This window comes from Coregonus clupeaformis, chromosome 9, assembly GCF_020615455.1.
Source record: "Coregonus clupeaformis isolate EN_2021a chromosome 9, ASM2061545v1, whole genome shotgun sequence".
Classification (NCBI taxonomy): Eukaryota; Metazoa; Chordata; class Actinopteri; order Salmoniformes; family Salmonidae; genus Coregonus; species Coregonus clupeaformis.
The window spans coordinates 10,459,628-10,579,710 of NC_059200.1; the positions used below are offsets into that span (position 1 = coordinate 10,459,628).

The 120,083-nt window shown below is 41.7% G+C and overlaps 3 protein-coding genes across 5 annotated transcripts; 2 read left to right on the forward strand and 1 right to left on the reverse strand.

Annotated features, from left to right (window-relative positions):
- Positions 1–2,987: 2,987 nt before the first annotated feature.
- Positions 2,988–45,298, reverse strand: LOC121573723 (oligophrenin-1). Of its 2 annotated transcripts, none has more exons than XM_041885916.2 (23): positions 44,788–45,298; positions 33,689–33,784; positions 31,380–31,441; positions 26,643–26,714; positions 25,160–25,261; positions 24,820–24,930; positions 24,204–24,308; positions 23,263–23,392; positions 22,193–22,293; positions 21,883–21,974; positions 21,240–21,318; positions 20,998–21,031; positions 20,789–20,851; positions 16,491–16,565; positions 12,462–12,546; positions 11,630–11,688; positions 10,198–10,303; positions 9,439–9,598; positions 9,090–9,240; positions 7,295–7,642; positions 6,915–7,056; positions 5,285–5,335; positions 2,988–4,274 (listed from the first exon to the last, which is right to left on the reverse strand). In XM_041885916.2, exons 1-23 carry the CDS (start codon positions 44,939–44,941, stop codon positions 4,220–4,222), a joined length of 2,433 nt encoding a protein of 810 aa, XP_041741850.1. In that variant the 5' UTR covers positions 44,942–45,298; the 3' UTR covers positions 2,988–4,219. The 2 variants fall into 2 exon arrangements, with proteins under 2 accessions (XP_041741850.1, XP_041741848.1); XM_041885914.2 differs by having other exon boundaries at positions 6,915–7,059.
- Positions 45,299–51,294: 5,996 nt separating this feature from the next.
- Positions 51,295–58,037, forward strand: yipf6 (Yip1 domain family, member 6). The gene is made up of 7 exons (XM_041885917.1): positions 51,295–51,374; positions 51,690–51,818; positions 55,728–55,806; positions 56,125–56,167; positions 56,267–56,392; positions 56,589–56,746; positions 57,006–58,037. Exons 1-7 carry the CDS (start codon positions 51,342–51,344, stop codon positions 57,125–57,127), a joined length of 690 nt encoding a protein of 229 aa, XP_041741851.1. The 5' UTR covers positions 51,295–51,341; the 3' UTR covers positions 57,128–58,037.
- A 9,202-nt stretch (positions 58,038–67,239) lies between these two features.
- On the forward strand, positions 67,240–116,260 carry stard8 (StAR-related lipid transfer (START) domain containing 8). 2 transcript variants are annotated; one of them, XM_041885918.2, is made up of 15 exons: positions 67,240–67,368; positions 68,352–68,385; positions 84,346–84,417; positions 86,243–86,324; positions 90,992–91,055; positions 91,270–92,609; positions 92,829–93,002; positions 97,327–97,486; positions 97,721–97,919; positions 99,592–99,802; positions 112,686–112,800; positions 113,171–113,392; positions 114,154–114,371; positions 115,008–115,184; positions 115,497–116,260. In XM_041885918.2, exons 1-15 carry the CDS (start codon positions 67,324–67,326, stop codon positions 115,612–115,614), a joined length of 3,231 nt encoding a protein of 1,076 aa, XP_041741852.1. In that variant the 5' UTR covers positions 67,240–67,323; the 3' UTR covers positions 115,615–116,260. The 2 variants fall into 2 exon arrangements, with proteins under 2 accessions (XP_041741852.1, XP_041741853.1); XM_041885919.2 differs by lacking the exons at positions 67,240–67,368; positions 68,352–68,385 and adding an exon at positions 80,179–80,466.
- The last annotated feature ends 3,823 nt before the right edge of the window (positions 116,261–120,083 follow it).

A 120,083-nucleotide genomic window follows, 5' to 3' on the forward strand; every position in this document is an offset into this window, starting at 1 on the left:
CAAAAACAGGTTTTAAGAAATGTTTGCACATTTGTTAAAAATAAAAAACGGAAATATGACATTTACATAAGTATTCAGACCCTTTACTCAGTACTTTGTTGAAGAACCTTTGGCAGCGATTACAGCCTCGATTCTTCTTGGGTATGACGCTACAAGCTTGGCACAGCTGTATTTGGGGAGTTTCTCCCATTCTTCTCTGCAGATCCTCTCAAGCTCTGTCAGGTTGGATGGGGAGCGTCGCTGCACAGCTATTATCAGGTCTCTCCAGAGGTCCTGAGCAGGGCGGCAGGTAGCTTAGTGGGTAAGAGCGTTGTGCCAGTAACCGAAAGGTCGCTGGTTCTAATCCCCGAGCCGACTAGGTGAAAAATCTGTCGATGTGCCCTTGAGCAAGGCACTTAACCCTAATTGCTCCTGTAAGTCGCTCTGGATAAGAGCGTCTGCTAAATGACAAAAAAAAAAAAAAAAAAAAAAAAAAAAAAAAAAAATCAGGTTCAAGTCCGGGCTCTGGTTGGGCCACTCAAGGACATTCAGAGACTTGCCCCGAAGCCACTCCTGCATTGTCTTGGCTGTGTGCTTAGGGTCGTTGTCCTGTTGGAAGGTGAACCTTCGCCTCAGTCTGAGGTCCTGAGCAGGTTTTCATCAAGGATCTCTCTGTACTTTGTTCCAATCATCTTTCCCTCGATCCTGACTAGTCTCCCAGTCCCTGCCGCTGAAAAACATCCCAACAGCATGATGCTGCCACCACCATGCTTCACCGTAGGGATGGTGCCAGGTTTCCTCCACACGTGACGCTTGGCATTCAGGCCAAAGAGTTCAATCTTGGTTTCATCAGACCAGAGAACCTTGTTTCTCATGGTCTGAGTCCTTTAGGTGCCTTTTGGCAAACTCCAAGCGGGCTGTCATGTGCCTTTTACTGAAGAGTGGCTTCTGTCTGGTCACTCTACCATTAAAATGCCTGATTGGTGGAGTGCTGCAGTGATGGTTGTCCTTCTGGAAGGTTCTTCCATCTCCACAGAGGAACTCTGGAGCTCTGTCAGAGTGACCATCGGGTTCTTGGTCACCTCCTTGACCAAGGCCCTTCTCCCCCGATTGCTCAGTTTGGCTGGGCGGGCAGCTCTAGGAAGAGTCTTGGTGGTTCCAAATGTCTTCCATTTAAGAATGATGGAGGCCACTGTGTTCTTGGGGACCTTCAATGCTGCCTAAATGTTTTGGTTCCCTTTCCCCAGATCTGTGCCTCGACACAATCCTGTCTCGGAGCTCTACGGACAATTCCTTCAACCTCATGGCTTGGTTTTTGCTCTGACATGGACTGTCAACTGTGGGACCTTATATAGACAGGTGTGTACCTTTCCAAATCATGTCCAATCAATTGAATTTACCACAGGTGGACTCCGATCAAGTTGTTGAAACATCTCAAGGATGATCAATGGAAACAGGATGCACCTGAGCTCAATTTCCAGTCTCATAGCAAAGGGTTTGAATACTTATGTAAATAAAGTATTTCTGTTTTTCTAACAACCTGTTTTCGCTTTGTCATTATGGGGTATTGTGTGTAAGTTGATGAGGGAATTTTTTTTATTTAATCAATTTTAGAATAACAAAATGTGGAAAAGGTCAAGGGGTCTGAATACTTTCCGAATGCACTGTATATTTCATTTTCAGTGCAATATCTAAGACATTGGTTTTATGCAGGCTACAGTACCAAGCTGTACTGCTGTATGTATCATTGCCACTGTTCATCAAAGTCTCCCTTTTCTCAAATTCTGACAATGAAAATCCCTCTTAGAAAAAACACTCAAAGGAAATTTGGGAGTAACTTTATACAGTATTATCTTGCCCTGCATTTTAGTTATAGTTGTTTTTGCGTTATAGTGATGTGGATATGACCACGCTAGTTCCCTTATGCTCAACTTATTAACAATTCTGATCACGCTTTTCATTGTTTTTGAGACAGAGTGGAAAGTTGAATTTTGTAACTTTATTTTTCAAAATGTTTTCCTTAATCATGCTGATACATGGGGTATGTTTCTTGAGAAATCTGTACAACACTTACAGAATGTATACAAGGGATAAAGAAAAAGAAAAGCTGACAATTTGTTTAAAAAGACAGGACATTGAAGAGCATATTGGTTTCATAGAATCATACAATTAATATACAAAAACACATTAATACAGCTGTTGTTGCTGTTAAATATTTTGTTGACAGACAGGATCAAGCAGGTAAGAGACACGCAAGACAAGGAATGTTTCATCGTCCTAATGTTCACAGAAATCAAATGGGAGTACAGACTGCATTTTAAGATGAGCCAAAAACCTCTGGGAACTCTAATGACGAGATCTTAACTGCACTGTCAATCATTCACAAAATATTCTGAGACAGAAATCATTGAAGACAACAAAATAAAATGCTATTCATGCTATACATATTACCTTTGAATAAACCTCCCTACACAATATAATGCTTTCTTAAAATTACACTGTAATCTCCATTGTGAGTCAATCTGCAAGTTTTTGAAACGGTGCAAGCCACAAACAGATATAACAGTTGCTGGTACTATGTAGCAATGTGTACCCACACTAGGTACACTGTACAGTACCTTCCAATGTAATTACCATGTAAATGATGGCCTTAGTGACACTACATACAAAGTAGGACCAAAATAAACATTCATTTTGGAGTGTTTTATGATTGACAGTACCCAAATGAAAATAGAGAGATGCCAACAAACGGTTTCAACAAAAAAACTATGGAAAAAACTGCTGCTCATTCAAATAAACCAGTGGTTATTTGGATTCCACAATCTAAAATAATTTAGCTAAGAGTTCTTAAAGCTGAGATCCATATTAGGTGAAACAGCGCCACTGGTCGCCCCAGGCGCATTTGTTACTTGTTTTGTTGAGGACAGAGGAGCATCTAGCATTGTGGTAAAACAATTATTGTATTACATACATATCACACGTGCAAGGATGTGCAGTGATGTCCCCCAAAAAAAAAAAAAAACGATGAAGTAACATCTTTGTTGTTGTAATATCGCAAATGGACGTGGCACTTTCACCGCTACGTATTCCAGCTTTAAGGGTTCTTAAGAACATGGGAATGGTGAAATACATCTAACTACATCTAACAAAGAGACAGCATTCTGTAGTGTGACAGAGTGGATAATTATTTGTTACTTATCATTGCTATCATGGTTGGTATAGTAGGACTTCAAGCTTAATCAAATGAATTACGGTATTCAGCACATCAGAATTTCCATGGTCTGTTTTCATTCATCAAAGTGCATCATTAACAGAAGGAGTAGACTCCCAACAGTAATACATATAACTCAACTCAGACTTTCTTAGAACCTGCACCTTTTGTTCTCAGTTTTGATTTAAGACACCAGTTAACAATATTGTGCTACAGCTGAGCCACTTGGGGTGCTTTCATTTCAACCTGGTACAGTAGGGCACTACATTATAGCATATGTAAATTCCAAATGGTATCAGGTAGCTACTGTAGCTTTTTTCTGTTGTTGAGCAGTTAGAAATTTCATGTGAAACGTGTCATAATATTGTGTGTCAAATACCTAGTAACTGGAACTAGCCACTTGGACCAGGATTAATTTAGTTAACAACAAATTATATAGAGTTGATCCCATATAATATAAAAGATTGATCCAGATGCCAAAAGCTCCAAGATGCGGATCAGACGGAGACATATAAAGGCATCCTATCTAGACCTGCACTCCTTTATCACAAGTTAAACAACATGTTAATTGGGTCCCTTATAGCAACAAGCAGGAGGATATCCACTGACAGGACAAAAGTGCTGTCAGTCTGAGAGCACTCCTCTGTTCCACAACAGGACAGTATGTGTCCACATACTCACTGCAGTTCCACCGGTCAGTGACAGGAGTAGAGGCCATGGTAACAGACTAATTAACTTAAATTCTAATGGAAAAGAAAAATAGTTTCCGCAAAATCTATTTAAAAACAAATGTTGAGACGACCCTGGCATTTATTTTATGGGACAAATAAGTTCGTAAAAGCTGAGCAAGGCCTATTTCAAACCATAACATGCGTCTGAAATACAGTTTAATGTATACGTATGAAGCTGAGGTATTATCTCAACTACCTCTAAATCACCTCTGCAGTATCTCACTCAAACCATTCCTCTCCCTCTGTCTGCCTGTTCCCAAAATGGAGGGGGTGGGGGAGAGAAAGAAATCACAGGACATCATACCTCCTCTTTCACATTGAGCAAAGTAGAAGCTGGAGGTGAGACCGATGAGCTACATGAGGAAAGCAGAACAACACATTAAACATGAAATATGCAACAATGTCAGATGCAAAGACCATTTTAAATATACATTAGAAATTCTCCAACAGTTACAGTTCGCAAGCAAAACTATTGTCTACATTAACCTGCTAGCTTGAAATCTTTTTTATTATTCTGTATGGGCTTTACCTGCCTGGCTTGTGTATACAATTATTTTATTATTAAATGCTCATATAATTGATGGAAGTTTATCATTATAGTATATAACAGCATACAATGATTTACTGGATTTGAACCAAACGGTCAATGAGGCTACTGATAATTTGACATTTGAGGTTGGCCTCTATGCTTAATTTGGGACAAAACAACAGCCAGGCAGGTCTCTTGCCTGATCTTTATTTAGTCTGAAACTCAAGGTGGTTCTTTCAAGGTTTTACTCATAGAGTAACCAGGTTACACCTGACACCAGGAAACCACAACATCACTGAATGTAACATCAGCTCAATCCCTTGTTGTTATTATAGCAATAACATCTGCTAAATATGTGTATGTGACCAATCACATTTTATTTGAACATTTTTTTTATTTGATTTAAAGCTTGTTAGTGGGAAACCATGTAGGTCTGTGGCAGTTATCACAAGCTTATCACTTCAGTCATACAAGCATGGACATAGTCTGATGATCAAGATTGGTTTCAATATTCAAGACAACCTCTAAACTCCTCTTCATCATCAAACAACTTGAGATCAGTGACAGGATCAGTGACAGGGACTACTTACATTTTTAAGGGCAGGATACTTTCAATAGTTCAACATTAAAGTGAACTCATCGATTTATTTCTCAGCCATCACAGGGAAGCATTATGTTTAAACAACTTGGCTTTGCAGCATGTTGAGGCCTTGCCAACCCTGGCTGTATCCACTGCCATCTTGTCATCTAACATGCATTCTCGCTGATTTCCTCTATATAAGGATTTCATGGGGCAAAGGGGCGTGTAGAGATAGAGTTTCGTTTTGAACCTACCTTCCAAATTGCCTTGAAGCATTCTCAAAAAACTTAGCTTTGGAAGCAACGCTGGAGAAAGAGAAAGACAGATTAATCCCTGATGATCGCTAAGACATGTTGGGCTTTACAGCACACCAAACACTCTTTTGGAGTACAATGACAAACATTATGGGCAACATTTTCTGCCCACTAAACAGCCCTAACAATGTGAAAATGGCATGTGACTTAGGATGTTACAAAACAAAACAGTAGTTTTTAAAATAGACTGGAGGGCACCTAATACAAAAGGAGTTTGGAACAGTGCAGCTTGTGATCTCATTACCTACATCTGTTGTGCACACTGTTTACTTGAGACTCACATACATTATTGCCATTATCTCATTTTAATTAGCTATCTTTTTTCATTCTCCTTCCTCCTGTCTTTGTACTTTTATTTTATTATTTTATGACGTGAAGCACTTTGTTACTTGTATTGAAAAGCGCTATAAAAAATAAAGTTCTTAATATTGTAAAATATAGCTTTGAGATGCATCAGAGAGCAAGTATTATGGGTAACACTTTTTCATTTGTGCATTTTAGCAGTGTTTAGTGGGCAGAAAATATCACCCTAAATATACACTGAGTATACCAAATATTGGGAACACCTTACTAATATTGAGTTGCACCCCCCATTTTGCCCTCAGAATAGCCTCAATTCGTTGGGGCATGGACTCTACAATGTGTAGAAAGTGTTCCACAGGGATGCTGGACCATGTTGACTCCAATGCTTCCCACAGTTGTGCCAAGTTGGCTGGATGTCCTTTGTGGTGGACCATTCTTGATACACATGGGAAACTGTTGAGCGTAAAAAACCCAGCAGCGTTGCAGTTCTTGACACAAACCGGTGCGCCTGGCACCTACTACCATACCCCGTTCAAAGGCACTTAAATATTTTGTCTTGCCAATTCACCCTCTGAATGGCAATACACAATCCATGTCTCAAGGCTTATAAATCCTTATTTAACCAGTCTCCTTCCCTTCATCTACACTGATTGAAGTGGATTTAACAAGTGACATCAAAAAGGGATCATAGCTTTCACCTGGATTCACCTGGTTAGTCTATGTCATGGAAAGAGCAGGTGTTCTTAATGTTTTGTATATTCAGTGTATTATGGCATCGCACTGCATACCCCTTGTAAAACAACAGGAGCAGGCATGAACAGAGTACAAGAAGGGTCATTGGTGAGTAGCTAATTGTAGGTTATTTTGTTGCTACAAATGTGATAGATTGACACCGACACTGAAATCACAGTGGGGAATATCTGAACAGACTAGTGAAAGAGTAAATTCTTTGACCTAAGCAAATAAACTGACTAAGACTTCATGCACACTCTGACTATATAATGCTTTCCAACTCAACTCCAAAACAGAACAACAAATTATTGGAGATGAGTAAACCAGACAGTTAGACAATGTGGGCAACAAGTGCAGCCAATGGAATTAGTATGGTGTGGAGGGTTCAAAACAGTACATTTAACAAGAGACTTACAAGGACTGGAGGAAGACCAAAAGGAAACTCATGGCTAACACAGCATTTTGTGATTGTTCTCTTGATTAAGATTTTAATCAGTCTGGATGGAATGTCTGGGTCTGGCTGAGTTCTACTCACTACGACGCCGGGGTTTCCTCACTGGGGGCTGCAGTGGGGCTCTTGTGGGGTGCAGGGTATCGGCTAGGGGGGTCAGGGGGTCTGGTTGGAGGTCTGCAGATGGCAGACTGTGGAGACCTCGTTTTGATCACGCCGTCACTTTCTGCTGCAATACAAGGAAGGAAAACCTTAGGGAAACTGTTGTAACAAAAGCTAACACAACCAAGAGCTAACACAATGAATGAAAATACACTTTCTACCTTCTTTTCTAATTGAACATGATATGGTATCAGTACCACAGACCAGCTAGGTACTGTACTGCTGCACTGTTGTTAAGCTGCGTATAAAATGCAGTCTAGAATTCATAGTGTGTTTGTGTAGGCTACAGATTGTTCTGATACCTTCTCTGATGACCGCAACATTTCGAGGAGGTGGTCTTCTGCCTTGGAAGGACTGTGCTCGGTTCACAGTGACTCCCGTCTCTCCATTGGCTGTTGCTGCTGTATCTGGCCTCTGACCTCCATCTGGTAGCTTAGCAACCAGTTTGGCGACGTCAGAGTCTGAGTGTCTGTCCTGGCGGATGGATGGCTTGGGCAGGAGGGCCTGCCTCTGAGGAGGGTCTCTAGGGAGCCGTGGAGGGGCGGTGATGGGTTTGGTCCTCTGGAGAGGTGTGGGGCTTGTTGGGGTGTCCCTGCCAGCATCCACCCCCTCTGGTCTGCTGCCATTCTGCCTACTGCCATTCTTCCCATCTATGAGACACAAACACAGGAACATTTTCAATCAACATACAAATAGAGTACAACACATTCAGCCCAGGCATATCCCTGGATTACGTTCTTGTGGTTGGGTTTAATGGTTAAAGAATATGTAGGTAATTCCCCACATAGTCGTAATGCAGAGGTTGCTGTTTTAACTGATTTTGAACTTGATATCATTACTTCTCCTGAGCTCCTACCTATCATGTGTAGTATACTTCTACTTACAGAATGTTGTCTATACATGTAGTATGAGTGACCGAAGCATATTTTACCTATTAGAAAATGAATAATTAAAACCAATACAAAATAAATGAACCATTAAACAATATTATTTTAATTCATTCTTTATTTGTTTGTATTTGTTTATTTGGATCCCCATTAGCTTTTGTAGAAGCATCTGCTTCTCTTCCTGGGGTTCCTGGAGTATTATAAAAGCAAGTCTAATGTTGGCATTTGGGCGGATGCATTTAATAATGGCAGAAAGCACAAAGCCTTTATAGTTAAATAAATGTGTGGATTAATAGTCTGTGAGCTGGAGAAAAATATAATGTTAATAGGAAAGAGGATTGTGTATAACAATGATCTATTCATCTAGGAGATTAAAAAGTAAACAGATGACTGTGTTGCACTCTGTTTCATCTGGAGTCATGCTGTTGGCCAGGTTTCCAGTGGTACATGCACTATTCAAACGCTGCGAGGGATTTAGACAGGTGGTAGTTAGTTGTCAAGCAAATCGGAACTGGTTATTTGGTAACTCCAAGGAGGAACTCAGAGAAGAGCGATAAATAAAATACCACACAATGAGGGGAGGACACGCTGCAAGTGTTCCACATCTTTCCATACCACAGTAAATGAAAGGACTGACTCACACACAGACATTTAACCCAAAGTTACAAGAGGTAAAAATTACATGATTTAGCCTGAAGCAATAACTTGCATTCAGTGAGCACGGCCTAAGCAAGATCTCCCACTGCCTCTCTTTAAGTGCAGTTAACAAAAACAATGAATGGTTAAACTTGGCTCAGGAGGAGGTCGTAGTAAGCCAACATCTGGATATGGCATTGGCCACTATGCAAAAAATGTAACGCTTATTGTTTCCAATTCAACAAAATGGCTCGATAAATTGTCCCATCGAAGAAGGGCATGCAATTAACATAAAGATCAAACATTTAGAAAGAATAGTAAAAGTAAAGGCACATGCACTATTCTATTTTAGCAATTCACAACGAGTACTTAAGATTCACACACTCTCAGTAATACAGTGTCCAGAATAAACATCAGCCACCTACTGTATAAATCACCTTACACATACCAAGTGTACACTGTAATAATCCTAATATAATTATTTGCATTCACAGGACAAGGGATGGTAATGATAATAATGGTGATGGTGGTGGTGATAATGAGGATGATGATTAAACCAGAGGCTGATAATTACTCTCAGTGTTCTGGAGCTGGCCATAATTAACTGCTGGGTAGACGCGGGGCGTGCGCTTGGAGATGGTGATTGGTTGCCGTTTCCTTGGGGTAATCCTTGGAGGAGGCATGGGTGGGGCTGTGGAACTCTCCTCTGGCGCACTGCAGAAGATCTGTAATCACCCCAGCACGTCCAAAAGGACTTACATTATATAGACATTTAACTTGAGAATATTTATTTAATAGTATCTAGAATGTAGTGTACCATGGCATACTTGAATGTTTATGATGCCACAGTGCATTAAATAACAATCACATGGCTCTTGAGCTCTTTCCAATGGAGGAAAGGTAATGAAATCTTTCAAATTCACCTTGGTGTAGTCCTCGATGAGAATCTCAACAACAATGTTCTGGAACTTTATATCCAACATGGCTGCCACAGTCTCTTCCTCTGCCCTCATCAGGGTGGGGCCAAAGATCACGCCCATGTTGGAGGGAGTCATCAGGTTGTCCCCACTGTTGCTGCAGACACTGCCGACAGGAATCCAGACGGGTTTGTAAACAACTTTCTCTAAAGACATGTCCAATAGGAACAAACACCTCTCAAATAGGGAACAAGTTAAATAAAAAATAATATAAAATAATATGCCATTTAGCAGACGCTTTTATCCAAAGCGACTTACAGTCATGCGTGCATACATTTTTGTGTATGGGTGGTCCCGGGGATCGAACCCACTACCTTGGCGTTACAAGCGCCGTGCTCTACCAGCTGAGCTACAGAGGTCCAGTTAATGTCAATTTATAATTGCACAACTATTATAAATGCGTTAACACAATATTGATGAAATACAATTATTATTTTAGGAGGATTGGACAGGTATTTTCCTGTTTAAATTTGCATTACTTTTACACTATGCATAGATGCATAGGGAATAGTCAGATTATGTACCCATCTGAACAGATGCCACTTAATCCCTTCACTGACGCATATGCAACACAACACCACAGAAATGCAATTACACCACAATAAAAGGCCTAAATAAGCATAGCTTGTATAACTGCATCAGTTAGAATGCAAGGCACAGAGACTGCAGCACAACAGTGGCACATCATATCAGGTTAGCTCTTACTTGACCAGGTGTTGGATCAGTAGGCTTAGCATTTCTCGATTCTTCTCTGGGAGTTTGTATGTCAGGGAGTGGATTGCACCCAGTCGATCATCTAGACTATCCGATTCTAAGAAACAAGATACATATTTTTTTTACATGAGCAATAACTGATATATTGTCCATTATTGAGATTGATCTAAACATAATAGGTCTCAATGTGAACATATTCATTGGTAATTAACACAATCAATATATATATATATATATATAGGGTGTTAATTGTATATGCATAGCCATTGTGCATGAGAAAGTTCATCAGCAAATCCTCATCCCAGTCAAAACATTTCAGGCGTCCAGTTCCACACCTGCTGCTGCATTGTGGTGTAATGTGAACCTCATACAGTTAAACAATAGGGCTCCTGGGGCATGGGAGCTTATCTCAGTTATGAGGATTAGAGCTGGTGTATAATATGTCATTACAATGGTTTTACCATTTAATTATGGCATGTTCAAACACAATATGATACTGTGGATCCAGTCTGTGGAGGAACAAAACAAAAGTACGTTATGAGGCAGGGGACTAGGATCTCCCGCAGGAGACCTGAATAAGATATCCAGAGGTAGGAACTTCTAATTGACTGGAAAGATCTAATAAAAGAAAATGCCTGATGCTATTATGTCCTTTTTCTTTGTTATTGCTTTTTGTCACAGGGAACACACAGATGGTGTGTGTGTGTGTGTGTATTTTCTTATTTTTTATATAGAGAACCTTTTTAGTTTTAGTTTAGTTTACAGTACGAACAGAGAGTATGTTTTTTTTATTCCATTTTATAGCCGTAACCCAGCCTGTTGAACTCGAGAGTGAGCTCACTCTGATGGAGAACAAATGCACAATGAATTAACTGTCGAAAGAGCACTTGGAAGACATACGACAAGATGTGGAAGTAAACCACCTGTTGCTCAGCTCCCAAAGCCAACCTTTTAAATGATATTTTACATTCAAGTCATTTAGCAGACACTCTTATCCAGAGTGACAGTAGTGAGTACATACATTTTTGTATTTTTTTCATACTGGTCCCCCGTGGTAATCAAACCCACAACCCTGGCATTGCAAGCGCAATGCTCTACTAACTGAGCCACACGGGACTTGTATGATTCAAATGTACAGTATTGTCACCCAAAAAGGTGTCCTACAAAAACTTGCCCTCACATGAGAAGGAAATGTAAATGTTATGTGCCATGAGACTATCCTAAAGATCTATAAATCTGATCTACTACTGTACATATTATGAAAACAGAAATCCATCAGTTTAGTGGACTGGTGCAATTTTTCTTTTTAAAATGTGTAAGCCATGTGCAAATAAAATGTTATCTGATCTTGAAGTCGGTCTGTGTAATTGTTTCTCCAAGTCATTGTTGTTTTTATGTCAGTTAGTGTAAAAACACATCTTACTTGCTGCTAAGATGAGGTCCCTGTTGAGACCGTAGGTCATCAGAGGCTCTGTTAGACTCCTGTGGATGAACACACACAATCAAGTAAATAAGTACAGTACAAATACTTCAACACTCACACAAATTAGATTTAACAGTGCAGTGTTAAGGCATGAGTGACCAAAGGCCTTCAGTAAGCCTTCAGGCAGCTGCCTGGCCTCCTCAAAGTGTGGAGAGACCACCTGTGAGTAAATCATCATGAGGGGTATTGGGCAGGATAAAAACCTGGCCTTGAAGACAAGAGGCCTTGTCACTGAGTACTTTAAGCAGCAAACAATTATACTAGGCTCATGGAGCAGAGAGAAACCTCTCATCCTTAGCCAGCATAGATGATCACAACTTTAATATGCAGTATCTCTAATCACAGCACATAACTTATTTCAAACATGGAATTATATTTACTTATAAAATATATAAAGAATATACAGTCTGGAAATGCCAGAGTGCTATTTATGTCTCTTTAAAATGTCTCTGATTTAGAAGCTGAGTGCTAATGGGTATCAGAAAGCTTGGTGTAACATAATTCTATAGAACATGTTGTTCCACAGCAACTGGCTCTTGTATGTCACCTGCTGGATGATTTAAGACAGGGGTGTCAAACTCATTCCATGGTGGGCCTAGCGTCTGCAGGTTTTTGGTTTTTCCTTTCAATTAAGACCTAGACAACCAGGTGAGGGGAGTTTGTTACTAATTAGTGACCTTAACTCATCAATCAAGTATAAAGGAAGAGCCCACAGACACTCGGCCCTCCGTGGAATGAGTTTGACACGTGATTTAAAAGGACGGGAACACACCTGAGATAAAACTTCATGGCACTTGTGATGGTTTTAATGTCCCAGTCACTGCTGTGAAAATCCACATCCCCTGGGCATTTCTGGTCTACAGGGAGAGGAGGAAACCGATTAAAAACAAACAAGAAAATACAATTTTGAAGAGAGACAACAAGTACAGGTTAAACTCAAATAAAGCATACTATTTAATGGCAAATAAACCTGGTAAACACCTCGCAGCCCTCACAAAACAGCAAACCAGTTATAATTTGAAAAGATAAGGATACATTTTTTAAAATTAGAAACAACACTATTAATAACAATTTTAAAAGCTTCTATGAAGATCTCTACAAATCTGAACTATATAACAGTTGGACTAATCCTACAGCCTTCTTAGACTCAATAACCTTGAAACAACCATCAGCAGATAGAAAAATAATCACCCAAGAAGAAATATTAGACACTGTTAAAACGTTAGCTCAGAGAAAAGCACCAGGGACATCTTTCCCATATAATTGTATTTGATATTCTGGGACAAAGTTGTGCCCCTATTTACCCAAATGACAACACACGTCACTCAATTCAGTGCTTCCGAGTTCCATGTATCAAATAGTTATTTCAGTTATTCTAAAACCAGGAAAATCTGGAGAGTCCCCTGCAGATTACAGACCCATTAATGTAATAAATTGTGACAATATAGCAACAAAACTCATAAGCAACAGAATGGCAAAAGTATTACCAGACTTGAAACATATTAATCCAACAGGGTCTATTTAAAATAGACACTTACAAACAAAAACATGTTTCAGTATAATACAATACGCTAAAAACTAGATTTATCAATAATGGCTGTTGATGCCGAAAATGCTTTTGACTGTCTTGAGTGGCTATTTCTATTCAAAACTTTGGAAGCCTTAAACTTTCCAGCTGAAATAATACATTGCATACAAACAGTATATAAATATCCTAAAGCAAAAACATACACAAATAATACATTATGTGATGAAATTACTTTAGAAAGTGGTACGAGACAGGGATGTCCTCTCTCCCCCCTCCTGTTTGCACTGGCAATTGAACCACTTGCAGAAATAATTAGACAGGACCCAAACGTAACAGGTATCAAATATAGGTAAACATGAATATAAACTAAACTAAATTTGCAGACGATCTCCTGATATACTTGACTAATATGGACATTTGTATGCACTCACTAACTGTAAGTCGCTCTGGATAAGAGCGTCTGCTAAATGACATTTAAAAAAAAATCTATGCCCCCCTTGTTAAAAATATTTTCAGAATACTATCAAATCTCAGGATATAAAATTAACATGGAAAAAAATGGAAATAATGGCAATAGGAAAAAAATAAAAAATAACTGCAGCAATCCTTTAAGTAAACCACAAAAAATATTAAACAACAAATATATAAAGATAACTTTATCCCAGATCTAATTCAATTGAATACTCTCCCCATAAATCTAACAGGTAGAATAAACCTATTTAGAATGGCATGGCTCCCAACGTTTGTATATTTACTCTCTGTAATACCAATTACCCCACCAAAGACATTCTTTGAAAAAGTTTTTATTTTATTTATTTATTTTATTTCACCTTTATTTAACCAGGTAAACCAGTTGAGAACAAGTTCTCATTTACAACTGCGACCTGGCAGTTGTAAAGTATACTCAGCCATAACAGACTTCATATGGGCAAATAAAACTCAGAATAATTAGGAACGTTTTACATGTCCTTAAATTGGAGGGTGGTTTTAACCTTCCAGATTTGGAATTGTATCAACTCGTCACCCAAGGCTTTTACTTGCAACATATTGTTAAGTGCACTAAAGAGGAACAATGGTTACATATTGAAGATGCGCATGGTCATCCCCAGACTATTTTCACGTGTTTGTTTTCAAAGGATGGAGCCAAGAACATTAACGACTTCATAGTTAAGAACACTATAACATTGAAGAAAATGAAACAGATTCTACAAGAAACAATATCACTCCCTAAAATCACACCCATATGGAACAATCCTTGGATAGCTTTTCAGAATTCACAGATAAATTGGCCCACATGGAAAACCAAAGCCATAGAAACCTTAACTGACGTGGTAATAGGAAATACTGGACAGAATTCAAAAGCAATTTTGGACTGACCAATGTAGACATTTCCAAAACATATGCAACTTAAATGTTTGGACATCAGAGAAATGTTGAGGGAATCCTATTTGAGTCAGAAAAATATACTCATATGACAGGTAAAATATACAAGCCTATCCAACTGATAATCTCTTAGATTTTTATATTTTTATATTGGAACCAAGACTTAAAAATAACCGATATTGGCACAAGATGGAGGGCGTGTTGGAACATAACGAATGAAATTACAGTTAACGAAAATGTACGCTTAATCCAGTATAAACTAATATATAGAATGTATTATACAAGAGACAAAATTCACAAATTCTACAGCACAACGGCAATCATGTCTTAAGTGTAACACTAACACTGGCTCAATAATACATGCCTTCTGGGAGTGCTATAAAGTCCAAAAGTTATGGACAAAGTTAGAAAGCTGACTGACAGAAGTTTTACAATGCAAGTTTACTTTTAATCCGTCTATCTGCATATTTCAAGAGATGGCATATGGGGGTGCGGTGAGATACCCAATGGGGTTGGACAATATTATTATTTTTTAAATATATTTTCGTCACCTATATTGAAGAAGCGATTACTTAAATACTCGAAGTCAAATGATACTCCAACGTTTAGAGAATGGAAGAATCAATTGCTTTATTATTTAAATCTTGAAAAGAATCTGGCTACAGACAGAAACAACATAACACAATTTGAAGTCATATGGGGAGGAGTCTTACAAGTATTAGAAACAACATTGGGTGTGGATACGGAAGGAACATGTGGGTCTGAGCAAGTGTGATGTCATTAATGTTTGTGGAAATGTATGTAAATATTAAGTTGTTTATTGTTTTTGCCTATGTAGGCTTTTTCTTTTACATAAAAAAATTTTAATGGAGAAAAAAGTTTAATAAAATATTACAATACATTTTAGGCAGTAATGGTAAACCTTTTTTTTGCACGAGCCCTTGAAAACAACCTTGGAAACACGTTCTGATTAGAGTGTTACTTTTTTTGCTCAAGGTCACTGGCAAGTTAAATATCTGTGACTGTATTGGTGAATTAAAGTATTCATTTACTTTCTGAGTTTGTCTCAGATTATTTTATTTATCTTAAAAGGCAAGTAAATATAAAATGCCAGTCTCTTTTGCACTGTTTCCACAACAATAAAACCATTATGGCGGGCTGGATACAAGATTATGATATCAATACAAAATTATGATAAATTAAGTCTTTGCAATAGCATATAGGGACATTAGTTTAATATTGGAATAAATAAATGTTATATCCTGTCACAGTCATCTGCCTTAGGGGCAAGGGAATCACTTATAAACTAGTCCATAAATAAGTATTTGGTGCTTTTTTAATATTGCTTCAAAACCTGCTGTGTGTTTGCCTGGTTACCCAAACTCCTTGCTCTGCCCAAATGCTACGCCACACCCTCGGACGTTACTTTGTTCTCCGCAGTGAGTCTGGATCTGTGTACCTTCCTGACGACTTCTAGAACGCAAACACATTCTAACCGTTCTGATTGGTCCCAGAAAAAACACTGGGTTGGGCCAGAGTCAGAACACACATGGGTAAAGCAGCGTTTAAAAAATGTGTCATTGGCTTTGATACTCTGATTGGTTAGAAATGATCCAATCGCTGAGGTTTTTATTTTGCACAACACCCATCATTTTGACATCACCATAAATGACTTAAATGATGCCGGTCTCAGAATAAAGTATGTAGCGAACATAAAGCAGTGGAAGGATTCAGTTTGAGTCGTCAGGCAAGCTGTGTGTGCTAGTGAAACAGGGAAATGCAACAGTTTAATCTCTGTATTGTGCTACAAACAGCCCCTCTGTTTTGTGCATTCTTCAATCCCAACTCAATAGAGAGAGAGAGCAGATGTTGACAGGGTCATTTCCTCACCAAAGAAAGCATTTAAAAGCTTCTGCACTTGGATGTTACTGCCAACAGTTCTGTATACTCCTTCTTGTGTGAGTCCTGTAAAAGAGAGGAGAAGGAGAGAGTGGGTGGGTGGGGTTTAGGTAAAAGGCAATAAAAGGTGAGTTACCTCCAGAGAAATTCAGAGCAGTGGAAATGTACAGGCTGTTCCTCAGCGCAGGCCTGTATCAACTGGAATGAAAATAGGGACGTAGCAGACAACGCCTTGACAACACTAGCCTACTTCCCAGCCTCTTCCAAATGAATGATTTGCTTTACTGCTCCAGTGAACGGCTGGAGTTTATGTTATCATACGAGGCCTGCATATCTTACTGGTTGTGAAACATACGAGTATTTCATGTACACTACCGGTCAGAAGTTTTAGAACACCTACTCATTCAAGGGTTTTTCTTTATTTTTACTATTATTCTACATTGTAGAATAATAGTGAAGACATCAAAACTATTAAATAACACATATGGAATCATGTAGTAACCAAAAAAAGTGTTAAACAAATAAAAATATATTTTATATTTGAGATTCTTCAAAGTAGCCACCCTTTGCCTTGATGACAGCTTTGCACACTCTTGGCATTCTCTCAACCAGCTTCACCTGGAATGCGTTTCCAACAGTCTTGAAGGAGTTCCCACATATGCTGAGCACTTGTTGGCTGCTTTTCCTTCACTCTGCAGTCCGACTCATCCCAAACCGTCTCAATTTGGTTGAAGTCGGAGGGATTGTGGAGGCCAGGTCATCTGATGCAGCATTCCATCACTCTCCTTCTTGGTAAAATAGCCCTTACACAGCCTGGAGGTGTGTTGGGTCATTGTCCTGTTGAAAAACAAATGATAGTCCCACTAAGCCAAAACCAGATGGGATAGCGTATTGCTGCAGAATGCTGTGGTAGCCATGCTGGTTAAGTATGCCTTGAATTCTAAATAAATCACAGACAGTGTCACCAGCAAAGCACCCCCACACCATAACACCTCCTCCTCCATGCTTTACGGTGGGAAATACACATGCGGAGATCATCTGTTCACCCACACCACGTCTCACAAAGACAGGTCGGTTTGAACCAAAAATCTCCAATTTGGACTCCAGACCAAAGGACACATTTCCACCTGGCCAATGTCCATTGCTCGTGTTTCTTGGCCCAAGCAAGTCTCTTCTTCTTATTGGTGTCCTTTAGTAGTGATTTCTTTGCAGCAATTCAACCATGAAGGCCTGATTCACACAGTCTCTTCTGAACAGTTGATGTTGAGATTTGTCTGTTACTTGAACTCTGTGAAGCATTTATTTGGGCTGCAATTTCTAAGGCTGGTAACTCTAATGAACTTATCCTCTGCAGCAGAGGTAACTCTGGGTCTTCCATTCCTGTGGCGGTCCTCATGAGAGCCAGTTTCATCATAGCGCTTGATGGTTTTTGCGACTACACTTCAAGAAACTTTGAAAGTTCTTGACATTTTCTGACCTTCATGTCTTAAAGTAATGATGGACTGTCGTTTCTCTTTGCTTATTTGAGCTGTTCTTGCCATAATATGGACTTGGTCTTTTACCAAATAGGGCTATCTTCTGTATACCCCCCTACCTTGTCACAACACAACTGATTGGCTAAAACGCATTAAGAAGGAAATAAATTCCACAAATTAACTTTTAAGAAAGTACCTGTTAATTGAAATGCATTCCAGGTGACTACCTAATTTTGCTGGTTGAGATAATTCCAAGAGTGTGCAAAGCTGTCAAGGCAAAGGGTGGCTATTTGAAGAATCTCAAATATAAAATATATTTTGATTTGTTTAACACTTTTTTGGTTACTACATGATTCCATATGTGTTATTTCATAGTTTTGATGTCTTCACTATTATTCTACAATGTAGAACATAGTAAAAATAAAGAAAAACCCTTGAATGAGTAGGTGTTCTAAAACTTATGACCGGTAGTGTATGTATAATGTGTAATGTATGCCATTTAGCAGATGCTTTTATCCAAAGAGACATAGTCATGCATGCATACATTTGAAGCATGCTTGGCCCCGAGAACCGAACCCACAATCCTGGCTTTGCAAGCACCATGCTCGACCAACTAAACCATAAAGGACTATACAGATTCATCAAACTCGTAAATAAATTGGAAGAGTGAATTAGGGAGGACTGAAGTGAGAAGGCCCATGGAATCTAAAGAATTTGAGCTGCTTGAGAAATAAGAGCTGTTGAATGTGCCCACACATTTAACAGTCTTCTGATGCCACATGGTAATATACTCTCTCTGGAGTAATAGCTTTGTTGCCTACTTAGTGGCATGATTCTTAATAAGCTATGTACAGTGGGGAGAACAAGTATTTGATACACTGCCGATTTTGCAGGTTTTCCTACTTACAAAGCATGTAGAGGTCTGTAATTTTTATCATAGGTTCACTTCAACTGTGAGAGACGGAATCTAAAACAAAAATCCAGAAAATCACATTGTATGATTTTTAAGTAATTCATTTGCATTTTATTGCATGACATAAGTATTTGATCACCTACCAACCAGTAAGAATTCCGGCTCTCACAGACCTGTTAGTTTTTCTTTAAGAAGCCCTCCTGTTCTCCACTCATTACCTGTATTAACTGCACCTGTTTGAACTCGTTACCTGTATAAAAGACACCTGTCCACACACTCAATCAAACAGACTCCAACCTCTCCACAATGGCCAACACCAGAGAGCTGTGTAAGGACATCAGGGATACAATTGTAGACCTGCACAAGGCTGGGATGGGCTACAGGACAATAGGCAAGCAGCTTGGTGAGAAGGCAACAACTGTTGGCGCAATTATTAGAAAATGGAAGAAGTTCAAGATGACGGTCAATCACCCTCGGTCTGGGGCTCCATGCAAGATCTCACCTCGTGGGGCATCAATGATCATGAGGAAGGTGAGGGATCAGCCCAGAACTACACGGCAGGACCTGGTCAATGACCTGAAGAGAGCTGGGACCACAGTCTCAAAGAAAACCATTAGTAACACACTACGCCGTCATGGATTAAAATCCTGCAGCGCGCGCAAGGTCCCCCTGCTCAAGCCAGCGCATGTCCAGGCCTGTCTGAAGTTTGCCAATGACCATCTGGATGATCCAGAGGAGGAATGGGAGAAGGTCATGTGGTCTGATGAGACAAAAATAGAGCTTTTTGGTCTAAACTCCACTCGCCGTGTTTGGAGGAAGAAGAAGGATGAGTACAACCCCAAGAACACCATCCCAACCATAAAGCGTGGAGGTGGAAACATCATTCTTTGGGGATGCTTTTCTGCAAAGGGGACAGGACGACTGCACCGTATTGAGGGGAGGATGGATGGGGCCATGTATCGCGAGATCTTGGTCAACAACCTCCTTCCCTCAGTAAGAGCATTGAAGATGGGTCGTGGCTGGGTCTTCCAGCATGACAACGACCCGAAACACACAGCCAGGGCAACTAAGGAGTGGCTCCGTAAGAAGCATCTCAAGGTCCTGGAGTGGCCTAGCCAGTCTCCAGACCTGAACCCAATAGAAAATCTTTGGAGGGAGCTGAAAGTCAGTATTGCCCAGCGACAGCCCCGAAACCTGAAGGATCTGGAGAAGGTCTGTATGGAGGAGTGGGCCAAAATCCCTGCTGCAGTGTGTGCAAACCTGGTCAAGACCTACAGGAAACGTATGATCTCTGTAATTGCAAATAAAGGTTTCTGTACCAAATATTAAGTTCTGCTTTTCTGATGTATCAAATACTTACGTCATGCAATAAAATGCAAATGAATTACTTAAAAATCATACAATGTGATTTTCTGGATTTTTGTTTTTCACAGTTGAAGTGTACCTATGATAAAAATTACAGACCTCTACATGCTTTGTAAGTAGGAAAACCTGCAAAATCGGCAGTGTATCAAATACTTGTTCTCCCCACTGTATAGTACTGGTGCGTTATTATTAGTTATATTGCTGTAAACAAAGTAAAACTGCTCATTTAGTATGGACTGAAGTGCTCTACTATAAGGACATTTATTGTGGTGAGCTAAATGGCAAAGTTATACTTTCCTGGCTGGATGTCATATTGCAGCCGTTGTGTTTTTATTTACTGCTGGCCTCTGGTGAGAAAGTTAATTTAGGATAGCAGTGAGGCTTTAGAGTCTCTCATTCCAAACACAACTCATCTCTGCCCTCTAACGGGCAATATGGAAAACTGACTAGACTATGACAAAACCGGCATGAAATCCGATAGGCGGCATACAAAGACAAAACACATGGTATGGACTAGAACTTTCTGGTTACTTTACCTTTAGTTTCAACGAAGTTGATGCATTTTCTTACAAACTTGAATCCAACTTCATTCAATTCCACTGTGGAAGACAAGTAACATATAACAGATTTCACAAGCAGTGGAACGACAAACAAATGTGTCTGTATGGATGGTCAGTGAGATTAATACGGTTTAATTATACTGCAGTAAAAAACAACAAAAATGAACACTGGTAATGGTACATACTTTCAGCTTGCTTGTGAATTGGGGAATGATAAATCTGGAATGAAAGGACAATGTAAGACACCAAAAAACTGTAATATCTGTGGAGCTTTCTGTGGCCATCCTAAAAAATAACCCTCAATATATGATATCATTATAAAGAGATGCCACTTTATTATCATATTGTTTAACAAAACCAAAGTAAAACAGCAAGATTAGGACTATAAAACACAATGCCTTTAAAGTACACCAGTAAAGGAACTCACAGGCTCTTTTCCATCCATGGCCTCCATCCACAACTTCCTGTTGGCCTCCGAAACAGCCTGGAGTGTGACAGGTATGTTTCTATGGTGATCAGAACAAGTGTCACAGTTAGGGCATAGACAATATTGCATTTGTTTGACTATATTTTTTTATTGGCTGGTGTCTGAGCTCCCTTCTTTTTGTTTAGTTTATTCATTTGACCATTACAACAACAACAAAAAGCACACATAAAACTTGAAAAAGCCATATTTGCACATTAGTAAAACCATTGAGGATAACACACAAAGTCTGGGACTTATTTCCATTGTGGTCCCTCTGTCTGATATGAAATGTCAGTGTATGGCTTGCGTCCCTCTGCTGTAAATATTGTACAGAATGCCTTGCATGTATAAATATGAGTTCATGGTGTTCCCTTCCCCTGAAATCACAGAGTTTGCCATCTGCTTCCAGCAGGAAGTAGAGGAGCCTGCTGCCAACTGATTGTTTGGGCTAGAATCCACTCTGTACACACACACACTCAGCGTCCTTGTAGACCACCTGTTCACCTCACTGCTCAAACTTGTTTATACCACAAGGCATGTACAGTATGATCTTATACGAAGTCTACCTCATCTCGAAGTCTCAAAGTGGCGTGTTTGTACTAACCTCTCGTAAGTTTCGATATCAAAGCAGAAGCGCTTGTCTATGGACTCTGTCTTTCGGCGGAAGCAGGATTTAAGCTTCAGCTCTGTGGGGCCCTGGAAGAAAGCATGACAGTGTGTGGGTAAAAGGATGGGGAGAGAGGCCTAGAGAGATAATCTCTACATTACAGCTTTGGAGAAAGTTAAATAAAAAACAAAATATATGAGCGCATGAGCATTTGAATAATTCCATTGACTTAGACAAAATATCAGAGATGCGAAAAATAGTTGTTAAAGTGTCTAATAAAGATTATATGACTAATTTTATGACCTACCTGTTTGGTTGCAGGTTTTGGTTCAGCAGGGACCATGACAAACAGCTTGCTGTCTTTGTGATACTTGCAGTAGTACTTCACCCATGACACACCCAAGGCCCCTGGGAGAGCAGGGTGATAGGATATCATGTCAGGGCTTATCCAATACACGTTGAGAGGAATATAGTAGGTTCGTTCCACCAATTCGGTGCCTTTTGAGAAGTGTAACTTGGTTGAAATTTTAAACATTCTGTCATAATGAGCGCATGTTAAACCTCTTAAAAAAACACATTTTCCAATCTCAAGATATAATAATACTATAGTAAGTGCCTATATAGAGCCAAATAAAGTAACAGGGTTGATGATTTCTTCTTAAATCAGCCATAAATGTCCTTGTGACAGGGGGAATGGAAGCTTGTTGTGTGCAACAACAAGTGGCAATTGAATGCAAAAGAATAACTAAAAATGAAATCGTTAAACCATTTCTAGCCTGTCTATCTATGGGTAACAGGGTTGACGTGTTATGCTCGACCTGCTCAGTTTTCCACCACAAAACACCAGAAAATGGCCAAAAAGTGTATAACTAGCTCACCTGCTTTTACTCTATGATTTGACTATTAGATGTTCAATGTATCTTTTTTGGGGTTCTTTTTTTAAAGGAATAGTTTCACCTTATTAAAATGAGAGTTCAGTTCAAGTAACAGGGTTGACCTTAAAATGAGGGACAGACATAAATTAATCACTAAATCACCTGAAATAAATAATAATATTCAGAAATGACTGTCAAAGCAACAAAATAGCTAGGGCTTTACAATGATGGTGAAAGTTGTAATGTAGGGATTAAGTGAGTTAAGATCTTTCTAGAAGTGACATAGGGTTGATGGAGGGAAATGTCTTTATTAATATAGCAAATTTGACTGATGGAATTTTCCATGTGGTCTATATTAAAGGGGACTTAATTTAATATTACAGGCTTTTAAAATGCAATATTGGTGCTCAATTTCTACTTAAAATATCAATGGACGCAAAAGGCACTCATTTCATGGGACGACACAGCAGGTTTACAAACAAACTGTAACATGCATTCTTACACTTCTCCTGAGAGTACAGGTAGCCCTCAATGGTTGGCTGGCCGTGCATTTTGCCGATCTGGGTTGGATGCTTCATTCTCTTCATCAGCTCCTCCATCTCCTCACGAGTGCTCTCAAAGTGGTTCCGCGTCTGCAGATCACAGCAAAACAGTCCATGTTGGATGGTTATAAGAAAGTCCTATTACCGCTTCCTGAAGTCCTAACCAGACCCATCACCACCATTACCATTGTGACGTCACGAGAGGCTACACAGCTTTCAGCGGGATTGCTCAAGTAGTGCAAGGAGACAAGGTTCAAACAAAACAAGGATTTTATTATAGGTCTTGGGAAATTAACGAAAATATAACAAAATTCTGTTCTCTTGTGGCTCTTTAAGGGTTAACAGTTCAGGGATGTCTCTTCCACATCCAAAGTCATAATTCTCACTCGCTCAGATAACTTTTCCCCAGCCTTACTGTAGTCCACGTTGCAGCTAGTGGCCAACCCAGCAAAAAGTCCTTCCAAATGTCTCTCACGTATTTCCACAGGTGCATATATCCAAAGGTGAGTATTTCCCAAAGGTAAGTATCTCCAAATCCTTATATTCCTCATGGAAGTGGACGTGCAGCACTCTTGTCCTCCAGAGAGCCCAGGTTGGAGACTGTGTCTCTTCACCCCCCACACACTCCCTCAGTGTGTCTCTTCCCTTCCCCCAACCTTCAGCTCATCAGCTCCTCATTTGTTTCAGCTGCGTGGGAAGATTGGCCATAGAGGGGTGGAGTTCCCGACCATACCAGCAGATGGAGCCATAGCTGTCTGGGTTTGCAGCCACCTCAGGGGGATGTAACGTCCCTCCAGGACACAGCCTCTCGTGACATCACACCATCTATCGCCACCATTATTAGGCATCATCATTGAGTCTCATTATATTAATGTTGTCATTATCATCGGTAGCTACTCACATTCTGCAAGCTAAGCTGCAGCTCCTGCTTATAGGGCATGAAGTCCTGAGTCATCTCCACCGTCAGGTTGTTGAGTGTTAGGATACTGTGAAGAAATGCCAGCACCTGTCCATTGAAAACAATGCAACATACAAGTAATTATTAGTATATTGATAATCATTCAGAAATGGTCCTGTCACTATATTCTTCTAATGGGCAAATGTATTTCATAATACTTAAATGAAGTGAAGTGTAAGAGTTCACCTCATTACTAGCCTTGGGTACCAGATTTCTACTCTCATAGCTGTTCAAAGACTGTTCTCCACACTCACTCATACTATACAGTACTCTAACACTAACCTATTTCTACTCTAGCCATTGGTTTCAATGAGAAATCAATGCGATTGTGAGTAATTGTTTCCTAGTGCCAGGCTAGACTTGCCTTCCTTAATGTGAAGTGGTGTTCAGAGGTAATTATAGTTAGTGCAGGATGTGGACTATTAATCCACTGTGGCCGTATCATATAATAGGTTACACAGGCCGTATCTTTAGGCTTGTGTGTGTATGGATATCCATGCAGCAACACAGGGAGGTGTAAACAGGAAGTGTGGGAGACGGAGAGGAAGAAAGCACTTACAGGCTCCACCACATCAAACTTCTTTCTGTCCTGCACCTGCTGGATCTGGTACACATACTCCACTGACGACTCATAGAAGTTCAGCCTCTCTTTGTCCAGCAGCTCGTCAGCCTGTGGAGGAATCAAATGGTGATTACAAAAGCAGCTTATTTCCGATTAGTCTTCATATTTGTTGTTATTAGCTAATCTTTAAGCCGTTGAGCTTGAGCCAGTTGAGTTATCCAATTAGGGAGAATTATAATATAATAAATACATTTTACAAACAACAAAACTTCAAATCCCTTCAGAGTTCCATTGAACTCTTTACAGGAAGCATCTGTTGTGAGGGATTTCCACCAACCTCCTGCAGCTGAGTTTCCTTCTTCTTAGCAGACAAATTCAGATGTTTATCTAACTGAGAGTAATATTTTTCGCTCTCTTTCTCAAACTTCTTCCTTCTTTCCTAAAAGACAGAAGTTTAGTAAATTAATTACACCATAATTCAACAAAACATTTAAAATGTTTCTTTCAGTGTGAGACTTCATCATGAGTCAAGAAGAATAATAGCAAGATCTTAATGTCATAATCGTAACAGTTTATACATGCACATGTTGCTCCACACAGCCATAACTGGCCTTGATCTGTTGAGATCAGTGTTTCCCAATCCCCTCCTGGGGGACCACAAAACAGTCCACATTTTTGTTCTAGCCTTGCACTGAGCCCTTACACATGTGATTCAACAAGGGCTTGGTTATTAGTTGATTAGTTGAATCAGGTGTTAGTGCAGGGCTATAACAAAACTGTGGACTGTCTGGAGGTCCCCCAGGACAGAGTTGGGGAACCCTGGTGTACATAGTCCTGCCAACACGTTTGGAAGGCATAGCATTTGTTTAAGATAGTGTCTCAGCTGAGGTCATCTGTAGTTGATTATGGATGCCAAAGCACTCCAGTCCACAACCCATTTTGGACTAGAACATAGCTGCCTTGGCAAAGGGGACATAGACACAAAGGTTGAGTTGGAGAAAGGGAAGCTAACACTTTTTGAAAGCAAATTCCATGTATTACCTACAAACACTGAGCCTAATACAGTACGTGCTAGATAGATCTCAAATCAATTGTAGTCAAAAGTAGGTCAACAGACCAAGGGTATGTGAAAAATGGATATCCAGTCCAGAACCACTAGCCAGCTCCAGTTTTCCATAGGCAGCTTTCAAAAACTCAGTTGATTTATTTATCCCTGGCTTAGCGATTATACATTTTCCACTGAACTTTCCACTCTTTCTACATGTAGTCCAACACTAGTGGTGTTACTACACCCCATCTACTGACTTATTTAGTCACAATCTAAAGGTTCAATTCAATCAACCTGCATTGCAGTATGAGCAAGCATAGAACTAGTACATTTGAATAGTCTTTGCAACGGTAAAAAAGTTTACAGTTGATCAACTGGGGCAGTTTATGGGGGCACTGGGTAGGTATAATAAATATTTTAAAAATTGAGTTTGACTGAATGCCTCGCTGAATAAGAAGGCTGGTGTCATGGTGAGCATCCCGCTGAATAGTTGTTAAAGTGTCTAAGCAAATCTGGAGGAGATGGAGAAGGGGGCCAGTGTCATCTCAGCAACACGAGTGTGGTTTATATGCACTGCCAAAACACAGATCCTCTTTTCTCCCATCAAGTGCACACACTTGTTATAATGAAAGAGTGCTGCTTCAGCACATTAACGTTTAATAGAAAGTGAGTATAATCAACAATCTAATCCAACAACCTATAATTGTAAAATGTACATACTGAAGTATCCATCACCCTAAATAAATTAATAAAAAGCTCTATATGAACTCACTTTTGTCACTCCTATTTGCTCCTTGCGAAACTTCTCCAGTGGCTTGATAAGCAGATCACAAGCATTCTGAACCTGAACCAGGAAAAAAACATAAAACAGTGAATGACAGATATTTACAGTGCCCTCCTTAATCATTGTGAGATTTAAGCATTTTTTTTTGGCTCTTTTGGCTCTATACTCCAAAAATGTGTATTTGAAATCAAACAACGGCTGAACCGTTTTGGAATTACAGCACTTTTTGTACATTGTCCTCCCATTTTAGGGCACCAAAAGTATTGGGACAAATTCATTTATATGTGTATTAAAGTAGTCAAAAGTTTAGTATTTGGTCCCATATTCCTAGCATGCAATGATTACACCAATCTTGTGACTCTACAAACTTGTTGGATGCATTTGCTATTTGTTTTGGTTGTGTTTCAGATTATCTTGTTCCCAGTAGAAATTAACGGTAAATAATGTAGTGTCATTTTGGAGTCACTTTTATTGTCAATAAAACACTTCTACATTAATGTGGATGCTATCATGATTATGCATAGTCCTGAATGAATAGTGAATAAAGATTAATTAAAAAGTTAGACGCACAAATATCATACCCCCAAGACATGCTAACCTCTCACCATTACAATAACATGGGAGGTTAGCATTTTTTGGGGGGGTATGATATATGTGCGTCTAACTTTCTCACTCATCATTATTCACGATACATTCAGGACTATCCGTAATCATGGTAGCATGCAAATTAATGTAGAAGTATTTAGAAACATATATTCTTATTTACAATAACATCCTGTAGCTCAGTTGGTAGAGCATGGCGCCTGCAACGCCAGGGTTGTGGGTTCATTTCCCACGGGGGGCCAGTATTAAAGATGTATGTACTCACTAAATGTATGTCGCTCTGGATAAGAGCATCTGCTAAATGACTAAAAATAAAAAACATTGAATCCAAAATAACACAATACATTATTTCCATTCATTTATATTGGTCACAAAATAATCTGAAACACAACCAAAACAAACAGCAAACGCATCCAACAAGTTTGTAGTCACAAGCTTGATGTAATCATTGAGTGCTAGGAATATGGAACCAAATACTAAAAATGTTTAATACTTTAACACACATAAGTGAATTTGTCCCAATACTTTTGTTCCCCTAAAATGGGGGACTATGTACAAAAAGTGCTGTAATTTCTAAACGGTTCACCCAATATGGATGAAAATAACCCTACAATTAAAAGCTGGCAGGTCTGCACTATAACCTCATAGTCATTCAAATACAAAAGTGCTGGAGTACAGAGCCAAAATAATACAAAATGCTTCACTGTCCCAATAATTACGGAGAGCACTGTATGTTCTGGCTGAAAAGATTTGGGATGGGCCCAAAATGTTCTACAGCTGCAACATCGAGAGCATCTTGACTGGCTGCATTATCACTTGGTATGGCAAATGCACAGCTCTCAACCGCAACACACTACAGAGGAATGTGGTCCTCTGTAGCTCAATTGGTAGAGTATGGCGCTTGTAACGCCATGGTAGTGGGTTCGATCCCCGGGACCACCCATATGTAAAAATGTATGCACACATGACTGTAAGTCGCTTTGGATAAAAGCGTCTGCTAAATGGCATATTATTATTATTATATTAGGAAGGCCCGAAAAATGTACAAAGACACCAGCCTCTCAAGCCATAGACTGTTCACTCTGCTACCATCCAGCAAACGGTACCGGAGCATCAGCTCTCGGACCAACAAGCCCAGAAACAGCTTCTACACCCAAGCCAGAAGACTGCTAAATAGTGACAAGACTGATAAATAGTTAACTAAATGGTTACAGAGACTATCTGCACTGACCATATCTTTCTCTGACTACGGACACTAACAAGACTATGTGCATTCGGAAAGTATTCAGACCCCTTGACTTTTTCTACATTTTGTTACGTTACAGCCTTATTCTAAAATTGATTAAATAGTTGTTTCCCCTCAATCTACACACAACACACCATAATGACAAAGCAAAAACAGGTTTTTAGGAATTTTAGCAAATGTATTGAAAATAAACTGAAAAATAACATTTACATAAGTATTCACAGCTTTTACTCAGTACTTTGTTGAAGCACCTTTGGCAGCGATTACAGCCTTGAGTCTTCTTGGTTATGACGCTACAAGCTTGGCACACCTGTATTTGGGGAGTTTCTCCCATTCTTCTCTGCAGATCCTCTCAAGCTCTGTCAGGTTGGATGGGGAGCGTCGCTGCACAGCTATTTTCAGGTCTCTCCAGAGACTGTAGCTCAGTTGGTAGAGCATGGTGCTTGCAACGCCAGGGTTGTGGGTTCGTTTCCCACGGGGGGCCAGTATGAAAATGTATGCACTCACTAACTGTAAGTCGTTCTGGATAAGAGCGTCTGCTAAATGACTAAAATGAAAAATGTAAAATGTTCTATTGGGTTGAAGTCCGGGCTCTGGCTGGACAACTGAAGTACATTCAGAGACTTGTCCTGAAGCCACTCCTGCATTTTCTTGGCTGTGTGCTTAGGGTCATTTTCCTGTTGGAATGTGAACCTTCGCCCCAGTATGAGGTCCTGAACGCTCTGGAGCAGGTTTTCGTCAAGGATCTCTGTACTTTGCTCTGTTCATGTTTCCCTTAATCCTGACTAGTCTCCCAGTCCCTGCCACTGAAAAACATCCCCACGGTATGATGCTGCCACCACCATGCTTCACCGTAGGGATGGTGCCAGGTTTCCTCCCGATGTGACGCTTGGCATTCAGGCCAAAGAGTTCAATCTTAATTTCATCAGACCAGAGAATCTTGTTAGCCCTCTTGGAGTTTGCCAAAATGCACCTGTCATGCTTTTTACTGAGGAGTGGCTTCCGTCTGGCCACTCTATCATAAAAGCATGATTGGTGGAGTGCTGTAGAGATGGTTGTCCTTCTGGAAGGTTCTCCCATCTCCACAGAGGAACTCTAGAGCTCTGTCAGAGTGACAATCGGTTTCTTGGTCACCTCCCTGACCAAGGCCCTTCGCCCCCGTTTGCTCAGTTTGGCCGGGCAGCCAGCTCTAGGAAGAGTCATGGTGGTTCTAAACTTCTTCCATTTAAGAATGATGGAGGCAACTGTGTTCTTGGGGACATTCAATGCTGCAGACATTTTTTGGTACCCTTCCCCAGATCTGTGCCTCGACACATTCCTGTCTCGGAGCTCTACGGACAATTACTTCGACCACATGGCTTGGTTTTTGCTCTGACATGCACTGTCAACTGTGGGACCTTATATAGACAGGTGTGTGCCTTTCCAAATCATGCCCAATCAATTGAATTTAACACAGGTGGACTCCAATCAAGTTGTAGAAACATCTCAAGGATGATCAATGGAAACAGGATGCAACTGTTTGTAAATAAGGTATCTGTTTTTATTTCTAATACATTTGCAAAAATGTCTAAACCTGTTTTCACTTTGTCATTATGGGGTATTGTGTGTAGATTGATGAGGAAAAAACGAAATGTAATCAATTTTATTATAAGGCTGTAATGTAACAAAATGTGGAGAAAGGGAAGGGGATCTTAATTCTTTCCGAATGCACACACACTCACCTCACATACTACACTGACTCGCACACAAAACCCACACACATTCACATACACACACAACGGCAACACACATACGCAGTTTTACACTCATCATATGCTGCTGGTACCCTGTTCTTTATTTTACTCTTATTATTATCCATCCTGATGTCACTTTACCCCGCCTTCATGTACATATCTTCCTCAAATACCTCGTACCCCTAAACATTGATCTGGTACTCTCGGTATAGCTCCATTCTTGTGTATTTTACTCCTATTTTTCTTTTATATTGATTTTTTAACTCTGCATCGCTGGGAAGGGCTCGTAAGCAAGCATTTCACGGTAAAGTCTACACCCGTTGTATTGAGCGCAAGTGACAAATACAATTTTATTTCACCATTTGGCAAAAAAAATCATGCATTACATTACAAAGTTATGATAAGAATGTGTGAAAAGGGGAAACAAGAAACTATAAGCCTAGAAATAAAACAAATAGTCAGTTATCTTGCACTCCAGCAGGTGTTGCTCTTCTTCCCCTCAAAAAGAGCATCAGCTGTAATCAGAGAGAAGCTGTGTTTAAAAACATCCTAAAAGCTTCCTGAAAGCCCAGTCTAACAGGATCTGCCGCTTTTCACTGCACACTGATAATGCAGTGTCATGACATAATTATTTCTATAGCACAAAGCCCAGAGTTCACTCCAGGGCCTAGACTTTCACTACTTTTTAATCTGGATCAGAATGATCCGGGTTCTGTAATCTTATTTTTTGCAATCCAGGATCAGATCGATCTGACTGTTATTTTTTTATGTAAGATGTAAGAAAATGTAAGAAAATTATTTAAACCTTTAGTTACATTGACATTTCTTGGTTGTAGTGCCTTTCAACTTTTTAAATCCACCCTTCCAGTGGGATCAAGATAATCCTTATTTTCGACATCAAAACAATCCAAATCACTATCTTTGAGTTATGAAAAAGGTCAGATTGGATTACCAAAACCTTATCCCTATATGGAGGATCAGAAACTCATTTTTCAGTTTTGAAAAACCCAATTCTAACATTTAATCCTAACAGATTGCCGGAATCCGGTCAGGTATCTTTTGAAAAACTGGGCCCAGGAAGCCAGTTCCAGTTTCTCTTATTTCCACCTCTGGTTGTATTGAAAAGTGCTGCTGAAAACCCACCAGCATCATCCGGTCATCCTCCACTTCCTGTAGGAGACCAGCAAACTCCTGGAAAGATTCCGCTGTGGACAAAAATAAAGATATTATGTTACATAGGGCTTTGGGAGAGTTCTTGATTTATCCATGTTTAGTGAGATAATGGGGTAAAAATTAAGTCCTTAGAAGATGACAAGCTCATAGCACTGTACAGGGGAGGATGTGAAATCAATACAGGATAGCATTAGATTGTGTGCCACAACATGAAAATGTTTCACATCCGTATTCCATGAAATCAATTACACTGAAACATCAATACATCTGTTGCCACACAGACTCAATGCTAGGGGGTAAAGTAATAAGGCTGACTAGAGCCATATACGGATTAAACTCCAAAACTATATTTTAAGTGAGAACTAGGCAGGTCTGAAGTCGAAAAAAAAAAGGAAATGTGAGCATCACACGGCCTACTTCACCCACCAAGGTTTTCCAGCACACAGCTTTGACCTACAGCAGCTACAGTGAGGGAAAAAATTATTTGATCCCCTGCTGATTTTGTACGTTTGCCCACTGACAAAGAAATGATCAGTCTATAATTTTAATGGTAGGTTTATTTGAACAGTGAGAGACAGAATAACAACAAAAAAATCAAGAAAAACATGTCAAAAATGTTATAAATTGATTTGCATTTAATGAGGGAAATAAGTATTTGACCCCTCTGCAAAACATGACTTAGTACTTGCTGGCAAAACCCTTGTTGGCAATCACAGAGGTCAGACGTTTCTTGTAGTTGGCCACCAGGTTTGCACACATTATATCAGGAGGGATTTTGTCCCACTCCTCTTTGCAGATCTTCTCCAAGTCATTAAGGTTTTGAGGCTGTTTGGCAACTCGAACCTTCTGCTCCCTCTACAAATGTTCTATGGGATTAAGGTCTGGAGACTGGCTAGGCCACTCCAGGACCTTAATGTGCTTCTTCTTGAGCCACTCCTTTGTTGCCTTGGCCGTGTGTTTTGGGTCATTGTCATGCTGGAATACCCATCCACAACCCATTTTCAATGCCCTGGCTGAGGGAAGGAGGTTCTCACCCAAGATTTGACGGTACATGGCCCCGTCCATCGTCCCTTTGATGCAGTGAAGTTGTCCTGTCCCCTTAGCAGAAAAACACCCCCAAAGCATAATGTTTCCACCTCCATGTTTCACGATGGGGATGGTGTTCTTGGGGTCATAGGCAGCATTCCTCCTCCAAACACGGTGAGTTGAGTTGATGCCAAAGAGCTCCATTTTGGTCTCATCTGACCACAACACTTTCACCCAGTTCTCCTCTGAATCATTCAGATGTTCATTGGCAAACTTCAGACAGGCATGTATATGTGCTTTCTTGAGCAGGGGGACCTTGCGGGCGCTGCAGGATTTCAGTCCTTCACGGCGTAGTGTGTTTACCAATTGTTTTCTTGGTGACTATGGTCCCAGCTGCCTTGAGATCATTGACAAGATCCTCCCGTATAGTTCTGGGCTGATTCCTCACTGTTCTCATGATCATTGCAACTCCACGAGGTGAGATCTTGCATGGAGCCACAGGCCGAGGGAGATTGACAGTTATTTTGTTTCTTCCATTTGCGAATAATCGCACCAACTGTTGTCACCTTCTCACCAAGCTGTTTGGCGATGGTCTTGTAGCCCATTCCAGCCTTGTGTAGGTCTACAATCTTGTCCCTGACATCCTTGGAGAGCTCTTTGGTCTTGGCCATGGTGGAGAGTTTGGAATCTGATTGATTGATTGCTTCTGTGGACAGGTGTCTTTTATAGAGGTAACAAGCTGAGATTAGGAGCACTCCCTTTAAGAGTGTGCTCCTAATCTCAGCTCGTTACCTGTATAAAAGACACCTGGGAGCCAGAAATCTTTCTGATTGAGAGGGGGTCAAATATTTATTTCCCTCATTAAAATGCAAATCAATTTATAACATTTTTGACATGCGTTTTTCTGGATTTTTTTGTTGTTATTCTGTCTCTCACTGTTCAAATAAACCTACCGTTAAAATTATAGACTGATCATTTCTTTGTCAGTGGGCAAACGTACAAAATCAGCAGGGGATGAAATACTTTTTTCCCCTCACTGTATGTTGGTCTATTGTCCTTCAAACAATGTGTAGGCAGGTTGCTTCGGATTCACACCATCTCAAACAACCTAATTCATACTCTTCGAGGAGGTGCTCCCACAATAATGTGATTTTTACTGCATACAAGGTAATGTATTGCATGCTTTCCACCCCACACTAAGACATTATCCCATATGGCTCTTAGTCTGACATCATATCCCTATATGAACTTACCAATATTCATCTCGTCATCTGTCAGGGAATCACCAATGAAGTCGAACTGGAACACGTTGAGTGTCTGGGAGAACTTCTGAACTGCCACAGAATAACCTTAATAAAAACACATACATTGCATATTATCAACCCAATCTACATAATTTGGTAACAAATATATAGTGGATGTATTAGGACTTTATAAATTAAACTGTGATTGTTATTTTGGTGATTGCCAAATATTGGGCTTAAATGTGATAGCACTGGTATTATTATAACAGTTCAGCCATATATAAATGAGCACAGTATTTGGTAGGGCCGGGACGATACCAGTATCGCGATACTCGTTAGTAACGTGGCAAGGAAACAAAGAAGTGGATTTAACTTCTTTAGGAAAACAGCCCTAATGTTGGAAACAAATACAGTGAGGGAAAAAAGTATTTGATCCCCTGCTGATTTTGTATGTTTGCCCACTGACAAAGACATGATCAGTCTATAATTTTAATGGTAGGTGTATTTGAACAGTGAGAGACAGAATAACAACAAAAAAAAACAGAAAAATGCATGTCAATTTTATAAATTGATTTGCATTTTAATGAGGGAAATAAGTATTTAACCCCTCTGCAAAACATGACTTAGTACTAGGTGGCAAAACCCTTGTTGGCAATCACAGAGGTCAGACGTTTCTTGTAGTTGGCCACCAGGTTTGCACATATCTCAGGAGGTATTTTGTCCCACTCCTCTTTGCAGATCTTCTCCAAGTCATTAATGTTTCGAGCCTGACGTTTGGTAACTCGAACCTTCAGCTCCCTCCACAGATTTTCTATGGGATTAAGGTCTGGAGACTGGCTAGGCCACTCCAGGACCTTAATGTGCTTATTCTTGAGCCACTCCTTTGTTGCCTTGGCCGTGTGTTTTGGGTCATTGTCATGCTGGAATACACATCCACGACCCATTTTCAATGCCCTGGCTGAGGGAAGGAGGTTCTCGCCCAAGATTTGACAGTACATGGCCCCGTCCATTGTCCCTTTGATGCGGTGAAGTTGTCCTGTCCCCTTAGCAGAAAAACACCCCCAAAGCATAATGTTTCCACCTCCATGTTTGACGGTGAGAATGGTGTTCTTGGGTCATAGGCAGCATTCCTCCTCCTCCAAATACGGCGAGTTGAGTTGATGCCAAAGAGCTTGATTTTGGTCTCATCTGACCACAACACTTTCACCCAGTTCTCCTCTGAATCATTCAGATGTTCATTGGCAAACTTCAGACGGGCCTGTATATCTGCTTTCTTGAGCAGGGGGACCTTGCGGGCGCTGCAGGATTACAGTCCTTCACGGCGTAGTGTGTTACCAATTGTTTTCTTGGTGACTATGGTCCCAGCTGCCTTGAGATCATTGACAAGATCCTTCTGTGTAGTTCTGGGCTGATTCCTCACCGTTCTCATGATCATTGCAACTCCACGAAGTGAGATCTTGCATGGAGCCCCAGGCCGAGGGAGATTGACATTTATTTTGTGTTTCTTCCATTTGCGAATAAATCGCACCAACTGTTCTCACCTTCTCACCAAGCTGCTTGGCGATGGTCTTGTAGCCCATTCCAGCCTTGTGTAGGTCTACAATCTTGTCCCTGAAATCCTTGGAAAGCTCTTTGGTCTTGGGCTCTTTGGTCTTGGCCATGGTAGAGAGTTTGGAATCTGATTGATTGCTTCTGTGGAAAGGTGTCTTTTATACAGGTAACAAGCTGAGATTAGGAGCACTCCCTTTAAGAGTGTGCTCTAATCTCAGCTCGTTACCTGTATAAAAGACACCTGGGAGCCAGATATCTTTCTGATAAAAATGCATTAAAATGCAAATCAATTTATAACATTTTTGACATGTGTTTTTCTGGATTTTTTTGTTGTTATTCTGTCTCTCACTGTTCAAATAAACCTACTATTAAAATTATAGACTGATCATTTCTTTGTCAGTGGGCAAACGTACAAAATCAGCAGGGGATCAAATACTTTTTTCCCTCACTGTATCCCTATGTAATCCAGAGTCACAATTATTTATTTTGTGATACTTGTATGTTATGTTACAGTAGGCTTGGGCGATATACCGTTTATACCGTATACCTGTTTATAACTACAAGTTAAGTATAACTAAAGAAATCTAAGATGTGTCAAATAAATTATATCCAGCTCAGGGCACCAGCTGTGCATTCGATTTGCTAAATGGTAGCTAATTGGCTAGGTGTCAAGATCAAGCTTCTTAGTTACAGCAGAGACATTCAATCCCCTCCTGAATCAAGAGTCCTGTTGCCTAAATTGTTAATTTTTTATAGCGCTCGTGTGCACATTCGGTAATACCGTATGGTACAGAAACGGTACGAAAATCTGGATACCGCCCAACCCTACGTTACAGTCCTCTTTCAAGCGCTCTAATGAGTGAAGACAGTCATTACTGTAAGATTTAGAATTAATTAAGTGATAATGTCAGAGAAGCTGGTGTTTGGAGGATATATTGGCACGGGTGTTGTTAGGCACGAGAAGAACTCGAGGGCCGTCAAACCGTGCCAATATATCCTCAACACCGGCTTCAAGGGCATTATGACTTTTATACAACAGGTTACCAACATATTCAAATAATGACTGACATATTTTCATTAAAAACTTTATTTTGATGAATTTATTCATACTATTTCATCCTTCCACAGGATACAGTCCCGAAACAAATCTAGGGTTGCTACCCAAGCCGGCTGGTCATTCGTTCGATCGGTTCGGTTGCCAGAGACGCAACCCAGTCGTTCAGTCTTTTTGTTCTGTATTTATGGACGCGACCCAGTCGTTCGTTCTAAATGTTCCTGTCAGGGTGTCAGTGTAATGCGGTAGGCGAAGTCAGGCGCAGGACACAGAGCTAAATCAGAAGGCATACTTTACTCGAAGGTAAAAGAAAGAACAACAACCTCCACGCAGGGAGGGAACAAACCCGCACACTAACGACAGCCGAAACATGAACAAACACACACAACACACAGTGTGAGACAGAGGGTTAAATAGGGAAGACATCACTACATAATGGGAAACAGGTGTACATAATAAAGACAAAACAAGTCGAACATAGATACATGGATCGGTAGCAGCTAGTACTCCGGTGACGACGAACGCCGAAGCCTGCCCGAGCAAGGAGGAGGGGCAGCCTCGGCTGAATCCGTGACAGTTTCATTGCCATACTGGCTGGCAACGTTCTTATCCCTTGCTTGCTAGCTAGCCAACTACGGCTAACATACAGCCATGTCAAAAAAGTGCAGCCAGAATAACAGCAAAGTAGCTGTATTTGCATTTGTTTAAACTGTTTTCTAGTGACATTTATTTGGATACATCAATAACAATGAGCTAATGAGAAGTGATTTCACCTGGCATAGAACATTTGCTCACTTGTCAGGACACTGTTGTTCAGAAGAGCTAGCCAACAACACAGCTAACACAATCACTTCAAACTGAAGCTGGAAAAACTGCAAACTAGCTCCACTTCATTTAGTTTGACCTTTTTTCAACTTACATTTCTTTTTATATATCCATAAAAATGATGCCAGCTGATTAATGATTTCGACTGGCTGAGAAACGCTGCCTGCCTGTGTCTTGTCCCAACTCACGACACATTCATTACTATGGAACAGCTTGAGATTGAATTTGAATATTGAAACAATGTTGCAAATGTCGGAGAGACAGACAGCAAGGTTTATACAAATCTCAGCTGTTGAAAACAAAAATGTTAGTCTAAAAGAAATGTGAGATAATGTCTAGATGCTTTTTATAGTGGAGATCAAGTTTATAAATTGCTTGGCTGGGCTGATGAGACAGTGGATTGCGCAGTCAGATGGAACAGAGTAAATAGGCATTTTAATGTCATAGATTTACTTGTGGAATAGACACCGGCTGGAATGCGGTTTTAACCACTCAGCCTTCAAGATTAGACCCACCCGTTGTATAATATACAGACAAGTAAGACATGGACATGCTAATGGTTAGAATGGTTCTTCAGGTTGGGGCATAGATCAACCAGATAAAACAGTACAAGAGCTGAGGGCAAACTCAGCTCTAGGTTCAGCCTACTCAGCTGGACCCAGAGTTAGGAACATTGCTACACTGCTTCATTGCAGTCTCCTGTTCTGATGCCAGATATATTTTCTTACATTACATTAGAAGAGACGTGTCAAATTATTTTCACCTCAGGGGTGTGCCAATGAGGAGGCCCAAGATATCAGACAGACTAGTGAAACCGGTATGAAATGGATGGCTAGTTAGCGGTGCGCACTAGCAGCATTTGAATCGGTGAAGTCACTCGCTCTGAGACCTTGAAGTAATTGTTTCCCTTGCTCTGCAAGGACTGCAGCTTTTGTGGAGCGATAGGTAACGATGCTTTGAGGGTGACTGTTGTCGACATGTGCAGAGGGTTCCTGGTTCAAGTCCAGGTTGGGGCGAGGAGAGGGACGGAAGCAATACTGTTACACAGGGCTGCAGTGGAGCAGGTCTTCAAGTTCCTGTGTCCAAATCACTAAAGACTTAAAATGGTCCAAACACACACACGCACAGTCCACACGTGCACGGACCTGAAGAAGGCGCGACAGCGTTTCTTCCCCCTCAGGTTGAAATAGTTTGGCATGGGCCCTCAAATCGTCAAAGAGTTCTACAGCTGTACCATAGAGCATCTTAACTAGCTGCAGCATTGCCTGGTATGGCAATAGCACCGCCCTCGATAGCATGGCGCTACAGAGGGTGGTGCGGACAGCCCAGTACATCACTGGGGACGAGCTCCCTGCCATCCAGGACATCTACAGTGCATTCAGAAAGTATTCAGACCCTTTGACATTTTCCACATTTTGTTACGTTACTGCCTTATACTAAAATTGATTTAATTGTTTTATTCCATCAATCTATACACAATACCCCATAATGACAAAGCAAAACCAGGTTTTCAGAAAATGTTGCTACAAAATAAAATTACTAAACTGAAATATCACATTTACATAAGTATTCAGACCATTTCCTCAGTAGTTTGATGAAGCACCTTTGGCAGCGATTTCAGCCTCGAGTCTTCCTGGGAGTGACGCTACAAGCTTGGCACACCTGTATTTGGGGAGTTCCTCACATTCTTCTCTGTAGATCCTCTCAAGCTCTGTCAGGTTGGATGGGGAGCGTCGCTGCACAGCTATTTTCAGGTTTCTCCAGAGATGTTTGATCAGGTTCAAGTCCGGGCTCTGGCTGGGCAACTCAAGGACATTCAAAGACTTGTCCCGAAGCCACTCCTACGTTGTTTTGGCGCTCTGGAGCAGGTTTTCATCAAGGATCTCTCTGTACTTTGCTCTGTTCATCTTTCCCTCGATCCTGACTAGTCTCCCAGTCCCTTCCGCTGAAAAACATCCCCACAGCATGATGCTGCCACCCCCATGCTTCACCGCTGGGATGGTGCCAGGTTTCCTCCACACGTGACGCTTGGCATTCAGGCCAAAGAGTTCAATCTTGGTTTCATCAGACCAGAGAATCTTGTTTCACATGGTCTGAGAGTCTTTTGGCAAACTCCAAGCGGGCTGTCATGTGCCTTTTACTGAGGAGTGGCTTCCCTCTGGCCACTCTACCATAAAGGCCTGATTGGTGGAGTGCTGCAGAGATTGTTGTCCTTCTGGAAGGTTCTCCCATCTCCACAGAGGAACTCTAGAGCTCTGTCAGAGTGAAGTCGGGTTCTTGGTCACCTCTCTGACCAAGGCCCTTCTCCCCCGATTGCTCAGTTTGGCCAGGCGGCCAGCTCTAGGAAGAGCCTTGGAGGTAATAAACTTCCATTTAAGAATGATGGAGGCCACTGTGTTCTTGGGGACCATCAATGCTGCAGATATTTTTTGGTACCCTTCCCCAGATCTGTGCCTCGACACAATCCTGTCTCGGAGCTCTATGGACAATTCCTTCGACCTAATGGCCTGGTTTTTCCTCTGACATTAACTGTCAACTGTAGGACCTTATATAGACAGGTGTGTGCCTTTCCAAATCATGTCCAATCAATTGAATTTACCACAGGTGGACTCCAATGAAGTTGTAGAAACATCTCAAGGATGATCAATGGAAACAGGATGGACCTGAGCTCAATTTTGAGTCTCATAGCAAAGGGTCTGAATGCCTACCACTTTAAAAGATGCAAAATATATTTTTCAAATAAGACAGAAAAACAGAGACTTGAGTGTGCATAATTGGATTGAGATCTGGGTTTTGACTAGGCCATTCCAAGACATTTAAATGTTTCCCCTTAAACCACTCAAGTGTTGCTTTAGCAGTATGCTTATGGTCATTGTCCTACTGGAAGGTGAACCTCCGTCCCAGTCTCAAATCTCTGGAAGACTGAAACAGGTTTCCCTCAAGAATGTCCCTGTATTTAGCGCCATCCATCATTTCCCAGTCCATGCCGATGAAAAACATCCCCACAGTATGATGCTGCCACCACCATGCTTCACTGTGGGGATGGTGTTCTCGGGGTGATGAGAGGTGTTGGGTTTGTGCCAGACATAGCGTTTTCCTTGATGGCCAAAAAGCTCAATTTTAATCTCATCTGACCAGAGTACCTTCTTCCATATGTTTGGGGAGTCTCCCACATGCCTTTTGGCGAACACCAAACCTGTGTTGTTTTTTTCTTTAAGCAATGGCTTTTTTCTGGCCACTCATCCGTAAAGCCCAGCTCTGTGGCGTGTACGGCTTGAAGTGGTCCTATGGACAGATGCAGTGGGGAAAAAAAGTATTTAGTCAGCCACCAATTGTGCAAGTTCTCCCACTTAAAAAGATGAGAGAGGCCTGTAATTTTCATCATAGGTACACGTCAACTATGACAGACAAATTGAAAAAGAAAAATCCAGAAAACCACATTGTAGGATTTTTTGAAGTAGCTTGGTTTGAAGAAATCAACTGTGGGAGCAATTATTAGGAAATGGAAGACATACAAGACCACTGATAATCTCCCTCGATCTGGGGCTCCACGCAAGATCTCACCCCGTGGGGTCAAAATGATCACAAGAACGGTGAGCAAAAATCCCAGAACCACACGGGGGGACCTAGTGAATGACCTGCAGAGAGCTGGGACCAAAGTAACAAAGCCTACCATCAGTAACACACTACGCCGCCAGGGACTCAAATCCTGCAGTGCCAGACGTGTCCCCCTGCTTAAGCCAGTACATGTCCAGGCCCATCTGAAGTTTGCTAGAGTGCATTTGGATGATCCAGAAGAGGATTGGGAGAATGTCATATGGTCAGATGAAACCAAAATAGAACTTTTTGGTAAAAACTCAACTCGTCGTGTTTGGAGGACAAAGAATGCTGAGTTGCATCCAAAGAACACCATACCTACTGTGAAGCATGGGGGTGGAAACATCATGCTTTGGGGCTGTTTTTCTGCAAAGGGACCAGGACGACTGATCCATGTAAAGGAAAGAATGAATGGGGCCATGTATCGTGAGATTTTGAGTGAAAACCTCCTTCCATCAGCAAGGGCATTGAAGATGAAACGTGGCTGGGTCTTTCAGCATGACAATGATCCCAAACACACCGCCCAGGCAATGAAGGAGTGGCTTCGTAAGAAGTATTTCAAGGTCCTGGAGTGGCCTAGCCAGTCTCCAGATCTCAACCCCATAGAAAATCTTTGGAGGGAGTTGAAAGTCCGTGTTGCCCAGCGACAGCCCCAAAACATCACTGCTCTAGAGGAGATCTGCATGGAGGAATGGGCCAGAATACCAGCAACAGTGTGTGAAAACCTTGTGAAGACTTACAGAAAACGTTTGACCTGTGTCATTGCCAACAAAGGGTATATAACAAAGTATTGAGAAACTTTTGTTATTGACCAAATACTTATTTTCCACCATAATTTGCAAATAAATTCATAAAAAATCCTACAATGTGATTTTCTGGATTTTTTTCCCTCATTTTGTCTGTCATAGTTGACGTGTACCTATGATGAAAATTACAGGCCTCTCTCATCTTTTTAAGTGGGAGAACTTGCATAATTGGTGGCTGACTAAATATTTTTTTTCCCCACTGTACTACAATCTCTGCTGTGGAGCTTTGCAGCTCCTTCCGGGTTATCTTTGTTTTCTTTGTAGCCTCTCTGATTAGTGCCCTCCTTGCCTTGTCCGTGAGTTTTGGTGGGTGGCCCTCTCTTGGCAGGTTTGTTGTGGTGCCATATTCTTTCAATTATTTTAATAATTGATTTAATGGTGCTCCGTGGGATGTTCAAAGTTTCTGATATTTTTTTATAACCCAACCCTGATCTGTACTTCCCCACAACTTTGCCCCTGACCTGTTTGGAGAGCTCCTTGGTCTTCATGGTGCCACTTGCTTGGTGGTGACCCTTGCTTAGTGGTGTTGCAGACTCTGGGGCATTTCAGAACAGGTGTATATATACTGAGATCATGTGACACTTAGATTGCACACAGGTGGACTTTATTTAACTACTTATGTGACTTCTGAAGGTAATTGGTTGCCCCAGATCTTATTTAGGGGCTTCATAGCAAAGGGGGTAAATACATATGCACGCACTACTTTTCCGTTATTAATTTTTTAGAATTTTTTGAAAAAAGTAATTTTGATTTCACTTCACCAATTTGGACTATTTTGTATATGTCCATTACATGAAATCCAAATAAAAATCCATTTAAATTACAGGTTGTAATGCTACAAAATAGGGGAAAACGCCAAGGGGGATGAATACTTTTGCAAGGCACTGGATCTATAATATTCTACTGTATCTTAGTCCATGCCGCTCTGACATCGCTCGTCCATATATGTATATTTTCTTAATTCCATTCCTTACATAGATGTGTGTATTGGGTATATGTTGTGAAATATTACTGCACGGAGCTAGAAGCACAAGCATTTCGCTACACCCGCAATAACATCTGTTAAACACGTGTATGTGACAAATAACATTTGATTTGATTTGATTTATTGCTCAGCATATGTCTGCGTCAGAGAGACAAGAGAGAGCATGAGAAAACAAGTTTTGATCAGACAGGTAAATAAAAGTGCTGAAAACGTTTTGGCTCACTATTTGAAAACAAAAAAAATAGAGAACAAGCTATAGGATGAAAAATACCTGAGTTTTGGCTCAGGTACAGCCAACTAGCGCTAGCTAACGGTACCTACAGTAGCTGCTGCTACATCGTTAACGCCACTTCAAAAAAATATTATCTTTTTTTTTTTGGGGGTAGAAAATACTTTTCGGGATGGTAAAACGTTTTCAGTGTAAACTTAAATTACTAAAACCAGATATAAAGTATGAAAATATATATATATTTGAGAACTAACTAGACAGTCAGGAAGAATCTAAAATATGGCATGGCATGGGGCCCCCACTGATTTTGCTATAATGTTTGAGTCACTCAGATAGAATAAGAACACAGCATAAGCCATGGCAAAATGTGTGGAATTGCAGGAAATGAGCTTTGAAAATTGTAAAAATGTCTCTCCGCCCCATGGCAAATGTGTAGACCCCCCCAAGCTAACTTTACAACTGCTGCTAAAAGAAATCCTGGAGGAATCACTATGGATTTGTGTTTGCACCCAGATGGGTGTTAGGCCGATGACTTATGATAACACAGTATATAATTGGGGGGGGGGGGGGTCTTATTTCAGCCCAATCCTTTATACCTGTTGACAACGAACACTCTTCAAGTGACCTCCAGTTATCACCAAGACTGAATAAGTGACATATCCTCTACTCAGCACTTCATCTCTCTTTACAATGGCAGTTTCTGTTTTCGAGATAAAAAGCTTGACATTGGTGAATTGGGCTACGGAATGGAATCTCTGTGGGTCAAACAATGCAAATACTGTTCCAGTCATTTGGTCCTATACCAACAGAGGCAGTGGTACTCATGGAGAACGTCCAAGAGCTGACGTTTGGGATTAGCACAGTGGTACTTTGGTGAAATACTGAGGTTAGCTTTCAGTAGCCTAAGTAAGATCAACTCCAACAGTGCAAAAGGCATCAACCAAGATTCTGTAAACACAAGGGTAAACACACTGGTCCTTATGATCTGCAAAGGCAGCATTCTCTCTTTATATGTAGAGTAGAATATCATATGGCATTGGTTTTGGTGGAGAAGAAAACAGGAAGGAAAAGAGACAAAAACATGGTTATATTGTATGCTACAGGTTCATGTTGTGTATAATAAGGAATCACTGAGGCCTTCCATTGTTTACTTATGCTTGCTTAGCACGTGGTTTGGGTGTGGTTATAGACTGTGCTGCAAACATAAGATCATATTTTTCTATGATTGAAACATTTATGCCTACCTACATAGGAAAGCCTCTAAATGGTTCCTGGATGCCTGATCTTGACTCCATAGGCTATCCACCATCATTGCTCTGTGGATTTGGACTGACTTTATGAAGCATAGTATAGAAGGTGCTGGTGTCACATGCGGAAGTCAGCATGGGATGAGTCATACATACAGGAGTTCATCAGAGTTAATTTACAATGTAGCTGTAGGTTGTCTGTCTATCAGGTCATCTGTCTATCAAGTCATGTTTTTGACATGTTAAGTCGGTTACATAATTAATAGTTTGCTCTCACAGCCCACTGTGATCCACTCATTTCTTATCAAGAAAAGTACAACGTTAGGCTGATAAATTGGTTGAAATTGTGTGCTTGTTATTCAGCTGCTTGCCAAATGATGAACCATAATCAATACCAGTGCAGTCACTATTTGGCACATACAATGCATTGAAAATGTTTTTCCATTGAATGTTTATGGATCCGTTCACTCATGTATTTTTTTACAGGAATCCATCAGGACAACAGATGCAAGGGGGTCAGATGTGTTTAATTTGGAGAGGGCCAGCCCTCTCCCCTTTTCACACCACTGCTCAGTGTGCATCATTCCATTGGCTGAAGAGTAGATTCTTTCCATCTGTCAGGCTCTGCCTCACCATATCTAATCAGAGTATCTAGTGGTCAAGTGAAAGCATCAGGCAGGCTTTGTTTTGGAAACAATTGCCCAGCAATGAGGTTCCTCTCCTACAAACAGTGGGTAGGCTATGTCTCGTGAGCCCACAAACAGCCTAGAAAGTAAAACATTTAAAAGGGAAGAAAAAGAGAGAAGAAGCTTACCCTTGATTGCATTGATTACACTGTTGCCATCTTTGATTACATCTTTGAGAAATTTGCTTGTTCTTTCCAATTCTAATTCATAGCATTTTAGTCTTTCTCTAAAATCCGGACTGTCCCCATAGCAGTCGCTGAACTCAAGGGGAGGATGCCCCATTACTAATTGTTTTAATGCTGTGCAGCAGCCTAGATGTTGGAATGAGAAGTCTTCGAATTAAAGCATCATATTGCAGAACATTGTTGATCCATTTTCCACGTTGAGATTTGGTTAGCCCGCTCCAGTAAAAATTTATGCAGTCGAACCGGACCCGTGAAACGCAGTAATTCTTGAAGAGAGATTCTTGATGCATTCATTCATCAGGTAAACAATGTTGGGTGATTCTTGTTACAATGTATCTTCGAGTATATCTGGTTCCTTTTTTTACATATCATAAATGTATCTTCCCTTTGGATACTTTTTCCTTTTTGCGGGGGCTAAAAGAGTGACTTGCGAAAAGCGGGTTCACCAAGCACATCCTCCTTTCACACCCATAGTATAATTCTTAAAGGGACAGCTACAGAAAAAAATATTTTCCAGATGCACGATTTTGATTATATAAAATTTTAGAATTGTTAATACATTGTCATATTTGACTGCTTTTGTCTCTTAATTTGTGCTTACTTCGTGTCAACTTGACAAGTCAAGACAATATACTTTTTTGTTCTCTGAACCACTTCAACGATAATAATGCCCAACGCCCATGCTCTTGAACAGGGCAATGCATAGTCAAACTTCCCATAATTTGCTAGTATGCTGTGTTCATAACATGCTGACTAGACCGGTCGCGCGCATGTATATTTTGTCCATCCACACCAGACGCGATCAGGACAGGCAGGTTGAAATATCAAAACAAACTCTGAAACAACTATATTAATTTGGGGACAGTTCGAAAAGTATTAAACATTCATGGCAATTTAGCTAGTTAGCTTGCTGTTGATAGCTAATTTGTCCTGGGATATAAACATTGGGTTGTTATTTACCTGAAATGCACAAGGTCCTCTACTCCGACAATTATTCCACAGATAAAAGGGTAAACAGAGTTAGTTTCTAGTAATCTCTCCTCCTTCGGTCTTCTTCTTCTTCTTCTTCTTTGGACTTTATATGGCGGTTGGCAACCATCTTTAAGGTGCATTACCACCACCAACTGGACTGGAGTGTGGGCCTCAGTTAATCTTTCAATCACCAGTGTGGGTATATGCTCCTAAAAACCAATGAGGAGATGGGAGAGGCGGGACTTGCAGCGCATCAAGCATCACAAATAGAACCAAGTTCTATTTTAGTGCCTGGCTAAGCAGACGCTCGTTGACGCGCGCGAGCAGTTTGGATGCAATGACTGAACAACATGTATGTGTCAATTTATTTTGCAACGCTCGCACACGTAACGCGAGCGGTGTGGTCAGCATGTAAGTGGTAAAAATATATGACTTGGAAAAATCCACTTGAACGCTCTTCCAACTGGTAATTAGAAACTCCTCTTTCATCCCTGAGCTCCAACTTCTCTCACATGCTGACCTCTGACATCGCCTAATAAGGAAATTATCTCTATAACAGCATTTTCAACAGTTAAATGCAACAACAAAACATGATTTATAAAACACAATCTAATTCAAATAAAATAACATGTTATTTCTCACATGCGCCAAAGACAACAGGTGCAGACCTTACAGTGAAATGCTTACTTACAAGCCCTTAACCAACAATGCAGTTTTAAGAAAAATAAGTGTTAAGAAAGTATTTACTAAAATAAACTGAAGTAAAAAAAAGAGCAACAATAAAATAACAGTAGCGAGGCTATATACAGGGGGTACCGGTACAGAGTCAATGTGCGGGGGCACAGGTTAGTCCAGGTGATTGAGGTAATATGTACATGGAGGTAGAAGTAAAGTGACTATGCATAGTCAAATAGTCATTTGATTAGCTGTTCAAGCTTGGGGGTAAAAGCTGTTAAGAAGCCTTTTGGACCTAGACTTGGCGCTCTGGTACCGCTTACCGTGCAGTAGCAGAGAGAACGGTCTATGACTAGGGTGGCTGGAGTCTTTGGTAATTTTTAGGGCCTTCCTCTGACATGGCCTGGTATAGAGGTCCTGGATGGCCGGAAGCTTGGCCCAGTGATGTACTGGGCTGTACACACTACCCTCTGTAGTGCCTTGCGGTCGGAGGCCGAGCAGTTGCCATACCAGCCGGTGATGCAACCAGTCAGGATGCTCTCGATGGTGCAGCTGTAGAACCTTTTGAGGATCTGAGGACCCATCCCAAATCTTTTCAGTCTCCTGAGGGGGAATAGGCTTTGTCGTGCCCTCTTCATGACTGTCTTGGTGTGTTTGGACCATGATAATTATCTGGTGATGTGGACACCAAGGAACTTGAAGCTCTCAACCTGCTCCACTACAGCCCCGTTGATGAGAATGGGGGCGTGCTCGGTCCTCCTTTTCCTGTAGTCCACAATCCTCTCCTTTGTCTTGATCACGTTGAGGTAGAGGTTGTTATCCTGGCACCACACGGCCAGGTCTCTGACCTCCTCCCTATAGGCTGTCTCATCGTTGTCGGCGATCAGGCCTACCACTGTTATGTCGTCGGCAAACTTAATGATGGTGTTGGAGTCGTGCTTGGCAATGCAGTCATGGGTGAACAGGGAGTACAGGAGGGGACTGAGCACGCACCCCTGAGGGGCCCCAGTGTTGAGGATCAGCGTGGCAGATGTGTTATTACCTACCCTTACCACCTGGGGGAGGCCGGTCAGGAAGTCCAGGATCCAGTTGCAGAGGGAGGTGTTTAGTCCCAGGGTCCTTAGCTTAGTGATGAGCTTTGAGGGCACTAAGGTGTTGAATGCTTAGCTGTAGTCAATTAATAGCATTCTCACGTAGGTGTTCCTTTTATCCAGGTGGGAAAAGGCAGTGTGGAGTGCAATATCTGTGGATCTGTTGGGGCGGTATGCAAATTGGAGTGGGTCTAGGGTTTCTGTAATAATGGTGTTTATGTGAGCCATGACCAGCCTTTCAAAGCACTTCATGGCTACAGACGTGAATGCTACGGGTCAGTAGTCATTTAGGCAGGTTACCTTAGTGTTCTTGGGCACAGGGACTATGGTGGTCTGCTTGAAACATATTGGTATTACAGACTCAGCCAGGGACAAGTTGAAAATGTCAGTGAAGACCCTTGCCAGTTGATCAGCGTAATAGTTTGCAAGCCCTGCCGATGAGCGTCAGAGCCGGTGTAGTACAATTCAATCTTAGTCCAATATTGTCGCTTTGCCTATTCGATGGTTCGTCGGAGGGCATAGCAGGATTTATTATAAGCGTCCGGGCTCTTTGAAAGCAGCAGCTCTACCCTTTAGCTCAGTGCAGATGTTGCCTGTATCCATTACATTTACGTCATTTAGCAGACACTCTTATCCAGAGCAACTTACAGTTAGTGAGTGCATACATAATTTTTTTTTTTTTCATACTGGCCCCCCGTGGGAATCGAACCCACAACCCTGGCATTGCAAACTATCAACATCCCTGCCGGCCATTCCCTCCCCTACCCTGGACGACACTGGGCCAATTGTGCGCCGCCCCATGGGTCTCCTGGTCGCGGCCGGCTACGACAGAGCCTGGATTCAAACCAGGATCTCTAGTGGCACAGCTAGCACTGCGATGCAGTGCCTTAGACCACTGCGCCACTCGGGAGGTAGTGGTTGGGGTATGTACGTACGGTCACTGTGGGGACGACGTCATCTATGCACTTATTGATGCAGCCAGTGACTGATGTGGTGTACTCCTCAATGCCATCGGAAGAATCCCGGAACACATTCCATTCTGTTCTAGCAAAACAGTCTATTAATATGGTTTTTGAACATGACATTTTTTTTAAAGCATAATAGCTGTAACTTTAGTGTATGGTTGACGCAGCTTGTTGGCCATTAGCCAATCAGCGTTTCTCAACGAGTTCAAATAAAGTAAATACATCCAACTGGTATTTACAAGTTCACAACAAGTAATTACCACCTTCCCAATAGGATATGAATGTAGCATTATTATTGACTGCTGCTGTACACACATTTTCTATTTAAAAAATCCATAATGTCTATACACACCAGCATATACATATATATTTATACTCCGGACTATGACATTGCTCCTTCTAATTTTTCTATATTTCTAAATTCCTTTATTTTAATTTTTTTGTATTTGCGTGTATTGTGTTGTTAGGTGTTACTGCACTGTTGGAGATAGGAACGTAAGCATTTCACTACACTCGCGATAACATATGCAAATTATATGTACGCAACCAAGCAAATTTGATTTTATTTGATAATTGGCAGATTCGATTATGCTGAGCCAAGAGGCACCGGTCTATGGCCCTTGACTTGAACAGGCAAAAGCGGTGAGGGAAGAGAACCCTTCTCAAATCGAACAGTAATCTGCACTGCTCGGTCATGTTGTCAACAAGGCAGCATGGCATCATCCAGAAACATACAACATCTCTTTTCCATAAAATATATGTTTGAATTTTCAAAATATACTGAACAAAAATATATAAATGCAACAATTTCTAAGATTTTACTGAATTACAGTTCATATAAGGAAATCAGTCAATTTAAATAAATTCATTTGGCCCTAATCTATGGATTTCACATGACTGGGCAGGGGTGCAGCCATGGGTGGGCCTAGGAGGGCATATGCCCACCTACTTAGCAGCCAGGCCCACCCACTGGGGAGCCAGGCCCAGCCAATTAGAATGAGTTTTTCCCAACAAAACAACTTTATTACAGACAGAAATACTCCTTATCAAAGCAATCACTTTTACATATGAAAACACAGAATCTTACTCATTACTCCATGTGCTTACTTACGGCACTTTTTTGTTTGGAGCCGGCTTCTCAGTGGGCTTTGAACGGGGCACCTGGCTCATGCCTGGGAGGCAGCCAGGTTCCAAAACGAATGCTATCAACTTTCACCCCGTGCAAAACACGTCTACCCGGGCGCCTGGGCCAGATGAATCGAAATCCCCTCATAATGAACCCGGTAGTTTAGGTCCTGGATGCTGATTGGCTGAAAGCCAAGGTATAATATCAGACAATATACCATGGGTATGATGTAAAATTACTTGTTTACAGTTCTAATTATGTTGGTAAACAGTTTATAATAGCAATAAGGCACCTTTGGGGGTTTATGGTATATTTCCAATAATATACCATGGCTAAGGGCTGTATCCAGGAACTCAGTGTTGCATCATGCATAAGAATAGCCCTTAACCGTGGTATATTGGCCAAAAAATCACACCTCCTCTGGCCTTATTGCTCAATTATATAGCTCAGTGATTATTTGCATCAGTCACTGTTTATACCAGTATTGCATCCTAACCGGAATATATTCCTTTTGAATAAGTGCTAATCTTTGAAATTCTGGAGATCATGCAAACATAAAAATGTGTCTACTATGTCTGCTTTTTTTCTCTCCAGCCTGTAACTTTGGTTATTAATGCTGCATTCATAACGACGTGGGAAGGTGGTATTTACTACTAACCTTGTGGACAGGCTATTGCGCACAGGACTCACTAAAAACACGGCACTTCGATACAAGTAACTTTTCATAGGAGAGCAGGTTACCAGAGCATTTTCACTAAGCCTAACCCCTTTTCTAACCTTAACCTAATTCTCCTAACCTGCTACATTAATTATCCTAACCTGCTATGAAAAAATTGTAGCTGTATCAAAGTGGCGTGTTTTTACAGAATCTCTATTGTGAACAGTGCATATACTGTAAGCCTGGTACATCAACGATTCAAAGGTGGCCTTAGTGGGAGTGACCATAGAATTCTATGGGAGTGACCTTACTAAGTAAAGTATTTGTGCTTGTGGTGTGCTAGCGTACGGGTAGGGTTAGGGGGAAGTTGTTGTGGGAGATGATTGGTTGGTAGATTAAGCCGATTAAGCCAATGCCTATGCGCCAGGAGTTTCTCTCAGCTTATTTTATTTTTTTATCCATCCACCACCTTCGGAAGACACATATCTTTTGGGGTTTTTACAGCTTTTCTGCTACATATACATACATTTTACATATACATTTCACATACATGGTACTTTTATATACAGCAATCACATAACAATAATACATAGTTTCTCTCAGTCTTTCTGTATTAGTAAGTTTGACTCGTTAGTACACCAGACTAAAAAATGAAAAGCTGAAATGTCTTGAGTCAATAAGTCACATAATAAGTTGCATGGACTCACTCTGTGTGCAATAATAGTTTTTTCATGATTTTTGAATGACTTTATTGAGCTTCACAATCAATTTGAGATACTTTCGGAAGATTTGGACATGATGTGCGAAAAATGCTAATATCGGTCCCATGATTTGAATGGGATTTGTGCCACAAATGCTAAAACGTTAGCATGTGGAAACTTCCCAACTGGTATTTACGACTTCACTACTGGTAAATACCACCTTCCCACTTCGTTATGAACGCAGCATTAGTCACGTGACATCCTGGTCAAACATTTGGATGACGTTTCATATCCGTGTGGACAGAGAAAATGGCAGAAGTGGCTGAGTCAAGTAAACCGATGGTAAGAAGAAAGCACATAACGTAACTATTCGTGTATATAACATTTGCATAGTATACATGAATGTTATTGTAAGCGTGGTGTTAATATTAAATACAGATGAGGGAATGTCAACGTGGGTGTTGACCAACACTCCATGGAAAGGAAAAAGCTTGCAGTATTAACATTGTTGTATGTTCAGAAAAGTCACTGTCCATACAAAAGTACTCAATGGCTTCCAAAACCTGGAGGGAGAATTGTTTAGTTCTTTAAAGTCATCGGTTGTCATTATTGATAGCCAAATATCTAATTTCTTTGTACCTGTGTTTCTATCTCCAGTTTGCAGGTCTGTCAGATGTGTCCATTTCAGGGGACATCCCTGTTGAGGGGGAGATCAATGTCCCTGTTGGAACCCCGAGTCAGGACAACGAATACTCCACACTGGATGAACCTGTCAAAGACACCATAGTAAGATTTCCCTTTTTGTGCACATACTCGAATCTTTAAAGGCCTATTTCAATAAAAAAAATGTGATTCTTCTGTGTTTTATATCATATTGTACAACAGCTGATGAAACTAACACTGTAAAAGTGTGAAAGAATTTGATCAGTGTTATTTCCTGATAGTTGCTGGTTGAAAATACAATCTACATAGGACCTTTTTAATCAGCAGGTTTGCATGGGCGGGAGTTTTGGCTTTCCATGGTGACGTCACCATGCGGAAAATAGGTTAATTAAGCAATAAAACATGAGAACCAGGGGATTATCGTGTGATAAATCCCTTTTAGGTCCTTATTGCTTTTATAAAATGTTTGCCAACATTTTAAAAAGATTAACGACATGTTTTCATTAAGGTTATTTTAATGAGTAAATTCGTTTTATTTTAACCTTCCACCAGACGATATAGTCGGGGCAAAAACCAGTTGTTAGTTCTGAAGTTGCTAACCAAACAGGCTGGTCATGAATTATTTTGGGATGTTTTGACCCAGTCGTTCATTCTGTTCATTCCAAGTTTCTATGCTAAACAAATCATTGGCATGTAGCTAGCTAGCAGAGCTTCAAAGATGACGAGAGACAAGAACTTCAATAAATAATGATTTAATAAATAATGTATAAATAGGCAACAAGAACTTAATAAAATAATGTATAAATAAGCAAAAACCAGCAGATTGTCAAGTCAATAATATAACATTAACGTTAGTTATGAAGGATAGCTAGGCAAACGACGTTACTCCTCCTTTGCTAGCTAGCTAGCTAGCTAGCTAGCTAGCTAGCTAGCGAGCTAGCCAACTACACACAATCACATCAAGTAACTGAAATGACAGCAAGCTATGTGCATTTTCTTTTGTTTTACCTTCGTTTCTATATTGCCATTTCTTTGGATATATCCATTATAATGATCCTGATAAATTAATGATCTTGTATCATAGAAGCTCCCAGTCTCGTCACGGTCATTTGCATGGCATGGTGGAGACTGCAAAAATAAACTGCAACATGTTTCACAGGTCAGATGGGCACACAGAGAGGCTTATATTAACCTCCGTTATACCAAACCAAATGCTAGGCAAGAAGCATGGGGAAATAATGTCTTGACTCTTTTTTGCAGTGGAGATGAAGTTTATGGCTGGTCGTTCGTTCTATCGGTTCGGTTGCCAGAGACACGACCCAGGCGTTCAGTCTTTTTGTTCTGTATCAATGGACGCGACCCAGTCGTTCGTTCTAAATGTTCCATTGCCATACTGGCTGGCAACGTTCTTATCCCTTGCTTACTAGCTAGCCAACTACGGCTAACTTACAGTCACGTCAAAAAGTGCAGCCAGAATAACAGCAAAGTAGCCGCATTTGTTTAAGCTGTTTTCTAGTGGCATTTATTTGGACACATCCATAACAATGAGCTAATGAGGCGTGATTTCGCCTGGCATAGAAATTGTGCTCACTCGTCAGGACATTGTTGTTCAGAGGAGTTAGCCAACAACACAGCTAATGCAATCACTTCAAACTGAAGCTGGAAAGACTGCAAACTAGCGGCACTTCGTTTCTTGACCTTTTTTCAATTAACATTTCTTTGTATATATCCATAAAAATGAGGATTTTGACTGGCTGAGAAACGCCGCCTGTCTCGTCCCGACTCCCGACACGTTCATTACTATGGGACAGCTGGAGATCAAATTTGAATATTTAAACAATGTTGCAAATGTCAGAGAGACAGAATGCAAGGTTTATACAAATATACGCTCTTGCAAACTAAATGTTAGTCTAAAAGAAATGTGAGATAATGTCTAGATGCTTTTTATAGTGGAGATCAAGTTTATAAAGTGCCCGGCTGGGCTGATGAGACAGTGGATTGTGCAGTCAGATGGAACAGAGTAAATAGGCATTTTAACATCATAGATTTAGCCGGTGGTAACTTGTGGAATAGACACCGGCTGGAATGCACTTTTAGCCAATCAGCATTCAGGATTAGACCCACCCGTTGGATAATAGACCAATAACAAAGAGCGTTCCAAACTTCTCTGCCAATAACGGATAGTTTTCAGTTTTCCCCTCCCACTCAGACCTCTCCCAGACAGTCCTATTCTTGCTTGAGAAATAGTTTTTTGCTAAAAAGCTATTTTTGCCCATTTGAATGGAAATCTATTACAGTAAGGTACTTAGTGAGGGGGGAAAAGTATTTGATCCCCTGCTGATTTTGTACATTTGCCCACTGACAAAGACATGATCAGTCTATAATTTTAATGGTAGGTTTATTTGATTAGAGAGACAGAATAAAATAAAAAAAATCCAGAAAAACGCATGTCAAAAATGTTATAAATTGATTTGCATTTTAATGAGGGAAATAAGTATTTGACCCCTCTGCAAAACATGACTTAGTACTTGGTGGCAAAACCCTTGTTGGCAATCACAGAGGTCAGACGTTTCTTTAAGTTGGCCACCAGGTTTGCACACATCTCAGGAGGGATTTTGTCCCACTCCTCTTTGCAGATCTTCTCCAAGTCATTAAGGTTTCGAGGCTGACGTTTGGCAACTCAAACCTTCAGCTCCCTCCACAGATTTATGGGATTAAGGTCTGGAGACTGGCTAGGCCACTCCAGGACCTTAATGTGCTTCTTCTTGAGCCACTCCTTTGTTGCCTTGGCCTTGTGTTTTGGGTCATTGTCATGCTGGAATACCCATCCACGACCCATTTTCAATGCCTTGGCTGAGGGAGGGAGGTTCTCACCCAAGATTTGACGGTACATGGCCCCGTCCGTCGTCCCTTTGATGCAGTGAAGTTGTCCTGTCCCCTTAGCAGAAAAACACTCCCTTAGCATAATGTTTCCACCTCCATGTTTGACGGTGGGGATGGTGTTCTTGGGGTCATAGGCAGCATTCCTCCGCCTCCAAACACGGCGAGTTGAGTTGATGCCAAAGAGCTCCATTTTGGTCTCATCTGACCACAACACTTTCACCCAGTTCTCCTCTGAATCATTCAGATGTTCATTGGCAAACGTCAGACGGGCCTGTATATGTGCTTTCTTGAGCAGGGGGACCTTGCGGGCGCTGCAGGATTTCAGTCCTTCACGGCGTAGTGTGTTACCAATTGTTGTCTTGGTGACTATGGTCCCAGCTGGCTTGAGATCATTGACAAGATCCTCCCGTGTAGTTCTGGGCTGATTCCTCACCGTTCTCATGATCATTGCAACTCCACGAGGTGAGATCTTGCATGGAGCCCCAGGCCGAGGGAGATTGACAGTTATTTTGTGTTTCTTCCATTTGCGAATAATCGCACCAACTGTTGTCACCTTCTCACCAAGCTGCTTGACGATGGTCTTATAGCCCATTCCAACCTTGTGTAGGTCTACAATCTTGTCCCTGACATCCTTGCAGAGCTCTTTGGTCTTGGCCATGGTGGAGAGTTTGGAATCTGATTGATTGATTGCTTCTGTGGGCAGGTCTTTTATACAGGTAACAAGCTGAGATTAGGAGCACTCCCTTTTAAGTGTGCTCCTAATCTCTGCTCGTTACCTGTATAAAAGACACCTGGGAGCCAGAAATCTTTCTGATTGAGAGGGGGTCAAATACTTATAAAATGCAAATCAATTTATAACATTTTTTACATGCGTTTTTCTGGATTTATTTGTTGTTATTCTGTCTCTCACTGTTCAAATAAACCTACCATTAAAATCATAGACAGATCATTTCTTTGTCAGTGGGCAAATGTACAAAATCAGCAGGGGATCAAATACCTTTTTCCCTCACTGTAATTTGCACCTGGAAATGATTTGATATTGATATAAAAACGTCTGCATTGGGCCTTTAACAACACCTTTAATTTGGCCCTTCCCTGATACATAGTATTTTAAAACCTCTTCTAAAATCTCCCTCATGTCTCATTTAGTTGCGAGATCTGAAAGCAGTGGGGAAAAAGTTTGTTCATGTGATGTATCCTAAGAAGAGTTCAGCGCTACTGAGAGACTGTGAGTACTGTGTACTTTGAAAGATGAATTAATCTTTTATACTATTCGAACACAAAGAACAGGTGGTGTGACATAGCTGTATCTAACTTAGTCATATATTTATCCAACGTGTACAAGGATAACAGCATAATGAAATGACAAACATTATATACAATTACATTTGTAATAGTACCTAGGAAAATCTGGCAAACAAAATGTGCCAGGTGTTTTAATAATATTATTTTAACTTTCTCCAATACTACCTAGGGAAATGTGAGGATGCTAAGTGTGTTTGATGTTCTAGAAGGAATATTGTGTTTACTTCGTCGTCTTTTCCAGGGGACTTGTGGGGCCCATTATTGCTCTGCGTGACACTGGCTCTGTGAGTATTCATGTTTCAATGTAGTACCAGAATATGACTGCTAACACTCTTTGAGAAAGATGAGCTATGGATTGATAATGTTTCCTTCCTGTTTTTTAGGATGCTGCAGGGGGGTTCAGTTGACAGTAAGGATGACGGAGGGCCCCAGTTCGCGGAGGTGTTTGTGATCATCTGGTTTGGATCTGTCATCATCACACTGAACTCCAAGCTGTTGGGAGGCACCATGTATGTGTCTGTCATTTCCAACTGCCCAACTTTCTAGCTGGCTTCCAATCATTATAGTGAAATGATTCAATATTAAAAATATTGACATGAGGGCATTTAAATTTGCAAATAATGTAATATGATTAGTTCCTTAAGTTAATTTTAATTAATTCATTGAAACCTTGTTTAACAATGCCTGTTTTCCCTCCCTCTCTAGATCTTTTTTCCAGAGCCTGTGTGTGCTAGGCTACTGCATTATGCCTCTGACTGTGGCAATGGTTGTCTGTAGGCTAGTGCTGCTGGGTGGGTCTGGGACGGTCAGCTTCATCGTCCGACTAATTGTGGTCACAGCATCATTCAGTTGGTCCACGTTTGGTAAGGAACGTCCTTTTCATAAGGAGACAATTATATTTTCTTTTTAAATGTGGTTGGCTATGTTTATTGGTGCAAACACACCTCTACAAACACATTCACTGTTTGCAGTCATACTGACTTCCAGTAGGTAGAGCTGTTGCATAAAGATTCAACTTATAATGTTCCTCATAACATTAGTACTACATTTTAAGTCTAATCTTATCATAAAACAAGTCACTGATAACTCATGAGTGTATGTATGTATATGTTTTCCCCCCAGCTTCTACAGCTTTCTTAGCAGATAGCCAGCCTCCCAATCGCAAAGCTTTGGTGGTGTATCCCGTCTTCCTCTTTTACTTTGTCATTGGATGGATGATTCTCACGTTCTCACCGTCCGCGTAACAGTGGACTTATCTCTAAACTGAACTTAACACAATCCTTTTGGAATAGAAAGATACAAATCAACACCTTGCCATTTGTGAAAGCTGAGGACTGTGGAGTGTTGGGAGTACTTTTGGTGGAAAACATTGTGCATGTTCCTTTGGCGCAACAAGGAAAATGAGATATTGACCATAGTGCACAATGCTTTGCCTCTTTCTCTTTTTTGTGTCTCTATTATTGCTAAGCTTAGCTAAGAAATAGAGTACAATGAACAAAAGTCAAAGTGAGTCCCTATAAGGATGTCAGAAAAGCCTATCTGCTTGATTTAACAAGCTCTCTGTGTCTCACATGAAGAGATAACTTATCTCAATTGTTTCCTGCCTTGTAAATTATCTTACAATTCCAACTAAGGTTCCTACACTAAGCACATTCCTCACTGTGATATTAATAATTCATCATAACATGTAGTCTAGCAGGAACAAAGGGGACCATGAAATCTATATTGTATGTTTCATGGTCTATTGCCATTTACCTATCCCACTGATGAATATGTGATGCCAGTATGTACACTGTGCCTCACTACAGGCTACTGCATATGCCCTATCACTCAAACATTGCTTGGAAGGTTTCTGTTTTATTTAGGAATAAGTTAATTGTTTTCAAGTATTATTATCTTATTCAGAAGGTAGGATTTGATTATCCGCAGATAGTAGGTGGCAGTGTTGCTCGATTTTCATATGAGCAACCTAAAAATGATGTAGGTGGCTGTAGTGTACATTTTCTACTTTTTTCTTTCAAATTAATTTTTCCTTGGGAAAGTTATGTTAATATATATATTTATACATTTCCTGTTCTCTCTCAATAATTGAATGTTATTCTATTAAAACAGAAACGCTGTGGGGGAAAAACAATGGTACCCTCCAAAACCTGACTCATTCCTATTTGTTTCTATAATTGTTTTTATTTATATTTTTATTTGGTTCTGTAATATGGTACAAAATCTGTTGTTTTTCTGTTGTTCAGATGCCAGTCAAAGTCTCTGTGAATCATGAGTCACAGAAAGTACACCTTAAGTTCACAGTTTTAGTTATTTTATCATCAAATGTATTGTACATGGGGACAATGACCCTGCCATGTACTACTTGAAATTTGCTGTTGGTCCTTCTGAGCTCATTTTGGCCAGAATCACACTTAAAGAGAAAATCCACAATTAAATTAATCTTCTCCAGTAATACTGCAAAGTCAACAAATGAAAACAAAGGTTTTTATGATTTATAGTCTATCATCCGGAAACACTGATTACATTATCTGGTGTGCATCGGGCCCGATTCCAACTTGATTTAAGCATGTCTAAATGGAACATAATTCCCATTTTATGCACTTTTCTCTATGCATATTCTGACCTTGAATTTAAGCATGAGAATAGCTTGTTATTCACCTGCTATTGGTTTCGGGAGGAGATCGAATAAATGAAGGTATGGCGGAGGTGTGTCTATTCTGACCTCAACTTAATTCCATCCCCTTTATGTGTGAGGAAACCATGAATAAGGTCTAGGGAACCTACCAGTTCCAAATGGAAAAAGCATCTATTTTTTCCAATAGAAATAACAGCATTTCCGTGCACTGTAATTTATAAATGAATAAGAGCTAGGTAAAGGAGTAATCCATTTTGGAGAAGGGGATTGTAAATACACATAGATGATTTTTCCTTATGATCCCTGGAGACGAATGTGAAAGCAGCAATATGGAAGCAAACTGAAAACCATATCAACATGACATGAATTGTGGCCCCTTTTCCACAGGGAAGTAGGCTGTAAATAGCTATAAAATACATTTAGCATCATTCCATTCCGTTGATCTTTCTTTCCTCTGTCATGTCCGTGGAAGTTGTTCGTTAGGGCCGCTAGCATTAGTGGATCAATATAGGCTAACGTTGTGCAATAATTTGTGACATGTAGCCTATTTGAATCATTATGGAACTCTTCACAAGTAGTAGGTTAAACCTGGAGCCTGGCGCACGGTTCACGACGACTGGAGCGTTGTTATACAGTTCCATGATTAGTGAGAATTAGGGTATATTTATAGGACTGTTGTTCAACCCCTATTGTACACTTTTTTTTCCCACCTTCCAATATTTCATGGATTGAACTTGAAGTTGACAACTTTCAGGATGAATCAAACCACTATTTTTTTATCATCAATATATTTTATGTGTATCTACCAGCTGAAACGGAGACGAAGATGCATAGATGGCATTCTTTCATTGATCCATATATTCTGAACCCGTTCTCTCTGTGTATTCTATTGAGTGTGTCGATAAAATTATAATTAAAGGTACTAAATATTTAAAGAGATGGCTTAAGATAAATGTACTGAAAACCATATCGAATGAAAACTCAGCCAGAAAATCTGTTGGCCAGCAAGTGTGCGTGTTTTCAGCAGGTGAATTAAATGTATTCAGAGAGTGCACGGTAGCCACACCTGCCGAGCGTGTAAACGCGACTGAATAAGGTAAATCTGAATACCTAAATACTGAGAAATGCATAGAAAAGGCGTAACTTCCTAAGTCTGAATCGGCCTCTAGTGATTTTAAACAACTATGAGCAGGCAAAAGTTAATAAATAAAAGTAAGTTGATGTTGATAAATGGACTTTTCCCTTTAAATTAAGAGGCATTATGCAGATGGATTCCTGTCTTAAAGACATTGATATGATGGAATCAGAAGCTAAGTGGGAAAGATGGTGTTTCTGTCTTTGAAATTTTTAAATATATAGGGATTTGGAGGAATAAAAGTCCTTCGTATACACATTTCTTCTGTAACTAGCAATATAACTCCAATATTATGCAAGAAGAACTCCGGACCAGCAGCAGTTAAACTGAAATTATATTTTAATTAGTTTGATAGCCTATCAGAAGCATCTGATTGTTATGGGTTAGTTTGCCAGCTTATGTGTAGCTCCTGACTGTTGACTCAAGGCATGCGTGTGAAGAGAAATCATTTATTGGGAATATAACCTTCCCAAATACCCGCACTGAAACCTCATTTACATTTGTATTCTGTTTAAATAAAGCACTTCTAGAGATTATTTCCTCTGAAAATCATAGCACTTTCAAAACCTCAAGCAATGCAAATGTGTCTGCTTCCATCATGATGTTTGTACTTATATAACACTGTAAACCTATAATAATAACTAACGGGAAGAAAATGCATGTTCCCTTTCCTTTCAAATTAATAGTTTTTCTGAAGCTACTTAGGCTACATGGTGCTAAATTACGGTGAGTAGTCCCATGAATGCATATTTTCATCCACTTGTTGTATTTTATAATAAGGTGTGGGATATCCCTCAAGCAAGGAGTGGCTTTTCATGATATAAAACACAATAACGTAGAAATTGCACTCAGTGTTGTCTAGAGCTCAGAACATGCTTCACTTGGATGGGTTTTTCTCTCCACAGTTATTGTTCCCACAAATACCAGAGCCACCCTCTATTAGGCCTATCTGAAACTCATCTAAGTACTTGATGGGACTGACCCCATCACCAACAGAACAGAGATGATATAGATCTCACTAAAGGATCTTAATTTAAGTTATCTCCCATCATCTCACCACCATTATTTCAGTCCACAAAGCTTTAGAGGGATCTTTGGAAAAGGAACTATCTTGGCCCAGGTGACAGTTTCATATTCTTGTAGAGGAGAAAAAAGCCAGTAAGATTGCCACTTCCCCCGAGTCGAGAGGTCAGGCTTAACTGCCAGCCTAGCAGACACTTTTTCTATGGAGAGAAGCCAAATCCAAACTGGCGTCCCTTGACACTTTTTTTTGGTGCCCCAGGACCATTCACAGTTGAGCTCACTCAATTTCGCTCAATGCTGATTGGCTATTATTTTATACTTTTTTATCAAGGGAGGCCAAATGCTCGCTGGGTTTCTTCCCTTGCATTCAATGCTACAAGCGGCAACAATGTCATACTCTTTTTGACCAGACAGCATCAGATAAATGGCCAACACATACAGAGACAGAGGGGTGGTGTTTCGCTCGCTCTGATACTTTCTCCGGTGAGATACATTCAGTCTCTTGTGAATTGAAGGACAATTATGAAACACAGAGAGACGAAAGAGGATAAATAATTGTATATGTTCTTTTTTTTCTAGGATTTGTTTTTGGGGAAGCCTGGCTTCCCTTGGCATCCATGAATATATGCCACTGCCAAGGTCCTTCTTGCCTGGTTGCTCAATTTGGTCGGACGGCCAGCTCTAAGCAGAGTCTGGGTAGTTCCATATTTTTTTTCAATTCCCCAATGATGGAGACCACTGTGCTCTTGGAAACTTTCAACACTCTAGAAATAATTGTATACCCTTCCCCAGATATATAGTGCTGTCAGGAAGTATTCACACCCCTTTACTTTTTCCACATTTTGTTGTGTTACGGCCTGAATTTAAAATTGATTAAATGTAGATTTTTTGGTCACTGGCCTACACACAATACCCCATAATATCAAAATGGATTCATGTTTATCGAAATTATTACAAATTAATACAAAAGTAAAAGCTGAAATGTCTTGAGTCAATAAGTATGGTAGCCTAAATACATTCAGGAGTAAAAATGTGCTTAAGTCACATAATAAGTTGCATGGATTCACTCTGTGTGCAATAATAGTGTTTAACCTCTACGGGATCGGTGTCCCGTATACGGGACGGTTGAGCTAATGTGCGCTAATGTGATTAGCATGACTGTTGTAAGTAACAGCAAACTTTCAAGGACATAGGCATGTCTTATATGGGCAGAAAGCTTAAATTCTTGTTAATCTAACTGCATTGTCCAATTTACAGTAGCTATTACAGTGAAACAATACCATGGTATTGTTTTAGGAGCGTGCACAACAACAAAAAGCGTATCATGGCAACTGGTTTGATACATTCACCTCTGAAGGTAAATAATGTACTTACATTCAGTAATCTTGCTCTGATTTGTCATCCTAAGGGACCCAGAGATAAAATGTAGCATACCTTTGTTTGATAAAATCAATTTTTATATTCAAATGTAGGAACTGGGTTCTACAGTTTGAACGCCTGCTGTCTCTGGCTCCACACCCACCCCGCCCGGCCATCTAGATGTGTGACAGTTAGTGTATAAGCTAATGATCCATCATGTATGACATTCCTGGAAGTGTGTAAACTTACATTTTGTATTACCATATCATTTTTGTATGTTCTCTATAGTTATGTACTTGAAAATGTATCAATTGACCAATTTGGCACATTTGGGCAGACTTGATACAAAATAGTCCAGTATTGCAATGTTTCACTGGATCAATCTGAAACCTAATTGACAGAGTAAAAAAAAGGAAGCCTGTACAGAATAATAATATTCCACGACATGCATCCTGTTTGCAACAAGACATTAAAGTAATACGGCAAAAAATATGGCAAAGCAATTAACTTTTTGTACTGAATACAAAGTGTTATGTTTGGGGCAAATCCAATACAACACATTACTGAACACCACTCTCCAGATTTTCAAGCATAGTGGAGGCTGCATCATGTTATGGGTATGCTTGTAATAGTTAAGGACTGGGGAGTTTTTCAGGATAAAAAATCAACGGAATGGAGCTAAGCACAGGCAAAATCCTAGAGGAAAACCTGGTTCAGTCTGTTTTCCACAAGACACTGGGAGATAAATTCACCTTTCAGCAGGACAATAATCTAAAACACATGGCCAAATCTACACTGGAGTTGCTTACCAAGAGGACAGTGAATGTTCCTGAGTGGCCGAGTTACAGTTTTGATTTAAATCTACTTGAAAATCTATGGTAAGACCTAAAAATGGTTGTCTAGCAATGATCAACAACCAATTTGACAGAGCGTGAAGAATTTTGAAAATAATAATGGGCAAATATTGTGCAATCCAGGTATGGAAAGCTCTTCGAGACTTACCCAGAAAGGCTCACTGCTGTAATCACTGCCAAAGGTGCTTCTACAAAGTATTGACTCTGGGGTGTGAATACTTATGTAAATGAGATATGTCTGTATTTAATTTTCTATAAACTTGCTAAAATGTCTAAAAACATGTTTTCACTTTGTCATTATGCGGTATTATGTGTAGATGGGTGAGAAAAAAAACAATTATGTATTCAATTTAGAATTCAGGCTGTAACACAACAAAATGTGGAATAAGTCAAGGGTTACTGTATGCCTCATCATAATTCTATCTCGGAGATCTACGGACAGTTCCTTGGACTTCATGGTATAGTTTCTGCTCTGACTTGCACTGTCAACTGCGGTGTGTTTCTTTCTAAATCATGTCCAAGCAATTTAATTGGCTACAGGTGGACTCCAATCAAGTTGTAGTGACATCTCAAGGATGATTCAAGGAAATTGGATGCACCTGAGCTCAATTTGGAGTGTCATAGCAAAGGGGTGTGAATACTTACAGTGAGGGAAAAAAGTATTTGATCCCCTGCTGATTTTGTACGTTTGCCCACTGACAAAGAAATGATCAGTCTATACTTTTAATGGTAGGTTTATTTGAACAGTGAGAGACAGAATAACAACAAAAAAATCCAGAAAAACGCATGTAAAAAATGTTATAAATTGATTTGCATTTTAATGAGGGAAATAAGTATTTGACCCCCTCTCAATCAGAACGATTTCTGGCTCCCAGGTGTCTTTTATACAAGTAACGAGCTGAGATTAGGAGCACACTCTTAAAGGGAGTGCTCCTAATCTCAGTTTGTTACCTGTATAAAAGACACCTGTCCACAGAAGCAATCAATCAATCAGATTCCAAACTCTCCACCATGGCCAAGACCAAAGAGCTCTCCAAGGATGTCAGGGACAAGATTGTAGACCTACACAAGGCTGGAATGGGCTACAAGACCATCGCCAAGCAGCTTGGTGAGAAGGTGACAACAGTTGAAGCGATTATTCGCAAATGGAAGAAACACAAAATAACTGTCAATCTCCCTCAGCCTGGGGCTCCATGCAAGATCTCACCTCGTGGAGTTGCAATGATCATGAGAATGGTGAGGAATCAGCCCAGAACTACACGGGAGGATCTTGTCAATGATCTCAAGGCAGCTGGGACCATAGTCACCAAGAAAACAATTGGTAACACACTACGCCGTGAAGGACTGAAATCCTGCAGCGCCCACAAGGTCCCCCTGCTCAAGAACGCACATATACAGGGCCGTCTGAAGTTTGCCAATGAACATCTGAATGATTCAGAGGAGAACTGGGTGAAAGTGTTGTGGTCAGATGAGACCAAAATCGAGCTCTTTGGCATCAACTCAACTCGCCGTGTTTGGAGGAGGAATGCTGCCTATGACCCCAAGAACACCATCCCCACCGTCAAACATGGAGGTGGAAACATTATGCTTTGGGGGTGTTTTTCTGCTAAGGGGACAGGACAACTTCACTGCATCAAAGGGACGATGGACGGGGACATGTACCGTCAAATCTTGGGTGAGAACCTCCCTCCCTCAGCCAGGGCATTGAAAATGGGTCGTGGATGGGTATTCCAGCATGACAATGACCCAAAACACACGGCCAAGGCAACAAAGGAGTGGCTCAAGAAGAAGCACATTAAGGTCCTGGAGTGGCCTAGCCAGTCTCCAGACCTTAATCCCATAGAAAATCTGTGGAGGGAGCTGAAGGTTCGAGTTGCCAAACGTCAGCCTTGAAACCTTAATGACTTGGAGAAGATCTGCAAAGAGGAGTGGGACAAAATCCCTCCTGAGATGTGTGCAAACCTGGTGGCCAACTACAATAAACATCTGACCTCTGTGATTGCCAACAATGGTTTTGCCACCAAGTACTAAGTCATGTTTTGCAGAGGGGTCAAATACTTATTTCCCTCATTAAAATGCTAAAATCAATTGATAACATTTTTGACATGCGTTTTTCTGGATTTTGTTGTTGTTATTCTGTCTCTCACTGTTCAAATAAACCTACTATTAAAATTATAGACTGATCATGTCTTTGTCAGTGGGCAAACGTACAAAATCAGCAGGGGATCAAATACTTTGTATGTACAGTAAATGAGATATTTCTGTATTTCATTTTCAATACCTTTGCAAACATTTCGAAAAACATGTTTACACTTTGTCATTATCGGGTATTGTGTGTAGATGGGTGAGTGGAAAAAATCGATTTAATCAGTTTTGAATTCAGGCTGGAACACAACAAAATGTGGAATAAATCAAGGGGTATGAATACTTTCTGAAGGCACTGTAATCCCCACCTGGTCAAGTGTTTTACCGTGGATGACCATTAATATATTGTTGCCATCCCCACAATATAGAAATAATCAATTATTCTTCATCCCCAACAATAACATAAACTTGGTTACAATTTAATAGAGACCGCATGGAACCATCACGTAAAAAGTGTACTCCGTGTAGTCTAGAGCTCAGAACATGCTTCAGTTGGATGGGTTTTTCTCTCCACAATTATTGAAGTACCCACAAATACTAGAGCCAACCTCTATTAGGCCTATCTGAAACTCATCTAAGTCCTTGATGTGACTGAAGACCATCACCAACAGAACAGAGACGATATAGCATCTTAATTGAAGTTATTTCCTATCACCATCTCACCTCCATTATTTAAGTCCACAAAAGCTTTAGGGGGATCTTTGGAAAAGGAACTATCTTGGCCCAGCAGACGACAGGTTGATATTCTTGTAGAGGAGGAAAAAGCCGGTAAGATTGCCACTTTCCCCGAGTTGAGAGGTCAGGCTTAACTGCCAGCCTAGCAGACACCTTTTCTATGGTATCTGTCTATCACATCACCCTTTATGAATCTTTTATAACGTCTTCAACAAACAGTGTTCTAGAAATGTCACTCAGGCAGCACTGTCATTTTTCTGAGTGGACATGTACATTTACTGGTACAGGTCTGTTCAAATACCAATGGGGTTTTTTGTATTAGGCCTATCTCTTATAGCAAGCAACACACACACACACATGTTATATTGTTTGTGTAATGAAAACAAAGACGTAATGAATGCATGTAGTGTAGAAAAATGCATTGCCAAAAGGCACTGTGATGAATTCCATTATTGTCATTGTTGACAGCTCGCCATTTATTCTGCATTATGTTTGTCAGTCTGCAAGGTGATTGCTTCTCTATGCATTTATGATAGGGCAACAAACAATAAACGTGTGTTCTATATTCTGCATGTAGTCAAGAGTGAAAGACATCTGATTGAAGGCCATACATCACCAGTCAATTCAAAATCAATCAAATGTATTTTATAAAGCACTTACATCAGCAGTTGTCACATAGTGCAATACAATTCAAGTGTTCTATGAGGACTCTATGACATTGTAACCACGTTTATGTTATTGTTAGGGATGAAAACACCCGATTTTGCAGTCTTTGAGTTTTGTTGACTTAATATATTGGAAACCCATAAAAATACAAAATATTCTGATACTTGTAAGCCTGAGACACAATGTTGATCGGCATGCTTGCTCTCATCCTAACAGGCCTGAATGACAATATTAATCAAAATATGTGTGCTATCCTGGATAGTTGAACAAACAGTATTGTATATGAGATGGGGGCATAGAAATATAACAATATTGTCCATTGTTCCGTTGTCACGCCTTCCACAGTGCGTGGGTATAGCATGGTTCCAGAGGACATTCCTTGGCCTTCGCACATTGGGACTTTAGTGCATTCTATGTCAGTCAACAGTTGTTTATGTGTTCACTCATCATTGAAATAAGTAAATTTAGTATTTTCCATTACTGGGGGCTGGGAGGATTATGGTCTTGAATTGTTTAGAACTGTCATGAAATCCCTTCAGTAGTTCTGATACACTGTACTTCCCCTCTTGACCAACAGAGAGAGAGACAGATACTGTATGCCGAGCCCCTCCTAAGCTGCAGTGAATCCAGCCATCTATTGGTTTCAGAGCTACATTAAACTGTATGCTGTTTTTTGAGGGGCATTTTTTTTCCAGAGCCAGAGTCCAGTGCTTCAGTCCATTGGTATGCATAAAGCATCCTTTGGAACAGGCTTGTGCTACTGCTGTGATTTACTGTCCCAAGCCCTGCCCACGTCCCTCAGCCTGCCTCTCGACATCCTGCCTCCCAGATCCAGCTCAAACGCTGGGCTGTGGTGGACACTGAACAGCCATGCAGGACCCAGCACCTTTGGCCCCCCTGTGACCCCGGATCCAGGACCTGGGACCTTTCATAGGACACCTGAACATGGCCTTCTTCAGCTGTTTGTGCTCATTGTTTGGAAGAGCAAAAGTAAGTAAGATTTTTTAAATGTAAACAAAGTTTTAAAAAGTTGAAATATTTTGGAATGTTGTTTGAAATGTGTACCGGTAAGGATGCGAATTAATGTGATAAAGATAATCAGTTTTTAAATGTAGAATTAAGTATTTATCATACTCCAACTGTGTTTTGGTCCTGTATGGCTCAGTTGGTAGAGCATGGTGCTTGCAACGCCAAGATTGTGGGTTCGATTCCCAGGACCATCCATAGGTAAAAATGTGCACGCAAGACTGTACGTCGCTTTGGATGAAAGTGTCTGTTAAATGACATATTATTACTATATAAGATTTGTCTGCTTTTAAGAAGTCATTCTAACTCCTTGTAATAAGAAACACATCACTTATTTTTTATAAAATATATATGTATATAGTTACAGTTGTATACTATTGTTCAGAAAGAAACATAAAAATATGAGAGTTCTCATAACTTGCTACAGTTTCATAGTAGTGGTCTGTTCAGCATGTGACTCCCAAAGTAACTGACATTCCAGACAGTTGAGAGTGGGTGTAGGAATGGAGTGAAGGCTGGCTTGTTCTCAGTGAGCATGCGCTCAAGGATGTGTTAGCCCAGAGTTACCGCAGCAACGGGATTCAAAAGTAGCCTTTCACAAGCGTCCACTTGGAGCCAATAGTGCCCCTTTTAGAAAGTTCTGACATCATCGAAAATGTAAGATCATAATATAAACCTGGAACTACATAGAATAGTAGATCCTTTGTTGAATAAATGTCACAGTCTACTACATTTGTCTAATTTTACTTCAAGAATGTTGGGCCTATGACCTATATATAACAAAGTTGTAACCTAAATATTGTTTTCTAACAATGTATTGACAACACATTTCAAATACATATCATATGTTAGAAAATAAATAAAGAGTTACTGCACTTGATGCTGCAAACATTCCATCTGAAACATTCCAAGTATGGAAATGATATGCTCTATTTTCCTTCTTTCAGGTGATGTCCTCATCATGGGGCTACAAGAATGCAGGTAAGGATAAGAGACTGACCATCATTCAGAGAAAATTGATTTAAGAGCAAAGCATTGAGAGCATAATATGTGTTTCTCTTTTGTTGTTGTTGGTTAATCATGTTGTCTACTCTATCTAGAAGTGTATAACCATCAGCTGGTCTTCTCAAAGAAAAACATAGCCTGGTATTAAGTAAATTGCAAGTAGTAGCCAATGATTTATATATACACTACATGACTGAGAGAGGCCGCTGTTTTGAAGCAACCGCACCTCCATCATAGCACTCCCCCACCGTTGTAATACATATTTAGGATGCTATAGAAATGCATTTACAAATGTCTGTTTTTGCCATGTTTATTCTATTACAGACAGCTTAATGCATATTTTTAAATCTGTCAGAGTGTCAAATGTGCAGCGGTAGGACGGAGTCAGGCGCAGGACACAGAACTGAGTACACAACGTACTTTACTCTGAAAAAACAAACACTAATTTCCACGCAGGGAAAACACACCAGCTCACAAAAGCGTATGACACAACACAACAAACAAACACACACAAAACCATGTGGGAACCAGAGGGTTAAATAGGGAAATAATCATCATTCAATGGGAACCAGGTGTGTACAAACAAGACAAAACCAATGGAAAACAGAAACGCAGATCGGTGGCAGCTAAAAAGCCGGTGACGACGACCGCCGATAGCCGCCCGCACAAGGAGAGGCACCAACTTCGGCGGAAGCCGTGATAGTACCCCCGACGCGTGGCTCCAGCAGCGCGCCGACACCGGCCTCGGGGACGACCCGGAGGACGAGGCGCAGGACAATCCGGGTGGAGACGGTGAAATTCCTGCAGTAAGGAAGGGTCCAGGATGTCCTCCACCGGCACCCAGCATCTCTCCTCCGGACCGTACCCCTCCCACTCCACGAGGTACTGAAGGCCCCCATGATGGCTTGTACAGTATATGCCGGGGCCCCCTCGATGTCCAGAGGGGGCGGAGGAACCTCCCGCACCTCAGACTGCTGGAGCGGACCTGCTACCACCGGCCTGAGGAGAGACACATGGAACGAGGGGTTAATACGGTAATCAGGGGGAAGCTGTAACCTATAACATACCTTGTTCAGTCTCCTCAGGACTTTAAATGGCCCCACAAACTGCGGACCCAGCTTCCGGCAGGGCAGGCGAAGGGGCAGGTTTCGGGTCGAGAGCCAGACCCGATCCCCCGGTGCATACACCGGGGCCTCACTGCCGAAACCATTCATCCACCGCAGGTGCCTCGATCTGGCTCTGATGCCACGGTGTCAGGACCGGCTGATAACCTAGTACACACTGAAATGGAGACATGTTAGTGGAGGAGTGGCAGAGGGAGTTTTGGGCCATCTCTGCCCAGGGGATGAAAGCCGCCCACTCCCCCGGCCGGTCCTGGCAATAGGACCGCAGAAACCTACCCACATCCTGGTTAACTCTCTCCACCTGCCCATTACTCTTGGGGTGAAAACCTGAGGTCAGGCTGACCGAGACCCCCAGACATTCCATGAAAGCCCTCCAGACCCCGATCAGACACTATATCCTCAGGCACCCCGTAGTGCCGGAAGACGTAGGTAAACAGAGCCTCCGCAGTCTGTAGGGCCGTAGGGAGACCGGGCAAAGGAAGGAGACGGCAGGACTTAGAAAACTGATCCATAACGACCAGGATAGTGGTGTTACCTTGTGACGGAGGAAGATCCGTCACGAAGTCCATCGATAGGTGTGACCACGGCCATTGTGGAACGGGTAGGGGTTGTAATTTCCTTCTGGGCAGGTGTCTATGTGCCTTGCACTGGGCACACACCGAGCAGGAGGAAACATAAACCCTCACGTCCTTAGCTAAAGTGGGCCACCAGTATATCGCACTAAGACAGTGCACTGTCCGACCGATGCTAGGATGACCAGAGGAGGGTGACGTGTGTGCTCAACAGATCAATCGATCGTGGACATCAACCGGAACGTACAGACGCCCAACTGGACACTGGGTGGGACTGGGCTCCGTACGTAACGCCCGCTCTTGCCACCAGGCAAGAAGCCAGAAGTATGGGAGTGGGATCCGTGGACCGCTCCTCTGTGTCATACAACCGGGACAGTGTGTCTGCCTTAGCGTTCTGGGAACCTGGTCTGTAGGATAGGGTGAAAACAACATGGGTGGAAAACATGGCCCACCTAGCCTGCAGAGGGTTCAGTCTCCTCACCGCCCGGATATACTCCAGATTGCGGTGGTCAGTCCAAATGAGGAAAGGGTGTTTAGCCCCCTCAAGCCAATGCCTTCACGCCTTCAGAGCCCTGACAACAGCTAACAGCTCCCTTCAGCAAGGAGGTAATGGGAGCCGCTACCTGACCAAAGCCCCGGATAAACCTCTGGTAGTAGTTGGCAAACCCTAAGAACCGCTGCACCTCCTTTACCGTGGTTGGAGTCTGCCAATTACACATGGCTGAAATGCGGTCATTCTCCATCTCCACCCCTGACACGGACAGGCGGTACCCTAGGAAGGAGACGGACTGTTGGAAGAACAGACATTTCTCAGCCTTGACGTACAGGTCATCCTGGGAAGTGCTGCGCCTACCTGGAGATTTATTGCACAATCCCCCTGTCGATGGGGTGGTAGTTGAGTCGCCTTTGGCGAGAACCAAATCGGCATATTCGGGGGGAATGTGCGTAGTGGAGACCTGGTTTGGACTCTCCACCGTAGTTGCACCTATGGAAACACCTACACACCTCCCTGAGCACTGACTTGACCATCCCTTGAGAGCCCTCTGTTGCCACGAAATAGTGTGGTCATGAGCGGCCAACCAGGGAAGCCCCAACACCACAGGAAACGCAGGAGAATCGATCAGGAAGAGACTAATTCTCTCCTCAGGACCCTCCTGTGTTTTCATCCATAGTGGAGCTGTGATCTCCCTAATCAGCCCGACCCTAAAGGACGACTATCTAAGGCATGTACAGGGAAGGGCACATCAACAGGAACAATAGGGATCCCTAATCTACGTGCAAATGAACTGTCAATAAAGTTCCCAGCTGCGCCTGAATCACCTTATGCGGGGAATGCGGGGAAAACTCAGGAAATTCTATACAAACATACATGTGCGCAACAGGGAGCTCTGGGTAAGTCAGGTGCCTACTCCCCTGGGATGATCCACCAGTGTCCTGCCTGCTGCCTCAACTCCCTGGGGAACCTCCCCAGCACCGACCAGCAGTGTGCCCTCTGCGGCCACACTTGGTGCAGGAACCGGCCCCCCCTTCGGTCACCCTAGGAGCAGCACCTCCGAGCTCCATAGGGGTAGGGTCGGAGGTGCTGGGGATGGAAGGGACAGACCCTGATCCGCACGTCCGCGGGTGGCCAACAGGTTATCCAGCCGTACAGATAGATCCACCAGCTGGTCGAGGGTAAGGGTGGTGTCCCTGTATGCCAGCTCCCGACGAACGTCCTCACGTAGACTACACCGGTAATGGTCGATCAGGGCCCTCTCATTCCATCCCGCGCTGGCCACCAAGGTCCGGAAGTCCAGTGCGAAGTCCTGTGCGCTCCTCTTCCCCTGTCTGAGGTGGACCAAGCGTTCCCCCGCCGCTCTCCCCTCTGGTGGATGATCGAAAACCGCCCGGAAGTGGCGGGTGAAATCCTCATAGCAAACCAACGCTGCGTCTATTCCTCCCCATTCGGTATGGCCCACTCAAGCGCTCTCCCAGACAGACAGGAGATGAGGGCGGACACGCTCTCGTATCCCGAGGGAGCCGGGTGGATGGTCGCCAGGTATAGCTCCACCTGGAGCAGGAACCCCTGGCACCCGGCAGCCGTCCCATCATATGCCCTCGGGAGCGAGAGCCGAATCCCACTGGGTCCAGGTGATGGAGGGGTGGACATCGGTGTGGGTTGACCTGAAGTTGCTGGGGTTGTGGGAAAATCCCCTCTCTCCTATCGCTCCATGGTCTGCAACACGCGATCCATTGCAGTGCCCAGATTCTGGAGCATCGTCGTATGCTGCTGGACGCGCTCCTCCACGGGTACCGGAGGACTGGCTGCACCTGCTGACTCCATATTAGGTGCGTGCTTCTGTCAGGGTGTCAAATGTGCAGCGGTAGGACAGAGTCAGGCGCAGGACACAGAACTGAGTACACAATGTACTTTACTCTGAAAAAACAAACACTAATTTCCACGCAGGGAAAACACACCAGCTCACAAAAGCGTATGACACAACACAACGAACAAACACGCACAAAACCATGTGGGAACCAGAGGGTTAAATAGGGAACTACCTCAACTAGCCGGTGCCCCCGCACATTGACTCTGCACCGGTACCCCGCTGTATATATAGCCTCCCTACTGTTATTTTATTTTACTTCTGCTCTTTTTTTCTCAACACTTTTTTGTTGTTGTTTTATTTTACTTTTTTATTACAAATAAATGCACTGTTGGTTAAGGGCTGTAAGTAAGCATTTCACTGTAATTTCTGCACCTGTTGTATTCGGCGCATGTGGCCAATAATTTTTTATTTTATTTTAAATAGTCATCATACAATGCGAACCAGGTGTGTACAAACAAGACAAAACAAATGAAAAACAGAAACGCAGATTGGTGGCAGCTAGAAAGCCGGTGACGACGGCCGCCGATAGCCGCCCGCACAAGGAGAGGCACCAACTTCGGCGGAAGTCGTGACAAAATCATATTTGTTAGCTAAACATAAAAAAGTAATAATAATAATAGTTATATATATATATATATATATATATATATATATATATATATATATATATATATATATATATATATATATTGTTTATATATATATACATTTTCCTTAAAGTATAATTATTTGAAAGTACTAATGTTACTGTCCCCACTACAACAACAAAAACACTTAAATACATGTAATTTTGTCCTTGAAACATTTAAATGAAATACTCCTTTGGAGGACTGCCAAAGATTTTTATAACAAAGATAGACCACAGCCTGTCGTTTCCAATGGGAACAAATTAGTCATAGTGGGCAGAACAAGCAAGGAGGTGGGCAGAGCCAAGCACGAGCTAGCGAGATCCTATTGGCGTGTTCTAGCATGCATTTGCATATTTCCGTTCTGGAATGCCTACTCTGTGAAGTGCGTGTGTGCAATAACTCAGTTCGCCTTTGCACTCCTTCTAAACAACGCAATTGTTTAAAACTTTGGCAAAGGGTAAAGTCTACAACACTTTGTCCACTCTGTTCGAAACAGATTCTAGTTTTGGGAACAGAAAACTGTATTGAGATAAAATGTTTCATTCATGAGAACATTTGCAGAACGTCGGCCAACATCCATCTTGTTCCATCTTCTCCTACTGCCGGCCACTGGGCTTCCTCTCACTACCATATTTGGTAGTGAGTGGAAACGCCAAGCGGATGATTCACATTTATACGTCCAGTGAAATATCTGTCTCATTGTTCTATCTGTGGCACTGCTTTTCTGAGGAGTGCCAATATGGCCGACCGGTGGCATCAAAGCCTCTCATTGGCCGAAACATAGCATCAGCAATCCAGGGTTTATAGTATTAAAAAAATCTCTCTATATATATAGATGTATGCACTCACTAACTGTAAGTCGCTCTGGATAAGAGCGTCTGCTAAATGACTAAAATGTAAAATGTATATACATCATTGGTTGTAGCACTCTAGATGGCACTCTCAGAGGAGCATTTGATTTGCACCACCGTAGTGTGTCTTAGATAGAAGGATTGACACTTGTGGCAGCCCCGTGGCGTGACTTGTGACCCATTTAGTTCTGATGGCAAACCTGGCTGAGAAGTCATTCAGCCCACGCAATCAGATGGACAATTTCTAAATCAAGTGTCAGCTCCCTCTATAGAGTCTAGTAGCCTACTAGACAATTCTGCAGTGCAAATCAAATGCACAGTGAAAGGCAGTAGTCGCTCTGGATAAGAGCGTCTGCTAAATGATATAAATGTAATGTAAATGAAAATACCAACATACAATTTCTTGAATTCCGGCCATGGGTTATTTTAGCTTCTGACTGAAGATCACTTGTTGTTCATCTTCAAAGTAGAAGTCTACACTGCTGTTTTAAGTCCGCTAGGCGTCATGATTTGAAGGACAATTATAGCCATGAACTTAATATCCCACACCACACCAGAGAGTACTGTAGTAGTCTATGCATCGTGTGCCATGCCTTTCTTGGAAGGTGCACATTTAAATGTTCCGAGCGAACTTTATTGCAGCAGGAAAGTAAGAAAGATTAATTGAAAACAGGACATACACTACCGTTCAAAAGTTTGGGGTCACTTAGAAATGTCCTTGTTTTCGAAAGAAAAGCAATTTTTTTGTCTATTAAAATAACATGAAATTGATCAGAAATACAGTGTAGACATTGTTAATGTTGTAAATGGCTATTGTAGCTGGAAACGGCTGATTTTTAAAGGAATATCTACATAGGCATACAGAGGACCATTATCAGCAACCATCAGTCCTGTGTTCCAATGGCACGTTGTGTTTGCTAATCCAAGTTTATCATTTTAAAAGGCTAATTGATCATTAGAAAACCCTTTTGCAATTATGTTAGCACAGCTGAAAACTGTTGTGCTGATTAAAGAAGCAATAAAACTGGCCTTCTTGAGACTAGTTGAGTATCTGGAGCATCAGCAATTGTGGGTTCGATTACAGTCTTAAAATGTCCAGAAACAAATAACTTTCTTCTGAAACTCGTCAGTCTATTCTTGTTCTGAGAAATGAAGGCTATTCCTTGCGAGAAATTGCCAAGAAACTGAAGATCTCGTACAAAGCTGTGTACTACTCCCTTCACAGAACAGCGCAAACTGTCTCTAATCAGAATAGAAAGAGGAGTGGGAGGCCCTGGAGATATGATAGGCTTAATAAAGCAACAGCTGCTCTCCAATCACAGGCACAGGTTTAAAGGCCATGGTTTCCCTAGAGACAGCCCAGTGCCATTAATAACATGGTGAAGGGCTGAGGGTGGTGATTTTTCTACTATAAAATATTTTAGAGCTTCTAAAAAAGCATAGATCTAGAAGAGATTAGAATTGTCTCCTTTAAACAAATACTTAAATTACCTTATTGCTACTTTCAGTGATATCTTCAATGTTTAGGTAAAAAACTATATGGGTGGATAATGTCCTAGTCTCATGCATAGGACTTGATGTCAGAATGTACATGTACTGCAAAGCAGGCCTACCAGCTATAATTGCAAGGGCTCTATCCGGTGAACATTATAATTTACACCTCTTATTTATGGTTTTCTCTGACAGTTGAAAGGTGATTGCAATCATGTGGAAATGTTGTTGATTATTGTCCCTATTCTATAGCCCTCTTGTGAAAGTGTTTCTCCTCTATAATATCACAGACAAAGCATGTTCAATACTACCAGGCATTGCACAAATTGTCCTATAGTATAGTAAGAGGTCGTATGATTCAGTAGTTAGGGCAGGCGATGCACTCAGTAAAAAGGAGAAATCCTGTTGAGATGAAACAAGAATTAGAGGATGTATCAGATATATTATATATAATTTCTTCAGGTGCCCTCAGACAAACATTATTCAGATGCATAGACAGACACACAGCATGTTTTAAATGAGGGTATTGTTTTCTAACGAGGGTGAAGGAAAGTTGTGTGACATCGAGCGCAGCCATGTGATGGGCACCAGTGCTTGACTTTGACAGAAATAGGTGACGGTACTCATTTTGGATGCCGGTACTGTTTATTATTTAGGTACAGGAGTTCCACAATACTTTTGAGCGGATATTCTATAAGAGGTGCAGGAGCTCAAGCAGTAGATTATTTGAGGTGCTGGTGCTCAACTCCGGTGAGCTCTTGCCCAAGTCAAGCACTAGGTGGGCACACAGCATCACATGGACTACCCGCTCTGAGGAATGACAATGGTGGTGAGGTATTGGGCACATGTCATCCTGGTAGAGGAAGAGATATAAACAGTGTATGGTCTGGTCTTTTTGATTGATCTATGATTGATTTGTAGTTACTCATTCTGTTCCAAAATTGGAATTTGAGGAGCAGGTGCAGGTTTATGACCCATGTGTGAAATGTGAGCGTTTGTACATATTGCATGTTTGTGTGCTGGAATATTACAGCAGGGTATATATTTTTGAAAGTAAGGTATAATTACGCAATGAAAACGATCAGAGAAGCAGACCTGTGTTTAGGAGGATTATGACATTATTACATGTTCTAGTCTACCAGCCTCCTCTAACAACACATTTCCTGAGAGGTCAGCTCTTCTGTACCACACCTTTTCCTTTTGCTGTCTGTGTTACATATTCACTGTAGTTTCCTGGAAGGCCATACCTCCCTCTGAGCCCATCTGCCGGGATGCAAGGAAATGTCTGTCATGGATTAGTCATAGAAATGGAAAATGAAAAGAGAGAAAGTTCCAAACTGCTTCTGAACTTTGATCTGATCATGAATATCAGGCCCTAATGGCCTTTCCTAGGGTAGATTTAGCTTATCTGAAAACAGTTATGAAGAGTATGCCATCATATAGTGTGCTATTGCAGAGCTTTATGTGGAAGGTTAAACTTGTGTTGCTCTACAATATGATAACAGCTGTTGTTGTGTTATAGCCTGAATTTAAAATTGATAAAATTGAGATGGTTTGGTCACTGGCCTACACACAATACCCCATAATGTCAAAGTGGAATTATGTTTTTTGACATTTTTACAAATTAATAAAAAATGAAAAGCTGAAATGTCTTGAGTCAATAAGTATTCAGCACCTTTGATATAGCAAGCCTAAATAAGTTCAGGAGTAAAAATGTGCTTAACAAGTCACATAATAAGTTGCATGGACTCACTGTGTGCAATAATAATGTTTAGCATGATTTCTGAATGACTACCTAATCTCTGTACACCACACATACAATTGGTGACTTTAAAACAGTTACAGAGTTTAATGGCTGTGATGGGAGAAAATTGAAGATGTATGAACAACATTGAAGTTACTCCACAATACTAACCTAATTGACAGACTGAAAAGAAGGAAGCCTGTACAGAATAAAAATATTCAAAAACTTGCATCCTGTTTGCAACAAGGCACTAAAGTAATATAAAAAAGTGGGGCAAATCCAATACAACACATTTATGAGTAACACTCTCCATATTTTCAAGCATAGTGGTGGCTGCATCATGTTATGGGTATGCTTGTAATCGTTAAGGACTGGGGAGTATTTCAGGATACAAAATTTACGGAATGGAGCTAAGCACAGGCTTTCCACCAGACACTGGGAGATGAATTCACCTGTCAGCAGGACAATAACCTAAAACACATGGCCAAATCTACACTGGAGTTGCTTACCAAGAAGACAGTGAATGTTCCTGAGTGGCCGAGTTACAGTTTTGACTTAAATGTACAGTCGTGGTTAACATTTTTGAGAATGACACAAATATTAATTTTCACAAAGTCTGCTGCCTCAGTTTTTATGATGGCAATTTGCATATACTCCAGAATGTTATGAAGAGTGATCAGATGAATTGCAATTAATTGCAAAGTCCCTCTTTGCCATGAAAATGAACTTAATCCCCAAAAAACATTTCCACTGCATTTCAGCCCTGCCACAAAAGGACCAGCTGACATCATGTCAGTGATTCTCTCGTTAACACAGGTGAGAGTGTTGACGAGGACACGGCTGGAGATCACTCTGTCATGCTGATTGAGTTAGAATAACAGACTGGAAGCTTTAAAAGGAGGGTGGTGCTTGAAATCATTGTTCTTCTTCTGTTAACCATGGTTACCTGCAAGGAAACACGTGCCGTCATCATTGCTTTGCACAAAAAGGGCTTCACAGGCAAGGATATTGCTGCTAGTAAGATTGCACCTAAATCAACCATTTATCGGATCATCAAGAACTTCAAGGAGAGAGGTTCAATTGTTGTGAAAAAGGCTTCATGGCGCCCAAGAAAGTCCAGCAAGAGCCAGGACTGTCTCCTAAAGTTGATTCAGCTGCGGGATCGGGGCACCACCAGTGCAGAGCTTGCTCAGGAATGGCAGCAGGCAGGTGTGAGTGCATCTGCACGCACAGTGAGGCGAATACTTTTGGAGGACGGCCTGGTGTCAAGAAGGGCAGCGAGGAAGCCACTTCTCTCCAGGAAAAACATCAGGGACAGACTGATATTCTGCAAAAGGTACAGGGATTGGACTGCTGAGGACTGGGGTAAAGTCATTTTCTCTGATGAATCCCCTTTCCGATTGTTTGGGGCATCCGGAAAACACCTTGTCTGGAGAAGACAAGGTGAGCGCTACCATCAGTCCTGTGTCATGCCAACAGTAAAGCATCCTGAGACCATTCATGTGTGGGGTTGTTTCTCAGCCAAGGGAGTGGGTTCACTCACAATTATGCCTAAGAACACAGCCATGAATAAAGAATGGTACCAACACAACTTCTCCCAACCATCCAAGAACAGTTTGGTGACGAACAATGCCTTTTCCAGCATGATGGAGCACCTTGCCATAAGGCAAAAGTGATAACTAAGTGGCTCGGGGAACAAAACATCGACATTTTGGGTCCATGGCCAGGAAACTCCCCAGACCTTAATCCCATTGAGAACTTGTGGTCAATCCTCAAGAGGCGGGTGGACAAACAAAAACCCACAAATTCTGACAAACTCCAAGCATTGATTATGCAAGAATGAGCTGCCATCAGTCAGGATGTGGCCCAGAAGTTAATTGACAGCATGCCAGGGCGGATTGCAGAGGTCTTGAAAAAGATGGGTCAACACTGCAAATATTGACTCTTTGCATAAACTTAACGTAATTGTCAATAAAAGCCTTTGACACTAATGGAATGCTTGTAATTATACTTCAGTATACCATAGTAACATCTGACAAAAATATCTAAAAACACTGAAGCAGCAAACTTTGTGAAGACCAATACTTGTGTCATTCTCAAAACTTTTGACCACGACTGTACTATGGCAAAACCTGAAAATGGTTGTCTAGCAATGATCAACAGCCAATTTGACAGGGCTTGAAGAATTTTGAAAAGAATAATGGGCAAATATTGCACAATCCAGGTGTGGAAAGTTCTTAGAGACGTACCCAGAAAGACTCACAGATGTAATCGCTGCCAAAAGTGCTTCTACAAAGTATTGACTCAGAGGTGTGAATAATTATGTAAATGAGCTATTTCTGCATTTCATTTTCAATAAATTAGCAAAAATGTCTAAAAACATGTTTTCATTTTGTCATTATGGTGTGTAGATGGTTGAGAAAAAAATATATTTAATCAATTTTGAATTCAGGCTGTAACACAACAAAATGTGGAATAAGTCAAGGGGTAGGAATGCTTTCTGAAGGCACTGTATATTGTTTCCTCTCCTCAAATCTGGCTTGTTGGCTTGTTCCAACAAGTCTGTTGTGTGAACAGAGCTCACACAGCCTACAATACATCATGTTTGGTTTGATAGCATTTGTGACAGCTTCAGAGATATGTTTAAAGAGTTGAAATAACTATTTTAGAGGTGTCATAGATTTGACAAGTTAAACAAGAAAGTTATTTACTGAAGCTCTGAAAGGCTAGTCAGTGAAACAGTATTAGGCCTAAATGTAGGGTAGTTAAGTAAAAAGAATAAAACATATTATAATTGTGCCATCATTTATAGTTTGAAAGGAAGAAATGAGTCATCTTTCTGTATTAAAGTTGTGGTTTGTAAGGCTGTGTTAGAGTTTGGAAAGCCTGTAATTCACCCCCTCACTAGCTCAAATGGTATGGCCTTCCTGGAGGGGGGTGGGGTGTCTGAGGTGGGACATTTGTTCAAGAGGAAACAGATGGTTTTCAACATGAATGGGGTCATGAAGGGCAGGTTCAGTTAGGCTGGTACAGTTGTTCGCAAATAGAAAAGTGGCCATTTCTTTGGAATCCCTGGCTTCTGTTCCCCTGCTTGGTTTCTTTTGCCTGCTTGAAACTTTTCTTCTTGGATTTGTGTAACTAACTCTCAATGACTTATGGAATCTGTAAAGTTTTGACCTCCACCACCAGGCTACTGTTGAGTGTTTTGGGCTTCAATGCCCTTTTTATTTGTTAATGAGTGGTCGGACTAAGTTTCAGCAACTGCTCGGAAAAAATGGTGAGTATGAGACTTATCCTTTCTGAAAATATCATCTTATTTTTAGTTAGTTTATTTACATTAATTTACATCAGTATATTATGGAGACCCACTGAGAGAAAAAGAGAGGGACATTTTAGATAGACCATATGATTGATTTAATTCTTATTTTTAAAAGTTCTGAAAGATCTATTAAAATTCTACTGATTAAGAATTAAAAACATAGAATGAAAGGTATGTTTTAGAAAGCTTATGATGTGCTTTGAAAAACATCATGTTCTTTCTTCTAAAGAAGTTCTCTTTTTAGAGTCATTATTCAACTGTATCTACTTCTGAATACATTCTGATTATTTTTTACAGCCCATTGTAGTGAACAATTATACAGCTTTTTACCTTACGTAATTATATATTATAATGTTATATGCCTAACCATAATGTTAAAGCCATCCACAGTGTAGAGAGAATGAGACCTTTGAACTCCTGATGTCACCACACACGCTCAATCCTGATGGAATTTTAATAAAATGGAAATGTACAGTAAGACTTGTTGATCGTGTGGGCTTTGAACCCTTGGTGATCAATGGCTTACATTGTGGTAGCTTAGCCGTCCATTGCAAAGTTGGGTTTGAAACAATGGCAGCCTTACATCTCCTGCGAACAATACCAATTATTCAGTTTTGAAAGAGAAATGGGAATGCAGGGATTTGTGGTTACTGAGAGAATATCCCCTCTCTATCTTGGGACCACGGTGTTATTCTTGTGTTTATGGTAAAGCATTTATAATAACATTTGCATTAATTAAATTTTAAGGTATAAAATGGATAAAAACTATAAATGGTATGAAAAAAGGCACAAGCATAGAGATTTTTAGGTAATAAATTACATTGGAGAATGTGGAACTCGTACCACAGCAAGGCTTTTTAGGCCAATCACAATGTTGCCTATTTTATTTTCTGGTTTTAATGGTCCTCAGAAATGCCCTGAGAAGTACAGCAGTCAGAGAAGAACATGATCATTAGATAGCATGTAAACGATGGGTTATATAGTAATTGATGCCCTCAGCAGCACAGAGAACACACTCTATCATAAAATATGCAGAGCCCCTCAGGACACTGTGGTATAAACGTCTCCCTTTGTGTCAACACTCCCTCCTAGTGCTGGGGATTTCCTGTCGGCCATTAGCCTCCTATCCACCCTAACCCAGCCTGCCCCACCATGTCTCTCTCTCTTTCTCTGTGGTGTCAAACCATCTGCTCCTCAGATGAGGAGTTTAAACAGAAGCAACACCTCAACCACCAGCGAGACAGACACCTCTCCTGATCAGTGCTCTCTCCCCCAACCCAACCCAGGGATGGGTACCGACCGTTCTGCCCCTTTGCTCACCTCACACCCAGACAGGAAAACAGCAGCTCGCTCTGTGGTTAACCTTCACTTCACTCTAGAAAAAAAGGCAGCACTCTGCTCCCTCATAGAGAACCAGGTCTTCCCTGTCTAACCTTCCAGTTAACTTGACAGGCAGGCAGGTGAAAGATAGGCAGGCAGGCCTCCTGCTCACCTCTCACCACCAGAACAATAGTCCTCCTTTCTGTTCACCCCCGACCCCTGAAGAGACAGCCACATTTACATTCAGACACAACAGTTATAAAATCTATAGAACGTGACTGGTCAAAACTCGCTATCTAATCAAGCAACAAGTCTCATAAAAATGTGTTGCTTCACCTTCTGTCCAACTTTCAAAGTGCTGATGAATGAAAATACTGTCTTTGAAGTGTCTCAACTGTAGTATGATTTACACGAATGCAGAAAATCCCTTTCTTTTTTTTGTAAACATCTGCTGCCAATTTAATGAATTCAATCATCACTTGTAGAAATTCAGTATGGCATTCATATTATATACTTAATTATCTTACGGCTGTAAAGCTTGTTGATGGTGGCAGTGAAGTGCAGAAGTCAGAGGAGAACATGATCAGTGTTCCCTTGTAAGGAGCTCTGAATGACGACTTGTTAATACTCCCCAAGTCTCAGCTGTTCAGGTATCTGATGGTGTCAAGGTTCAGAGGGGGGCTTCAAGCCTCAGCATGAGGGAAAGACTCCAATTGGCAGGCGGCTCAAATGAACACCGTAGAGAAGGAAAACCAGATGGTAGCGCTGGTCAGGATGCTGCACTTGCCTCAAGGCAAATCTGTTTGAGGTTTCAACAGCCTCCCAGCTGCTTCTCTGACTAATTACAGGGAAGGGACAGTCGATCTTTAGAGATGAGAGGCAGGATATTTTTGCAGTGAAGGAGCTTTCCGACATACCAATGGGAGATTCCTCGAAACGTCAGTCGCTGTAGTAGTTTCTTGGTTTTTCTTCTTGGGTGTCTTAGGTTTTGACTTTCCTATTGGAATTTAATCATGTTGCTTACTGACCTCACAGCATAGAGGATTCCGCTAGTTTGGCTTAAATATGTGATAGAAACCCATGAACTAAGAGGGCATGAGGCTAACCAAGTCTCAATGGTGTATGTCATGTAGTTATTTTAGTTTCAGTGGGTGGCTTGTACTGGTTTAGTATGTATTCAATGAGTAATCCCAATGAGTCTGCATATAGGCTACAACAGGCCTTTTCCTGGAGCCAGTTTGCTGTAGGGCAGGGCAGTTAGGGAGGAGATATCTACATGGGAAGGAAGCATGGCTTCCCCGGGGACCCGCACAGCTCACAGGTCTTTTAGCTTGGAACTCATGAATTAATGAGAGGTTCCTTACAATTACACTCACCATCTCAATAATGATATAGGCCACACAGATTTAGTTCATGTTCCTTTGATATCAATTGTGATTCTGAATAACTGAGTAGACTGGTAATTTGGCAGTTGTTCAGATACCGCTCTATCCCTTCTGAAAGTTGGTGTTGCGAAGACCTATTTCACAAATGCTCTTTTACTGCTGGAGTTTCAGGCTTTCCCTGGTGGATAGCACAGTGAAACAGTAATGGTGCTTGGGAACACAGGCCTCAGTTATGATATCCAGTCGGAACTCGGGGAGTATGGGAGTTAAGGAATGTCGTAAGGAGGTGGAGTCTCCCGGAGAGGAAAAGAGAGGGACAATTTAGACGTGAGTCAAACATACAGTAGGCTATAGTACAGCAAACTGGTCTTTGTGTGAAAGGCTCACTGGTTACTGTATGTCCATTCATTACCTTTTAGAGAAACTATATTCATATGGAGAGAGGTCCTCACACACACAATCTATCAATTGTCTCTCCATTAAAAATCCAACGCTGTAGGCTACTTGTTTGTAAACCATTACAAATGAAATATTTACTAAGCAGGAAGATGAATGTACATTTTTGCGATCTTAACCATTTTCAGAACTTTCAAGGCATGGGTTGAATTTCATGATGGGCTTCATTTGTAACCTTCTGAGGATATGTTCTATTAACCACCTGGCAACATACGAGGTAATCTGAACCAACCATATTGCTAAAAGGCCACATTGACAATATGCCGGAGGCAGTAATGTCAGTGCGTCCACATATCCCACCCAGACGTGTTTAGTTTCTATGAATTAATTTTTGCCTTTGTCAGGCCAATGTCATGCACCAGTAGTGACAGTATTGTTAAACTGTGGAAAGTAGAAAGACAAAATAAAATGCTAAACCAACTTTATAGATAAGCCTCTGCTTTGCCTTTGTGCATTAGGGTCTTTCATTTGGCCGTCACCATTGCCTTCTATCAGGCTCTCCGAATCTGGTTGGAGAAATATGTAAAGTTAAACTATTGCGTAACTTCTGGCTTTATGTAACAAGTCAAGTCATAGCAACCACCTAACTTTTCATTTAGAAGATGTACTTAGGTTGAAACTGTAGTACAATACATGTGTCTGTGTATCTTTATGCATTTTCCTTTCTCCTTTTCAGAACTGGAGGCTAAAGAAGCTTGTAATTGGCTGCGGGCAGCTGGATTTCCGCAATATGCCCAGCTCTATGAAGGTAATCAATAGTTGTCCCTGTGGTTTATGGACTCTAGACTCTATTATGTTCAACCAAGTGAATATAACAACTATGGTCCAGAGAGACTTGTTGTATTTGGTTAGCTCCTACAGTACAAAGAAAGGTTTACATCCATTAACGTCTAGCTCATCAATGCATGCACAGTACTATAGTGATATGAAACAAACCACATTTGCCACTATTTACACAATGTAATCATCTCCCATCACCAATTACTGTACTGTGTTAGAGGGTGTTAGAGCTAAATTTGGGTAACAAAATATACCTGACGGTAGGCTTAGTCCCCTGTAGCTCAGTTGGTAGAGCATGGCGCTTGCAATGCCAGGGTTGTTGGTTCGTTTCCCACGGGGGGCCAGTATGAAAAATGTATGCACTCACTACTGTAAGTCGCTCTGGATAAGAGCGTCTGCTAAATGACTAAAATGTAAATGATGCAGAAGTTGTCAATGAGCGGTGTTATTTCCCTCCGCTCAGCAGGCTTCTTATCAAGCTATCCCCATGGTTGAAAGCTAATTGAATTGCAATATCTGATTATTCTTGACTGAATCGCTTTCTTTCAATTTGCTGGTTGTTGCTATGCATATTCTATGGAGAATGAACTCGACAGGTAAATCATAGATCAAAGTCTGGCAAATTGGAAAAGTCCCAAAGTTCAATGTTAGTGATAATTCACATTAATTAGAAATGTAGGAAATGCACCACTGCCAGTCAATAGAAGCTATAGTGAAAGAAAAGAGTGAAGGCATTCTGACTAAACGTTGTTTATGTTTGCAGTTGGTTGGTGGTACTGTATGTGTTAACAAATCATCTCCTTTTGGTACTACATTTTATTCTCAGCCTATCTTAATTGTTTATCAACTTTGTTCTAAATGCCAGGAGGTAGTACTCATCAGATGTAAGGAAAGCACCCTCTCCTAACAGTGTAGCCTCTGCAAAAGGGAAGTAGAGAGAAACAAAAGCTGGAAATGAGAAGCCTCTGGAATGTTGTGTGACGAACAGTTTTCTTTCTCTAATATCCCTATGCACACAAAATAGCCCCTCGTAGAGCCACATAGAATTTGTAACCACTTTTTACAGTTTTAATCAAACTGTTGTAAAAAATTAATGAGATTTGGAGTCCATAGCATCCAGCCATTGATCAGTAATGTGAAGGCTTGTCAAACAATATACTTTTGCTGATTTAGTCGCAACTACATAATACTGTATAAAATACATGCATTGCCAAGGACTGCAGGCAGCATGTCTCAAAATGAATGTCTGCACATGCCCGGTTGGCATGAATGTAGTCCTCTGTAGCTCAGCTGGTAGAGCATGGCGCTTGTAACGCCAAGGTAGTGGGTTCGATCCCCGGGACCACCCGTACACAAAAATGTATGCACGCATGACTGTAAGTCGCTTTGGATAAAGGCGTCTGCTAAATGGCATATTATATTATTATTATAATAATTTTATATCATAGACATTTACATTTTTGTCATTTAGCAGACACTCTTATCCAGAGCGACTTACAGTAGTGAGTGCATACATTTTCATATATTTTTTTGTGCTGGTTCCCCATGGAAATCGAACCCACAACCCTGGCGTTTAAAATATATAAATATTTATGACCTCAGAGGTTGGTCGTGTTTTCCTAGAACCTGATCAAATCACCCAACAGTATAACTTACCCGCAAAACATATATTCATCAACTTTGACATGGCCATATGCTGTTATTCTGGTGTCTTTGGTGCAGAGAGAGTAAAGTTCCCATAAAACAAATGTCAAAACACATCTATTAACATATCCACCTCTCTTGATCTGCAGCGGGACTGCTTCCGTTAGACATCTCCTCTGTGAAAAAAGACCATGAGTTTCTGGACCAGGATTCACTGAAGTCACTATGCAGGTAAGACATTCACATTTCCATTACCTTTCATATGTCTGCATCCAAGTCTCATACTATAAGGTATGCTATGCATTGTTGGTAATGGTTTTGCAATTTTTTAAATTAAGTTGAATAAAAACTATTTGTATTTGTTTTCTGGGAGGTATAGGAATCCCACTATAATGATGTGGATTGGTATTGTTGCTATTATAAATACAATCATTTGTTTAAAACTTTTTGTCAAGAATAATTACAATAATTATTCATACCCATATCCATCTTTTGAGGTGTGATAAAGAGGGTTTTCACTGCTGGTCATTAACTCGAACATCAGTTGCACAAATCTATGAATATATTAACTCTGTTGAACAGCGTTCTGGTGGATAGCAAACTATAACTTGAGTTGATAGACTTTCTGTGTGTGTGTGTGTGTGTGTGTGTGTGTGTGTGTAAGAGCAGTAGAGACACGGTGACTGAATTGCCAATCAAATCCCAATAAATCACCTGAGCTCCCAGTGTCACTTCATGCTGTCAGGTTGTCCTCAGAGGAGTAGCTATGAATCTATGCTCTCAGAATACAAATATACGATATGATACGATACGATATGATATGATATGATACGATACAATACGATATGATACGATACGATACAAAATGATACGATATGATACGATACGATACAATAATGCAAAAAAATATATGATAAAGACAAACTTTTTTAATGTCTTCAAGTTCCAACTATGGAAACTTTGAGCTGTAAGAGAAAAGTTGAACTGCTGTCTGTCTTCAGAAAAAAGACATGAATCAAGCATAAAATGAAATGTGTTAAAGTTCACTGTAGACTTCCTGACTCTTGAAATTTACGACATATCTATTGACAATTGTTTTCCAAAATAAACCGGTTAGTGAAATGCCTCACACACAGACTCATTTCAATCTGTGGTGCAGCAACTGACATGGTGTGAAATTCAGTCTGGGGTGGCGTGATGTAAAAATAAAACAGCCTGGCTCAAGGCCTGCATGTCTGCATACTCTTGCTCTGAAAAAGTCATGCATTTTGTTTTATTTTTACATCACGCCACCCCAGACTGAATTTCACACCATGTTGGGGGGGGGGTTGGCAGAGGTGGAACACAATTACAAAGGGGAGCCATGGGAGTAGTCCTTGAAAAACATTCAAAATATTACACATTGACATGAAAACAATTCAGTCCTCTGTAGCTCAGCTGGTAGAGCACGGCGCTTGTAACGCCAAGGTAGTGGGTTCGATCCCCGGGACCACCCATACACAAAAATTTATGCACGCATGACTGTAAGTCGCTTTGGATAAAAGCGTCTGCTAAATGGCATATTAACTATTATATTAACTGTTAGTGAGCATGTCTCCGTTGCCAAGATAATACAGTGGGGGAAAAAAGTATTTAGTCAGCCACCAATTGTGCAAGTTCTCCCACTTAAAAAGATGAGAGAGGCCTGTAATTTTCATCATAGGTTCACGTCAACTATGACAGACAAAATGAGAAAAAAAAATCCAGAAAATCACATTGTAGGATTTTTTATGAATTTATTTGCAAATTATGGTGGAAAATAAGTATTTGGTCAATAACAAAAGTTTCTCAATACTTTGTTATATACCCTTTGTTGGCAATGACACAGGTCAAACGTTTTCTGTAAGTCTTCACAAGGTTTTCACACACTGTTGCTGGTATTTTGGCCCATTCCTCCATGCAGATCTCCTCTAGAGCAGTGATGTTTTGGGGCTGTCGCTGGGCAACACGGGCTTTCAACTCCCTCCAAAGATTTTCTATGGGGTTGAGATCTGGAGACTGGCTAGGCCACTCCAGGACCTTGAAATGCTTCTTACGAAGCCACTCCTTCATTGCCCGGGCGGTGTGTTTGGGATCATTGTCATTCTGAAAGACCCAGCCACGTTTCATCTTCAATGCCCTTGCTGATGGAAGGATGTTTTCACTCAAAATCTCACGATACATGGCCCCATTCATTCTTTCCTTTACACGGATCAGTCGTCCTGGTCCCTTTGCAGAAAAACAGCCCCAAAGCATGATGTTTCCACCCCCATGCTTCACAGTAGGTATGGTGTTCGTTGGATGCAACTCAGCATTCTTTGTCCTCCAAACATGACGAGTTGAGTTTTTACCAAAAAGTTATATTTTGGTTTCATCTGACCATATGACATTCTCCCAATCCTCTTCTGGATCATCCAAATGCACTCTAGCAAACTTCAGACGGGCCTGGACATGTACTGGCTTAAGCAGGGGGACACGTCTGGCACTGCAGGATTTGAGTCCCTGGCGGCGTAGTGTGTTACTGATGGTAGGCTTTGTTACTTTGGTCCCAGCTCTCTGCAGGTCATTCACTAGGTCCCCTCGTGTGGTTCTGGGAATTTTGCTCACCGTTCTTGTGATTTTTTTACCCCATGGGGTGAGATCTTGCGTGGAGCCCCAGATCGGGGGAGATTATCAGTAGTCTTGTATGTCTTCCATTTCCTAATAATTGCTCCCACAGTTGATTTCTTCAAACCAAGCTGCTTACCTATTGCATATTCAGTCTTCCCAGCTTGGTGCAGGTCTACAATTTTGTTTCTGGTGTCCTTTGACAGCTCTTTGGTCTTGGCCATAGTGGAGTTTGGAGTGTGACTGTTTGAGGTTGTGGACAGGTGTCTTTTATACTGATAACAAGTTCAAACAGGTGCCATTAATACAGGTAACGAGTGGAGGACAGAGGAGCCTCTTAAAGAAGAAGTTACAGGTCTGTGAGAGCCAGAAATCTTGCTTGTTTGTAGGTGACCAAATACTTATTTTCCACCATAATTTGCCAATAAATTCATAAAAAATCCTACAATGTGAATTTCTGGAAAAAAAAATCTCAATTTGTCTGTCATAGTTGACGTGTACCAATGATGAAAATTACAGGCCTCTCTCATCTTTTTAAGTGGGAGAACTTGCTCAATTGGTGGCTGACTAAATACTTTTTTTCCCCACTGTACATGACAGGTGTGGCATATCAAGAAGCTGATTAAACAGCATGATCAATAAAAGGCCACTCTAAAATGTGAAGTTTTGTCACACAACACAATGCCACAGATGTCTCAAGTTTTGAAGGAGCATGCAATTGGCATGCTGATTGCAGGAATGTCCACCAAAGCTGTTGCCAGAGAATTGAATGTTAATTTCAAATCAAATCAAATCAAATGTTATTGGTCACATGCGCCGAATACAACAGGTGCAGACATTACAGTGAAATGCTTACTTACAGCCCTTAACCAACAGTGCATTTATTTTTAACAAAAAAAGTAAAAATAAAACAACAACAAAAAAAGTGTTGAGAAAAAAAGAGCAGAAGTAAAATAAAATAACAGTAGGGAGGCTATATATACAGGGGGGTACCGGTGCAGAGTCAATGTGCGGGGGCACCGGCTAGTTGAGATAGTTGAAGTAATATGTACATGTGGGTAGAGTTTTAGAAGTTCTAGAATTTCTTTACCATAAGCCGCCTCGAACGCCATTTTAGAGAATTTGGCAGTACGTCCAACCGGCCTCACAACCGCAGACCACTTGTAACTACGCCAGACCAGGACCTCCACATCCAGCTTCTTCACCTGCGGGATCGTCTGAGACCAGCCACCCGGACAGCTGATGAAACTGTGGGTTTGCACAACCGAAGAATTTCCTGCAAAAAACTGTCAGAAACCATCTCGGGGAAGCGCAACTGCGTGCTTGTCATCCTCACCAGGGTCTTGACCTGACTGGAGTTCGGCGTCGTAACCGACTTCAGTGGGCAAATGATCATCTTCGATGGCCACTGGCACGAGGGAGAAGTGTGCTCTTCACAGATGAATCCCGGTTTCAACTGTACCGGGCAGATGACAGATTGCATGTATGGTGTTGTTTGGGCGAGCGATTTGTTGATGTCAACGTTGTGAACAGAGTGCCCCATGGTGGCGGTGGGGTTATGGTATGGGCAGGCATAAGCTATGGACAACGAACACATTTTATCGATGGCAATTTGAATGCACAGAGATACTGTGCCGAGATCCTGAGGCCGACTGTCGTGCCATTTATCTGCGGCCATCATCTCATGTTTCAGCATTATAATGCACGGCCCCATGTCGCAAGGATCTATACACAATTCCTGGAAGCAATTCCCAGTTCTTCCATTTCCATGGCCTGCATACTCACCAGACATGTCACCCATTGAGCATGTTTGGGATTCTCTGGATTGACGTGTACGACAGCGTGTTCCAGTTCCCTCCAATATCCAGCAACTTCGCACAGCCATTGAAGAGGAGTGGGACAACATTCCACAGGTCACAATCAACAGCCTGATCAACTCTATGCGAAGGAGATGTGTCGCGCTGCATGAGGCAAATGGTGGTCACAGACTGCTTTTCTGATCCACACCCCTACATTTTTTAAAAGGTATCTGTGACCAACAGATGCATATCTGTATTCCCAGTCGTGAAATCCATAGATTAGGGCCTAATTGTTTTATTTCAATTGACTGATTTCCTTATATGAACTGTAACTCAGTCAAATCTTTGAAATTGTTGCACATTGCATTTATATTTTTGTTCAGTGTAATTTGGATTGGCACTGCACTTGTAAACAAACCAAATACTTGGATATTTCCTATGTTTATTCATTTGATCTCTTTCATTTCCATGTAGGAGGCTGTCAACCTTGAACAAGTGTGCCTCCATGAGACTGGAGGTCCATTTTCAGTGCAAACAGGTGAGTAGACCAGCCACTAGATCCACTGCTATAGCTTGTTACATGTCTGAGTTTGCTTGACGGCCTTGTATATTACAATTGTTTTATAGTCCATTGTACATGCACAAATAAGTCTATATTTGCTTTGCACTTAGACATAGCCCTTGTCAATGTAAATAATCCTTCCATAACCATGTTATAAAATGGTCTCTCATTTGTCTCTCATCTGATGCAGAGTGAAGACTCCGAGGAGGATGACCTATGTGCCATCAGTGACCGCTGGGCATTCCAGCGAGAGAGTAAAACATGGTCCCGACTGCGTAACTTCTCCCAACACATCTCCCCCAGCGTGGAGGTCCTTTCCTCCACCACCCTGCGCCCCTTGAGGGCCTCGGCCAGTAGTGAGAGCATCCTGAGTGACTTCAGCAACCTGGAGGTCACCTCCACCCACAGCAGCAGCAGCCTGAGTGTGGAGAGTGCCAGAGGTACCACGTCCAGCACCCCCTCCAGTCAGGTCACCAGCATGGCAGAGCCCTACACCCTTACCTCCCACCATGACTCCCATGATTCCCACTCTCCCAATGGATCCGCCTGTGAGGGCCAGCCTGTGTCTCCCAAAAACCTGGTTACTGTTCCTGTCAGCAGAGAGAAGACCAAGAGGTGTTCCAATACCTTCCTGAAGAGAATGGAGTCGATCAAGAGAAAGGATAAAGAGAGGGAAGTGACAGATGGCCAAGTTGTGACCTCTCCGCTGCAGTTCCCTCTAACCCCTGGCAGTTTGCATTGCACTTCCAATGAAAGTCTACCTGGTTTAAAAAATAACACTACAGAAAAGAGCAGTGTAAATTACAGCAGAAAGGCCCATACTATCTGTCGTACAGGCCATAGGTCCCCAGTAGTGGACAGAGCTAATGCGAAGAACAGTTGGCTCTATCTAGAGGACTATGACATGGTAGGGTGGAAGGGGGCTAAACAGGTTAGTCAGAAGAGTGGCTATAAAAATGGACTAGATTGTCTGGTTCATCTGCCAGTGGACCACAAGCCAGGCACGTTCCCCAAGTCCCTATCCATCGAGAGCCTGTGCACTACTTCCACTTCTCACGAGCTGCGTGAATGGCAGATGGAGGACGTCAACCTCTCCCTGGGCAGCAGTCATGAGTCCCAGGAATTCAACATGTTTCCTAGAAGAAGAAACTCGTGTTCCTCAGTGGGGAGCATCTATGACAATGTGCATGAGGCTAGTGGCAGTTCAGATGAGTTGAGAGAAAAGGTCTTTGAGCACCTGGATGATATCCTTCAACATGTCCATGGCCTTCAGCAGAATATAGACCAGTGGTCCAAGAAGGTGTGCCAGGAGCTCAGTGACAGGCATGAGGAGGAGGAGGAGGACACTGACGAGACCAGAGAAACAACGTTCTCCTCCAGCCTCCATTTTGAGGAGCAGTCTATGTCAGATGTAGGCACGATGGCCAGTGACTACGACAGCACAGGAAACTCTTTGAATGAGGTGGAGGATGTTGAGACAAGAGAACGAAGGGACTCAGGAGTGGGTGCTTCCTTAACCAGGCCAAGCAGGTAAACATACATTGTTATACATAAAGATGATAACACGTTCAGGTTTATCAGTATTTCACCAAATGTCAAATAGCTCTTGACATTTAGATAGTATAATAGTAAAGACCCATAAATTAATTGATTTAATCGCCTCTAAGATATACCACAAATGGACACTCATAGCATCGCTATAGATCAAAACATTGACCTTTATTCCCATTACATTTCCCCTCTCTCTAGGAAGCTACGGTGGCATAGTTTCCAGAACTCCCACAGGCCGAGCCTGACTTCAGCCTCCCAGGAAATTAACCGTCAGTCAGCCGCTCAGCTTAACCTGCTGCAAAAGTTCTCTCTGCTCCGGCTCACTGCTATAATGGAGAAGTACTGCGAACCCAACAAACATGGCTGGAGCTGGTGAGTGGAGGGCCCTTGGGGACTGGATATTTAAATATAGATAAAAGGCAGTTACGTAAAGAAGTGCACTCTATTATACTGTCCTTTTGATATGCATTTAATCAGGGCAGCGAGTATTTTTTTGTGGTAAGGAAATTGCTTTTTAAAATGCATTGTATTCATCATTCCAAATGGCAAGGCCTTTGATCTACATTTATGCAGCCAATGTATAGTAGTTTAAAAGGAAAACCTGCTTTCCATAAAGAAAGCTGTTAAAAAGTTTGGATTTGTACAATTTCGCAACCTTCTCTCATTCAGGCTCTTATTTCTCATGCGGAGGACTCTTGCTTCTCAAGAATCAATCACATTTTCCTACACAAAGAATCCATTATCTATAATTGCAGTGTCACGATCGTTGAGAGACGGGTCAGACCAAGGCGCAGCATGGTATGCGTACATATTTATTAATGACGATAAACACTTGACAAAACAACAAAAGCAACGTAATGTGAAGCTCCAACAATGGCTACACACTAACAAGCCAAACACCAGTCAAGATCCCACAACTAAGGTAGGCAACATGGCTACCTAAGTATGATCCTCAATCAGAGACAACGAGCGACAGCTGCCTCTGATTGGGAATCACACCCGGCCAAACATAGAAATACACATTCTAGATCCTAAACATAGAATCTAATAACACAGATCTCAACCTGAACTCACACCCTGACCCAACCAACCAGAGTTCTCTAGGTCAGGGCGTGACAGTACCCCCCCCCCCCCCAAAGGTGCGTACTCCAGCCGCACCAACCTGATTCATTAGGGGAGGGTCCGGGTGGGCATATCAGCCTCGGAGGCGGCCTCTCCCTCTCTGCCCTCCCCGTTGCGCCCCTGGTCTGGTCTGGACCTCGGCGCGATGCTTCCCCTCTCCTTCCTCCCACGATGCACCAAGCCCTGTCTGGACCCTGGTGTGGGAGGCCCCGACCCTGGAGAGGGGCTGACTTCTGGGTCTGGAGTGGAGCCGCTGACCGGAGCTGGATTGGGCACCGGTGGAGCGGACTGCTCTGGCTCCGGAGTGGATCCGCTGACCGGAGCTGGACTCGGAACCGGTGGAGCGGACTACTCTGGCTCCGGAGTGGATCCGCTGACCGGAGCTGGACTAGGCACCGGTGGAGCGGACAGCTCTGGCTCCGGAGTGGAACATGCGTTTTTCTGGATTTTGTTGTTGTTATTCTGTTTCTCACTGTTCAAATAAACCTACCATTAAAATTATAGACTGATCATTTCTTTGTCAGTGGGCAAACTTACAAAATCAGCAGGGGATCAAATACTTTTTTCCCTCACTGTATCTCCGCATACCTAGGTTTCTCAATGAACACACGCTCCTTTTGTTGCCTGACCAGCTCCTCTCTCCGTGCCTCCACTATTTCCTTCTCCCTACGGGCCTCCTGCAGCTCCTCCTCTTTAAGGGAGCTCTCCTGCTCTGTTCTTCCTATCAGCCCCCCGTAATGTGGTGGCCTCCTCTCTTAAACAGTCGATCCGCAGGTCTTGGAGGACCTCTAAAATAGCGGCCTCCTCCTCTATAGTCAGCCCTTTCACGGCCTCCTGCTGCCTCGTCGTCCACCCCGTGTGCCCCCCCCCAATTTTTTTTCTTGGGGCTGCTTCTCTGGCTTTCTTCGTGACCGAGTCCTTTTGAGTCGCCGTTTCTCCTCTCCTGCCTGGGCTTCCTCCTTCGCCCAGGGTCCTCTACCAGCCAATATCTCCTTCCAAGTCATTTTGCTCCTGGGCACGCTGCTTGGTCCTTGTTTGGTGGGATCTTCTGTCACGATCGTTGAGAGACGGGTCAGACCAAGGCGCAGTGTGGTATGCGTACATATTTATTAATGACGATAAACACTTGACAAAACAACAAAAGCAACGTAACGTGAAGCTCCAACAATGGCTACACACTAACAAGCCAAACACCAGTCAAGATCCCACAACTAAGGTAGGCAACATGGCTACCTAAGTATGATCCCCAATCAGAGACAACGAGCGACAGCTGCCTCTGATTGGGAATCACACCCGGCCAAACATAGAAATACACATTCTAGATCCTAAACATAGAATCTAATAACATAGATCTCAACCTGAACTCACACCCTGACCCAACCAACCAGAGTTCTCTAGGTCAGGGCGTGACATGCAGTGGACATTTTAGCGCACGCTCAGTTGTCAGCAGTAAATTAGCAGGTTTTATCATCCTAAAAGGTTCAAACTTAAATTTCTCTTGCATCATCTGCCATGTGCTGTCACCCAATTAGGCTTCATCCCTTAGTTGAAAAAGCATTATGTGAATATGCATCAGACAAAATGGAAACTGTTTTGTTCCGAAATAGACTGATTAGGATTTGGCGATAGACCAAACAGTTTTCATCCAAAAAAGACATCAGGTGTCCAAGGAGACACTGTGGTGCTGTTTGGGTAGTTTCTGCCTTTTTTCCACTCCATTTAATGACTACCAATTCACCCACAACACATACAGTACAAACAGTTTTCATCCAAATAGATTTCATCCAAACATTTCAAACAGTTTTCATCCAAAAAAGACATCAATGTCCAAGGAAAATATCTAATGTTAACTGTGGTGCTGTTTGCGTAGTTTTAGCCTTTTCCCCACTTTAGACTACCAATTTAGACTATCGTTTAGACACATCCAATTTGACAAGATTACATGTACAGTGAGGGGAAAAAGTATTTCATCCCCTGCTGATTTTGTACGTTTGCCCACTGACAAAAAAATGATCAATCTATAATTTTAATGGTAGGTTTATTTGAACAGTGAGAGACAGAATAACAACAAAAAAATCCAGAAAAACGCATGTCAAAAATGTTATAAATTGATTTGCATTTTAATGAGGGAAATAAGTATTTGACCCCCTCTCAATCAGAAAGATTTCTGGCTCCCAGGTGTCTTTTATACAGGTAACGAGCTGAGATTAGGGGCACACTCTTAAAGGGGGTGCTCCTAATCTCAGTTTGTTACCTGTATAAAAGACACCTGTCCACAGAAGCAATCAATCAATCATATTCCAAACTCTCCACCATGGCCAAGACCAAAGAGCTCTCCAAGGATGTCAGGGACAAGATTGTAGACCAAAGCAAGGCTGGAATGGGCTACAAGACCATCGCCAAGCAGCTTGGTGAGAAGGTGACAACAGTTAGTGCGATTATTCGCAAATGGAAGAAACACAAAAGAACTGTCAATCTCCCTCGGCCTGGGGCTCCATGCAAGATCTCACCTTGTGGAGTTGCAATGATGATGAGAACGGTGAGGAATCAGCCCAGTACTGCACGGGAGGATCTTATCAATGAACTCAAGGCAGCTGGCACCATAGTCACCAAGAAAACAATTGGTAAACACACTACGCCGTGAAGGACTGAAATCCTGCAGCGCCCGCAAGGTCCCCCTGCTCAAGAAAGCACATATACATGCCCGTCTGAAGTTTGCCAATGAACATCTGAATGATTCAGAGGAGAACTGGGTGAAAGTGTTGTGGTCAGATGAGACCAAAATGGAGCTATTTGGCATCAACTCAACCCACCGTGTTTGGAGGAGGTGGAAACATTATGCTTTTGGGGTGTTTTTCTGCTAAGGGGACAGGGCAACTTCACCGCATCAAAGGGACGATGGACGGGGCCATGTACCGTCAAATCTTGGGAGAGAACCTCCTTCCCTCAGCCAGGGCATTGAAAATGGGTTGTGGATGGGTATTCCAGCATGACAATGACCCAAAACACACGGCCAAGGCAACAAATTAGTGGCTCAAGAAGAAGCACATTAAGGTCCTGGAGTGGCCTAGCCAGTCTCCAGCCCTTAATCCCATAGAACATGTGTGGAGGGAGCTGAAGGTTCGAGTTGCCAAACGTCAGCTCGAAACCTTCATGATTTGGAGAAGATCTGCAAAGAGGAGTGGGACAAAATCCCTCCTGAGATGTGTGCAAACCTGGTGGCCAACTACAAGAAACGTCTGACCTCTGTGATTGCCAACAAGGGTTTTGCCACCAAGTACTAAGTCATGTTTTGCAGAGGGGTCAAATACTTATTTCCCTCATTAAAATGCAAATCAATTTATAACATTTTTGACATGCGTTTTTCTGGATTTTTTGTTATTCTGTCTCTCACTGTTCAAATAAACCTACCATTACAATTATAGACTGATCATTTCTTTGTCAGTTGGCAAACATACAAAATCAACAGGGGATCAAATACTTTTTTCCCTCACTGTATTTCAGCTAACAACTTTTATGGTGATATCTACATGAAAAGATTGAATCTAATGCCCCTTTTCCTCTGTTTTGGTAGGTCTATTCCTAAATTTATGAAGAGGAGTAAGGTCCCTGACTACAGGGACAAACAGGTTTTTGGTGTCCCGCCAATCATCAATGTCCAAAGGAGTGGGCAACCCCTACCCCAGAGCATCCAGCAGGCCATGCGCTACCTCCGCAGCCAATGTCTGGAAAAGGTAGTCACTCTCATCCCCTCAAAGTGATCATGTGTTCCCTCATGCTACAGTGTGTGTAAAACATTATAATTTTAGTATGTGTTCCACTGCAGATATGTTATGTTACTGTATTTCTATTGTAGTGATAGTTCATGTACTTGTGATACATTATATATTATCATGCATTGAAGTTTATGAATGATGCTAATACACCTATGACATTATCAACAGTTTTTCACTCCTATTCCTGTTAAGGTTGGCATTTTCCGTAAGTCTGGGGTGAAGTCTCGGATCCAGACTCTGCGGCAGCTGAATGAAAATTCCCCAGACCACGTGAGCTACCAGGGCCAATCAGCCTACGATGTGGCCGACCTGCTGAAACAGTACTTCAGAGACCTGCCTGAGCCTGTCCTCACCACCAAACTCACTGAAACCTTCCTGCAGATCTACCAGTGTGAGTCAGTGGCTCTAAGTGCTCCTCTCCCATCCACTCTGGGAAGCTCTGAACCCCTGTGTCTACTTCACATTGCCCTTCAGCATACACTTATCAGATTTAAATCATTGACTAAATAAAGCTGAGAAGTCAATCAACTAATTGAAAGGCACAGTAATGATACTGTACTCTATGATGTCCTCCAGCTAGGACTTTATAGCTAGAGTTAGGGTTTATCGAGGTTTTGCAAACATGGCATTAAGTCACTGTCTGGATTTGATGTCTGGTTATAATGTATATGGAATGTCTGCTGCTATAATTACCAGGTGCATTCAAATTCATCCGTTTTGTCATCGGTATCATGCTAAGATCTTACAACCAACATAACAATTGACGTTCAGATGTACAGTACCAGTCAAAAGTTTGGACACACCTACTCATTCAACGGTTTTTCTTTATTTTTTACTATTTTCTACATTCTAGAATAATAGTGAAGACATCAAAACTATGAAACAACACGTATGGAATCATGTAGTATCCAACAAAGTGTTAAACAAATCAAAATATATTTTAGATTTTAGATTCTTCAAAGTAGCCACCCTTTGCCTTGATGACAGCTTTGCACATTCATGGCATTCTCCCAACCAGCTTCACCTGGAATGCTTTTCCAACAGTCTTGAAGGAGTTCCCACATATGCTGAACACTTGTTGGCTGCTTTTCCTTCACTCTGCGGTCCAACTCATCCCAAACCATCTCAATTTGGTTAAGGTTGGGTGATTGTGGAAGCCAGGTCATCTGATGCAGCATTCCATCACTCTCCTTCTTGGTCAAATAGCCCTTACACAGCCTGGAGGTGTGTTGGGTCATTGTCCTGTTGAAAAACAAATGATTGTCCCACTAAGCACAAACCAGATGGGATGGTGTATCGCTGCAGAATGCTGTGGTAGCCATGCTGATTAAGTGTGCCTTGAATTTTAAATAAATCACTGACAGTGTCACCAGCAAAGCACCCCCACACCATCACACCTCCTCCTCCATGCTTCACAGTGGGAACCACGCATGCGGAGATCATCCGCAAAGACATGGCGATTGGAACCAAAAATCTCAGATTTTGACTCATCAGACCAAAGGACAGATTTCCACCGGTCTAATATCCATTGATCGTGTTTCTTGGCCCAAGCAAGTCTCTTCTTATTATTGGTGTCCTTTAGTAGTGGTTTGTTTGCAGCATTTCGACCATGAAGGCCTGATTCACGCAGTCTCCTCTGAACAGTTGATGTTGAGATGTGTCTGTTACTTAAACTCTGTGAAGCATTTATTTGGGCTGCAGTTTCTTAGGCTGGTTACTCTAATGAACTTATCCTCTGCAGCAGAGGTAACTCTGGGTCTTCCTTTCCTGTGGTGGTTCTCATGAGAGCCAGTTTCATCATAGTGCTTGATGGTTTTTGCGACTGCACTTGAAGAAACTTTGAAAGTTCTTGACATTTTCCGGATTGACTGACCTTCATGTCTTAAAGTAATGGACTGTCGTTTCTCTTTGCTTATTTGAGCTGTTCTTGCCATAATATGGACTTGGTATTTTACCAAATAGGGCTATCTTCTGTATACCACCCCTACCTTGTCACAACACAACTGATTGGCTCAAACGCATTAAAAAGGAAAGAAATTGTATCTGTCATGTTTGTTTCCCAGGTGTCCCTAAGGACATGCGTCTTCAGGCGGCCCAGGCTGCAGTCATCCTTCTGCCTGACGAGAACCGGGAGGTACTGCAGACCTTGCTCTACTTCCTCAGTGACATCGCCTCTGCTGAGGAGAACCAGATGACAGCTGGGAACCTGGCTGTGTGCCTGGCCCCCTCCATCCTGCACCTCAACATCTCCAAGAAAGAGGGCACCTCCCCCAGGTATGTACTGGTATTCGTGTTTCTGTCTATGTGTGTATCATTACATGTTTTGGCGTGTGTGGCCTGGGACTTAAGGGGCCGATTCAGACTTAGGACATTTACGCCTTTCCTACACACGCCTTTCCTATGCACTCTCAGTAGTTGGTATTCAGACTTACCTAATGCAGGCGTGTAATGCACTCTACAGGTGTGGCTACCTTGCGCACACTGAATAAATGTAATTCAACTGCTGAAAACCCTCCCACTTGCTGGCCAACAGATTTTCTCGTGGCGTTTTCATTCAATAGGGTTTTCAGTAAATTGATCTTAAGCCATCCCTTTAAATATGGTGTACCTTTAATTAGAATTCTGTCGACAGACTCACTAAAATACACAGAGAGAACGAATTCTGAATATAGGGATCAATGAAAGAAAGCCATCTAAATATATGCATATTCATCTCTGTTTCAGCACCAACTGGTAGATTTAGAAATACACTGATCTTGTACATTATTTAGGCAGATTTTAGGGTTAGTAAAGTATGTAAGTTTGGAGAGCCTTTATGGACAAAATATATAGATGAATAAAAAATACAGTGGTTTGATTCATCCTGAAAGTTGCCATATTCAAGTTAAATCCATTAAATGTCGGAAGGTGGAAAAAAGTGTACAATAGGGGTTGAACAATAGTCCTATAAATCTACCCTAATCCTCACTAATCATAGAACTGTATGACAACGGTCCAGTCATAGTGAACCATGCGCCAGGCTCCAGGTTAAAACTGCTACGTGTGGTCTGAGTTCCATAATGATTCAAATAGGCTACATGTCCCAAATTATTGCACAATGTTAGCCTAATATGATCCACTATTGCTAGCGACCCTCAGAAACAACTACACGGACGTGACAGAGGAAAGAAAGGTAAACGGAATGGAATAAATTGATGCAAAATGTTGGCTACAAATTGAAGGAAACTAACACTAAAGTGACAGTAGACAGTTATAAATGTACACTGAGTATACCAAACATTAGGAACACTTTCCTAATATTGAGTTGCACAACGCCTTATGGCCTCAGAACAACCTCAACACGTTGGGGCATGGACTCTACAAGGTGTCGAAAGCGTTCCACAGTGATACTCCCACAGTTGTGTCAAGTTGGCTGGATGCCCTTTGTGTGGTGGACCATTGTTGATACACACGGGAAACTGTTGAGCGTGAAAAACCCAGCAGCATTGCAGTACACAAACTGGTGCGACTGGCACCTCCTACCATACCCTGTTCAAAGGCACTTACATTTTTTGTCTTGCCCATTCACCCTCTGAATGGCACTCATACACAATCCATGTCTCAATTGTCTCAAGGCTTACCTGTTTCCTCCCCTTTTATCTACACTGATTTAAGTGGATTTAACAAGTGACATCAATAAGGGATCATAGCTTTCCTCGCGCGTAAAGGTGGTGGAATTTTTAGGGAATTAAGTCAAGGTCAGAATACGGTGTAGACACCAGTGGTGGTCGGTGCCGTTTAAGATGAAGGAGGATGATAAAAAAATGTCATGAGCATGGCCTTATTTCTGTTACAGCATATTGGATGACTGTCATTCATATTCCATTCACCCAGCTCAATGTAACATTGATAGGTTTGGGCTACTACATGATACTCGAATATTCCCTGTACCCTACAACCTAGCCTGTGAATGAACGTTTATAACATATGTGCACAGGTCGAGAGAATTTTGAGTAATCAAGGTGACAGACAGTGACACATTCAATACCGCCGTGCACACTCTTGACTGCATCTAGCTGATCTAGGGTGTAATCATTAGTAGAACAGTTGCAAATGAGAGTTATTATTGGCCAAATTCAGGTATGTTAATCCCAGTTTCGTTCCGTTTGCTTCCATTTAAGAAACCTTTTTCAACAGAATCTGCGGAATGAATACACCCTGATCACACGCAAAAAGTTCACTTTCATAGCAGCCACATAAAAACAGCATGAACACTTTGCTCATTGTATATATAATTCCTTCTCGCAACTATCTATGAATTCTCCGCCTCTAACCTTTTCCCTTCGCTTGTAGACTTCAGTGCACAACACATCAGCTGTCTGTGACCAGGCGAAAAAACCTTTCCAAGCCTAACCTTCATATCATGACCGCTAAACGCTACACATAGCCTACATCGTTGTCACGTCATAGTCAACTAGAACTACTAGAACTGATGTGTTAGTAAACCCACTACAATCATGCAGTAAAGCGTTTTAGCAGTTACACCGGCGGGACCCAGTGGCAAGAAATTAATTAAACCAAAAGCTTACCTTGTTTTGGAAGAGTTCCAGTGTTGGATAGCCATAGCAAGCTAGCTAACATAGCATCCCTCTCTGTTTGAGCCTGGTGTTTGAGTAATTTGCATTTGCTAGCTAAGTGAAAGTTAAAGTTTTAAAAAAAGTACTACCAAATACAGCTCTCTCTCTCTCTCTCTCTCTCTCTCTCTCTCTCTCTCTCTCTCTCTCTCTCTCTCTCTCCTCTCTCTCTCCTCTCTCTCTCGCTTCTCCTCAATTTTGGAAGAAATTAATTTGTTCAACTATTGCTTTCTCTTTGAGTCAACTACTCACCACATTTCATGCACTGCAGTGCTAGCTGGCTGTAGCTTATGCTTTCAGTACTAGATTCATTCTCTGATCCTTTGATTGAGTGGACAACATGTCAGTTCATGCTGCAAGAGCTCTGATAGGTTGGAGGACATCCTCCAGAAGTTGTCATATTTACTGTGTAAGTCTATGGAAGGGGGTGAGAACCGTGAGCCTCCTAGGTTTTGTATGGATGTCAATGTTCCCAGAGGAGGACAGAAGCTAGCTGTCCTCCGGCTACGCCATGGTGCTACCACACAGAATGCTGCTGAGGCTACTGTAGACCTTCATTGCAAAACAGTGTGTTTTAATCAATTATTTGGTGAGGTGAATATATTTAGTATAGGTTTATCTAAAAAGGATAACTTTTTCAATGTTTCACTATTTAGATCTTTATGAAATTCACTGAGGAGGATGGTCCTCCCCTTCCTCCTCTGAGGAGCCTCCACTAGACACACCTCCACCACACCTTCTTCTTTGATCTCCACCCCAACTTGTACCTTGCTGGCACTGGCAATTTTCCCATGCTTAAGTTCAAGGTCAGAATACTTGTCGAGAGAAAACGCTAAAGTTCCATTTACACGCGCGTAGCTCGGGTCTGAATATCCCCCTAAATGCCTGGGGGAAATAAAAAGCTCCCTTTGCAGCTGGATCATATTTAATCAGTGTTTCTAAATGTCTAAATGAAATACACCCAGAGCTCCTGCTGGTGTATGCTCAATCACCATTAGGGAACAGTGAATCATGCTTTAGTGGCTCCGCTCTACCCATCCTCATATGTGTAAAGTCAAAATGTATTACAAACAAAACTACCTAGGACTGACAGGGGCCATACTTGTGACCTTTTGCTAAGCATTGGTTCAAAAATGTACAACGTAGTTGGACCTGATCCCAACACTTTCTCACTAAAACATCCTTACCAGAGGTTCACTGGCGCGTTCTGACAATCAAATTAACTACATCACATGTAAATATGTCATGACAATTAGCTCACAGTGTAAACCACCAAGTTCCTGACATCTATCACCACTTGAAGTGTAAATTCAAATCCCTCAGGGGGTGATAATTTTTCATTAGTAATGTGGATTTTTATTCATTGCAGTACTGTGTTGAGAAGAAAATTGCAGTCATCACCTTGAAAATGAAGATTAAGAATGAAGATTTCTTCAGCCTTGTTCACAAACACTGCCAGGGCCTTATAATCATACAGTATTATAATAAATACAGTCGTGGTCAAAAGTTTTGAGAATGACACAAATATTAATTTTCACAAAGTCTGCTGCCTCAGTTTTTATGATGGCAATTTGCATATACTCCAGAATGTTATGAAGAGTGATCAGATGAATTGCAATTAATTGCAAAGTCCCTCTTTGCCATGAAAATGAACTTAATCCCCAAAAAACATTTCCACTGCATTTCAGCCCTGCCACAAAAGGACCAGCTGACATCATGTCAGTGATTCTCTCGTTAACACAGGTGAGAGTGTTGACGAGGACAAGGCTGGAGATCACTCTGTCATGCTGATTGAGTTAGAATAACAGACTGGAAGCTTTAAAAGGAGGGTGGAGCTTGAAATCATTGTTCTTCTTCTGTTAACCATGGTTACCTGCAAGGAAACACGTGCCGTCATCATTGCTTTGCACAAAAAGGGCTTCACAGGCAAGGATATTGCTGCTAGTATGATTGCACCTAAATCAACCATTTATCGGATCATCAAGAACTTCAAGGAGAGAGGTTCAATTGTTGTGAAAAAGGCTTCAGGGCGCCCAAGAAAGTCCAGCAAGCGCCAGGACTGTATCCTAAAGTTGATTCAGCTGCGGTATCGGGGCACCACCAGTGCAGAGCTTGGTCAGGAATGGCAGCAGGCTGGTGTGAGTGCATCTGCACGCACAGTGAGGCGAAGACTTTTGGAGGACGGCCTGGTGTCAAGAAGGGCAGCGAGGAAGCCACTTCTCTCCAGGAAAAACATCAGGGACAGACTGATATTCTGCAAAAGGTACAGGGATTGGACTGCTGAGGACTGGGGTAAAGTCATTTTCTCTGATGAATCCCCTTTCCGATTGTTTGGGGCATCCGGAAAAAAGCTTGTCCAGAGAAGACAAGGTGAGCGCTACCATCAGTCCTGTGTCATGCCAACAGTAAAGCATCCTGAGACCATTCATGTGTGGGGTTGCTTCTCAGCCAAGGGAGTGGGCTCACTCACAATTATGCCTAAGAACACAGCCATGAATAAAGAATGGTACCAACACATCCTCCGAGAGCAACTTCTCCCAACCATCCAAGAACAGTTTGGTGACGAACAATGCCTGTTCCAGCATGATGGAGCACCTTGCCATAAGGCAAAAGTGATTACTAAGTGGCTTGGGGAACAAAACATCGACATTTTGGGTCCTTGGTCAGGAAACTCCCCAGACCTTAATCCCATTGAGAACTTGTGGTCAATCCTCAAGAGGCGGGTGGACAAACAAAAACCCACAAATTCTGACAAACTCCAAGCATTGATTATGCAAGAATGGGCTGCCATCAGTCAGGATGTGGCCCAGAAGTTAATTGACAGCATGCCAGGGCGGATTGCAGAGGTCTTGAAAAAGAAGGGTCAACACTGCAAATATTGACTCTTTGCATAAACTTAATGTAATTGTCAATAAAAGCCTTTGACACTAATGGAATGCTTGTAATTATACTTCAGTATACCATAGTAACATCTGACAAAAATATCTAAAAACACTGAAGCAGCAAACTTTGTGAAGATCAATAATTGTGTCATTCTCAAAACTTTTGACCACGACTGTATATTGCATAGATGTGTACATCTAAATGTAGACCTATACATTTTTACAATTTTCTACTTCATCACATATGCATTATTTGACTTGAGGACCAGCAGTGGAGTGACATTTCCTTAAAAAAACCTTACCCTATATGGGATTTGAACTCAACCATTGAACATTGAGCCAACTGTCCAACTGTCTTAGCGGACTGTGCCACCAACCAGTTATAATAGCTGGGGGGAAAAATACCATCGTCTTTGATTTCGTTTTATGATGGATGTAGCTACGTATAATCCTTGTAGATTTTTTATTTTTTCGTAAAAGCACTTGGATGTGTATGAAAGCAAAAACATGGAATTTGATCATATATCCAGAAATGTGCCTTACGGCCTTTTGCATTTTGTGTAACATCAGTAGCCTTGTCAAGGAAGCATCATGCAGAATTAGGGCTGCCAAACAATTAACATAATTAATTGACTTTATGTTCATATGATTTTCGGTTTGTTTCCATATGACTGGTTTCACATTCATCTCCAGGGATCATCTAAAACAATTGCTATGTGTATTTACAATCCCCTTCTCCAAACGGATTACTCATTTACCTAGCTCTTATCAATAGCTCATCATTTTCACCATAAACAACACAAAAGTCACTGTGACATACAGCTATTAATGTTCCAAATGTTTAAGTAGGCCTACTTCCTCTGATCAATGTTCTTGAAGTTAAACACTTGCGCGCAAGCGCACACAAACCAGCACACACACACTCAAGTACTGTTAAAGCTTCAGGCATTCTAAATGAGTGTTCTCAGAATTTCTGATTGGAGGGTTGACTATAAGAAAAAATAACTGGCTCTATGTGGATACAAAGAACAAACTGCTTTTAAACCTGTCCAACTATACTGAACAAAAATATAAACGCAATGTGTTGGTCCCATGTTTCATGAGCTGAAATAAAAGATCTGAGAAGTTTTCCATACGCACAAAAAGCTTATTTTTCTAAAATGTTGTGCACAAATTCGTTTACATCCCTGTTAGTGAGCATTTTTCCTTTTCCAAGATAATCCCATCCACCTGACAGGTTTGGCATATCAAGAAGCTGGTTAAACAACATGATCATTACACAGGTGCACCTTGTGCTGGGGACAATAAAAGTCCACTCTAAAATGTGCAGTTTTGTCACACAACACCACAGATTTTTACATTTACATTTTTACCAGACGCTCTTATCCAGAGCGACTTACAGGAGCAATTAGGGTTAAGTGCCTTGCTCAAGGGCACATCAACAGATTTTTCACCTAGTCAGCTCGGGGATTAGAACCAGCGACCTTTCAGTTACTGGCACAACGCTCTTAACCACTAAGCTACCTGCCACCCCAGATGTCTCAAGTTTTGAGGGAGCATGCAATTGGAATGTTGAGTGCAGGAATGTCCACCAGAGCTGTTGCCAGAGAATGTAATGTTAATTTCTCTACCATAAGTCACCTCCAACGTCGTTTTAGAGAATTTGTCAGTACGTCCAACTGGCCTCACAACTGCAGACCACATGTAACCACGCCAGCCCAGGACCTCCACATCCTTCACCCGCAGGATTGTCTGAGACCAGCCACCCGGAAAACTGATGAAACTGAGGAGTATTTCTGTCTGTAATAAAGCCCTTTTGTGGGGAAAAACTCATTCTGATTGGCTGGGCCTGGCTCCCCAGTGGGGGCACCTGGCTCCCAAGTGGGTGGGCCTATGCCCTCCCAGGCCCACCCATGGCTGCGCCCCTGCCCAGTCATGTGAAATCCATAAATTAGGGCCTAATTTATTTATTTCAATTGACTGATTTCCTTATATGAACTGTAACTCATTAAAATCATTTAAATTGTTGCATGTTGCGTTTATATTCTTGTTCAGAATATGTTATGAATTCCACAGAAGATATTAACAACAGTCCAGCCAGGTTTGAGTTCATGTAAAATATAATAGCTACAGCTATTAGATCTAGCCTAGGCTACTTATCCATGTTTTTCAACATTAACTAGTCACAAGCAGCTACTTCTACAATTGGGATAATTTGCTTAATCTTTTGATCTGAGAACTACAACAAAACCAGTAGCTAAATGGAATGAATGTCTTGTTCTGATTAAAATCATTGTGGGAAGTTAGTTGAATCACGAGGCATTCAGCCATGGCATTGTACATTTTATTTTGGTTAGCTAGCTAGCTAACGTTAGCATAACTAACTTGCTACTTCTGTGCAAATGAAGGTTTTGCTGTTATCTAAAGCGACGTCTGGGAATGTGTTTATGATTGAACTTTGTGTAAGTTTTCCTTCATAATTGTTGCTCTGCGCCTCCCAAGTGGTGCAGCGTTTTAAGGCACTACATCGCAGTGCTAGCGGCGTCACGACAGTCACGACAGTTTGATCCCAGGCTGTGTCACAACTGGCTGTGATCGGGTGTCCCATAGGGCGGTGCACAATTGGCACAGCGTCGTCCGGGCTAGAGGAGGGTTTGGCCAGGGGGCTTTACTTGGCTCATTGCGCTCTATCGACTCCTTGTGGCGGGCCAGGCGCCTGCAGGCTGACCTCGGTTGTCAGTTGAAGTGTTTCTTCCGACACATTGCTGCAGCTGGCTTCCGGGTTAAGCGAGCGGGTGTAAAGAAGCGCGGTTTGGCAGGTCATGTTTCGGAGGACACATAATTCGACCTTCGCCTCCCGAGCCCATTGGGGAGTTGCAGCAATGAGACAAGATCGAAATTGGGGAGAAAAAAGGGGTAAAAACCCAAAACATTCTAATTTTTTAAAATGTTGCTAAAAGTTGCACACACAGTGCACCAAAACAGAGACCAATAGCTCTGCCTGAACAGGTATCTGTGCATTAGAGACCTCCCTAACGGTTTCCACTAGCCACAAAGTCAAAATTGGCTATATTGAAAAAATTCAGGAAAACCTAAATGTGCTTTTTGGTCTTAATTTACGGATAGGCATAAGGTTAACAGTGTGGTTAGGGTTAAGTGTAAAATCAGATTTTAAGAAGATAAATTAGCTCAGCTGGTAGAGCACGGCGCTTGTAACGCCAAGGTAGTGGGTTTGATCCCCGGGACCACCCCTACACAAAAATGTATGCACGCATGACTGTAAGTCGCTTTGGATAAAAGCGTCTGCTAAATGGCTTATTATTATTATTATTTATGACTTTGTGGCTGAGGTAACTAGTAAAGACCCCTCTCTAACGCCGAGAATGCTCAGATTCAAACTACATATTTGGTGATCAACGAACGTATTTTGACATTATAACGCTTGCAGAGCAGGTGAATGGGAGTTTGAATCTGAGCTTTTGGGGCGTTAGAGGTGTTCAGCGTTACCGAGGTAATGTGCTGTGTTTAAAAGGGTCAGTGCTGTGAAGAAATTGATATGCGATTAATGGCAATAGTGTGTGACTGTGGCCCGCAACTCCGGGGGTTCCAGCATGTGGGCATTCCTGCATCTACAATAACACCCTCCCCCCCGAGCATCCCATTGGTTCCTGCATGAACACCCCCCTCAAGCGCAACATCTTCATGCTTGTGTGACACTTTTGATTTCCTCTGATTGTCTGTGCGATTAAAATGTGGGTCAAAAGGGAAATAAAAGTATTATCTGAGTTTTTCGGGGACGAAGGACACTGTCTACCGGTGTACTAGCTAGCTAGCTACCGCTGTTGCCTCCGACTCCTGTGTACCGGAGTCCTTCTTGCTAGCTAGATAGCTAGCATACAGTGTCGCCCCCACCTGCTTTGTACCGGAGACCTCCTACTAAATTAGTTAGCTAACACATAGTGTCTTTCACTCCCGCCTGCCGAACACCTGTCCTCGCCGTTGTTAACAGAACTGCAGGAAAACAGTGCCAGACAGGCAGGAGCGAAGGACACTGTCTACTGGTGTGCTAGCTACCTCTTCTTCTGTGGGGTTTATCGGCGGTTGGCATCCAACGTTATGGTGCATTACCGACACCTACTGTACTGGAGCGCCCCCACCTCCCGTTTGTGTACCGGAGTCCTAGTTAAAAAATTCCCCAATAAAAGTATAAAGAGGGGTTCCTGCAGATGCAGGAAGCATACATACAGAAACGCCCCTAATTGCAGGCCGCAGTTGCACCCTTCTCATTAATGGCGTCAAAAAAATTAATGCCATTAAAAATGTCACACGTTATTAACGCGTTAACTTTGACAACGCTATTCAAAAATATTGGCAAGACCATTGGTACAAACTAAACCAAGCAGTTAGATGGTTTAACAATCTCCCTCTGGCGGCCAAATTGACATTTAACAAATGCAATCGGATGATGGCTCTACCGTTTAAGGCAGGGGTATCAAACGTACGGCCCGCGGGACGGATCAGGCCCGCAAACGGGTTTAATCTGGCCCGCGAGATGATTAAAAAATAATAATAATAATAATAATGTTTTTTTTTTTTTTTTTTTTTTGGTAAAGTATAAAAATGCGCTGCAATTTTTCAATAAAATAAACTGCTGTTCCAATTGCGTCCACTGGATGGAGCAATAGCAATTGTGTTAAGCAAGCAAACTGTTTATACCGGGGCAGAGCAAGTAGGTCAAGCACGTGCAGCCAATGAGCTACTTTGTTTTGCCCGCGATATTTATTACGGCTTCTACTTTTAACATTATGTGCTTTGGCACCCTCATTGCCCCAATATGTCTCTGTCAAAAAAGAGAAAAGTGGACGCAGAGTGCAGAGTGTTCCAAGAAAAATGGTCATCCTATTTATTCACGGAATTGAATGGGAAAGCTGTATGTTTGGTGTGTTCAGAGCATGTTGCAGTGCTGAAAGAATATAACCTTCGCCGCCACTATGTGAGTCTTCATGCCGACAAATATGACAACTTTCAAGGACAGCGGAGATGAGAGAAGGTGAATGAACTGTTGGCGGGTCTGAAGAAACAGCAGTCTGTGTTTACTCACAGCCGAGACATCAGTGACGCTGCAGTGAAAGCTAGCTACCTCATTGCTAATGAAATCGCAGTGGCTTCAAAACCATTTAGTGAGGGTGAATTTGTAAAAACATGCATGATGAAGGCAGCGGAGATTGTGTGCCCTGAAAAGCGGCAGGCTTTTGCAAATATCAGCCTGACAAGAAACACAGTTGCAGACAGGATTTCCGATCTTTCAGTGGATTTGGACAGCCAGTTGAAGCAAAAAGTAAAGTCATTTATTGCGTTTTCGGTTGCAATTGATGAAAGCACGGACATTACAGATGTTGCACAACTGGCCATTTTCATCCGCGGAGTTGATGACACATTGACCGTCACCGAGGAGTTTGTGGAGTTGGTGCCGATGACAGATACAACGACAGCAGCTGATATTTTTACCGCACTCGTCGGCGCGCTGGACAGGGTCGGAGTGGACTGGTCCCGCGCTTTCAGCCTGGCTACAGATGGTGCGCCCTCAATGATCGGGAAAAAAGCAGGCGTTGTGGCAAAGTTCAGAGAGAAAGTGCAATCTGCAAATGGAGGATGTGATTTTTTGACTTTTCACTGTATTTTGCACCAGGAGGCTTTGTGTTGCAAGTCATTAAAGATGGATAACGTCATGAAGGTGGTCATCCAAACTGTTAATTTCATCCGATCCAGAAGCCTGAATCACCGTCAGTTTGACAGCCTTCTCAGAGAGAAAGACCACATCTATGGCCTGCCATACCACACTGAGGTAAGATGGTTAAGCCGAGGTGCTGTGCTGAGGCGTTTCTTTGATTTACGAGAAGAAATTGAACAGTTCATGGAAGAAAAGGGCAAACCAGTGTTAGAATTTCATTCCGCAGAATGGATGCAGGACCTTGCATTTATGGTGGATGTTACAGAGCACCTGAATAACTTGAACAAACAGCTGCAAGGGCGCAACAAAGTTGTCACGCAGTATTATGACAGCATACGTTCTTTCAAGTTGAAGCTGTCATTGTGGGAGACGCAACTTGCCGGTGGTGATGCAGCTCACTTCCCCTGTCTGAAAAATGTGTGCGCGACCCAACATGTGGCAGACATGAAGCGGTTCAAAGATAAAATAACGGGACTGTTACGGGAGTTTGAGCAACGCTTTCAGATTTATGTTTATGTTTTTATGTTGATGTGCTATTGTTTTTAATTGATTTTATTTGTATATTTAACCTATTCTTGACTCTGTGGTTCTTGCACTTGTTTGGGGAACAGGATTTCATTATTTTTATCTACATTTCTGCCTGAGAAATGACACCCTGATATAGTTCTGTGATCTGTGAAACAGTTCTGTTAATCACTGAGGCATTGTGTGTTTGTGTGTTCTTTGTCCTCAGAACTTTCAAATAACTTGAGGTGTTTTATGATTAATAGTGATGTTGTGCTTTTGGACACTGTCCTCAGGCTCCAGCTTTATGTTTATATGTTTTTATGTTGATGTGCTATTGTTTTTAATTGATTTTATTTTATGTGTATATTTAACCTATTCTTGACTCTGTGGTTCTTGCACTTGTTTGGGGAACAGGATTTCATTATTTTTATCTAAATTTCTGCCTGAGAAATGACACCCTGATATAGTTCTGTGATCTGTGAAACAGTTCTGTTAATCACTGAGGCAGTGTGTTCTTTTTCTTTAGAATTTTCAAATAAACTTGACGTGTTTTATGATTAATAGTGATGTTGTGCTTGTACTATTTTGGACACACTGTCCTCAGGCTCCAGCTTTATGTTGTATGTTGATCGTATTAAAACAAAGAAAACAATCTGAAGTTGTTGTTTTTAAGTTATATATACCATGATTTTTCCGGTCCGGCCCACTTGGGAATAGATTTTCCTCCATGTGGCCCCTGAGCTAAAATGAGTTTGACACCCCTGGTTTAAGGTATCTGATAGGTTGATTCATTATTTAGTTACCAGATTTAATTATCTGCTCAGATGGCCATCCCCAGCATCGTGTCATTGACTCTGCACCGGTACCCCCCCCCCCTATATAGCCTCCATACTGTTATTTTATTTTACTTCTGCTCTTTGTTTCTCAACACTTTTATGTTGTTGTTGTTTTATTTTACTTTTTTTTATAAAACATAAATGCATTGTTGGTTAAGGGCTGTAAGTAAGCATTTCACAGTAATGTCTACACCTGTTGTATTCGGTGCATGTTGCAAATACAATTTGATTTGATTTGATTTGATAACTGTGCCAGGAATACCTATGAGAAAAGCTAGCAGCTAGCCATTTAAGACCAATGGCTTAAACCAATGGTCTTAGCAAAAGTTCACGCAGTGTTGGACCAGTGGTTTTCTTCTGGGCTAAAGAAATGTACCAAAATGCTGCATATTAACATCCTCATGGATGTATCATGTCAAAATGAAGCCCAAACAAAACTACTGAGGACTGACAGTGTTGGACCATTACATTTCCTCTTGACTATTTCCTCATCAAAATGCTACATATTAACAACATTTTACTGTGGTTGAAGTCAAAGCTGAGTGGATGATTGTGATGTGTGTTGACTATGTTCCATCTTTGTGGAAGATTAATCCACCGAAGGGGGGCAGGGGGAAAACCCGACCACAAGGACCTGAGTGAGAACATGGCTGCCACTCAAGGACTCAGCCACATGATTGTGGAGTGCAAGAAATTATTCCAGGTATTATACAGAATACATGCACAGTCCTTGAAGTAAACAATCTATTTTCTGAATAGGATGATCCCTCAGAACAATCAATCTCTAATGAAAAACCACCCACATGCATTGACTATGTATTGTACAAAAAATGTGAGCCATTTGAGGAGTGTTTTATTTGTTGAAAGCATTTATTTAAGAATAAATGAAATAGACATGCTTTCACATTTTACAGTGTATAGAGTAAATGCCATGTCGGATATGAACTTGATGTACTTTCACAGAGGAATTTAGTAGGCTGCACTATATGTACTGTAGATGACAACTGCTATATATGTATATATTTTTATTAATTCAAAAAATAACCCAGTTGGCCTCTTATTTGGTGTGACAGATCCCTCATGAGATGATGTTGCAGTCGCGGAACTCCTATGTCGCAGCAGATGCCCAGCCACTCCCTCTCCACGGCTTGGGGCTGAACATGAAGGGCGAGCCTGTGGATTACAGAGCCTACCTGGAGGATAATATCCAGGCTCTACTGCGGGAGTCCACAGAGAAGAGCAAAGGATGGCACAGCGCCCAGGGCCCAGAAAACACAGAGCTGACATACAAGAAGGTACTGCTCAGTGACACTGCTGCATACTGATACTATAATGTCTGTTGTCATACAAAACCAGAATGTACTGCTCAATAATACACTAGTGGAGAGGTCGGCAGTAGGCGGCCCGTGGGCCATAACCGGCCTGCAAGTTATTTTTTTGGCCCCCAAAGTTTTTTGTAATGATTTAGTTCTGATTTTAGTTTTTGGTCAAACATTTTTTCTTTAGGAAGTCAGTTCCCAAGTATTCCCACAAAAAAAGAGACATATGTGATCATGTCTCAATATAATCAAGGTATGAAATTATTGTTATTTTCAAATACAGTCTCTTTTTGGGCTTAGTTGTGGTCAATTTGCAGTGTACAAATTATTATAATTATCTTCTACCCCCCCGAGCAACAATCAGCCCGCGACTGGATCTAGTTGCCTCCCCCTGCACTAGTGCATACTAATATTAGTGTTGCCTGCAGGTCATTCAATCACAGGTCCATGTTTGTCAATGTTGTTATATTGAAGATACATTTTGCTTAGATTTTGCCCTACATTGTCACAACAGTATGGCCTTCAATCATCGTATGATTGGAAAATGTTTAATTCCCTTTTTTATCGTAAGCCTCCATGGATAATTTAATTTACCATTTGGCATAGCTTCTTTGGCTGTTGGAATGAAGTAAATCCTGTCCATTTTGAAGAGTGATGGCATGTTAGCTAGCTTGTTAAAGCTATAGTATACTGTCCAGTCCTGGACCATAATCTCACAATCCATTTGTTCTCTTCAGGTAGGGGACGGCCATCCCATCCGTCTTTGGAAAGTGACCACTGAGATCGAGGCCCCGCCCCAGACAGTGTTGCACAGAGTTCTGCGTGAGCGCCACCTGTGGGATGACGACCTGCTCCACAGCCGTGTAATCGAGGCTCTAGAGAACAACACAGAGGTGTATCACTATGTGACAGACAGCATGGCACCTCATCCCCGCAGGGACTTCGTAGTGCTGAGGTACACATGGAGGACGAGATTAGCTCTTCAATAATTGTCTGTCTTGCCTGGGACTCTATCCAAGGCCTCATTTGGAGACATTGGTAGAAGGGCAGAGTGGCCAGAAGCCGATCATACGTATGTCTGCACTTTTCTCAGGGGGAGTCAACATGTTGTCGGTTCAGTAAGGTGCGGTGTTAAAGGCCCAGTGCAGTCAAAAATGGTTGAAATAATACAGAGAAATTGTGAAAATTATGATAATGCCCTTTTAGTGTAAGAGCTGTTTGAAAAGACTGCCTTACATTTCTGCCTGTTTTGGTGGGATGGAGTTTTGTCCTTCCATGGTGATATCACTATGCTGTAAATTAGTTAAAGAGAGTTCCAAACCTCTCTGCCAATAACAGCAAATGTTTTGTTTTCCCTTCCCCACTCAGACCACTCCCAGAGAGTCCTAGCCAAATTCTTGCTTGAGAAATTGCCCTTTGCTAAGAATCTATTTTTGTAAAAAAAAAAAATACAATTTTAACTGAAAACAATCACTGTAATGTACTTAATTGTAAACCAGAAATGATTTGATATTGAGATGAAAACGTCTGCATTGGACCTTTAAATCAAAGATGACAGTAATGACCCTTGCTGTATTTTTCTCCTGCTTAGGCGGTGGTGTAGTGACCTTCCTCAGGGCCTGTGTCTGCTAGTGTCCTCCTCTGTGGACCATGACAATGTGCACCTGGAGGCAGGGCTACGGGCAGTGCTGCTTACCTCACGGGTCCTGATTGAGCCCTCAGGGATGGGCCGGTCCAGGCTGACGCATTACTGCAGAGCAGACCTCAGGTAGGAATCCAGTTTCTCATCTACGCATTAATTTCCATTGGACTGGACTCATGTAATTCAATTATGATTTAAATGGCTTATTGATTAAATGCCTATGAACAACATGTTGACCGAGAGCTCATGCAATACATTTTTTTACTTTTAAATATTGGCATAATTACCATTAAAATAATAATGCAACATAAACATGTTGTGTGAAAGAAACTCTAATTCTATTTAAATATCCTTCTGAGGAGTGGGGGTACCTCCCCTGCTATTGAATTGTGTAATTGGTACGAATTTCTTATTTGACCTTCTGTTGTAATTTTTCAGGGGACGATCACCTGAGTGGTACAACAAAGTGTTTGGCCATCTCTGTGCGGTGGAGGTTGCTAGGATACGGGGCTCCTTCCCTGTGCTGACAGCGAAGGGAACCGAGACAAAGCTTTGAACTTTGAGACGGACCGCCGGTCCACCTGAGACGTGCTGCCTACAGCTCACAATGACTCAAATTAAGGGTGCCTATCTGTAGCATTACATTACATCTGCCTGACAAACTCTCCAGTGTCATAAACAGGGGACTGTCAGGATGTGGACTCTCACTCAGATTGCACTGATGCCACTGAGGAAATGGCAGCAATATTTACAAATCTAAACCAGACTATGCATTAACTGACCCTAAAACATTAAAAAGTACTTTGAATGAAAGAAAATAGACAGTTTCTTTATGCAAAAGCCATTCTTTTGAAAGATGAGGTTAGATTATGATAACTGTCTTGATAGCTTTATGAGTCCCACCACGACACCTGCGCGATTTGGACTTCTAACCCCTTTTATACATCATGTGTTTGAGCTACAGACTTCTGGGTTGTACTATTGGATTCATCTATTTCTTCTGCATCTGTGTGATTAACGGGGGCTGAGCTAGAGCGGTGTCTGTGAGACGGGCGGATCCCGAAAGGGCCCGGGGCCCGGTCTTTTTACAAAATAAGAGAGAGTCCGAATGGTTTGAGCTACACTATTAAAAGCTATCTACAGTGAGGGAAAAAAGTATTTGATCCCCTGCTGATTTTGTACGTTTGCCCACTGACAAAGAAATGATCAGTCTATAATTTTAATGGTAGGTTTATTTGAACAGTGAGAGACAGAATAACAACATCAAAATCCAGAAAAACGCATGTCAAAAATGTTATAAATTGATTTGCATTTTAATGAGGGAAATAAGTATTTGACCCCCTCTCAATCAGAAAGATTTCTTTTATACAGGTAACGAGCTGAGATTAGGAGCACACTCTTAAAGGGAGTGCTCCTAATCTCAGTTTGTTACCTGTATAAAATACACCTGTCCACAGAAGCAATCAATCAATCAGATTCCAAACTCTCCACCATGGCCAAGACCAAAGAGCTCTCCAAGGATGTCAGGGACAAGATTGTAGACCTACACAAGGCTGGAATGGGCTACAAGACCATCACCAAGCAGCTTGGTGAGAAGGTGACAACAGTTGGTGCGATTATTCGCAAATGGAAGAAACACAAAATAACTGTCAATCTCCCCCGGCCTGGGGCTCCATGCAAGATCTCACCTCATGGAGTTGCAATGATCATGAGAATGGTGAGGAATCAGCCCAGAACTGCACGGGAGGATCTTGTCAATGATCTCAAGGCAGCTGGGACCATAGTCACCAAGAAAACAATTGGTAACACACTACGCCGTGAAGGACTGAAATCCTGCAGCGCCTGCAAGGTCCGCCTGCTCAAGAAAGCAAGTATACATGCCCGTCTGAAGTTTGCCAATGAACATCTGAATGATTCAGAGGAGAACTGGGTGAAAGTGTCGTGGTCAGATGAGACCAAAATTGAGCTCTTTGGCATCAACTCAACTCGCCATGTTTGGAGGAGGAGGAATGCTGCCTATGATCCCAAGAACACCATCTCCACCGTCAAACATGGAGGTAGAAACATTATGCTTTGGGGGTGTTTTTCTGCTAAGGGGACAGGAGAACTTCACCGCATCAAAGGGACGATGGACGGGGCCATGTACCGTCAAATCTTGGGTGAGAACATCCTTCCCTCAGCCAGGGCATTGAAAATGGGTTGTGGATGGGTATTCCAGCATGACAATGACCCAAAACACACGGCCAAGGCAACAAAGGAGTGGCTCAAGAAGAAGCACATTAAGGTCCTGGAGTGGCCTAGCCAGTCTCCAGACCTTAATCCCATAGAAAATCTGTGGAGGGAGCTGAAGGTTCGAGTTGCCAAACGTCAGCCTCGAAACCTTAATGACTTGGAGAAGATCTGCAAAGAGGAGTGGGATAAAATCCCTCCTGAGATGTGTGCAAACCTGGTGGCCAACTACAAGAAACGTCTGACCTCTGTGATTGCCAACAAGGGTTTTGCCACCAAGTACTAAGTCATGTTTTGCAGAGGGGTCAAATACTTATTTCCCTCATTAAAATGCAAATCAATTTATAACATTTTTGACATGCGTTCTTCTGGATTTTTTGGTTGTTATTCTGTCTCTCACTGTTCAAATAAACCTACCATTAAAATTATAGACTGATCATTTCTTTGTCAGTGGGCAAACGTACAAAATCAGCAGGAGATCAAATATTTTTTTCCCTCACTGTATGAAAACTGGGATTCTCACAAATACACACATGTAACATGTTTTGCTCTATGACACTCACAAGCTACACAGGAGGTTAGAAGGTAAGGGGTTCTTCTACATAGAAGATCATAGGAAATCCCAGGACATAGCATCTATAATACTGTAATAAGCACACATAGTTGCTGTCACAAACTCCAAACTCCACAAAGTTGTCACTGACTAGTTGGATATTCATTTCCCACTGAGCAAACAATTTCTGTACTTACAGCATTCATATCAATTCATTTTCATCCGGTTTTTGCAACTGTTTATGTCAAATTGTTGCCCTGAAAATAAAATGGTAAAACACTGCATTGTGAAGTTAAATATAAGGGCTGGACATGCAGATAAATGAAAGTCAGATAAATGAAAAGCCGATTTTTGCTGGTGTCTCGGGACTGAAAGGGTTAATGCTGCTGTGAAAGGAGCAAGACTTAAGGTGATGATACCAAAATGCCATGTCATGTTTTTAGGTGCAACCTGCTTTACACAATAATTCAGGAGAGCTCTATAGAAACCATCCATGTTTGTACTGTATGCTATGTAATTTCTTCATGATAAATTCACAGAGCTAATATATTTTACTATTTTCATTAGATGTGTCTCAAACTTGAGAATGGCACCTTACCTTGCTATTTCAATAGCTAGCCCCAGTGTTGATAATGCAAACATACTTAGATGTTAGAGCGAAAAGGGTTTGTTACTGAGGCACCTTAGTGGGTGGTAGTGTGTCTTAAAACGCTGTGTATTTTCAGGCCTTGCTTCAGCTGTACATTCTCATTAACTGTTTGTATTATTCAAGTGTTTGTCATAAGAGGGGACTCTACTCTGGACTTCCTGTTATGTCTCTTCTTTTTACTCCTATCTTTAAAAGTCTAACTGGTTATCCTCCGCTCACTTTAATTTAGCTATTGCTTAGCTGCTGAGCTCTAGGGATCATTCTTCTTCCTCAGATCTTCAGAAGATTAGAAATAGGAACAGAGCCATTTGTGAAATAGGCAAATATCTGTTCACCAAGGGCCAAACTATAAGATATAAGCATGGAGCTCAAACATTTGCATAAGTCACACTATGATGTCAGTTGAAGATTTTTCAACAGTAATTGCTTGTGTCAGGATTTGCGATCACAATGAGAAGGGGCAAGGATCATGACATGCTCCAAAGTGGACAGACAACCTGAGCTTTAGGCAGCGTTTGTGTAGATTACTAAATGACGGTGTTTGTCTACAGTATTATTGTATTTTATTGTGTCTCAGTAATCAGTGTTTTATTTATGTCTGTATGAATGAGTCTTTGTATGAGTCATAGGAATGTGACTACCTCTGTCTGTACAGAATCGAACCATGGCCGTATTTTTCTGTTGGGCATTATGTACAGGAATGATTTTGTATTAGATCTAATCTTAATCTGAGTTATGCAATGGGTGGAAGTGCAATGACTGAATGCATGTAAACATTTTCAGTGTTTTCTTATGCCATATGCTTTACATACATACACTAGTAGCCCATGCACCTAAATGGGATTACTTCCTGTCACGATCGTCTGAAGGAGGAGACCAATGCGCAGCGTTGCGAGTGAACATGATGACTTTATTAACTTAAAGCAACCACGAAGAAAACAACAAATGACGATCCGTGAAGTTCTATACTGAATACTACTAACAGCAACAAAGAAACAATAACCCACAACACAAAAAAATGCACAACCAGAAATCCCCAACATAGAAATACACCCAAACAATGAAACTAAACAACCCTGGCTCAAATATCAAGGTCCGTGGAGCCAGAGTGTCACATTACCCCCCTAAAGGTGCGACCTCCGGGCGCACCAGCATCAGTCTCGGGGAGGGTCTGGGTGGGCGTCTGTCCCTGGTGGCGGCTCTGGCCCAGGTCGTGGTCCCCACCCCACCTTAGTCACTATCCGCTTCCGTATTCCCTTCCTCATGACCACCCCCCAACTAAACCCCACTGGATTAAGGGGCGGCACCGGACTACGGGGCAGTACCGGACTAAGGGGCAGTACCTGACTAGATGGCGGATCCTGGCTGGCTGGCTCTGGCGGATCCTGGCGGGACGGCTCTGGCGGATCCTGGCGGGACGGCTCTGGCGGATCCAGGCTGGACGGCTCTGGCGGATCCTGGCTGGACGGCTCTGGCGGATCCTGGCTGGACGGCTCTGGCGGATCCTGGCTGGACGGCTCTGGCGGATCCTGGCTGGACGGCTCTGGCGGATCCTGGCTGGACGGCTCTGGCGGATCCTTGCTGGACGGCTCTG

What these genes read in the sequence shown, in the direction of transcription:
- LOC121573723 (XM_041885914.2), bottom strand. Translation starts at nt 44,941, where the DNA reads ATGGGGCATCCTCCCCTTGAGTTCAGCGACTGCTATGGGGACAGTCCG. An exon ending in AGGAAACTCAGCTGCAGGAG is followed by an intron (nt 24,931 to 25,159) that starts GTTGGTGGAAAT and finishes ATTCCTCCACAG; the next exon opens with GCTGACGAGCTGCTGGACAA. An exon ending in TCATCGAGGACTACACCAAG is followed by an intron (nt 9,241 to 9,438) that starts GTGAATTTGAAA and finishes GGGTGATTACAG; the next exon opens with ATCTTCTGCAGTGCGCCAGA.
- yipf6 (XM_041885917.1), top strand. Translation starts at nt 51,342, where the DNA reads ATGGCAGAAGTGGCTGAGTCAAGTAAACCGATG. An exon ending in CTGAGTCAAGTAAACCGATG is followed by an intron (nt 51,375 to 51,689) that starts GTAAGAAGAAAG and finishes TTCTATCTCCAG; the next exon opens with TTTGCAGGTCTGTCAGATGT. An exon ending in ATTCAGTTGGTCCACGTTTG is followed by an intron (nt 56,747 to 57,005) that starts GTAAGGAACGTC and finishes TTTTCCCCCCAG; the next exon opens with CTTCTACAGCTTTCTTAGCA.
- stard8 (XM_041885918.2), top strand. Translation starts at nt 67,324, where the DNA reads ATGGCCTTCTTCAGCTGTTTGTGCTCATTGTTTGGAAGAGCAAAA. An exon ending in GCAGCCAATGTCTGGAAAAG is followed by an intron (nt 97,487 to 97,720) that starts GTAGTCACTCTC and finishes ATTCCTGTTAAG; the next exon opens with GTTGGCATTTTCCGTAAGTC. An exon ending in CTTCCTGCAGATCTACCAGT is followed by an intron (nt 97,920 to 99,591) that starts GTGAGTCAGTGG and finishes TTTGTTTCCCAG; the next exon opens with GTGTCCCTAAGGACATGCGT.